This window comes from Perognathus longimembris, chromosome 20, assembly GCF_023159225.1.
Source record: "Perognathus longimembris pacificus isolate PPM17 chromosome 20, ASM2315922v1, whole genome shotgun sequence".
In the NCBI taxonomy this organism is placed as follows: Eukaryota; Metazoa; Chordata; class Mammalia; order Rodentia; family Heteromyidae; genus Perognathus; species Perognathus longimembris.
Window position 1 is genome coordinate 18,582,886 of NC_063180.1, and position 141,612 is coordinate 18,724,497.

The window sequence follows — 141,612 nt, forward strand, 5'->3', positions numbered from 1 at the left end:
CCATCATGATAGGGTTGTCCAGCCCACAAAGGAAGTTTCATGACATCACCTGATGGGCAGCCCGGCTTAGCCATGGCCCAAGTCCTTCCCTTTCCCGCCATTACCACTATATAACACCCCCTCCCAATTAAATCCTTTGAGACTAATTCAACCATCCAGCTGTCTCCCCGTTTGTTATCTTTGTCCTGCAGTTCCTGACACATTATGGGGGGCCAAGGAAGGGATTTCGGCATCCCACTTCATCCTAGAGAAGTCCAGAGAGGACACGCCTTACTCCTTCTGCTTGTATGAGGGGTAGGGCGGAGTTTCTTCCATAGAATTGAGGTTCAGGCATCCCCCCCGGGAGATGGGGGGAAGGGTTCCTCGAGACCCCAACATTTGAGCATCTCCTCCGGAGAAGTGAGGAGACGAGGTCCTCAGAGATCTTGACAGATGGCGCCCACGCAGGACTTGAATGCACTGCCGGGAATATTGGGGTTCAGCGACCCCCATAGGCTGCTCTAAGTACATGGTTTTCAGGAGTGGGACGTGTCCTCCAAATGATGGGGCAAACGCATAAAGAGCAGGTGGGCTCGTGGGGCTCCGTGGCACCTGAGGGACTTCCCCGCCGTGGAGATTTGGTGCCAGGTGGGTGAGGGAGCGGGGTGTGCGTCCCACGGAGACACGGCAGGGGAACGCTGGGATGGCTGCACGGGCTCTCGCCCGCCTGGCATTTCTGAGTCCCTATCTGTGAATGGGTCGCGGGCCGGGCGCAGAGTGCAGTCTGAGCTCCGCGCGACCCCGGGTTTGCGAGCAATGGCTTGCACTGGGGCCCGTGTGGCCTCGGGTGGCGCTGGGTATCTAGTCTTTGGCCAGCCAAGCGTGTCGGGCCAAGCACGGTACGTCGGAAGTGCAGTTCCGCTGCAGTAGCTGGGCGGGGCCCCAGAGCGGTCTGTGAAAGGACCCCTACTGCGTCTGCCTTTCATTTGCAGGCTTGAGGCTGCCAATGGCATTAAAGAAAAAAAAAGAAAAAAAAGGGTTAATGTTTCTTAAGCTCAGAGATTCAGTTAAGTTCTGCCTAAATCCTGTTTTCTCTAGCTGGTCAATGCACGTGGTGGGCAATGGAGTGCTCCATCTTGAAGGTGGAGTCCCACCCATTCTCCCAGGTGATGGCATGCCAGACTCCCCTGGGCTGGGTGGGGAATCAGACTAACAGGCCTCCAGCAATTGCGCTGCAGCTGGGAGGGGCTAGCACCCCGCCGTGCTTGTCTGCACGTTTTCTCTCTGTGTCAGACTTACAGCTACAGACGGGGTTCGAACCAGGAAAGTCTCAAATTATAAACTAAAATGGAATATTAAAAGGAAAACAAAGAGTTTTGATACAGCAATAAGTAATTTGACTGGATCTCCTATAATTACCAGTTCAAAGATACAAAAAAACAAAAAAAAAAACAAAAAAAAAACTCGAAGAGTTTTTCTGAATGGGTGGAAAAGTTTGCTTGTTTGGTGTGATTTAAAAAAAATTTTCATGTTGGGAGTCACAGATTCGTCTTAGGATTGGGTGACTAGGAGAGGTTTCGTTTTTGTTTTTTATTCAACCACGTGGTTCTATTATGGGCAAATTAATACCATTTGCCACTGGAATTCCAGAAAACTTAAATGGCCAATCAAAAAAGCAATTTTAAGAGCGTTCAGGTTTATTATTTTTTTTATGTGTGTGTGTGTGTGTGTGTGTGTGTGTGTGTGTGTGTGTGTGGCTGTTGGTAAGATTTAAAAGCAGAACAAAATAGGTTTTCAGCCCAAAGTTCAGATGCAAACAAATGGGCCTAAGAGAAATTCCATAAGGTTCAAACAGGCAACATGTGGCATAAGTACGGTGATGTAAAACCAGTGTGTCATTTTTATATTCAGTATGTTAAAAGTTAAGTGTGCATCTAGTCCTGACAATTCTTTGGCATAAATTAAGATTTTACCTTTCCATTTTTTGTTTTGTTTTGTTTTTGCCAGTCCTGGGGCTTGGACTCATGGTCTGAGCACTGTCCCTGGCTTCTTTTTGCTCAAAGCTAGCACTCTGCCACTTGAGCCACAGCGCCACTTCTGGCCATTTTCTGTATATGTGGTGCTGGGGAATTGAACCCAGGGCCTCATGTATACGAGGCAAGCACTCTTGCCACTAGGCCATATCCCCAGCACCTACCTTTCCATTTTTTCTCTCCTGTGTTCTCATAAACTCTCAAGATCAAGAAATTGAAATCATTTCATACAAATGTGACTATTAACCTAAATTTTCCTGATCCAAAATTGACATTTTGCTTTATAAGATACAGGTCCAACGTGTGTGTATTAGTTGCATGGACGGTGGCAGAGAGCCACCACAGTCTGTTCCCAAAGTGCCTGGTCTCACTACTAACGATCTTCTCCCAAAATTAGAGTTGGGTTCATAAATAGTCCTCTCCTAACAGTTACTCCAGGTTAGATTACCATAGTTATGTTTGTGGCCACAGAGCTAGCCAGGTGGATTTTGTGATTAAGAAAATCTTTTCACCCTGCTTAAACCAGAAGGGCATCAGCCTACCAGAGCCAGAGCCAGGAATGCTGGGGGGGGGGGGTTAAATATCAACCAGTCTGTATAGAAATTTTGCAGGCAACCCAAAGCAAGATGTGACAGTCTATCCAGAGATGCCATTGCAGCCTTGCCCAGATTTCTCCATCCCATGGCATGGAACTTGCCAAATTGGGATGAGGGATGCAGCCACTGCTAGGACTGAGGATTCCACACTGCTTTTATCTGTGTTCTCTTTCACTTGCCAGTGGGATTAAATGGCGTTATTCAGGTTGATGGCATATAAATCTCATGTTCTCTAAGTGTTATAGCAAAACCTTAACAAGCAGTTTTTGGTCAGTTCTCAATGAGTTACAAATGGATTATCTCTGTTGTTTTTCCTTGTTGCTCAATTGGAGATAAAACAGGGTGTGTATGACTAACACTCCCTGGATACAGTTCAAAGCCAGCCCGGGCAAAAGAAAAATCTCTATAAAATTCCACCTCCCAGTTAACCAGCGAAAAGCCAGATTGAGAGCTCAACTACAGAGAACCAGCAAAATGCTGAAAGCAGCACCGTGACTCAAGTGGTAGAGCACAGAAGTGCTCAGGGACAGTGCTCAGGCCCCAAGTTCAAATACAGATGGGAGAATGCAATTCCAGCAACAAACACTGAAAGTCCTGGGATTTAGCCAGTCCAGGAGACAGGAAGGTGGAGTAGAGTGAGAGGAGAATGGTGTCATATTATCCTAAAGGGAGCTGCCTTGTTTCACACTTTCAAAATGGATCAGAGCCGGGAAATTGAGAGAGGTAATACCTGTCCATTTTCCTTTTCCTTTTCCTTTTTCTGCCAGTTTGTGTGTGTGTGTGTGTGTGTGTGTGTGTGTGTGTGTGTGTGTGTGTGTGTGTATTCATTTTGCCTCTGACTGGCTACGCCAAATCGGTTTTCTATCACCAAACACTTCTTTCAGTCATTTCTCCTTACAATTGGGTTTATGCTCCAAAAGTAACTTTTCCTGGCTTATGCCCAGGGTGTGTTCTACGTCATTCATGCCAACCAGCTCTAAGAACTTGTCAATACTTTGCCTGACCTTTTCAAAAGTCTCTTTTGACAGAATAAAATCTCTTGCTGAGATCACCTCCTGGGAATTTGCCGTTCATAGCTGTCACCCTAACACAGACCTGAACCCTGGATGCACCAGCCTTGGAAACTTCTGGGTATGCCCAAGATGCCAGAGGAAACCATAGCACTCTCCGGCCCCAGTGACCATTCTCGTGGTAATGATGGGAACTTTTGCCAGCCACACTGGACGGTCCCAGGCTGAGGGGCCCTTGATTATGACACATCACCCCCTTGACAGCAGGAAGTAGCTACAGAAGAAGAGACCTCCACCCATACTCCCTGCCTGGTGCCTGCCGGTGTCATAATTTTAAAAAAATAAAAGAGGGGTGGTATTCCCCAGGATTAATTAATTAGTTATGCTTATGTTAATTATCAAGAAATTTTAAATCATCCAGAATCAGTGTGGGATGTAGTACTGTATATGTGTTTTTCCAGATTGGAAAATTAAACCCAGAGCACCCTCTCTGGAGATATGTTTTCTTCTTATTCTCTCCAGGAAAAGGAGGACCATGTTGGACTTCTGCTCTTCCATGGAAATATGGAAAGTATGACTGCATATGGCAGGAGACCGGTAGGAGGCAACAAAGCTTCCTTTCCTTGCTTGCGTTCTAGATTCTTTCTTGATTGCCTCATGGCACAATGTTTTTGCCGTGGTGATATTCTCCACAGCGTTGCACAAAAACTAAAAAAATTTTGCACAGTGTTTTTTCCTTTCCTCTGCTCCTGCTGCTAGACTTGGGGAGTCCTGTTGGAAAGAAGATAGGAGTTGAGGGTATTGACACTCAACCCCAATGTTTTATGATAGAAATGTTTGAGAAAAGTAAGCGCCAAGGTTTAGCGCCTTCGCTTCAACGTTTATATATAAAAGAATGTTTTACTAATCACTTATGTCTAAGTTATCAGCTACTGTGAACTACCAGGAATGCCAGAGTTTCAGCCTACTTCTACCTTACCGCCAAAAGAAGAATGTCTGCACCTGGCGAAAGACCAGCTAAGGACTCCAGCGTCTCTGGACGAAATCACATGGATGGCCCACTACCTACCCCTTACCCCTTTTGTGGAAGGGGCCCCACAGATCTTATGTCAGCATTTGCCTTATGCCCACATATGCCATGTATTTACAGCATCCCCTGCTCATTGAAAAAACTAAAAAGGGGGAGATGTTGGGGACTCAGTTTTGGCCTTGGTGGGGGAAGGGTGCCAAGAGCGTGACGGTGCCCTTCTCCCAGAAAAGAAGCTCACCGCCCTTGGGGGGTGAACACGTGCGTGCCACCAAGGAAGTTTCATGACATCACCTGATGGGCAGCTCGGCTTAGCCAATGGCCTAAGTCCTTCCCTTTCCCGCCATTACTGCTATATAAAGCCCCCTCCCAATTAAAGCCTTTGAGACTCATTCAACCATTATAGCGTCTCCCTGATGCCTTCTTCCGCCTCCTGGTAACGTGTGAGGGGATCGGGGGGGAGGGGAGTTTTCAGCAACTTTTCCTCAACTTAGTGTATTTCCATAAGAGTACGCCTTGGCCTTTTGCCGGCAGAAGGCAAGGCCGAGTGCTCTTTCATAGATTTTGGGGTTCAAGCATTTTCCCCGGGGGATCGGGGACAAAGAGATACGTCAAATCCCGACAACAAGCCAAACCCCAAGTCAATAGATGGAAGCAAATAATTAAAATCAAATCAGAATTAAATGAATTAGAGACAAAAAAAAACCATTGAAAGAATCAACAAAACAAAGAGTAAGTCCTTTGAAAAAATTAACAAGATAGACAGACCCCTAGCAAACCTGATCAAAAATTGAAAGCAGCACACCCAAATAAACCAGATCAGTGATGAAACAGGTAACATCACTACAGAAACAACCAAAATTCAGAACACAATAAGGGATTATTTTGCAAACCTTTATGCCAACAAATTCGAGAACCTGAAAGAAATGGATGATTTCCTAGAAAAATTGATATCCCTAAACTCAACCATGAAGTTTTAAACCTTCTAAACAGACCCATATCCAGCATTGAAACAGAAACGGCAATAAGTGATCTCCCATTCAAGAAAAGCCCAGGTCCAGACGGATTCACAGCAGAATTCTACAAGGCCTTCAAAACAGAACTCACACCAATATTTCTCAAACTCTACAATGAATTTGAAAGAGAAAGTTCACTACCAGACACATTCTATGCCAGTATAACCCACATCCCAAAACCAGGCAGGGACTCATCACAGAAAGAGAACTATAGACCGATTTCCCTGATGAATGTAGATGCAAAAATTCTCAACAAAATTCTGGCCAATCGACTTCAACAGGTCACCAAAAAAATCATACACCATGATCAAACTGGATTCATCCCAGGGATGCAAAGTTGGTTCAATATACACAAGTCAATTAATGTAATCCAGCAAATCAGCCTGAGCAAGGTAAAGAACCACATGGTTATATCTCTGGATATGGAAAAGGCATTTGATAAAATCCACCACCCATTTATGCTAAAAGCCCTGGAAAAACTGGGATTCAAGTGAACACTCCTGAATATAAGAAAGCAGTTTATGACAAACCAAGAGCAAGCATAATTCAAAATGGTGAAAAACTAAAGCCATTCCCGCTATAATCAGGAGCAAGACATGGATGTCCACTCTCTTCCCTTCTCTTCAACATAGTACTAGAATTCCTAGCCAGAGCAATCAGCCAAGAAGAAAATATAAAGGGGATCTAAATAGGAAAAGATGAAGTTAAACTTTCTTCTCAGATGACATGATCCTGTACCTAAAGAACCCCATAGACTCTATTCCCAAGCTACTAGAGCTGATCCAAAACTTTGGCAAAGTTGCAGGATATAAAATAAACCCTCAAATTCAATGGCATTTCTATACGCTAATGACCCGAATGCCGAGGCTGAAATCAGGAAAGCATCTCCTTTTTTTTTTTTTTTTTGCCAGTCCTGGGCCTTGGACTCAGGGCCTGAGCACTGTCCCTGGCTTCTTCCCGCTCAAGGCTAGCACTCTGCCACTTGAGCCACAGCGCCGCTTCTGGCCGTTTTCTGTATATGTGGTGCTAGGGAACCGAACCTAGGGCCTCATGTATCCGAGGCAGGCACTCTTGCCACTAGGCTATATCCCCAGCCCAGGAAAGCATCTCCTTTTGCAATAGCCTCAAAAAACATAAAATACGTAGGACTAACCTTAACCAAAGAAGTGAAAGACCTCTATGATGAGAACTTTAAAAACAAGAACAATGAAATTAAGGCAGAACTAAGGAAATGGAAAAACCTCCCAGGTTCCTGGACTGGGAGGATTAATATGATCAAAATGGCAATATTGACAAAGGCTATCTACAAATTCAATGCAATACCCATTAATATCCCAACACCATTTTTTTTTTTAATGAAATAGAGGAAGCAATCCAGAAAATCATATGGAACAACAAATGACCCAGAATAGCAAAAACAATCCTAAGCAGAAAGAACAGTGCTGGAGGAATTACAATACCAAACTTCAAGCTGTATTATAAAACTATAGTAATAAAAACAGCTTGGTATTGGCACCAGAACCGGCCTGAAGACCAAGGGAACAGAATTGAAGATCCATAAATGAACCCACAGAACTATGCCTACTTAATCTTTGATAAAGGAGCTAAAAAAGTAGTCTGGAAGAAAGATAGCCTCTTTAACAAATGGTGCTGGCAAAACTGGTTCAACACATGCAACAAACTAAAACTAGATCCTTATATATCACCCTGCACAAAAATCAATTCCAAATAGATCCAAGTCTTTGAAATTAAAACAGATACCCTGAAAACACTAAAGGAAGGAGTAGGAGAAACACTTGGGCTACTTGGCACAGGACGGAACTTCCTTAACAAAGACCCAGAAATGCTACAAATCAAAGATAGGATGGACAAATGGGACTGCATCAAACTGCAGATCTTCTGCAGGACAAAGGACATAGCTCGCAAGTTAAATCGAAAGCACACAGATTGGGAAAAGATCTTTACCGGCCATACAATGAACAAAGGCCTCATATCTGAAATATATGCAGAACTAAAAAAAATTACATTTCTACAAAACAAAACTGCAAAGAACCAATATACCCCTCATCAAGTGGGCTAAAGACTTAAAAAGAGACTTCTCTGATGAGGAAATGAGATTGGCCAAGAGACATGAAAAGGTGCTCTATATCACTGGCCATAAAAGAAATGCAAATCAAAACAACATTGAGATTCCATCTCATCCCAGTAAGAATGTCCTGTATCAAGAAAACTAACAATAACAGATGTTGGAGGGGATGTGGCCAAAAGGGAATCCTACTTCATTGTTGGTGGGAATGTAAACTGGTTCAGCCACTCTGGAAAGCGGTATGGAGATTCCTCAGAAGGCTAAACATAGAGCTCCCCTATGACCCAGCAGCCCCACTTTTGGGCATCTACCCAAAAGACCACAAACAAGAACACACTAAAGCCACCAGCACAACAATGTTCATCGCAGTACAATTTGTCATAGCTAGAATATGGAACCAACCCAGATGCCCCTCAGTAGACGAATGGATCAGGAAAATGTGATACATATACGGATTGGAATTTTATGCCTCTATCAGAAAGAATGACATTGCCCCATTCGAAAGGAAATGGAGGTAGTTGGAAAAAAAGTGAACTGAGCCAGACCCAAAGAAACATGGACGCTATGGTCTCCCTCATAGGGAATAATTAGCACAGGTTTAGGCTAGTCACAGCAGAGGATCACAAGAGCCCAATATCTCTACCCTTATGAACACATAAGATGATGCTAAGTGAAATGAACTCCATGTTATGGAAACTATTGTTATATTACTGTTGTAATTACTTTCAACATGCGATGTGAAACCATAGCTTCTATTATTGATGATCCTCTTGTATCCCCTTTCTGTGGTTGTACCTGCACTATCTCTGTATCTTTTCTGAGTGCTTTGGAAACCGTGTATACTGGTATTAGTACTAGGAAAGTAAAAGGGAATACCAAAATCGAGAGACACAGGGTAAAAAGACAAATGACTACAAAAGCAATACTTGCAAAACTGTTTGGTGTAAATCAACTGAACAACTCATGGGGGGAAATAGAAAGGGGGAGGGGAAAGGGGGAATGAAGGAGGAGGTAACAAACAGTACAAGAAATGTATCCAATGCCTAACCTATGAAACTGTAACCTCTCTGTACATGAGTTTGACAATAAAAATTTTAAAAAAAGAAAAAAAGAAAAAAAGAAAAATGAGGGTGCAAGATATCACAAGATATGTACTCTCTGCCCTATTATGGAACTGTGCCCCTTTTGTACAACACGTTGTCAACAAAATTTAATTGATAAATATTATTTAAAAAAAAAGAAGTAATTAAATCACTAGAAGCTTTAACACCAGGAGAGGAAGCTCAAGGAGAGAGTGGCATCCCCGATGTTCCGCATTGTCACCTTTCATGGCAAGGAGTGGGAGAAGCTAACTGCCAGCCTCTCCATCTCACAGGCGCTGGCCCAGAGTGGAAAGAAAGGAAATTCCTGAAGAAAATGCCCTGTGGCTTTCTGGCTGGAACTGTGCTGAGAGCCAGTCATGACTCCCCTGCTCCCCCTGCAGTCCCATCGTGGAACTGCTCAGCATGTGAAACCACTCGGTTTCTTAGCATTTCTCAACACCATTATCTCAGGATGGAGGCATGGCTCAGGTGACAGAGCGACAGCCAATGAGCGCCAGACACCAAGTTTGAGTCCTGCTCTGTGTGTGTGTGTGTGTGTGTGTGTGTGTGTGTGTGTGTGTGTGTGTGTAATCTAGTCCTGGAGTATGAATTCAGGGCCTGACCACTCTCTCTGAGCTTTTTGAGGCTAGCTCTCTACCACTTGACTCACAGTCCTTAGTCTGCCTATTTTTTCTTTTGGTACTTAATCTTTCCCAGGCTGACTTTGAAACACGATCTTCAGATTCCAGCCTCCTCAATAATTGTCACTGTAGGTAAGAGATACTGACCCCCAGGTTCTATTTTAATTTTAACTTTAAGGTGTAATAGGGCTTGTCAAACTTCACCACCCTACATTGTACCCTTAGCTTCCATAGCTGCATATTGTTTTCTTATGATTCCATCTTAAAGGGCTTCCCCCTCCTCCATCCCATGAGACTATTTCCATATAGTTTGACACTTAAAGATTTATGTAGTCATTGTTACTTCTGGTTTCTAGGTAACAAACATAGTACCATGTTGTGGTAATGATCATAGTAATGAGTTATAGGAATGATCATACTAGTGGTTACAACGATACTCTAGAAGCTGTCATGCTGCCGTGTGTACGATTTCTTACAGCTCACTCATGCCTGCTTCCAATATTGTTTTAGCTTCTGTAACTTCTCCCGCAGAAAAGGATCCTTAGGGACTGTCCACACCTGTGTGAACAAGGGAAGTGGGCTTTCTGCTTTAAAAGGGGCCATGAGGTATGGGAATATGGCTTAGTGGTAGAGTGCCTGCCTAGCTGGTTGGAAGGCCTGGCTTGATTCCCCAGTACCACATAAACAGAGAAACCTGGAGGTGGCACTCTGGCTCAAGTGGTAGAGCTCTACTAGCCTTGAGCAAAGAGCAGCTCAGGGATAGAGCTCAGCCTCAGAGTTCAAGGCCCACAACTGGCATAAGGAAGTGGAGAGGCATGATATCAGACTGGGTGCTGCACTTTTTGGGCACCTGACCATCCTGTATAGTTCTGGATGTCAATAATGACTTTCTTTTGTTTGTACTCTGAGTCTGCGTCAGTTCTTCTGGGGGAGTCATCCCTTCCACATTTTGGAGGCCCCAGTGAGATCTCTAGGAGACAAGAACCCAGGCTCCAGGGTATTTCAGCCAGTGGATGGGCACCGGGGAGATAAACTAGATCAATTCCTACGTGAGACATCCCCTGAAACATTCCAGGGCACCAGGAAATATGCTTCTCTCCTCCCTGCTGTTCTAGAGGCCCCCAAGGCTTCCACTCCAAATATTTGCATGAGACTCATGTAATTTCCTTCCTCCTCTTCCTCCCTTCTCCTCCTCCACAACCTCCTCCTCTTCCTCCCTTCTCCTCCTCCTCCTCCTCCTTTTCCTCCTCCATTTCTCACTATCACACTAAGAGTGGACAGTCTCCCTTCTTTCCTGGGTCCTCAGGTCAGGCATGGTCATCTGCAAGCACACAGCTGGATGGTCTACTCAGGAGAAAAAAATTAAAAAGTTCATGCTCTGACCAAGATTTTGGAAAAAGCTTGTAGTTAGCACATACTCCATGTCCTTCTCACCTTGAAGTCTGCCTGCACCACACTCTGGTACTTTTTTCCCCTCTCCATCTTTATATTATCTCTTTATTTTCCTTTTGTTTTCTGGCACTGATATCACCAAAATTTAATCCCTCATCATATTCTCCTGTATTTCCATCTTCCTTCTCCTCCCTCTCCCAATAAAGTCAACACCAAACTCAAGAAGGTTAAATGTAAGCGAGTGTGTGGTGGACTGTGAGAACACTCAGGAAAACTATGCTAACAACTTCAAATTAAGACAGGAAAAAGAAGAGGACAAGGAAGGAGAGGAACAAAAAGATGTAGAGACAAGCCTTTCTGTGTCATGCTTATTCATGCAGAGAGCACTGGGCTCACAAGAAAACCCTATGAGGTCCAGGAACTTCAAGAAAACCTAGGTTGAATTGTCACCAACAGCCAGGTGCTGGTGGCTCATTCTTGTGATCCCAGCTACTCAGGAAGCTGAGATCTGAAAATCATGGTTCAAAGCCAGCCTAGGCAGGGAAGTCTATGACACCCTTATCTCCAGTGAACCACTGAAAAGCTTCAGGTGGAGCTATGGCTCAAGTGGTAGAGTGACAGCCTTCAGCACAAAAGCTCAGGGCCAATACCTAGGTCCTGAGTTCAAGACCTAGGTCCTCTGGGACAGTGTGCAGGTACAGAATACAAGGCCCAGGACTGGCACAAGAGAACGGCACTGGCAAGATCAAGCTTGATCCTCTACTGTAGTAGTGCATACTATATCCTTTATTTTTAATTTTCTGCGTGTGTGTGTGTGTGTGTGTGTGTGTGTGTGTATGTGTATGTGCATGTGTGCCTGTCTGTCTGTCCTGGGTCTTAAACACAGGGCCTGGGCACTCTCCTTTTAGCTTTTGTGCCCATAGCAAACCCCCTACTCCTTGAGCCACAGCTCGGCTTCCAGCTTTTTTGGTAGTTCACTAGAGGTAAGAATCTCAGTTTCTTTCTTGCCCAGGCTAGCTTCAAATTGCACCCCTCAGATCTCAGTCTACTAAGTAGCTAGGATTAAGGGTGTGAGCCACCAGTGCTCAGCTAATCATTTATTTTTATTCCTTTTTTAAAAAACTTACTTAGGATGTATTAAAAGTAGAAGGTGTGGGGAAGTTTATATGAGATGTCCATGGATACCTACAAGGTCTTTGGATAAAGAAATCTTCTGGGGGTAAAAGTTTCTCTGTGTTGGGAAAACTGCGATGTTGGACAAATTGGACTGCATCAAACTGCAGATCTTCTGCAGGGCAAAGGACATAGCTGGCAAGATAAACAGAAAGCCCACAGACTGGGAGAAGGTCTTTACTGGCCGTTCAACCGACAAAGGCCTCATATCTAAAATATATGCAGAACTAAAAAAATTACCTTCCTCCAAAACAAAACCACAAAGAACCAATAGCCACCTCATCAAGTGGGCTAGAGACTTACAAAGACACTTCTCTGATGAGGAAATGAGAATGGCCAAGAGACATATGAAAAAGTGCTCTACATCACTGGCCATAAAAGAAATGCAAATCAAAACAACATTGAGATTCCATCTCACCCTAGTAAGAATATCATATATCAAGAAAACTAACAATAACAGCTGTTGGAGGGGATGTGGCCAAAAGGGAACCCTACTTCATTGTTAGTGGGAATGTATACTGGTTCATCCACTCTGGCAAGCGGTATGGAGATTCCTCAGAAGGCTAAATATAGAACTCCCCTATGATCAGCAGCCCCACTTTTGGGTATCTATCCAAAAGACCACAAACAAATTCACAGTAAAGCCACCAGCACAACAATGTTAATCGCAGTACAATTTGTCATATCTAGAATATGGAACCAACCCAGATGCCCCTCAGTAGATGAATGGATAAGGAAAATATGGTACATATACGGATTGGAATTTTATGCCTCTATCAGAAAGAATGACATTGCCCCATTTGTAAGGAAATGGAAGTAAAAAATTATACTAAGTGAAGTGAGCCAGACCCAAAGAAACATGGACTCTATGGTCTCTCTTATTGGGAATAGTTAGTACAGGTTTAGGCTAGTCACAGCAGAGGGTCGCAAGAGCCCAATAGCTATACCCTTATGAACTCATAAGATGATGCTAAGTGAAATGAACTCCATGTTATGGAAACGATTGTTATATCACAGTTGTAACTACTTTCAACCCCCCATGTGTATCTGTAGCTTCTATTATTGATGATTTTCTTGTATCACCTTCCTGTGGTTGTACCTACACTATCTCTGTAATCTTATCTGAGTATATTGGAAACCATGTATGCTGGTATTAGAACTAGGAAATTGAATGGGAATACAAAAATTGAGAGACACGGTAAAAAAAGATAAACAACTACAATAGCAATACTTGCAAAACTGTTTGGTGTAAGTGAACTGAACAACTCATGGGGGGAAAGGGAAAGGGGTAGGAGGGTGGGGGGTATGAGGCATGAGGTAACAAACAGTACAAGAAATGTATCCAATGCCTAATGTATGAAACGGTAACCTCTCTGTATATCAGTTTGATAATAAAAATTTGAAAAAAAAAAAAAAGAAATCTTCTGGGATGGGTAGTAACTGTGGTTTCAAGTCAGTTGTGTCAAGGCAAGGCTCTGGGCTCTGAGGCTGGGTGAGGGTCTGTGATTCATTCTGGCCCCACAGGGTTGGTGGGGCAGAGCCTTGCTCCTCCCATATGCATAAAATGTGCCCATCTGCTTGCTTTGTGCCTAGGAGACAGGCTTTAGAAGAACACAGGCCTGGTGGAGCTGTTGATTGGCGGCTGGGGCTGGGACTGGCGTGAACACTGGCTCATGACTTCCAGGAACACTTGCCTGTCTGCCTATAGCAGACTCCAAAAGAAGCATGGCGGCTTATTTGGCTCATCTAGTGGGTGCTGAAGTGGGGTGATGTTGGGGATTATTATGGCCTTGGTGGAAGGCTGCCCTTCCACCAGTTTGGGACAATGGAAGTTCCTCCCACCTTCTGGCCTCAACCAGATAAGAAAGCCTCCGCCCCTGGGAGGTGAACACGTGCGTGCCACCATGATGGGGTTGTCCCGCCCACAAATGAAGTTTCGTGATTTCACTTGATGGACATGGTCCTTAGCCTATGACTGGCCCTTTGGCCAGCCCTCTTTCTTTCCCGCCATTGCCTCTATATAAATGCCTTTTCCTATTAAAGTTTTTGAGACGCATCCCACCACCACAGCGTGTCCCTGAGGCCTTCTTTCCGCCCCCCGGTAACATGTGAGGGGACTGGGGGGAGGGGAGGCTTCAGCAACCTTTCCTCAACTTAGCGCAAGTCAATGAGAGCACGCCTTTGGCCTTCTGTAGGCAGAAGGCAAGGCCGAGTGCTCTTTCATAGATTTTGGGTTTTCACCATTCTCCCCGGAAGATCGGGGAGAAGGGGATTGTTCAGATCCCGACATCTGGCACCCAATGTTGGGTGAATCACATGGCCGGGAATTTCGGGGTACAATATCCCCACAGATTGTGCTAAGTAGGGTTTTAGAGGAGGGTCCTGCCCATCCAGATGGGGCAGAACCATGGAGAAGGCAGGCCAGGCGTGGGCTCGCGGGATGCGGCGCCGGAGAGAGTTGCCCCGCCGTAGTGATTTGGCACCAGGCGGGGGAGGGAGCGGGGGGCGCCTCCCGCGGAAACATGTCAGTGGAGCAGTGGGGAAGGAGCAAGAGGATGGCGACCTCGGGCTGGGGTCGGTCCTGCGCTGCGTGCCCCGGGCCAGAGGGCTTGGCCCCGCAGCGGACGGCCAAGCGCCGGAGCTGTTTGGCTGCGGGCAGCGCTAGCGGGAGTCATGTGGTGGGTTGAATGCGGAGTACAGTCTGGGCTCCGCGCGGCCCGGGGTTTGCGAGCTGCGTGCGCTGGGGCCCGCGTGGCCACGGGAGCCACCGGGAGTCTAGTGCGGTAGGGTTACAGTGGCTGGGCGGAGCCAGCAGCCTGCCTGCGGCCCCAGTCTGCAGATGGAGTTAAAATCAAACAAACAAAGAAAAAGAGGAGTTAATGTTAAAGGAGTTAATGTTAAATTTTCTCTAGCTGGTCAATGGACACAGTGAGCAGCGTTGAGTGGGGCTTCGCCCCTGGGAAACAGTGCTGGGAAGTCATGTTGCGGGCTAGGCGCGGTGTGCAGTTTAAGCTCTGCGGGGCCATGGGCTGGCGTCCCCGTTGGGGTGCGCGGGCGGCAGCAGCGGTGGCAGCAGCCCGGAGTGGCTGGACCTGCTGCAGCCCGGTGACCTTGGTTTTGGGTGGAAACTGCTTTGTGCCCACCGATGGTCATTAAGCTCAGAAATTCGGGTGAGTTGGTTGAATCCTGATTTCTCTGACAACACACACGTGGAGCGCAATGGGGTCCCCCATATTGAAGGCGGGGTCCCACCCATCCCCCCCAGGTGAGGGGCGTGCCAGACTCCCCTGGGCCTGGCGGGGACTCGGACTTAACAAGCCTCCAGCGATTGTGATAACTGATGGGGGTGGCTAGCTCCCTGCCTGCTTGCCTGCATGTTTTCTCTCTGTGTCTTATGGCTGCAGGCGGGGTTAAAGCCAGGGAAAGCTTCAAATTGGGAACCAAAACAAATATTAAAGGGAAAAACAAAGTTTTTGATACGACAATAGGTAATTTGATTGAACTTCCATGTTTACCAGTTCAAAGATACAAAATCAACTGGAGTTTTTCTGAATGGATAAAAGGGTTTGCTTCTCCACTGTGATTTAAAAATTGTCATGTTGGGAGTGTGTAATTCATAGAGGTTTCCTTTTTGGTTTTTATTCAACCACATGGTTCTATTATGGGCAAATTAATACCATTTGCCGCTGGAATTCCAGAAAATTTAAATGGCCAATCAAAGCAATTTTAAGAGCGCTCAGGTATTTGTGTGTGTGTGTGTGTGTGTGTGTGTGTGTGCGTGTGTGGTTGTTGGTAAGATTTAAAAGCATAACAATAGGTTTTCAGCCCAATGTTCGATGCAAACAAAGGTGTCTATAAGAAATTCCATAAGGGGGCTGGGGATATGGCCTAGTGGCAAGAGTGCCTGCCTCATATATGTGAGGCCCTGGGTTCGATTCCCCAGCACCACATATACAGAAAACGGCCAGAAGTGGCACTGTGGCTCAAGTGGCAGAGTGCTAGCCTTGAGCAAAAAGAAGCCAGAGACAGTGCTCAGGCCCTGAGTCCAAGCCCCAGGACTGGCCAAAAAAAAAAAAAAAAAAAAAAAAAAAAAGAAAAAAAAATTCCATAAGGTTCAAATATGCAACATGTGGTAAAAGCACAATGGTATAAAACCAGTGTGTTATTTTATATTCAGTGTGTTAAAAGTTAAGTGTGCATCTAGTGTTAACAACTCTTTGGCATAAATTAAGATTTTACCTTCCCATTTTTCTCTCCTGTGTTCTCATAAACTCTCAAGATCAAGGAATTGGGATTGCTTCATACAAATGTGACTATTAACCTCAACTTTCCTGACCCAGGATTAATATATTGCTTTATAGGATACAGGTGGACAGATGTGCTAGCCTCATGGATGGTGGCAGCCCGTGGGTACAGGAAGCTGCCACCACAGTCTGTTCCCAAACTGTCTGGTTTCACTACTAATGATCCTTTGCTCTCTCTCACATTGGAAGCTGCTCGAATGATTTATGAGCCTTGTGAGGATGTGAATAGTCCCATCCTAACAGTTACTCCAGGTTAAAACACCATAGTTTGGTTAGTGGTCACAGAGCTAGCCAGGTGAATTTTGTGATTAAGAAAGTCTTTTCACCCTGCTTAAACCAGAAGGGCATAAATATACCAGAGCCAGAAATGCTGGAAAAAAAAATTTAAACACCCTAACCAATCTACATAGAAATTTTGCAGGCAACCCAGAGCGAGATGTGACAGTCTATCCAGAGATGCCACTGCAGCCTTGCCTAGATTTCTCCATCGCCATGGCATGGAACTTGCCAAATTGGGATGAGGGATGCAGCCACCGCCGAGACTGAGGATTCCACACTGCTTTAACCCTTTGCCCTTGGTTGTCATTTATCTGTGTTCTCTTTCACTTGCCAGTGGGATTCAATGGCGTGATTCAAGCTGATGGCATATAAATCTCATGTTCTCTAAGTGTTATAGCAAAACCTTAACAAGCAGTTTTTGGTCAGCCTCAACGAGTTACAAATGGATTATCTCTGTTGTTTTTTCCTTGTTGCTCAATTGGAGATAAAAAAAAGGGCATGTATGACTACGACTCCCTGGAGAGTTCAAAGCCAGCCCGGGCAAAAGGAAAAAATCTCTCCAAAATCCCACCTCTCAGTTAAACAGCAAAGAGCCAGATTGAGAGCTCAACCACAGAGAACGAGCTAAAGGCGGAAGCAGCCCCATGACTCAAGTGGTAGAGCACTAGCTTTGAACAAAAGTGCTCAGGGACAGTGCTCAGGCCCCGAGTTCAAACGCGGATGGGAAAATGCAATTCCAGCCACAAACGTTGAAATTCCTGGGACTTAGCCAGTCCAGGAGACGGAAAGGTGGAGTGGCGAGAGGAGAATGGTGTCATATTATCCTAAAGGGAGCTGCCTTGTTTCACCCTTTCAAAATGGACCAGAGCCGGGAAATCAAGAGAGATAATTCCTGTCCATTTTCTTCTTTTCTGCCAGTTGTATATAGGTGTATATATATATTTATTTTTTTTTTGCCTCTGACTGGCTATGCCCAACCAGTTTTCTATCATTAAACACTTCTTTCAGTCATTTCTCCTTACCTGTTCACTTTACAATTGGGTTTATGCTCCAAAAGGAACCGTTCCTGGCTTATGCCCAGGGTGTGTTCTATGCCATTCATGCCAACCAGCTCTGAGAACTTGTCAATACTTTGCCTGACCTTTTCAAAAGTGTCTTTTGACAGAATAACATCTCTTGCTGAGATCACCAATTGGGAATTTGACGTTCACAGCCGTCACCCTAACACAAGCCTGGACCCTGGAGGCACTAGCCTTGGAAACTTCTGGGTATGCCCAAGATGCAGGAGGGGCTAGAGGAAACCATAGCAATCTCTGGCCCCAGTGACCATCATCATGGTAATGATGGGATCTTTTGCCAGCCACACTGGACAGTGCCAGGCTGACCAGGGGCCCTTGATTTATGTCGCCCCCCTTGACAGCAGGAAGTAGCTACAGAAGAAGAGACCTCCACCCATACTCCCTGCCTGGTGGCCGCCGGTGTCATAATTTTAAAAAACAAAAGGGGGGGTATTCCCCAGGATTAATTAAGGATGGTTATGCTTATGTTAATTATCAAGAAATTTTGGGGCTGGGGATATAGCCTAGTGGCAAGAGTGCCCGCCTAGGATACACGAGGCCCTAGGTTCGATTCCCCAGCACCACATATACAGAAAACGGCCAGAAGCTGTGCTGTGGCTCAATTGGCAGAGTGCTAGCCTTGAGCGGGAAGAAGCCAGGGAAGGTGCTCAGGCCCTGAGTCCAAGGCCCAGGACTGGCCAAAAAAAAAAAAGAAATTTTAAATCATCCCGAATCAGTGTGGGATGGAGTACTGTATATGTGTTTTTCCAGATTGGAAAATTAAACCCAGAGCACCCGCTCTGGAGAAATGTTTTCTTGTTCTCTCCAGGAAAAGGAGGACCATGTTGGACTTCTACTCTTCCATGGAAATATGGAAAGTAGGACTGCATACGTACGGTAGGAGGCAACCAAGCTTCCTTTCCTTGTTTGCTTTCTAGATTCTTTCTTGAGTGTCTCATGGCTCAATGTTTTGCCTTGGAAATACTGCCTACAGTGTCACACAAAGAAACTGAAGGAATTTTGCACCATGCTTCTTCCTTTCCTCTCCCCCTGCTGCTAGACCTGGGGAGTTCTGTTGGAAAGAAAATAGGAGCTGAGGGTATTGACACTCAACCCCAATGTTTCATGATAGAAATGTTTAAAAAAGTAAACCCAAAGGTTTAGCACCTTGGCTTCAATGTTTATATAAAAGAATGTTTCACTAATCACTTATGTTTGAGTTATCAGCTACTGTCAACTGCCGGGAATGCCAGAGTTTCAGCTTCTACCTCACCAGCAAAAGAGGGCTGATGTCTGCACCTTCCTGCACTTGGCAGAAACCAGCTGACAATTTTGTGGAAGGGGCCCCACAGATCTTATGTCAGCATTTGCCCTATGCCCACACATGCCATGTGTTTACAGCATCCCCTGCTCATTAAAAAAAAAAGAAAAAGAGGGAGATGTTGGGGATTATTATGGCCTTGGTGGAATGCTGCCCTTCCACCAGCCTTGGGACAATGGAAGTTCCTCCCACCTTCTGGCCTCAACTGGAAAAGAAAGCCTCCGCCCCTGGGAGGTGAACACGTGCATGCCACCATGGTGGGGTTGTCCCGCCCACAAAGGAAGTTTCGTGATATCATTTGATGGACATGGTCCTTAGCCTATGACTGGCCCTTTGGCCAGCCCCCTTTCTTTCCCGCCATTGCCTCTATATAAATGCCTTTCCCTATTAAAGTTTTTGAGACGCATCCCACCACTGCAGCATGTCCCTGAGGCCTTCTTTCAGCCCCCGGTAACATGTGAGGGGACTGGGGGGAGGGGAGGCTTCAGCAACCTTTCCTCAACTTAGCGCAAGTCAATGAGAGCACGCCTTTGGCCTTCTGTCGTCAGAAGGCAAGGCCGAGTGCTCTTTCATATATTTTGGGTTTTCACCATTCTCCCCGGGAGATCGGGGAGAAGGGGATTGTTCAGATCCCAACATCTGGCACCCAATGTGGGGTGAATCACACGGCCGGGAATTTCGGGGTACAATATCCCCACAGATTGTGCTAAGTAGGGTTTTAGAGGAGGGTCCTGCCCATCCAGATGGGGCAGAACCATGGAGAAGGCAGGCCAGGCGTGGGCTCGCGGGATGCGGCGCCGGAGAGAGTTGGGACAGGGTGGGGCCACATTCTCCCTCTGCAAGCCAATCATTTGAGGCTAATTTCCACCCAGCCTGGGGGAACAGGGACAGTAGCCGCCAGGGCTGTGGTTCAAGTGGTAGAGGGCCAGCCGTGAGGACAAAGAGACTCAGAGACAGAGCCCAGCCCCTGAGTTCAAGCCCCAAGACCAGCAAAGAATAAAGAAAGAAGAAAAATCCCTTCTCTGTTTCCTTTGTTCCTGTCCTTCATTAAACTTCTTTCTCACTAGGTACTGGTGGCTGACCCCAGTAATCCTAAATACTCAGGATGCTGAGATCTGAGGATTGAGTTTCAAAGTCAGTCAGGGCAGGAAAGTCCATGAGACTCTGATCATCAATGAACCCCCAAGAAAAGCCAGATGTGGATCTGTGACTGAAGAGGTAGAGCACTGGTCTTCAGCAGAGAATGTCAGGGACAACACCCAGGCCCCAACTTCAAATCCCACAACCAGCACCCACATGCGCACACACACAAACACACAAATACACACACACAGACACACACAAGAGCATTCTAAAATCCATGCTTTATCCTTGCTCTTAACCCCAGGAAAACTGAGGGTTCTGCCAGGGTGATGGGGGAGAGATTTTTCTTGTGTTCACCCTCCCTTGCTCATTTTGTCCTGAGTCACCATGAGTGACATGTGTTTCTCCCATATGACTCCAGACACCAATCCTAGTTCCATGTTCCAGAAACATCAGGAGGAGCAAACACACGTTACCTCTTTGTCCTTAAGTCCTTCTCCTATCTGTCGATACCCAGTCCCTTCCAGGAGGGATCATGGGATCCCATCTCCACTCTCTGGCCACTCCTCATGCATCCTTCAAGAAGCAAGAAATCCTACAAATGACTCCAAGAAAAAAATAAACACAAACAAGTAAACAGAAAACCCAGAGGGGAGGAATGAGGCCCAGGCCGGGGGCCAGCCCAGGTGTAGGCTGGTAACCCCATTCAAGGTATAAATGTCTGCCAAGCCTTTGCTAACCCTTTTCCCCACCTCTTCCCCCTCCTAAATCAACAAGAAAATTTTCGATCCCCCAGCTTTGTTGTTTGCCCTTTATTCTCTCCACACAGGACTCAGACTCCAGCACCCTAGAAGGAGATGAAGCAAAATGCAAGTGCCAGGCCAGGCCTGGGGTGCCAGCCTCACCCAACTTCCACCCATCTGATGTCGCAAAGCAAGTGGCAGACCTCTGCTGTGCCAACAATGTGTGCACAGAGGCTACCTGAGACCTCTGCCAGGGTCTATGACACAACCCACTTGGACTCAAACTCACAAGTTACATTGGGTCATCTTTAGACCTTCCCCAGGAAACTTTGGTGACCCTTTCCTGAATTTACTCTTTTACCACACAGGGAGCCAAGCTCAAGGCCATGTGACGTCCTCCATCTCTGGGGCTAGCTGACCCTGAGAGGACAACTGTGCAAATCTCAGGACCCATCTAAGGGAGGGAGGGCTGGGCCAGGCAATGGGGGGTGGGAGGGAGGGAGTTCCAGTCCTCCATTCCTCACACTCTCTGGGTCACTTCAGTGGAGATGATGAATCAGCACCTTCATTTCCAGTAACAATCAAAACATCAGGCAGCCAGGCACCCCGGGCATGTCCATTATCCTAGCAAATCAAGAGCAGAGATCTGAGATTTGTGGTTCAATGCTAGCCTGGACAGGTATGTCCATGAGACTCTGATCTCCAATGAACCGCCAGAAAACTGGAAGTGGTGCCGTGTCTCAAAGTGGTGAAGTGCTAGCCTTGAGCAAAAGAGTCTCAGGGACAGTGTTCAGGACTGGAGCTCAAGCCCCTCAACTGATAAAAGAGTCTGTCATGTTTGCATTCCAGGCAAAATCTCTGGGTTCTCTGCACAAGAAACCTATGTGTAAAATAGGGGGCAGTCATAAATAACCACAGTGATAGACGTGATCTAATAAATGGAGTGCACTTGCCTAGGGGGTGGGAAATCCAATGGGGGCTCTTTGCAAATCGGACCCCTTGGTAGCTGGGGTTTTCTGCCACATTGGTGGTTATTATGTACTAGACCTAGCCTGTCCCTCAGCCCATTGTGACCCTGGAGTTTTGTCTTCAGGGCTGTGTGGTGTTCCACTGAAATGTGACTCAGGTGGTGGATCACGGGCAGTGGGGGGTCCTGGCTCCATGATCCCCTATCATGACCTTCCACTCGGGGTATCAAGAGACAGCACAGAGCTGCAATCACAGCAGGTCTGAACCTGGGCTCAGGTGCTCACTCTCTATACCGCGTGGGCTTTCTTCCTCCACATTCACAGTTCGGGATCGTTTTTAGCCCCTGACCCTCCAAGCCATCACCCCCGACTACCTAAATCTCACTTCACTGAAATATTCTCAAACCCATAACCACCTATGGCCAATCCAGCATTTTAATGAAACCCCCACCTCTCCTGAGACCCTAAAAAAATTCACCCATGCTTGTGTGAGGTCTTGGAGACCCACTATCAAAAGCTGAAGTAACTCTACCCAAGATTTGAAAATAAAGATCCACAGTTTTGGGGTACTTCCTCCTCAAGTGCCACATACCCAGCCTGTTTCTCCTTAGAGTCTGATGGCTTCCCAGGCCTGTTACACTGGCTGTGTCTCAAACTTGGTGGGGTGCATGGTAGAGGATGGGTGGGAGGTGGCAAGGGGCATGCGTGAAAGGAAAACAAGTCAGGTTTTCAACCCAGGCCTAAGGCCAGCCTTCAGTCCCACAGAGTATAAAGGCAGCCGAGACGCCAGCTCAGCCACCGCCATCTGACTGGCACCCTGGTCTCCACCATGCTGGCCTCAGGCATGCTACTGGTGGCCGTGCTGGCCTTTCTGACTGTCCTAGGGTTGATGTCTGTCTGGCGGTAGAGGAAGTTATCAGGAAAGCTGCCTCCAGGCCCCAAGCCATTGCCTTTCCTTGGAAACTATCTGTAGTTCAACACGGAGCAGATGTACGACTCTCTCATGAAGGTGCGGTGGGCTGGGAGGTGGTGGGATGGAGTGACGGGACAGACATGCCCATATCCACAGGGCAAGGGCGCTGACCACAGACTGCACGAGCCGGAGTCCTTATTTTATTTTATTTGCCAGTCCTCTAGCTTAAACTCAGTGACTGAGCCCTGTTCCTGAGCTTCTTTTTGCTCAAGCCTAATGCTCTACCACTTATGATACAGTGCCAATTCCATTTTTTTCTGTTCATGTGGCGCTGAGGAATTGAACCCATGGGGGCAAAGGGGCTGTGTGTGTGTGTGTGTGTGTGTGTGTGTGTTTGTTTGTGTGTGTGTGTGTGTGTGTGTGTACATGTGTGTGCTTGAACTCAGGCCCTGGGTACTGTACCTGAGCTTTTTCACTTAGGGTTGGCTGGTGCTCTACCTCTTGAACTACAGCTACACATCCATCATTTTGCTGGTTAGTTGCACATGAGAATCTCATGGGCTTTTCTGCCTGGACTGGCTTCTAATTACAGTCTTCACATCTCAGTCTCCTGAGTAGCTAGGATGACAGGCATGAGCCCAGTACCTGGCTGGGCATTGTTTTTTTCTTTTGAGACAAGATCGGGAACATTATTTCTGTTCACATCCCATTGTCCAGAACCCAGTCACAGCCAGGTGCCAGTGGCTCCCGCCTATAATCCTAGCTACTCAGGAGGCTGATTTCTGAGGATCGTAGTTCGAAGCCAGTCAAGAAAGGAAAGCCCATGAAACTTTTATTTTTCCCCAGTCCTGGGACTTGAACCTTGGACATGGGCTCTGTCCCTGAGCTTCTTTTGCTCAAGGTTAGCACCACACCACTTGAGCCACAGTGCCACTTCTGGCTCTTTCTGAGAAGTTTATTGGAGATGAAAGTCTCACAGACTCTCCTGCCTGGGCTGGCTTTGAATCGCAATCCCCAGAGCTCAGTCTCCTGAGTAGCTAGGATGACAGGAATGAGCCACTGGCACCCGGCCTCATGAGACTCTTATCTCCAATAAACTACTCAGAAAAAGCTGAAAGTAATGCTGTGGCTTAAGTAGTAGAGCACTATCACTGAGCAAAAGAAGCTCAGGGACAGTGCCCAGGCCCAGAGTTCAAGCCCCTGGACCTACACACACACACACACACACACACACACACACACACACACACACAGAGAGAACCCAGTCATGTAAGTAACCTCACTGCAGAGGAAATGTGGCTGTAGCTGTCTACTTGAGCAGGAAGGAGAAGTCAGTAGAAGTATTTATTCACAGCTTCTGTCTCAACCCCATGGAAGGGAAATTTGGTACAATGAAGGAGCATGTTGATTAAGACTCAATGGGACAGGAACCTAAGCTCTTCCCTTCTTCTTTAGCTCATTTGCTGTTGCCATCAGAAAATACCCAAGCCTGGGAACTCTATCAAGAAATTAGTTTTTTTCTTTTTTGCCAGTGCTGGGGCTTGAACTCAGGTCCTGGGCACTGTCCCTGGCTTATTTTTGCTCAAGGCTAGCACTCTGCCAACTTGAGCCACAGCGCCACTTCTGGCCTTTTCTATATATGTGGTACTGAGGAATCGAACCCAGGGCTTCATGTATACGAGGCGAGCACTCTACCGCTAGGCTACATTCCCAGCCCTGAAATTCCAGTTCTAGTGCTGACATTTGCTATACTCCTGAGAAAGCTTTGTGGTGGATGCTGCATGTGGTTGGGAGCCTGTGGGGAGGGTAGGAAGTGGGTGTGTCCAGAGGAGGCCAAAATAACAGGAGTTAAACTTGATTTATAACCATCTGTTCTCATGACAACTAACCCAAGACACTCAATTTAGCCCCTCCATTTCTGTCTCTCTCTTTTGGTGCCAGTGTTGGCCCTGAGTTTTATTTTGCTCAAGGCTAGCGCTCTACCACTGATGCAGGGGTCCCTGCACCCCGGGTGTTCTCCCAACAAGTGGGAGAGGCGCACCCTGCTGAGTGTGAACCCAGAATAGGTAAAGAGCCGCGAGTCGCCTGCACCCAGCCCAACCCAACCTTTCGCTGGCAGTTGGACAATCAGATGACTCGGGAGAGGTTCAAGACTGTTCTCAGTTTTAGTGGGGCAGACCCTATCTTAAGTATGGGAAATGGCAGCAGGAAGAGTAGGGTGTAACATACCTAGCCAGGGGCGATGATTGGCGGTCTGAGTTGTCAGTCAAGGGCAGAAGGTCATGGGACCTCCCTAAGGGGCGGCCTAAGTACTAGCAGGACTGCCCCCAGGTTACTGCCGGCAGCCATCTTGCTGCACATGGTCTTAAGGCTGGGAGGCGTGGCCTGCTAGAGCTGCCTTTCTAGTTCCGGACCCAGAAGGCAGGCGCCGCTAACTGGGATCCCTCTTCTGGGAGGCGGTGCAAGCAAGCCTGCCCCACAGGGGTGAGGCAGGCTGGGCTCTTCAGGGCCTCACTCCCGAGGTGCAACAACCACACACCTCAGGGGTGCGGACAGGCGGGGCCAGTCAGTGTGCCCCACACACTGAGCCTCTTCTCTCATTAGAGAGAAGAATCTCACAGTCTTTCCTGACTAGGTTCGCTTTGAATCACGGTCCTCACAACTCAGCCTTCTGAATAGCTTGGATGACAGGTGTGAGCCACCGGCACCCACTCCCTTGAGACAGACATTTGTCCGTTTGTGTCAGTGGTACCTTGAGGATCTAATTATCTCCCAAGGAGTCCACCAACCCTCAAGGTCATTACACTGGGGACCCTTTGGGGCAATGAGATTACTCCAAACCACAGCAATCCTCCTGGGATGAAGGAGGGCTAGCAGATGATATCTTTTTTTTTTTTTTGAGAACAATATGGTAGAGCATGAACGCCTCAGCCCTGAAGAGCAGGGTAAGGCCCTGTCTTGACTTCAGGGCCTCTGTCCAAGAGAAATTCTTGTAGAGATAAAGAACAGTTGTCCAAGGTGTTTATTTGCTCTCAGCGGAGTGTCCCAGAGTGACATGAGATTAGGAATGTGACCCAGGGAAGAAGAGGCCCCAGGCTGACCACCTTTTTCTCTGCCCAGAACTGCTCTCCTCCTCCTGGTGCTGTCCCAGCATAGCACCAGGCCTGATGACACCTGTGCAATCAGAAGAGACAATCTTCAGATCTCAGCTTCCTGAGTAGTTATGACTCTATTAAAAGGAAAAAAATAGGCATGTTGTACAGTCAATGTGCATTAAAACTGGGGGATCCAGTAATGTATGTCACCACCTCTGGATTGTTTTGAGGGGGAGAAAAGATGTTATTAATAGTGAAGCTAGACTGTGGCATTGGCGACTCTAATCCCAGTGACTCAGGAGGCTGAGATCTGAAGATGGTGGCTTGAAGCTATCTCCATTCAAGTACCCCTCCCCCTGCAAAAAAATCTGGAAATGGAGCTGTGGGTCCAATAGTGGTTGCAAAATGAAGCTCAGAGGCAGCTATCAGGGCCCTGAGTTCAAGCCCCAGGACAGGAACAAAAACCAATCCTAATACTAAGGAAGCCAGGACACAAGGTGGGATGAATCTTTTCCTTGCAGTAAAGTCACAGCTCCACAGGGGCACAGTGGAAAGTGAAGCCCAGCCCTGCTGTTTCATAACCTGGTGGGCTGGATTGGTCACTCACTGTGCAGAATTCCTTTGCATAACCTGCCTTGCCCTAGGGAACTGAATTATGCAAAAGATGGAGAAAACACTTGGTCTGTCTCTTCTCTTTACATTCCACTGCTTACCATCCCTGGGAGAGGGGCCAAGCTAGGGGGTGGGCATGGCCATCCTAGCCAGGCTCTCTACTCCTGTGGAAATTTGAGCAATGACCCTGGGGCCCCTCATCTACCATTTCCCACCTCAGAGTCTTCAGTTGCCTGGGCACAGACAGGCTTAACTGCTAGCCACATGGATCCTTCTGGAATGTAAGTGCAAGGTTGGAGTGGAGCTCAAGGGCTCCCCTTAGAATAGGAGGTCTTAAGTTACAGCCTCCAGCATGGCAAACCAAAAAGTCAGAAAAGCAAAACAAAGGTGTGTGCCGCTGGCTCATACCTGTCATCCTAACTACTCTGAAGGCAAAGGCATGAGGATCATGGTTCAAAGCCAGCCCAGGCAGGGAAATTGGTCAGACTTTTATCTCCAATGAGCCAGCCCAAATCCGGAAACAGAGCCATGCTCAAAGGATAGAGCACCAGCCTTGAAGTGGAAGAAGGGGGAGCTTGGACGATGACCTGTGGCCCTGGGTGTGGGGGAGGGACCCAGGTACCCACACCCCAACATGTGCCCACCTGCCTGAGGCTCAGAGGTGCTTCTGGCCCTGCAAGAGCGGCGCTCAAAGTCCTCACACCCAGCGTGTGCTGCCCCGGCTGGTCAAAGTTCATGCTGGCCAAAGGCCTTCAGAAAGGTCAAACTAGGAAAGTTTGGCCGAAAACACTCACTTTTCCAGCCAGCTAGAGGCTGGGAGAAAGCCACCACCCAGGACAAACCATGGTGATGTTTGCACAGTCACTAGCAAGATGCATGTGTTTCTCTCACTAGAATTGTTACTTGTAAGGCATGGGGTGTCCACCTGCTTTGTTTGAAGTGGAACCTAAAGAGCATATGGAGGAATTGGCTCATGGAAGACATTCAGTAAATGTTGAATGAATGAATGAATGAATGATGGATGAGTGAATGAATGAATCAGAGTGAATTAGAGAACAAATGAGTGAATTTGAGAGTGACTGAGTGCCTGAGTAATGGGTGTACAAAGCAATGAGTGAGTAAATAAATGAATAAATGAACAAGTGAAAAAGTGAATGAATGCGTGAGTAAATGAGTTAGTGGGTGAGTGGATCAATGAGTAATGAATGAATAAATGAACTTGTGAATGGGTGAATGAATAAAGGAATGGGAGAGATGAGTGTATGAATGAATAGAACAGAGTGAATGGTGATCTAGTAAATTAGTGAGTGAATGAGTGGGTGAGGGAATGAATGAGTGAAGGGGTTAGTGAATGAGTGAGTAAAGTGATGACTTAGTGAATGAGGGAGTGGTTGATTGAAGGAGCCAGTGTTTCTCAGTGTTGAACCTCGTGTCTTGGTGTTGAACCTCGTGTCTTGGCGTGTTGTCAATGTCTGTCTGGGCAACATGTAGCCCCCTTTGGTAGGTCGTGTTTTACCTGCATCCACCTCCTCCCATCTCATCTTATGTTCTTCCACTTGGTTCCACCTCGTTCATACTCCTTTCACCTCTTCCCATCTCCTTCTATCTCCTTTCACCTCCTCCCATCTCCTCCCTCCTCCTCCCCCCTCCTTCGGACATCCTTCTATTTCCTTCTATGTTCTTCCACCTCCTTCTACCTCCTCCCACCTCCTCTATGCCCTTCTATCTCTGTCCATCACCTTCCACCTCTTTCTATGTTCTTTCACCTCATTCTATCTCCTTCCACCCCTTTCACCTCTTTCTACCTCCTTCCACCTCCTCCCACCCACTTCCATTTCTCCCTGCCTCCTTTCATCACCTTCCATCTTCTTTCCTCTCAGCCCTGGCTTTCCTTTTTTTTCCTGTGTGAACTTGGAGCTGAATGCTTGCACCAACCTGCCCACCATCTATCTTCAGGGAGACAAACTATCTGCTGGCTGCTAGCTAGACCCATGCACAGCTTCCAGGAAGAGAATGCGGCTCTCTGAGTCTTGGACTTGGGGTGCCAGTCTGAGCTCTCCTGTGGGAAAAGCCCGCACAGCTGCACCGGCCAGGAGCTTCCCTGCCACCCCTCCTGGGGCCCAAGTCTTTTTCCAGCACTTCAGTAATGTTCTCAATGCCTGACAAGCCTTGCACGGAAGAGGTCTGTTGACCTTTATAGTCCATTTTCTCCCTTGTTGTTCATTTGCTGTGCACTTTTCCTAAAGCAACTCCTCCTCATCCTTGTCCTCCTCAAAGTCCTCTTTGTGGTTCTCCTCCTGCTCCTCCTCCTTCCTCCTCCCTGCCCAGCCAGCCGGCAGCAAAGAGGGAATCCTGATTGAGGGGGCGAGGACTAAAGAAAAAGAAAGATAGATAAGAGAAAAAAGAAGACAAGAGACAAAAGATGGGGTTTGGGAGGTCTGCATCTCGAGATTGTAACTCAAGACTGCAGCCAAGTTTATTCTTAACTTCCAGCTTATATGCAGTTTTGGAACTAGGGAATAGCATAGGGTTGCTAAAATTCAAAAACACAAAGAGGCTTTGAAGTCCGCAACATTTGATTACAATAAACACAGGATGAGGTTGATTAACATAGGAATGTACTCCAGCGGACATAGGAAGGTGGACATAGCAAAGGACATAGCAAAGCAATTTCAGATAGTGGCTGTGAACAAATGTCCTTGCATCTAGCATATCCTGGTGATAACAGCACAGCCAGAGGTCAGAATGAATTTAGCTGCAAGTTTGGCTCCGGACACTCCTCCTTCTTCTTCTGTGCTGGTCCTGGAGCTTGAACTCAGGGCCTGGGCTTTTTTTGTCCCTGAGATTTATTTTTGCTGGTCCTGGGCCTTGAACTTAGGGCCTGGGCACTCTCCCTGAGCCTCTCTGTGCTCAAGGCTGGCACTCTACCACTTGAACCACAGCGCCACTTCTGCCCTTTTCTGTGTATGAGACACTAAGGAATTGAACCCAGGACTTCATGCATGCTAGGCAAGCACTCTACCACTAGGCCACATTCCCAACCTGCACCTGAAATTTTTGCTCAAGGTTAGCACTCTTCCACTAGAATCACAGCTCCACTTCCTTTTGTTTTTTGGAGATAAGAGTGTCACAGATTTTCCTGCTCATACTGGCTTCAAACCACAATCCTAAGATCTCAGCCTCTTGAGTAGGTAGGATTCCAGGCATGAACCCCCTGTCCCCAGTCCTTGATCTCTCTTCTGTCCTTCTCCTGGCCTCTACCATAGCGAAAATAGCAGGTTGCTTGGCATGGCTGGGCCTGACACAGGATTTCACCTCTCGCCCTCTGTGTGACTTGGTGAGAACAATTCTACCCTCTTAGAGAGTGAAGACAAAGTGAACCATGATGAAAAGCATCTTATACCTTCCACGCAGCAAGCCTCAGCTGGCAGCTGGGCCAACACAGGCAGGAGCAAGGTCCTGGGTCAGGAAAGTTGGTGATGGCTTCCTGCCAAGGTCAGGGATGGACAGGTTGCACCTTGTTGAACCCTCTCCCATTAGGTCAGAAGTGTATGAGAAGAGGCTGGATCTATCTTCCACTTTTAGACTCAGATAAAGAATGGCTTGGCCTCATCCTGTCACAGGCAAGTGACTCAGCAACCCCCTTCCCTGGGGGGCCAAGTGGTTTGTTTAGCTTTGCTTGGAAGATGCTAGGGTTCCAATGGCAACAAGGAACAGAAAGAGGCAGGTGGATGTGGCCTGATCCTTGGTAGTGGCAGAGTCCAGAGGCTGGAGGAAGAAGAAGAAACAGAAAGAGAAGAGAAGGAGGCAGGGGAAGAGGAAAGACAGAGGTAGAGTGAGAAAATGGGGAGGAGGAGGAGGAGGAGGAAGAGGAGGAGGAGGAGGAGGAGGAGGAGGAGGAGGAGGAGGAGGAGGAGGAGGAGGAGGAGGAGAACAAGAAAGAGAAGTGGAAAGAGGAGGAAGAGTAGGAAAGTGTGGGGGAGGAGAGGATGGGAAGCAGGCAGAGGAGGAGGAAGAAAGAAGAAGAGAAATAGGAGGAGCAAGAGGAGGAATGAGGAATAGGAGGAAGAGAAGGAAGAAGAGGAAGGGAAGGAGGAAGAGTAGGAAAGTGAGCGGAGGAGAAGAGGAGAAGCAGGCATAGGAGGAGGAAGAAAGAAGAAGAGAAACAGGAGGAGCATGAGGAGGAATGAGGAATAGGAGAAAGAGAAGGAGGAAGTGGAAGGGAAGGAGGAACAGAAGGAAGAGGATGAGGAAGAAGAGGAGAAGGAAGACAAGAAGGAAGAAGAGGGGGAGAGAGAAAGAACAGGAAGAGAAAGAATAGGTCTTAGGGTCAGAAAAAGAAAAGAAAAGAAAGGCACTGAGGCAGTAAGAGAGACAAACTGAGGCAGTAAGAGAGACAAAAGGGAGCCATGGCTGGGCGGTGGGAGGCTGATGGGCCCCTGTGCATTGGATGCCCTGATGTATCCAGAGCACAGCCTGGCCTCCGCTCTCAGCCAATTCCATGCTACCTCTGCATCTCCCTGTGTCTCACCTGGTGTCTTCCTCATCTTCACTCTGGTCATCTCTCCATCTTTCTGTCTGTGGTTCTTCCAAAAAGGAGGTGAAGGAGAAGGCCCTGATCAGCAACAGGACAGGACATGCTCTCTCTCTCTCTCTCTCTCTCTCTCTCTCTCTCTCTCTCTCTCTCTGTGTCTGTCTCTGTCTCTCTCTCACACACACACACAGACACGCGTGCGCATGCGCGCACACACATATTGGAAAGAAAGCCATCGTCCTTCACAATAGGTTGAGAAGACAGACGCTACAACCTACATTGTGTAAAAATCAACACAAAATAGACCAAAACCTGAAACTTTAGAACAACTAGGAGAAGAAAAGGTAGAGGAAGCACATGAGACAACGATTCCAATGAGGACTTCAACAGCTCAGAAAATAATAGCCAATACTGGTAAGTGGGACTGCATCAAAGTACAAAAAAAAGTTTCTACATAGCAAAAAACCAAAACCGAATCCCAAAGACAAAAACAACATCACCCCACACTGCCAGGTGCCAGTGGCTCCCGCCTGCCGTCCTAGCTACTTAGGAAGCCGAGGTCTGAGGACGGAGGTTCCAGGCCAGTCTGGTAGGAAAGTGGACCTGGTTCTGAGTTTACTTGTGACCATGGCTTTTTGTGTGCAGTGTGTCCCGCATGAGCGATGGTGCCATTGGAGGCCCTGTGCTGTTGCACCTGCCACACACGGCCCACTAAAGCGATGAAAGACTAGACATCAGTAGGATGAGCCTGCATTGTGTGGGGTCCCCCAAATGCACACGTCAATTCTAACTAAAACGATAGGTTGGTTCAAACAGATACTATGTGGCAGGTTGTAACTCCATTGGCCACCTGCATGTGACTTGAGATGACTATGCAGTTTCTCTGTAAGTGTTGTAACCTCATTGGCCACCTGCGTGTAGCCAGGCTTGACCATGTGGTATTTGCCTTTATAAACCCCAATTTGAGGGCCGCTCAGGGTCATGGTGGCAGCTCTGGAGTCTGCACTGTGTCCCTGGCCGGTCAATTTGCTTTTTGCTTCCCCAATAAATCCATCTTTTTGCTTGAGACTGTCTCTGAGTGGTGGACTCTTGGAGGGACGTGGACTCCCCTCCCTTGAACCTCGTAACAGTTACCTTTGCCATGTTTTGTGGCTGTGTCTGGCCAGGGGTAGCCATGTCAAACCTGTGGCTCTAACCCACTCTGGGATGACGCCTGGGCTCTTAACCTCTCTGCGTTTGCCATCCTCCACCTGCAAAGCACAGGAGATGGCAAAATCTCTCACAGAATGGGAGCCCTGGGAGAGGCACTGTATGAAGCACTTTGTCCTCTATTTCCACAAAGCTTGGGGCCCACGTTCACTGCCACTCGCCAGCACAGCAGGGAGCAAGGTTCTGGGGTCAGGAGTCCACCAAGGTTAGACAAGGTCATCTCTCACCCTCTCACAGATGGCTGCTTCTTGTTTACTTTCCTGTGGATCATCAAGCTACAACTCAGCTGCCCCAGCTTTGCTGAACACTGCTAGAAGATTCTGTGTGTCGACTCCCCACACCCGTTCCTCACCGCATTCCCACCGCTTTTAGTGAGCTGGTATTAGGGATTGAACTCAGGGCCTGGGTGCTGTCCCTGAGCTCTTTCACTCAAGGCTGGTGTGCTGCTACTTGAGCCACAGCACCACTTCTGTGTTTTTGGTGGTTCACTGTAGATCAGAGTCTCATGGACTTTTTCCTTGTCCAGGCTGGCTTCCTACTCCATCCTCAGATCTCAGCTTCCTGAGTAGCTGGGATTATAAGGGTGAGTGCCAGTGCCCAACTAGCACTGGGGATTTGAATTCAGGACCTCATATGTGTACTGGGCTGCTCTGCCCTGTGTGCCACTCTGCAGTGGTGGTTTTGAGATAAGAATCTCGCTGTGCCTCAGCCCGTCTGGACTGTGCTCCTCCTGTTTATGATTCTGTCCCCAGCAGGGCACCTGAGGCTCTGCTGCCAGGAATGGAGTGGGCTGGTCACCGGCCCAGTTCCCCCCTGCGCACCCCCCCCCCCACTCTCTTGAGTGCTCTTCTGCTGTGTTAGGACAAAAGTCCTTGGAAGGTTCCAGTGCCAGGTGCACCTCTGTCCATTGGGAACTCAGCCTCATATGCACTGGTCTCCCAGAATATCGACAGAGGCACGGCATGGTCCTTGTGCTTCAGGGGCGTAGGGTCAGAGAGAGGGTGTGGGAGAGGGAGAGACAGTCAGACAGACAGACACAGAGACATAGAGACAGACAGAGGTAAAGAAACACAGCAACAGAGACAGAGAGACAGACAGATACAGACACACAGAGATACAGACATAGAGTAAGAGACACAGATACAGAAAAACAGAAACAGAAAGACGGGGGAGACACAGAGACAGAAAGAGACAAAGAAACACAGAGAGACAGACAGACAGAATCAAAGAGACAGAGATGCAGAGCCAGAGAGACAAACATACATAGAGTGATAGACACAGAGAAACAGAATGAGACAGACATAGACAGAGAAACAGAAAACAAAGAGACAGAGATAGACAGAGAGACAAAGAAACAGACAGACACAGAGAGACAGACAGACAGACAGATGGAGAAACAGAGAGACAGAGAAGCAAAGAAAGGAGAGAGAGGAAGTGAGAACTTCACCCCTGCAGACACCAGGCAGGCAGGGGGACCCCCTCCTCTCCAGCAGAAGTCAGAGCCCTCAGAGGCCAGAGGCCCCCACACCTGCCGGGCTGCCTCAGTGTCCCCTCTGGCCACCCTCCACCGGTGGGCCTCAGAACTCCTGAACTTCCATTCCTCCACCCAGAGGCAGCAGGCAGGCCCTGAGGAGAGGCCCTTGGGCCTTCAGGAGGCCTGGGGGTGGGGTGGGGGTAGGTGGGGAGGATGGGAGCCAAGGCCCAAGATGCTTGTACACACACCCACCCACCCACACACCCACACACCCCTGGATCCCACACAAACAGCCACCTCTGCAAGCTTAACCAATGTCAACACACATTTAGCATAGTAAAGCTGGTGCCTGTATTACAGGAGTTCCCACCCAGGTTTGGACATACACCCACACATGCAGACTCTCCCACCCATGCAGACACCACGTGGGCACACACATTCACACACACACTCACAATCCCTTGCCAAAGTGATTTCTAAGGCTGAGTGGGGAGCAGTCCTGCTGGGTTGGCTGGGCAGGATGGGGAGCAGCCCTCCCACTTCCCCTGAGCTGGCACTTGGGGACAAGGGAGGGGAGGGGAGGGGAAGGAAAGGGAAGGCGTGGCCTCACTGGGTGGGGAGACAGGATCAGAATAAAAGGGCAAATGCAAAGCTGGGCCCAGGTGGATGGCTCTAGGCTCAGGACCATGGAGCTCAGCTTCCTCCTTGTCCTTGTGCTCCTCACCGGCCTCCTCTTCTTCCTGCTCAGGGCCCGCCCGGAGGCCCGGGGCCGCCTCCCTCCAGGGCCCCTGCCTCTGCCCTTGCTGGGGAACGTTCTGCAAATGGACAGATATGGGCTCCTCAAATCTTTCCTGCAGGTGAGACAAGGGTGGAGGGAGCCTGGGGAGATGGGGTGCAGGTGGGGCTGGGGTCCCCCACTCGATAGTAAGGGAAGTAAGCTTGATGGATGGTAGGTCGATTGTCAGGAGCAATCACGCTCCTTTAGAAAGTTCTGGGGGCAGGGGTTGGTGTCCCCAGAAGGGTCGACAGGGTATAGATTTGCATTCTCCTCAGTCACCCTCTGCCTTGGGTATGTGTCCTGCAAGAGAGAAACAAAACAAAACAGGAAGTAACAGCCAAATCAGATTTTGTTTTGGTCAACAAGGGCGAGCAAAGCCTGGCAAAGTCCGGTGCCAGGGCTGAGGGGAGGGGAAGGGAGGAGAAGGGAGGGGAAGGGAAGGGAGGGCAGCGGAAGAGGTGGGTGAGCCGCCTGTCAATTAAAACCCAATGAGCTGAGTGGGTGCAGAGTAAAGTTCAGAAGATCCATTCCACTTTGATTGTGTCCTTCGTGCAATGCCAAGTATAAAACTCAGGGCCTTGCTCATGCCAGGCAAGTGCTCTCTTCCTGAGCTTTGGATTTTGTTGTTGTTGGTTGTGGGACTTGAACTCAGGGCCTGGGTGCTCTCGCTGCGCTCTTCAGCTCAAGGCTAGTGCTCTACCACAGGAGCCACGGCGCCACTTCCTGAGCTTTGGATTTTACTTTATTTTTTTTTTCTTTATTGAAACAGAGTCAACCCTGAGCTGATGTGCCTCCTGTTTTTGCCTCCTGAGGGCTGGGATTACGGGAGTGTGTCACCATGCTTGGCTTCCCCCATGTTTTCAACATGTGCTGTTTAGCTTATTGGAGAAGCCAAGAGGATATCCTGCTATTAGAACACAAGGGTCTGGAAAGGTTTCTGTGAGAGATAGGACTGAAAGCCAGGCGCCAGTGGCTCACATCTGTCATTCTAGCTACTCAGGAGGTTGAGATCAAGAGGGTCACGGTTCAAAGCCAGCCTGGGCAGGAACGTCCCTGAGACACATCTCTAACCAACCACCAGAAAACCAGAAGTAGTAGTGTGGCTCTAAGTGGTAAAGCCAGTGCTAGCTTTGAGCAAAAGAACTCAGGGATAGCTAGCGCCCAGGTCCTGAGTTCAAGCCCCAGGCCTTGGCCTAACCAACACTGAAGCACATGGGAAGAAGCAGGGTGGCCTCACTGGGCAGGCTAGATGATGTCTCATGGTGTCTTCATCTATTTCCTGTGGATGTCACAAAATACTCGAGGCTGAGAACTTAACAAAGTCAAGAGGTTTACAACTAACAACTGTTTTTGGCAGCTGATTGTCCCAAGGTTAGGCTGGCTTTGATCCGTGATCCTCCAGATCTCAGCTTCCTGGGCAGCTAGGATTACAGTAGTGAGCCTCTGGCACCCACGACCACCCTGAACTTTTAGTTGTTTGTATTGATGCTGGGATGAATCGAGCTCATGGGAAGGCAGGCATGTACCCTCTCTGTGGCAAGGACATGAATGCTGGGGTCTCTGACTGGAAAAAGATGCATATTTTCCTATGCAGGCATAAAAGAAATACAGTAATGAAACTCTGATGGTATCAGCAACCCAACGCGTGAATCATAGAGTCCAGCTTGATAAACATAATGAGTTTTGCAGCCTATGATCAGGTGGAGAAGATGGGCATTGGCCTGAAGTTGCCTCGCACTGGCTGAAATGTCACCAAATAAACAGGGAAAACCGGTGAGATCATGGTGATCACGCCTGGCATCCTAGCTACTCAGGAGGCTGAGATCTAGAGGATGGCGGTTCACAGCCAACCCGGCTGGTTGGGCAAGACTGTGAGACTCTCTTCTCCAATGAAACATGTGAAAAAATACTACAAGTGGAGCTGTGGCTCAAGTGCTAGAGAGCTAGCCTGGAGCATAAAAGCTTAGGGACAGTGTCCCGGTCCTGAGTTCAAGCCCCAGGCCTGGCGTGCCCATGTGTGCACGCCCATACACACGTTGGTGAAAACCCAGATGCAGAGTGCCAATTAGTGCAGAGTGCAGAAGTAACTATGCGGGGCTGGGGATATAGCCTAGTGGCAAGAGTGCTTGCCTCGGATACACGAGGCCCTAGGTTTGATTACCCAGCACCACATATACAGAAAACGGCCAGAAGTGGCGCTGTGGCTCAAGTGGCAGAGTGCTAAGCCTTGAGCGGGAAGAAGCCAGGGACAGTGCTCAGGCCCTGAGTCCAAGGCCCAGGACTGGCAAAAAAAAAAAAAAAAAAGAAGAAACTATGCACTCCAGTGACCAACAGCCTTGCACAAAATCTGATGGGAAAAATAAAGGCATTAGCTCCTCGAGTGAGTGTTGGGATTGTAGATCTGCGCTACCAGGTCTGGCTTATTGCTCTGGTTATTTGAGTCAAAAGCATACTGAAGTTGAACATCACCCCGAGCACTACACAGCAGGATGAGATCATAACAAAAGGAACATTCAGACCAAAGACTAGAGCCCGTTCCAGGCAACTTGCCACCTCCCATATTCTAGCCATTATCCTGATGCTGGGTGTTGGTTGCATCTGGGTCTGAACTTCTTGTAAAGAGCACCAAAGGCAAACCAAACCTGGCTTTTGTGTCTAGCTGCTTCCACGCCCATGTTCTGGCTGGGAGTTTCATCATGTTGTTTGTGATAGCCATAGAATAATCTTTTTCATTGCTGTGTAACATTCTGTCAGAGGGATCAATCACTGTTGATCTTATATTTACTTTCCTTCTATATTTATTTTTTATGGTTTTTCTTGGTGGTACTGGGGTTTGAAACTCAGAGACTCATGCTTTGCTGTGCAGGAAACTCTACAATCCAACTCTTTTTTGTTTTACTTTGCCATTACTTTTTCTTTTTCTTTTTTTCCATTTGTCAATCATGGGGCTTGAACTCAGGGCCTGGGCACTGTCCCTGAGCTTTCCTGCTCAAGGCTAGCATTTTCCTACTTTGAGCCACAGCGCCACTTCTGGTTTTCTGGTGGTTCATTGGAGAGCAGAGTCTCACAGACTTTCCTGCCAGGGCTGGCTTTGAACCGTGATCCTCAGATCTCAGCCTCCTGAGTTGTTGGGATTATGGGCGTGGGCCGTGTGCCGGTGCCCCGCTGCATCTTATGGTTTGAACAGTGTCACAGGGAGTTGACGGCAACTCTTGTCCTTTCTTTTTTTGGTACTGGGGATTGAACCCAGGACGTTGTACTTGCTAGGGAAGCACTTTTCCACTGAGCTACATCCCAGCCCTGATGGCAACTCTTGTCTCTCTGTCTTGGCAGCTTCGAGAGCAGTATGGGGACGTGTTCACCGTGTACCTGGGACGGAGGCCGGTGGTCATGCTTTGCGGGGTGGACGCCATCCGGGAGGCCCTGGTGGACCAGGCCGAGGTGTTCTCTGGCCGAGGGACGATCGCCAGCGTCCAGGCACTCTTCCAGGACTATGGTGAGGGCCTTCGTGATGGAGAGGGCCAGGTGGGAAGGGGAGGGGAGGCCGGATCTCCTTGGATCTTCTTCCTGTAACTCCTGCCTCATGGCCCCCACCCCCCCAGGTTTGTTATTTGCCAATGGTGACCGCTGGAAGATCCTTCGGCGGTTCTCGCTGGCCACCATGAGGGATTTTGGGATGGGGAAGCGGAGCGTGGAGGAGCGGATCCAGGAGGAGGCGCAGTGTTTGGTGAAGGAGCTGCGGAAAGCCAATGGTGAGGCCGGGGGCCCCCAGGGGCGGGGGGAAGGGATGGGCTGGGGAGGGGGGGAAGCAATCGAGAGACAGAGACCTCCACGTGGGCACGGAGCTGAGGATGGAGACAAGAACGAGAGATAGACAGATATCCAGGGAAAGAAGCATGATGACTGATTATTGATGATTATGTTCAAGAATAACTCAAAAGCTGTGTGCCAGTGGCTCAAGCTCTGTCATCCTAGTTACTCAGGAGTTTGAGAGCTGAGGATTGCGGTTGGAAGCCAGCTGAGGCAATCAAGGCTGTGAGGCTCTTATCTCCAATGAACCACTAGAAAACTGGTAGTGGTGCTGTGGCTTAAAGGGTAGAGCACTAACCTCGAGCAAAAGAGTCTCAGGCACAGTGTCCAGGACCTGAGTTCAAGCCCCACAACCAACAACAACCAAAATGATGGAGGCATAGTTCAGATGACAGAGTTCCAGCGGTGAGCAATAAAGTCAAGGGGTGGTGAGAGGCCTTGAGTCCAAGTCTTAACAGGAATGTGCGCGTGCACTTGCACATGCACGTGAGCACACACAAAGAATCAGAGGGGCACAGGCAGAGACACTGGAGAGGAGAGACAGAGATGTTTCTGATCATTCAGTTCTGAGTAATGCAGGAGAGCTGCACAGAGAGGAGGAAGCCTGACCCCTGGGCTCCTGTGCCCCCCCATTCTCCCCCAGGGGAGCTTTTGGACCCCACCTTCCTCTTCCAGTCCATCACGGCCAACATCATCTGCTCCATTGTCTTTGGAGAACGATTTGACTACAAAGACAGCAACTTCCTGCACCTCCTGAACATGTTTTATAAGACCTTCGCGCTCATCAGCTCCTTTTACAGCCAGGTGATGGGAGGGAGGAGGAAGGGGGGAGGGAGGGACTGTGCAGGGTGGGGAGGGAAAAGGAGGATGGGCTTTGGAGGCTCCAAAGGAAAGGAAGATGTACAGAGACCACAGAGGGAGACAGACAGCCTGAGATCTGGATGGAGAGAGAGATGGTGAAGGGGGAGGTAAAGGAAGGGAGGAGGGATGGAAGAAAGGGTGGGAGGGCAGAAGGAAGAAAAAAGGGAGGAAGGAAGGAAGGTGGAAAGGAAGGAAGGAAGAAAAGAAGGAAGAAGAAAGGAAGGAAGGAGGAAACTCAAGAAGAAAGAGAGGGAGGAAAGAAAGACTGAAGCAAAAGTGCAGAAGGTGGAAAAGAAAAAAAGAAGGAAGGAAGAAAGGAAGGAAGGAATGTGGAAAGAAGGAAGGCAGATGGGAAGAAGGAAGAGGAAAGACAAAGCAGAGAGTCAGAGAGATGACAAGAGAATGAGAGCTTGGGAGAGAAAGGAAAGGAGAAGATAGGAAAAAGTTAAGCATAGGAAGACAAGACAGAATAGAGGTAAATTCTGCAAGACAATTCAGAAGTGTGTGTGTGTGCGCACACGCATGTATAAAAAAAAGGAGAGAGAGAGAGAGAGAGAGAGGGCTTCCCCATGAGGGCCCCTCCCTGCCCCGACCCCCAGTGGAGCTCCTGGCTGTGGCTCTGGCAGGTCTTTGAGCTTTTCTCGGATGTCATGAAGCACTTCCCTGGGAAACACAGAGACATCTACAGGAACCTTCAGGAAGTCAACGCTTTCATTGCCCAGCGTGTGGAGATGCACCGGGCAACCCTGGACCCCAGCAACCCGAGAGACTTCATCGACACCTACCTCCTGCGAATGGAAAAAGTGGGTGCCACAGGGGGAGGGGGCAGCAGCCAGAGAGGAGAGGAAGCAGGCGAAGAGCAGAGAGTGGGCAGGATAGGGATAGGGAGATAAGGAAGGGACAGAAGGACAAATCTGGACATCCATTATCCACTCATCCACTCACTGACCCATCAACGTCCCCACCCATCCATCACCCCCTACCCAATGCCCATCTACTCATTCATCATCCATGCTATCCATCCTTCCACTTTATCTATCCATCCACTTATCCACCTATTCATCCATCCATCCATCCATTTATTCACCCATCCATTCACTTATCCACCTGCCCATCTATCCATTCATCCACACATCCATACACCCACTTATCCATCCATTAACTTATCCATCCATCCATCTATCTATTCATCCACCCACCCACCTACCTATATATCCATTTACCCATCCATTCATTCACTTGTCCACCTATCAATACATTCCTCTACACATCTATCCATTATCCATTCATCTATCCATCCATCCATCTAGAGAAGGGAACTGTCAGAGGAAGATGTACAGGGTAAGGCAAAAAAAAAAAACCATCAGGAAAAAAATAACTCACAGATGCAGAAAGAGACTGGGAAACAAAAAGTGAGAAACAAGGGAGTATGGAGAGGTAAGAGGGAGAAAATAGGTAACAATGTTTAAAAAGAAATGTACTCATGACCTTACTTATGTAAATAACCCCCTGTTCATTACCTTTACTATATATAATATATGTATATATATATAAGCATACACACACACACACACACACACACACACACACACACATCCCATACCAAAGAACAGGAGAGAGGGAAGAGAGAGCCACAGACAGAATTGAATGGTTGGATATGTTCAGGACAAAGAAATGCAAACTGGGTGAAATAGCATGAGACCCTAAAACAGGGAGGGACCCAGAGACGCTCTGAACCTTCCTGCAGTGAGGTCTCAATCTTTCCTGACGTCCCCTTCTCCTCTCTCCCACTAAAAAGGAGAAGTCAGACCCCCACTCTGAGTTCCACCACAAGAACCTCATCCTCACCTTGCTCTCACTCTTCTTTGCGGGCACCGAGACTACTAGCACCACCCTGCGCTATGGCCTCCTCATCCTGATGAAGTACCCCCACATCGCAGGTAGGGCAGCTGCCCAGAAAGGCTTGAGGAACCCCTGTGGGCTGCAGAGGGGGTGAGAGAGAAGATACTTGCATCTTATTTCAGCATCTCTGCAGGCTATGCCAACTAAGCCTGTCCTTTGGTGGACAAAGGAAGAATTGTGATTCCTTCTTCCACTCTTGTCCCATTGCTTAAAGATTGAACTATCCACCCATCAATCTATCCACCCACCCACCCATCCATCTATCCATCCATCCATCGATTGATATGTACACATATCCATCCACCTATCTGTCCATCTGTCCATGTAGCATACATCCACCTACCCATTCATTCACCCATCTATTAACCCATCCATCCATACACCCACCCAGCTATCTATCATCCATTCGTCCATCATCCATATATACACATTCATACATACATCCATACAACCATCCACCTACCCATGCATCCATCCCCTGCCCCCATCAAGCCACCCATTTATCCATCCATCAAGCAATCCATCTATCCATATACTCATCTATGCATCTCTTATGTACCAATCCAGGTATCCATCTGCCTAGAAACAACATTAACCACCCATCTACCCATCCATCTACCTACATCCATCTACCCATTTATCTCATCCATCCATCCATTCACCCAACCACCAGCCACTCATCCATTCACTTAACCATCCATCCATCCATCCATCCATCCATCCATCCATCCATCCATCCATCCATCTATCCACCCACCCATCTATGCATCTCCTATTTACCAATCCAGGTATCAATCTGCCTAGCCACAACATTAACCACCCATCTACCCATCCATCTACCTACATCCATCTGTCTACCCATTTATCTCATCCATCCATCCATTCACCCAACCACCAGCCACTCATCCATTCACTTAACCATCCATCCATCCATTTATCCATCCACCCACCCATCTACCCACCCATCAATTTGCTTATCCATCCATCCATCCATCCATCCATCCATCCATCCATCCCACTATCCATCTTTCCACCTATGCACTCATCCGCTCACCCATTTAGCCATCAACCCATGCATCCATTCATCCACCCATCCACCCACACACCCATCATCCATCCATCTACCCACCCATCCGTCAGCTCATGGATTGATAGATTAATCATCATCCACTAATCAACTAATTGATTCATTAATCCATCAGCTCATGGATTTGATCGATTAATTGATCACCCATTAATCGATTCATCCATTGATTAAGTTACCTGTGTACTCACTAATTCATCTGTGAGCCACCCAAGGGCACACATTTTCATGACAGAACATTTGAAAGGCTGTGAATTTTTGCTGTGTATCCCCCCTACCCTGTCTCCTGGAGACTGCACCAAGGGCATCGATCAAGGAGCTACTCGCTGCAGGCTGTCATGACATCATGGACACTAAGGAAACAGTGTCCTTGCTGCAGCGCCCCTGTGGGGTGGAGCTCATTGTCCCCCCCTTGTCCATGCAGAGAGAGTCCAAAAGGAAATCAAGGAGGTCATAGGCCTTCATCGCCCACCAGCCCTTGATGACCGCACGAAGATGCCCTACACTGATGCTGTCATCCACGAGATCCAGAGGTTCTCTGACCTCATCCCTATCGGGCTGCCTCATGTGGTCACCAAGGACACAGCATTTCGAGGATACATCATCCCCAAGGTGAGGCGGCTGGGGTCCCCTCCCCTCCACCCTCCATAGCCCCGCCCTCCTCTTTCTCTTCGTCTTCTTTTAGTTTTTTTTTTTTTTTTTTTTTGTCAGTCATGGGGCTTGAACAGGGCCTGCTTGCTGTCCCTGGGCTTTTTCACTCAAGGCTAGCACTCTGCCACTTTGAGCCACAGTGCCACTTCTGGTTTTCTGGTGGTTCATTGGAGATAAAAGTCTCATGGACTTTTCTGCCTGGGCTGGCTTTGAATTGTGATCCTCTGACCTCAGCCTCCTGAATATCTAGGATTACAAGTGTGAGCCACTGACACTGTCTTCCTCCTCCTCTTTCCTTCTTTCTTTCTTTTTTTTTTTGGCCAGTCCTGGGCCTTGGACTCAGGGCCTGAGTACTGTCCCTGGCTTCTTTTTGCTCAAGGCTAGCACTCTGCCACTTGAGCCACAGCGCCACTTCCGGCCGTTTTCTGTATATGTGGTGCTGGGGAATTGAACCGAGGGCCTCATGTATACGAGGCAAGCACTCTTGCCACTAGGCCATATCCTCAGCCCTCCTCTTGCACTCTGCCACTTGAGCCACAGCACCACTTCTGGCCGTTTTCTGTATATGTGGTGCTGGGGAATTGAACCGAGGGCCTCATGTATACGAGGCAAGCACTCTTGCCACTAGGCCATATCCTCAGCCCTCCTCTTTCCCTCTTTCTTCTGCTCCTCCTTTTTCTCCTCCTCCCTCCTCTTCTTCCTCCTCCTCCTCCTCCTCCTCCTCCTCCTCCTCCTCCTCCTCCTCCTCCTCCTCCTCCTCCTCCTCCTCCTTCTCCTCCTCCTCCTCCTCCTCCTCCTTCTCCTCCTCCTCCTCCTCCTTCTCCTCCTCCTCCTCCTTCTCCTCCTTTTTCTTCATCTTGAACTCAAGGCCTGGGAGCTGTTCCTGAGCTTTGGTGCTCAAGGCTCATGCTCTAGCACTTGAATCACAGGAGAAATAAGTTTCATAGACTTTCCTGACTGGGCTGGCTTCATACTGAGATCCTCTAGCTCTCAGCCTCCTGAGAAGCTTGGATTACAGGTGTGAGCTTCAGGTGCCCAGCTTACTTCTTCTGTCCTTAACCCTCTATCTCAATCCTGTTTTTTCAACAGGATCCTATTATTTTTGTTAATTAATTAATTAATTAATTAATTAATTTATTTATTTTTTTTTGGCCAGTCCTGGGCCTTGGACTCAGGGCCCGAGCACTGTCCCTGGCTTCTTCCCGCTCAAGGCTAGCACTCTGCCACTTGAGCCACAGCGCCACTTCTGGCCGTTTTCTGTATATGTGGTGCTGGGGAATCGAACCTAGGGCCTCGTGTATCCGAGGCAGGCACTCTTGCCACTAGGCTATATCCCCAGCCCCTATTTATTTTCTTATATGTGGGAAGATATGTATACGTATATGTATATGTATATGTATAGGTATATATGATGCTTCTGGGGTTTGAACTCAGGATTTTAGACTGGCTAGGCAGGTGCTCTATAGCCTGAACCACACCTCTAGTCCCAGAAAGGGCAAAGTCTTTTTCTTTTTTTCTTTCTTTTTTGTTTTGCCAATATTAGTGCTTGAAATCAGGGCCTGAGCACTGTCCCTGGCTTCTTTTCCTCAAGGCTAGCACTCTGCCACTTGAGCCACAGCGCCACTTCCAACTTTTTCTGTTTATGTGGTACTGAGGAATCAAACCCAGGGCTTCATGCATGCTAGGCAAGCACTGTACCGCTAAACCACGCTCCCAGCCTGAGGGCAATGTCTTTTGATCTTTGATCTGGTGGCTTTTTCCAGAACACTGAAGTCTACCCCATCCTGAGTTCTGCTCTGCACGACCCACACTACTTTGAGAAACCAGAGGAGTTCAACCCTCAGCACTTCCTGGATGCCAACGGGGCTCTGAAGAAGAATGACGCTTTCATTCCTTTTTCCATTGGTAAGCAGGATCCTCCATTCCTCTCCTGGACACAGGAGGGTGGGTGGGACGGACACAGGAGGGCGGGTGTCCCACCCTCTTCCTGAGACAGACAGCAACAGGTGCTTGTTTATTGAGCGAATAGTCTATTCTAGTTGCTTAGCTTGAACTGACCCCCATTCCGTCTGCACTATCATCTCATGGGGGGACTTGAGAGGCTAGATTTTGTCCTAAAAACACATCTTGGGGCTGGGTGCTGGTGGCTCACGCCTGTCATCCTAGCTACTCAGGAGGCTGAGATCTGAGGATCATAGTTCAAAGCCAGCCCAGACAGGAAAGTTTCTGAGACTCTTATCTCCAATGAACCAGCAAAGAGCCAGAAGTAGAGGTGTGGCTTAAATGGTAGAGCACCAGCCTTGAGGGAAAAAAGCTCAGGGCCAGGGCCAGGCCCTGAGTTTAAGCCCCAGGTTTCACATACTACCACTACCACCACCACCATCACCAACAACAACCAAAAGGAAAACACAGAGGCTCCTCCTGGTGCAGAAAGATAGGCTGAACTAACAGACTGTTAGAGCCAAGGAGATACCAAGAGTGTGGGTGTCCAAATAGCCCGGAGGAAAAGAAGAGAGAAAATCCAGTCACAGAACCAGTTCCTGGAGAAAGGCCCACCTGAGACCTTCTCACCACCTGTCTCCTCCACTGTGGAGATGCCAAAGGATGTTGGCCCCTTGCCCACGCAGATTTGATTCCCCACCCATGCCACCCATCTCATGTTAGGATTCCTCCTAGGAGCCATGGTTAAGCTGTAAAGCCTAACTTTCAGCCATGTGCTGGTGCTCACACCTGTAATCCCAGCTACTCAGGAAACTGAGATCTGAGGATTGGGATTTAAAGCCAGCTTGGGTAGGAAAGTCCTTGAGACTTTTATCTTCACTAAACCACCAAAAAAACCCCCAACAAAGCAAAACAAAAAAGGAGCCAGAAGTGGTGCTGTGGTTCAAACAGTAGACAGAGCACCAGCCTTGAGCACAAAAGCTCAGGGACAACACCCAGGTCTTGAGTTCAAGCCCTGGGACAGGCATACACAGACACATGCATAGAATGTTAAGTCAGAAACATGTGCATGTTTATATGTAGACCTTCATATCTGCCCACTTTACCCACAAATGTGTCGTCATCTCCTGTGGGCCACTGACCTCTTTAGAAATATAACAAAATCAAAAGACTCTTACCTTAGGAAAGTGAACATGGGCTGGGCACCAAAGGCTCACGCCTGTCATCCCTAGCCATTCAGTAGCCTGAGATCTGAGGAACCATGGCTCCAATCCAGCCTGGGCAGGAAAGTCTGTGAGATTCTTATCTCCAATGAACCACCAACAAAAGCCAGAAGTGGAGGTGTGGCGCAAGTGGTAGAGGCCACCTTGAGTGAAAAACGCTGAGAGACAGAGCCCAGGCTCTGAACTCAAGTCCCGGGATAGGCACAAAATGAACCGAAAAATGTGCACAAGACACCCACTTAAGTCTGGCTCTCAGTGTCAGAGGATTCAGGAGCCCCCTTTCCCCATTCACAAAAATGTGTACCTGGAATTTCCAGTCTACAGTTCATTTCATCCGATGGACACCGGTGTCTGGGTGTAAGGCTGGGCCAGGTCCAGACTCCGGGGGCCCCAGCACCCACAGGCTGGTCTTCTGTGCCCGCAGGAAAGCGCATTTGTCTCGGTGAAGGAATCGCCCGGAATGAATTATTCCTCTTCTTTACCACCATCTTCCAGCACTTCTCCATGGCCAGCCCCGTGGCTCCGAAGGATATTGACCTGACCCCCCAGGAGTCTGGCTTGGGCAGAGTGGCCCCCACCTACCAGCTCCGCTTCCTGCCCCTCTGAACAGCTGACAGAGGAGGACTCAGAGGATTTCGAGGTCATGAAATGTAGGGTAGCCTCCTCCACCATCTTGGATGCAGACAGTCTCTCCATATCCTGACCAGGCCTTTCTTCTCCTCTAAATACAAATTGCAAGTGGGGCACTGGTGGTTGTTAGGTCCTATCCCTGAGGGCTACATGCAGATGCCCCCACCTCATTAAGTCTCCACCCAGTTACCTGGGTAACCAGCAGACCTGGAGGCAGTTACCTCCCCTTTCCCTGAGGTCACCTCCTAATCCACCTGGCCACACCCCTTGCCCCTGCCCTAAATAAAGCAGGGCTGGGTGGGGGTCGCTCTCTCTCTCTCTCTCTCCCTTCCCTCCGGCCATGGATCATCTCGGCCACAGGCCAGCAGTTCGGTAATAAACTTTCTCTCCTGCCTGAATACCACGTGGTGTTCTCCTTTACCGGCTACCTACTTTAAAAACCTAACAGTGGTCACGCCTGTCATCCTAGCTACTCAGAAGGCCGAGATCTGAGGATCATGGTTCAAAGCCTGCCCAAGCAGGGGAGTCTTATCTCCTATTAACCATCAGAAAACCGTAAGTGGCACTGTGGCTCAAGTGGTAGAGCACTAGCCTTGAGCACAGAGAAGTTCAGGAACAGTGCCCAGGCCCAGAATTCAAGCCCCACAACTGACAAAATAAAAAGGAAAGAAATTTCAGGCATTAGAAGCAATCTTGCAAAGCAACAACCACAATAATAACAACCACCACAAAGCCTGTTTCTTGGGTATACGTATGCACAAATAAGAGGGCTGATAAGGAAAATTTGGCTCAAGAGTCTTCTGTGATTATGTTTCTAAGTCACTGTCTAAAGGAAAATGGCTGCTCCCTTGCTCACTGCCCCCCCCCCCCCCCCAAATCCTTTCCGGAGTTCTGCAGGATATGTTGAAGGAATCTATATGTGACTTCTCAATACTTAACCTGTCTGCCCCATGGGTACAATGGCCATGTCTGTCTGTGTCTACGTCTTGCTTCCTTGCTCCCTCTCTCTCTCTCTGTCTGTCTCTTTGCCAATCCTACGGCTTGAACTCAGAGTCTCAGGCTCTCATTTTTTCACTCAAAGCCAGTGCTTTACCTCTTGAGCCACACCTCCACTTCTAGCTTTTTTTTGCTCGTTGATTGGAGATAAGAGGCTCATGGATTTTTCCTGCCTGGGAGGGTGGGGGGAGCATTGGCTTGACCCATGTTCTGCATATGAAGTGAGCACTTTGCCACTAGGCCATATTCCCAGCCCATGTTCTTCATGCTCCTCAAACCTCAGCCTCCTGAGTTCCCAGGCAGATGGGGTGAGAGCCCCAGTGGCCTCTGCTACAGATGCACACGGGACCCCCACACACCACAGCACGGGAAGTGTGTGGTCACGTCGGCGGGAGTGGAGGGGCCCCTGTGTGGCTCCAGAATTTGTCCGACTTGTTCCCATGGCTGCCCTGGCCCTCTATGTAGACCGCGAGTAAGATGCACAGCCTGCAGAATGCACCATTTTCCAGTGGGACGTTTAGCCGTGCTCAGTGTCTTCACCGGCTCTGACTGAGTTCCACACACTTTGGCCATTCCTCCCACAAACTCTGCACCCAGCCAAGCCATCACCCCCTTGTTCCTGCTTCCCCTCCCCCCTCCCCCAGCCCTTGCCCACCAACTGGACTGGTGTCCACTGACTTGTCTATTGAGCAGGTTTTAACTAAATAGAATCAAACAGGGTGTGATCCCTGGTGTCTGCTGCCTTTTACTCCACACGACGATCTCCAGGCTCCTCCGCCACGAAGAACACCACAGTCACCCCAGGCCACAACTCTCGGGCACCCCCATGCTCATGTTTCTCCTTTACTTCTCTTTGAACAAGCATTACCTTAGCCCACACCCCTGAGTGGTCAGATTCTTATATTGGCACTTTGGAATACCATCCACCTGTCTGTCCTATCTATCTATCTATCTATCTATCTATCTATCTATCTACCCTCTCATCTATCTATATCCATCTCTGGGTATGTATCTATCTCTATTCATCATCTCTGTCTTTCTTCTATCTACATTAATCATCCATCATTTATCTACACATCTATCTATCTATCTATCTATCTATCTATCTATCTATCTATCTATCATCTATCTATCTCTATTCATCCATCCATCTACCTATCCATCCATCCATCCATCCATCATCTATCTCTATCTTTCCATCTACCTATCTCTATATATTCATCTATCTATCTATCTATCTATCTATCTATCTATCTATCTATCTAATCTATTTATCCATTCATCCATCTACCATCTATCTGTCTGTCTGTCTATGTCCAACATCTATCTATCTATTCATCTATTCATTTATTTATCTATTTTTGTGCCATGACTGAGGCTTGAACTCAGGGCCTTACAATCTTACTTAGTTTTTTTTTGCTCAAGGTTAGCACTCTACCACTTGAGCCACTGGTTCGCATCTGGCTTTTTGTTGGTTCATTGGAGATAAGAGTCTCATGGACTTTTCTGCCTTGGCTGGATGTGAGTCATAATCCTCAGATCTCAGCCTCCTGAGTCACTAGGATGACAGGTGTGAACCACCAATGCCTGGCCTTTTCACAAATTTTTTGTGTGTATACTCATTAAGGAAATTGAGCTATTTTTTTCTCTTTTTGTGATGTCTTTTCCAGGTTTTAGTTTCAGGGCCTCATATTGGCTTCATAGAATTATTTCATTAGTATTCCTTCCCTTTCTATGTTTTGGGAGAGGGATGAATGATTTGAGGAACATTGCTTTTTTCCATAGTATAGAAATATCTGATAGATTTCATCTGTGAGTCCATTTGGTCCTGAAAGGGTGACATATGCTTTGCCTTTTCATATTACTTGGGTTTCTAGATTGTGATTTGAACATTGTTTAGGGGTTCTCTCCTGCTTTTTGCCAGTCCTGTGGCTTGAACTCAGGGCCTGAGCACTGTCCCTGGCTTCTTTTTTTTTTTGGCCAGTCCTGGGCCTTGGACTCAGGGCCTGAGCACTGTCCCTGGCTTCTTTTTGCTCAAGGGTAGCACTCTGCCACTTGAGCCACAGCACCACTTCTGGCCATTTTCTGTATGTGTGGTGCTCGGGAATCGAACCCAGGGCCTCATGTATACGAGGCAAGCTCTCTCGCCCCTAGGCCATATCCCCAGCCCCCCTGGCTTCTTTTTGCTCAAGGCTAGCACTCTACCACTTGAGTCACAGAGCCACTTCTGGCTGTTTCTATACATGTGGTGCTGAGGAATGGAACCCAGGGCATCATGTATGCGAGGCAAGCACTCTCCCACTAGGCCATATTCCCAGCCCATGACTTGCAATTCTATACATTTTCTTTGCTAATACCTTGGCCAAGTTGATTGTTATAAGGTGATTCCCCCCCCCCCCCGTGCTGCAGAGTACATATTTTGTGAATTATTTCCTAACATTCACAAAGAGTTTTCCATCCCTCCCCACTCCCTCCCCTCCCCCCCAATCAAACAATGTCTGAGGAGCTTGAGGGGAGTTCATGCACTGCTCTCCAGTGGCCACGGGGGGACGGCAGGGTGCTGAGTTGGGATTTGGCCATCAAACCAACTGACATTAAGGCAGAAGAGGATTAATAAACAGAGTAAAGATAGACAGTGATAGGTGCTCTGAAGAGACAGCTCAAGCTGGTGCTAGTGGCTCATGCCTGTCCTTCTAGCCACTCAGGAGGGAGGACATCTGAGGATCGTGGTTCAAAGCCAGACCAGGGAGGGATGTCCTGTGACTCTTATCTCCAATGCACTAGGAAAAAACCCAGAAGTTTCACTGTGGGTCTCTTATCTCCAGTGCACTAGGAAAAAGCCAGAAGTTGCACTGTGGCTTAAGTGGCAGAGTGCCAGTCTTGAGCAAAGAAGTTCAAAGAAGTTCAAGTGCCTGGGTCCTGAGTTCAAGCCCTACTACTGGCACGAGAGAGAGAGAGAGAGAGAGAGAGAGAGAGAGAGAGAGAGACAGACAGACAGACAGACAGACAGACAGAAACAGAGAATTTTGGAGGTGGGAAGAGGCAGTATGTGGAGCAGGAAGTGTGTGGTAGATCAAAACTGTTCCTCCATGGATGGAAGGTGAGGAAGAGGAAGAGGAAGGGCCTGGAACTCTAGATAGGCCTTTATAAAGGCATGCCCCAAATGACCTAACGTCTCCCACTAAGTCCTGACTTAAAGTTTCTACCACAGTGCACTAACACCTAGGTGTGGCTCAAGCCTTTATTTAACACTAGGGTCTTTTTTTTTTTGCCAGTCCTGGGCTTTGGACTCAGGGCCTGAGCACTGTCCCTGGCTTCTTTTTGCTCAAGGCTAGCACTCTACCACTTGAGCCACAGCGCCCCTTCTGGCCTTTTTCTGTATATGTGGTGCTGGGGAACTGAACCCAGGGCCTCATGTACACGAGGCAAGCACTCTTGCCACTAGGCCATATCCCCAGCCCCAACTCTAGGGTCTTTGGAAGACGTTCAGCATTCAAACTACCACAGCAGCCCCAGGTCAGACCCCACAGCATCGCACCTGCTCAGCTACAGCCGCCTTCACTCTTCAAGTTAGCCTGGTGACAAGTATTCATGGAGCAGATTTCCTTTTTTTTCAGTTGTGGGGTTTGACCTCAGGGCCTGGGTGATGTCTCTGAGCTTTTATGCTCAAGGCTAGCGCTCTACCACTTTGAGCCACAGCGTCACTTCAGTTTTTCTGGTGGTTCCTCTGAGGTTAGCGCCTCACGGATTTTTCTTTTCCTTTTTTTTTTCTTTTTTTTTTTTTTTTTTTTGTAGTTTTTTTTTTTTTTTTTTTTATTATTATCAATTGAACATAAATTTTTTTTTTTTTTTTACAAGGTGCTGTGCAAAGAGGGTGCAGTTACATAGTAGGGCATTGTGTACATTTCTTGTGATATCTTACAACCTGTTTTCCCATCCCTTGTCTAGGTCAGGTAGACCCATATGCAGTATACAATGTATCAAGCACATATACAGTGTTCACAGACTTGGTCTCTACTGTCTCTCCATCTCCCTTTGTTAACAGTCATATATCAGGGAGATCATGCCCCTTTGTTTTCTGTGTTCTAGGCTTGTCTCACTCAACATTATTTGTTCGAGTTCTGACCATTTCCCTGCAAATAACAATATTTCACCATTCCTAATCGCTATGTAGTATTCCATTGTGTATAAGTACCATATTTTTTGGATCCATTCATCTGTGGAGGGGCATCTGGGTTGTTTCCAAATTTTGGCTATTGTGAATTGTGCTGCGATAAACATGGAAGTACAAATGTCCTTTTGATATCTTGGGTTTTGCTGTTTAGGATAGATGCCTAGGAGTGGTATGGCTGGGTCATAGGGTAGGTCTATATTGAGCTTTTTGAGAAACCTCCATACTGTTCTCCAAAGTGGCTGTACTAATTTGCACTCCCACCAACAATGGAGAAGGGTTCCTCTTTCCCCACAGCCCCTCCAGCATTTGTTGTTTCCTGAGTTCAGAGTATAGGCCATTCTAACTGGGGTGAGGTGGTATCTCAGGGTTGTTTTTATTTGCATTTCCTTTACTAGCAGGGATGTTGAGCATTTCCTCATGTGTTTCTTTGCCATTTTTATATCTTCTCTTGTGAAGTCTCTCTTTAGCTCTTTTGCCCATTTCCTAATAGGTTTATTGGGCTTGGAGGGGCTTAGTTTTTTGAGTTCTCTGTAGATGACAGATATCAGGCCTTTGTCTGTTGCTGTGCTGGTAAATATCCTTTCCCATATCGTTGGCTGTCTTTCTATTTTGGTGGCTATGACCTTAGCTGTGCAGAAACTTTTTAATTTGTAGTAGTCCCATTTGTTGAGTCTTTCCCCTATTTGTTGTGCGCCTGGGACTCTATTCAGGAAGTTCCTTCCTGTGCCTATAAGTTCTAGTGTCTTTCCTACTCTGTCCTTCAGTAGTTTCAAGGATTCAGGTCTGATGTTGAGGTCCTTGATCCATTTTGAGTTGATCTTGGTGCATGGTGATAGGCTTGGGTCTACTTTGAGTTTTCTGCATATGGCTGCCCAGTTCTCCCAGCACCAGTAGTTGAAGAGGCTATGTTTATTCCATTGTATGTCTTTAGCTCCTTTGTCGAATATCAGTTGGCTGTAAGAGTGCGGTTTTATTTCTGGGTCTTCAATTCTAATCCACTGGTCTTCCGATCTGTTTTTATACCAATACCATGCTGTTTTTGTTATGATGGCCTTGTAGTAGAGCTTGAAGTCTGGTATGGTGATACCTCCTGCACTATGTTTTTTGCCTAGAATTGCTTTGGCTATTCTAGGTTTTTTGCTGTTCCATATGAACTTATGGATTGGTTTCTCTATTTCAGTGAAGAATGTGGCTGGGATTTTGATAGGTATTGCATTGAATTTGTATAACAATTTGGGCAGTATGGCCATTTTCACTATATTGATTCTGCCTACCCATGAGCATGGGAGGTCTTTCCATCTCCTTGTGTCTTCTTTGATTTCCCTTATTAGATTTTTGTAGTTTTCATTGAATAGGTCCGTCACGTCCTTGGTTAAGTTGATCCCTAGGTACTTTATTCTTTTTTTGGCTACTGTAAATGGAATCGTTTCCATAATTTCCTTTTCTGTTTGTCTATTGCTGGTGTACAGAAAAGCTGCTGACTTTTGTGGATTGATTTTGTATCCTGCTACTTTGCCAAATTGGTTTATTAGATGTAGGAGTTTGGGTACTGAGTTTTTTGGGTCCTTGAGATATAAGATCATGTCGTCTGCGAATAGGGATAACTTGGTTTCTTCCTTGCCGATGTGGATCCCTTTGATGTCCTCCTCTTGCCTTATTGCTATGGCTAGGGATTCCAGTACTATGTTGAACAGAAGTGGGGAGAGTGGGCATCCTTGTCTTGTTCCTGTGTTTAGGGGGAATGATTTAAGTTTCTCTCCATTTAATATGATATTAGCAGTTGGTCTGTTGTATATGGCTTTTATTGTTTTGAGGAATGTTCCATCTATTCCTGTTCTCTCCAAAGCTTTTAATAGGTATGGATGTTGTATTTTGTCAAAGGCTTTTTGGGCATCGACTGAGATAACAATGTGATTCTTGATTTTAGTTCTGTTTATGTGGTGAATTACATTGATTGATTTACGGATGTTGAACCATCCTTGTGACTGAGGGATGAAGCCTACTTGGTCATGATGTATGATATTCTTGATCACTTTCTGGATCCTGTTAGCTAATATTTTATTGAGGAGCTTTGCATCTGTGTTCATTAGTGATATTGGTCTGTAGTTCTCTTTTTTTGTTGGATCTTTGCCTGGTTTGGGGATGAGTATGATATTAGCTTCGTAGAATGAGTTCGGGATTTTTCCCTCCGTTTCTATTTCGCGGAAGAGTTTGAGGAGTATTGGAATTAGCTCCTCACTAAAGGTTTTGTAGAATTCATTGGTGAATCCATCTGGGCCTGGGCTTTTCTTAGTAGGGAGGTTCTTGATTACCTCCTGTATCTCACCGTAAGTTATTGGTTTATTTAGTTGATTTATTTCTTCTTGGTTCAGTTTGGGCAGTTTGTACTTCTCTAAGAATTGATCCATTTCTGTAAAATTATTGTTTTTTGTTGAGTAGAGGTTTTGGAAATAGCTCCTTATGATTGTTTGAATATCGTGTGTATTTGTTGTAATTTTTCCTGTGGAGTCCCTGATTTTACGTATATGAGTCTCTTCTCTTCTTTTTTTTGTGAGTCTTGCAAGGGGTCTGTCAATTTTGTTTATTTTCTCAAAGAACCAGCTTTTAGTCTTATTTATTTGTTGAATGGTCTTTCTATTTTCAATCAGATTTATCTCTTCTTTAATCTTTGTAATCTCTCCCCTCCTAGTCGTTTTAGATTCTGTCATTTCTTGTTTCTCCAGTTGTTTTAGTTTCATCGTGAGGGTATTCACCTGCTCTGCTTCCATTCTTTTAATGTGGGTACTGAGTGCAATGATCTTGCCCCTCAGTACTGCCTTAGCTGTGTCCCATAGGTTTCTTTGTGATGTGTTTTCTTTGTCATTGTGGCTTATGAATTCGTTGATTTCATCTTTAATTTGATCTGTGGCCCAAGTGTTGGATAGCAGCGTGGGGTTTAGCCTCCAAGAGTGTGTATAGGCTCTGTGGTATCCTTTGTTGTTGAGGGTTACCTTTAATCCACTGTGATCAGATATAATACATGGGATGATGTCAATTCTTTTGTATTTGCTGAGGTTCTTTGTGTGGGCTATGACGTGGTCTATTTTGGAATATGATCCATGGGCTGCTGAAAAGAAGGTGTATTGGGTCTCTGTAGGGTGGAAGGTTCTATATAGGTCTGTTAGATCCATTTGGGCAATGGTGTTATTTAGGTCCTCAGCTCCCTTACTAATCCTCTGGGTGTTGGATCTGTCTCTTGGAGAGAGAGGAGTATTAAAGTCACCCACTATGATTGTGTTTGCATCTATCTTGCTCTGTAATTCTGTGAGAATTTGCTTGACATATGTCGGGCCTCTTTTGTTCGGTGAGTATACATTTATCACCGTGATGTCTTGATTCTGGATTTTTCCTTGTATCAATATGTAGTGTCCTTCTTTGTCTTTTTGAGTGGACTTTAAAGAGAAATCCAGCTTGTCTGAGATCAGGATGGCTACACCTGCCGTTTTGGTGGGTGCATTTGCTTGGTAGATCTTGCTCCATCCTTTCATTCGAAGCCTGTTTTTGTCCCTTGCTGTAAGGTGGGTCTCTTGTAGACAACAGATGTCAACTTTTTGCTTGCGGATCCATTCTGCCAGTCTGCTCCTCTTGATCGGGGAGTTTAAGCCATTTATATTTAAAGAGATCAAGGATAAGGGTGTTTTTTCTCCTTCCATTTTCTTGTTGGGCTGTTTTTTCCTGTTGTTTTTTTTTTTTCTTCTTGTCTTTAGTGAGCTTGTGTTTCTGCTGGACTTTGGCTATTGAAGTTTCTTTCTGAATCTGTCTGTGTGTCTTTTACGATCTCTGTTGGGTGGGCTTCCCCTCTTAATATTCGCTGTAGGGCTGGTTTTTTATTCACATACTCCTTTAGCTCCTCTTTGGTGTGGAAAGATCTGGTTCTCCCTTCGAATGTGAACTCCAGTTTCGCTGGATATTTGATCCGAGGTTGTAAATTGTTATTCTGAAGTACTTGGATGGTGTTCTTCCACTCACTTCGAGCTTGGTAAGTTTGTGTGGATAAGTCGGATGTTATTCGAATCCTCTTCCCATTGAAAAAAGTTTCCTTCTTCGCTTTGGCTGAATTCAGAATTTGCTCTTTAATCTTGAGGTCTGTAGTCTTGAATATTATGTGCCTTGGGGTGGTTTTCCTGGGGTCTGGCCTGCCAGGTGTCCTATAGGCTTCGGTTACCTGGATGGGGTCCCCTGTGAGATTGGGGAAGTTTTCTGCAATAACTTTATTGAGAACATGATTAAGCCCTCTGCTCTGATATTCGGCTCCTTCTTCTATTCCAATTATACGCAGATTATATCTCTTGTCTTTGTCCATTAGTTCCTGGAGTAATCTTCCCTGAAGCTTCACCTTTTCTTGGAGTGTGGTCATTTTCTGGTTGTTGTCAGCTGCTTCATCGTCCAGGCGAGAGATTCTGGATTCCATATGGTCCACTCTTTGTGTTATGGTTTCAATTGCGGAGTTTATGGATGTCAGAGAGCTATTCATGGTTGTCATATCAGCTCTGATCGTGGAAATTTCTTCCTTTAAAGAGTTGTATTTTAAATCTATTTTTTCATGCATTTCAATTCTCAGGGTGTGGAGATTTTCTTTAAAGGCGGCTTGCATTGTATCCATTTTTGCTTCCATTTCTTTAAACGAGGCTTGCATTGTATCCAGTTTTGCTTCCATTTCTTTCTTGGCTTCCTGGGTGTCCTTCCAGATTTCCGCTCTAAACTCCTGGAATTGTTTTCTGATTTCATTTCTGACGGTTTCGATCATTCCTGTTAACATGTCCTCATTTGCTTTTTTATTCTCCATCTCCTCTCCAGTCGTGCTGCTTTTTGGAGCTGGCGAGTTGGCTTGTCCTTTGATGAACTGAGTTATGTTTCTTTGTGATTTGCGCATCTGGAAGTCTGTGTAGTTCTTCCCTCCCTTCTGTGTAGGCGTGTCTGCGTCAGCAGGTGCTGTCGCTGTGGCCCCGCCCACCAGTGCAGGGCACGCCTATCAGAGCGGGCGCTTTCGCCGGGGCCCCGCCCTCCTGTGCACTGTGAGTCCCCTACAACAGGCACTTAAGTGGGGTCTGCCTCCCAGAGCGAGCCCTGGGTTGTTGGGTTGTGCTTGCGCCCTCCCGCGAGTCCGTTGGGGGGGGGAAGCAGTATGTGTGGGGCCCAGTGGGATCGACTGTCCGGGTGTGGCTTGGCACCCTCAGACCTCGCCTCCGCTTCGAGGAGGGGGAACGAGATCAGGCTCAGGTGACCCTGCTGGGCTGGTATTGCCCACCAGCGCCTGTGATTTTAGTTGTAAGAGTCCGCAAGGTCTAGGCGCCTCGGGTGGGGCTTGCCCTGCCGGCCGTCCCTGGCCCCTGTTGGGAAGGGGACGGGGCCGGTTCTGCCAGTTCAGGAACCTTTGGGGGCTTGGGGCTGTTCCGCCCTTCCCCTGCTAGACTGGCTTCCCAGTGCCTGCTGGGAGCTTCCCGCCTGATTTGGGGAATCTTTGTTCCCACGGGAGTGGGGAGGGGGAGGGAGGGAGATATATCGTCTTTGTCGGGCTTGGGTCTCCCGTTGGGGGAAGGGATTATGGGGGACTCACTTTTGCTGCTTTGTGTGCGTGTCCCGCACCGCCGTTGGCCCTTCAGGGGTTGGCGAAGTGTCGTGGTGGCTCCCCCGTTCCCTCTTTCTGCCGCGCTGGGTTCCCTTGTCCGAATCCGGTGTGGACCCGAACTTCTCGTCGCTGCTGGGTGTGTCTTGGTCCGCACCCTGCTTTGTGTCCGTGGGGTCTCCCGCTATATGGATTCTGCGCTCCTGGCAACCTGTCTGCCGATCGCCGGGTTTCCCTTTCCCAGCCTGACCCTGTTTGGGCCAGGGCCGGCTGGTGGGGGGAGGGTGCCCCGATTAATCTCCGGCTCCGTGTAGGTTTTCGGTTCTTCTTTTTTGCTCCTTTTTGTTTTCCTGCGTTTCTCCACTGCTTCTGGATGCTGGTTTTGCTGGGTTCTTGGTGGAGTGTTGGGTGTTGGAGTTCCCAGCTCGCTATTCAGTTGGTGCGAGTCGGGGTGCCTCCCTATTGTCTCGGCGCCATCTTTCTCCTCTCTTTTCCTTTTTTTAAAAAATTCTTTTATTTTATTTTATTTGTTTGTTTGTTTGTTTATTAATTGAACACAAATTTTTTGACAAGGTGTTGTGCAAAAAAGGTACAGTTACATAGTAGGGCAGTGTGTACATTTCTTGTGATATCTTACGCCCTGTTTTTCTATCTCTTCCCTAGGTCACATAGACATATATACAATATACAATGATGTATCAAGAACATAGACAGTAGCCATGTGGCCACACCCAAGAAAGTTCGCCTAGGGCTTTAAATGTAATGTCGATATTAGACCATATGTCGAAAGTAGTCGTATATGAACGTACATACCTAGCTTTTGAGCTATTGTATTCCCCTGAGAGGTCAATTTTTGACCTTTATATGTTGAGTAATTGTTTGGTTTTAGTTACATACTGTTGGGTCGCTGCCCCAATCCTGTGGGGAATACTATTTGACAAGCAGTTTTTGGTTTCACAGACATGGTCTCTACTGTCTCTCCGTCTCCCTTTGTTAACAGTCATATATCAGGGAGATCATGCCCCTTTGTTTTCTGTGTTCTAGGCTTGTCTTGCTCAACATTATTTGTTCAAGTTCTGACCATTTCCCTGTGAATAACAATATTTCACCATTCCTAATCGCTATGTAGTAGTATTCCATTGTGTATAAGTACCATATTTTTTGGATCCATTCATCTGTGGAGGGGCATCTGGGTTGTTTCCATATTTTGGCTATCGTGAATTGTGCCGCAATAAACATGGAAGTACAAATGTCTTTTTGATATCTTGGGACTTGCTGTTTAGGATAGATGCCTAGGAGTGGTATGGCTGGTCTATATTGAGCTTTTTGAGAAACCTCCATACTGTTCTCCAAAGTGGTTTTACTAATTTGCACTCCCACCAACAATGGAGAAGGGTTCCTCTTTCCCTGCACCCCCTCCAGCATTTGTTGTTGCCTGAGTTCAGAGTATAGGCCATTCTAACTGGGGTGAGGTGGTATCTCAGGGTTGTTTTTATTTGCATTTCTTTTACTAGCAGAGATGTTGAGCATTTCCTCATGTGTTTCTTTTCCATTTTTATATCTTCTCTTGTGAAGTCTCTCTTTAGCTCTTTTGCCCATTTCCTAATAGGTTTATTGGGCTTGGAGGGGCTTAGTTTTTTTGAGTTCTCTGTAGATGACAGATATCAGGCCTTTGTCTGTTGCTGTGCTGGTAAATATCCTTTCCCATATCGTTGGCTGTCTTTCTAGTTTGGTGGCTATGTCCTTAGCTGTGCAGAAACTTTTTAATTTGTAGTAATCCCATTTGTCGAGTCTTTCCCCTATTTGCACGGACGTTTTCTACCTAAGCTGGTTTTGGACCTTGATCCTCAGATCTCAGCCTCCCGAATAGCTAGGATTACAGGCGTGAGCAAACTGTGCCCAGTGTGGGTCAGATTTTCTTTCTTTTCTTTCTTCCTTTCTCTCCTTCCCTCCCTCCCTCCCTCCCTCCCTCCCTCCCTCCCTCCCTCCCTCCCACCCTCCCTCCCTCCCTCCCTCCCTCCCTCCCTCCCTCCCTCCCTCCCTCCTTCCCTTTCTTTTCTTTTTGTGCTGGAACTGGGGCTTGAATTCAGGGCCTGAGATCACATGTGGCTTTTTCACTCAAGGCTGGTGGGTCTCCATACACCACTCTATAAGCCTCAAAGTTCACAAGTTTATTTGGGGAATCTTTGGCTTCCACACCAAGAACCCACACATCTCCAACATTTAGGGGTCCAGTATCTCCAGCGTTCTCAGCTTGCTCTCTCTCCCTCTCTCCCATCCTCTTTCTCTCCTCCTCCCTCCTCTCGGAGTTGGTATGAAAGATTGTCTGGGCATTAGATTCTAGCTACAAACTGGTGGTCTTGAAATGACTTTAATTCTTTGTATGTTTGCTTTTGTGAAAGAGGAAGGTGGCAGTCAAACACATCCTGAAAGGGTGATTATGAGTGCGCTACAGAGCTGTGCATGAAGTATTCAGAAGGGTCTGGGAGTGATCAGAGCTCATTCAGGTGTGAGCTGTAGGAGGCCCCATGGAGGCTTGTTTTGGGGGTTCACAGTGATGAAAAGGAGATTTTTTTTTAAAGACTATGCTGGCTACTCACAAGGTTTTGCAGACCAAGCTGGCAGGACCAGGCTGGGTCTCTGACACCTCTGGTTGGACAAAGGATGGCCTTTCCCATTCCTGCTGCCAAGCCTTGGTTTCTTCCCTAGGGTGGGGTTGGGTTGCTTTCCTTAATTGGATTGTTTCTGCTTACTGTGTGGTTTGTGTCCTGCTCTCTGACCTTTAGCTCAATCGCTCTAGTTCTCTGGGTTTCACCTCTGTCTTTCTGTCTGTCTCTCTTACTTTGTCAGTTGCAGAGCTTGAACGAAAGGCCTGGGTGCTGTCCTTGAGCTCTTTTGCTCAAGACTACAGTGCCACTTTTGGTTTTCTGGTGGTTCATCAGAGGGAAGAGTCTCGTAGACTTTCCTGGGTTGTCTTCAAAGCATGATCTCTGGATCTCAGACTTCTGAGTACTTAGGATTATTGGTGTGAGCCACCAGAGCCCAACAAGGATCAGATCCTTCCTTCCTTCCTTCCTCCTCCCCCTCCCTCCCTCCCTTCCTCTCCCCTCTCCCTCCCTCCCTCCCTCCTACCCTTTCCTTCCTTCCTTCCTTCCTTCCTTCCTTCCTTCCTTCCTTCCTTCCTTCCTCTTTCTTTTTTCTTCCTTCTTTTTTCTTTCTTTTCTGTTCTCTCTCCCTCTCTCTCTTCCTCCCTCTCTCCCTTTTTTTTTGTGCTGGACCTGGGGCTTGAACTCAAGGCCCTGAGATCTCACTTGACTTTTTCACTCAAGGCTGGTAGCTCTCCACGAACCACTCTACAAGCTTCAAAGTCCTCTGGGCTTCTCCTTTGTCTGTCTGTCTGTCTGTCTGTCTGTCTGTCTGTCTCATCAGATGTGGAGCTTGAACTCAGGACCTGAGTACTATCCCTTAGCTCTTTTGATCAAGGCTAGTGCTATACCACTTTGAGCCACCATAGGGAACTTGGGAGCCTAGCTGTGAGAGCTGGAAAGGGTTAAGAGGTTGTGAGGTGCCAGACTTTGAAGTCAGGTCCCACCACGTGAACCCCATTTTAGAATGGAACCCTGAGCCAATCAGATTTGTACCTGTGTTCTAATCTTGCTTGCACAGCTGATTGTTGTAACCTTGTTCTTTGCCTTTATAAGCCCTGTGTAATCACAGCTCGGGGCTTCCTCCTAACCTCCGCTGTGTCAGTGGGTAGGACGAGGCCCGAGTTGGCAGCTCGTTAAATAAAGCCTTGCCTTGCTTTTGCATTTCGGAGTGTCTAAATCTCGGTGGTCTTCTTGGGGGTGGTCTTGCAACTTGGCACAACATTTGGGGTTTCGTCCGGGATAGCCCCAGAGACCCCGAGATCCCAGACTCCGAAGGTAAGAAAACAGCCATGTTCATTTGTCTTGTCTTGTAATGTGCCTGTTTGTTTGTCTTGCTTTTGCTTATTTCTTGAAGGGGTTGTCGAAGCAGATGTACTTACTTGACAATCCTGGTGAGACCGGGGGATGTCCCAGACTCCTCACCCTTAAAGGGGGATCTCTGGAGCCCGCTTTCAACTTGAATTCACTCTTTCTGCATCCTTGCAGGGGGATGTGTGGGCCAACTTGGGTCCACTCCTCCTGTACCCTGGCAGGAGGTTGTGGGCCAACTTGGGAGATCTCCAACTCGTAACTCGGGTCCACTCCTTCTGCACCCTTGCAGGAGGTTGTGGGCCAACTCGGGTCCACTCCTTCTTACAGGAGGTTGTGGGCCAACTCGGGTCCATTCCTTCTGCACCCTTGTAGGAGGTTGTGGGCCAGCTTGGGAGATCTCCAACTCGTAACTTTTCTTAGGCCTGTGTGTTTTCCTCCTTTTGTATTAATTGTTTTGTTTTTGTAGCCTTTTGGAAGAAATTTGGAAGTAAAATTGTCCTAAATAATTATTGCAAAGTGAGAAAAGGAGAATTATGGCTACCAAAATGTTTAATTGCCATTCCAGCTTCTTTGTAGGTTTTTTTGTAACAGTTTCCAGCAGGCCCACAGAGAAGCACAGGTGATTCCTACAAGTTTGTCAAGATCTAATACTGACCCTTAATAAGTTCCAGGTAAGAGCATGCTTAAAAACTACTTCTGTGTGGACCACCTTGTTGCTTATAATTGGAGTAAAGTGGCCCCTTATAAGACTCATTGATCTGAATCTGCGGTTCGAAGCCAGCCCGGGCAAAGAAAGGTCCCTGTGAGAGACTTGTCTCTAATCAGCCAGCAGAGTGCTGGGAACGGAGTGGTGTGGAGCTCAAAAGTGGTACGGTGCTAGTCTTGAGCTGGAGAGCTGAGGGACAGCACTCAGGCCCTGAGTCCAAGTCCAGTGGAAAGTCACTCCTCCTGGGACAAAAGTGATGGAGCATCCAGAGGCAGTAAGCCACTACTTGGATTGCAGAGATGGTGTCAGATCCTAGAGTCACTACTGTTGGCCTTTCAAAAGTTAAAGCCGGGAAGTCCTAGAAGAATAGTTCATAAGCATGCCTTTCCAATGCCCATGTCTGTCTACTGGGCAGGAATTTGGCAGTCATCTGTGATAGTGGTTAGTAAGGGTAAGTTTGTCAAATGAGAGGATAGATTAAAATCTCACCCCCCGCATTTACTCAAAGCCCTAACTGGCAGTGAGAATTTAAGCTCATACATCTGTTTAGTAAAGAAAGCTTGTAGACCTGAGATTGTGTCCTTATTGAGATCTGTTAAAGGCCTGCAAAGGTATATTGTTAAAAATTGCAAGACCTGTCAGCTTGCCAATGCCCCCAATCAACAGACTACTAAAAGAGCTCGCCTCTGTGGGAATAGGCCAGGCGTGTATTGGGAAGTAGATTTCACAGAAATTACAAATATTTGCTAGTTTTTGTAGACACCTTTTCAGGATGGGTTGAAGCCTATCCAACAAAGCATAAGACTGCGAATGTAGTGGCTAAAAAGATCCTGGAAGAAATCCTACCCAGGTATGGCTTCCCATCCACCATTGGGTCAGACAATGGACAGGCTTTCATCTCAAAAGTAAGTCAGGGAATAGCTGCAGCACTGGGGACGGATTGGAAATTGCATTGTGCTTATAGACCCCAGAGTTCAGGACAGGTAGAGAGAATGAATCGGACTCTAAAAGAGACCTTAACTAAATTGGCCTTAGAGACTGGCGCAGACTGGGTGTCACTCCTTCCTTTTGCTCTGCTTAGAGTAAGAAATTCTCCCTATCAGCTTGGCTTTACTCCTTTTGAAATAATGTACGGGTACCCCCCACCCATTATCCCTAGCCTTCAGACTGAATTGCTTGCTGATTTGGATAATGCTGAATTTTTGTGTAAACTCGATTATTTGCAGCTCGTGTACAAGAATGTGACCCCAACTTAAGGCATTATATGATTCTGCTTCTGTCCCTACCCCCCATTTATTCAGACCAGGGGACTGAAATCCTAAGAACCACGGTGGAAGGAATCCTAGACGGCATCGCCACTTGGGTTCATTGCTTCCACGCCAGGCCAGCTGACCCCTTTGCCCTGGATGACAACTACCGTGATGGAACATGGGAGGTCTCCAAGCACCCAACTCAGCTGCTTTGCCTTCGCCTCAAGAAAAAGTTAGACTGAGACTAAGGTTATAGGTTCCTGGCTAGGTAAGGTCTACGCCCCTGAGTCAGCCTGAAGAAGTTACAGAAGATGGATGATCTTCACCCATCAGCCCCCCTTTAAAATCAAGGGACCAGAGTTGTTTTTGTGAAGATGAGGCAGGATAAACTAGAGGCATGCAAAACAGAGGTACAGAGACTATTCTTGTAAGAAATGGTGACAGGCCCTTTGGTTACTACATTGGGCCCTACTGGCCCATGCCTTACCTCTATATCATCCCCTAGACATGCAAGCCATTGAAATGGACAGAATGGAGCCATGATTGGCTCCCAAGGTACCAAAAAGAAAAAGGGGGAAATGAGGTGCCAGACTTTGAAGTCAGGTCCCACCACGTGAACCCCATTTTAGAATGGAACCCTGAGCCAATCAGATTTGTACCTGTGTTCTAATCTTGCTTGCACAGCTGATTGTTGTAACCTTGTTCTTTGCCTTTATAAGCCCTGTGTAATCACAGCTCGGGGCTTCCTCCTAACCTCCGCTGTGTCAGTGGGTAGGACGAGGCCCGAGTTGGCAGCTCGTTAAATAAAGCCTTGCCTTGCTTTTGCATTTCGGAGTGTCTAAATCTCGGTGGTCTTCTTGGGGGTGGTCTTGCAACTTGGCACAACAGTTGGAATGCTGCCTCCTCAGTACTCAGAAGGCTGAGAACTGGACCCTGGGAAAGTCAAAGCAGGAAAGGCAAGACAAATGTGTAAGTGACTATTAACTGGACCGATGGTGTGTAATTCACAGTTGATTGGCCCCTGTGGCCCTTGAGCTAATGGGAATAAGATGAATGCTTGCATCCCAGTCTGTTGGGGTCAGCTGTGCCTTTAAGAGGCCACAGATGGCTTTAGCCTGTCCCCTCTTCTTCCACCTTTAACAGGAAGAGAAGCCCCCACCACTTGGGTCGAGCACGTGTGCAATGGCAGGGGGATACCAGAAACCCAATCCTTGGGGGGCTGGGTCTCCGCCTATAGAGGAAGTCTCCTGACATCACTTGATGGACAGTCCTCATGGCCAACCTGTAATCCCTATTTTGTGCCAGCCCTTGGGGGTATATCTGTGGGCTCCTCATTTGAATAAACAGATGTCCTAGAGGCGGTCTCCGAGACCACCGCGGGCTCGTGTCTTTCCTTGGGCTGGCGAGCATGGGGTTTCACAACCACATGCTAACCTAGGATAACTTGGGACCCCACTTCCAAGTCTAATCCCTACCGGCCGGCGGAGAGGGGGACGTGAGAGAGGGATTACAGTCGCCACTTCTCACGGCTCCCTAGCTATAGGGAGTTACATCGTGTGTGTGTGTGTGTGTGTGTGTGTGTGTGGTCTGTTGTGGGGCTTGACCTTGGGAGCTGAGTGCTGTCCCTGATCCTCTTTGTGTTGAGCCACAGAGCCATTCTCGGTTTTTGAGTGGATTATTGGAGATAAGAATCTCATGGGGACTTTCCTGCCTGGGCTGGCTTTGAACCACAATCCTCAAATCTCAGCCTCCTGAGTAGCTAGGATGACAGACATGAGCCACCAGGGCCCAGCTGTGTCTTACATTAATGATTGTAATAACAAGATCTATTGACACCTTGATTTCTGTACCTACAGTAACCGTCCCTGTACTGAACTAACTAAATAAACTTGCTCATGGGTGCTCAGGGGTCAGAATCCAGTGAGCTCTGCACCCCCTGGCACCTCACTTTCTGATTCTCCATCTTCTCATTTTTTTTGGCTCCAGTATCCTGCCATGCTGCTCCTGGCTGTGGCTAGCAGCAAGCGATGGTTCCATTTCATGGTTTTAGGTGGATCATGGGAGGTAAGAGTCTCACAGACTTTCCGGCCCAGGCTGGCTTTGAAATGCGATCTTCAGATTTCAGCTTCTGGAGTTGCTGGGATGGCAGGCATGAGCCACAGTGTCAGGCATAGCCTAGAGTTTCTAAGCTTGAGAAGCAAAGTCTCTGAGGCGGGAAGGAGAAGCTCCTGCTCTCCTCTCCTGCCCCTGGTACTGACTCCCCCCAAATGGGAGTGCTTCACTGCTTTCCGGAAACAGATGCAGTTTGATATACTAGGACGCTATGGTGGCTCTCAGGGGTCAAAGGGCTCCAGACCAATCACAGCTCCTTCATATGTAGGAGATGACACTGGAGTGTATGAGGATCTGGTCAATGGGAAACCATAAACTCCATTCCCATGGTTCTTCTGGAAGAAGATGCTGGAGCCAGGAAGTCCTAGCAAGTCAGGAGACTGAGATCTGAGGATCACAGTTTGAAGCCAGCTTGGACAAGAAGCTCCTTGAGACTCTTATCTCTAGTGAACCCCCAAAAGCTGGAAGTAGAATGGTGGCTCAAGTAGTAGAGTGTTAGCTTTGAGCACGAAAAATGCAAGGGACAGTACCCAGGGCCTCAGTTCAAGCCTTAGCATGTGCACATGCACACACATGCAAATACACACACTTGTGTAATGGCTAAGGGGATGATGACAAGCAAATAGCTCCAAGATCTCGGGAGCTCCAGGGAAGTTCAGAGGAGGGACAGGAAGTTATGTAAGCCTACGGTAATGGTGGGCCCTGTTTTGTATTCAGTTCTTAGGACATACTTAATCCAAAAGTATTGTAGTGACTAAGAGGCGTAACCCCGGGGCTATGGTAATAATCATGGCCAAGTACAATCCCTACTTCCTGGTGCCTCACACCTCTCGGTGATCCTTCCCATGAGAGAACATGAGAATATAAGCCACTGCTACGTACGGGAGCCACTTAGGTCTCTGATTTCCTCTCTACCTTGAAAGTCCCATGAAGATGAAATATCAACCCTGCTCTTTGTAGCTCAATTCCTGTCTGATTCCCCATCCATCCATCTTCTCTCACCTGTAGGATTTCCCTTGCCACTTATATCCATCTGCCTCTTCTCCCTTTAAGAATTGTAGCTTCCCCTCCTCACCCCAAGCTGGGTGCTGGTGTTCATGTCTGCAATCCTAGCTTCTCAGGGCACTGAGATCTGAGGATCATAGCTCAAGGCCAGCCCGGGCAGGAAAGCCCCATGAGATTCTTACTTCCAATGAACCACCAGAAAACAAACAAACCCAGAACTGGAGCTGTGGCTCAAGTGGTAGAGCACTAGCTTTGAGTATAAAAGCTCAGAGGCAGGGCTGGGAATATAGTCTCATGGTAAATTGCTCACCTCGAATACATGAAGCCCTGGGTTTGATTCCTCAGCACCACATATATAGAAATGGCCAGAAGTGGTGCTGTGGCTCAAGTGGTAGAGTGCTAGCCTTGAGCAAAAAAAGAAGCCAGGGACAGTGCTCAAGCCCTGAGTTCAAGCCCCAGGACTGGCACAAAACCAAACCAAACCAAACAAAGCTCAGGGACAGTGCCTGGACCCTGAGGTCAACCCCCAGGACTAGCACTGAAAGAACAACAACAACAAAAACAAAAACAAAAACAAAAAAACAAACCCCACAAGAATTTAACCCTTAAATCTGAATGAAGCCCAAGACAATTCAATGGAAAGACTACACTTCCCAGCATCCTTTGCAGCGAGGCATGCTTTTGAGCTTGTTCACTAGTAGGACCTCATTGTGCGACCTCCAGGCTATGTTTCCCAAATCTACTCCCTGTGGCCATCTCTGGTGGAATGGTCATCCTCTACTGGGCAGATCTGGACATCCAGGAAATGGTGGCACTGGTGAAATCATTTGTGGTAGGTTTGAATCCTGCTACTCAAATCACCCGTTGGAATAACTTCATCTTTGTATCTGAGTCAAGATTTCCCAGTCTGAAAAGTGGTTCAGACCCCATCACACTGATTTGTTGAAGAATTGGTAGAATAATGATACATGGAAAAATGACTGATGTGTGTGACAAGCAACTCAAGAAATACTGGTGGTGGCTGGGAATGTGGTTTTGTGGTAGAGTGCTTGGCTAGCATGCATGAAGCCCTGGGTTCAATTCCTCAGCACCACATAAACAGAAGATGCTGGAAGTGTTGCTGTGGCTCAGGTGGTAGAGTGCTAGCCTTGACCACAGAGAGGCTCAGGGACAGTGCCCAGGCCCTGAGTTCAAGCCCCAGGACTGGTGCGCACCCTCCGCCCCACAAACACACACACACACCCAATACTGGTGGCAAGCGGGACACCTGTGGCTCATTTCTGTAACCCTAACTACTCAGGAGGCTGAGATCTGAGGATCCGGGTTTGAAGCTAGCCCTGGTAGAAAAGTCTATGAGACTCTTATCTCCAATGAACCACCAGAAAACCAGAAGTAGAGCTGTGGATCAAAGTTGTAGAGCACTAGCCTTGAGCATAGAGCTCAGGGATAGCTTCCAGGCCCTAAGTTCAAGCCTCATGACCAACACACACACACACACACACACACACACACACACACACACAGAGAAATACTGGACTGGGAATGTGGCTTAGTGGTAGTGCTTGCTTAGCATGCATGTTTATGTGGTCCTGAGGAATTGAACCCTCAGTACCAAATAAATAGAAAAAGCCAGAAGAGGCACTGTGGCTCAAGTGGTAGAGTGCTAGCCGTGAGCAAAAAGAAGATTAGGGACAGTGCCCAGGCCCCGAGTTCAAGCCCCAGGACTGACAAGATAGAAAAAGAAAGAAAGAAAGAGGGGGAGAGAGAGAGAGAGAGAGAGAGAGAGAGAGAGAGAGAGAGAGAGAGAGAGAGAGAGAGAAAGAGAGAGAGAGAGAGAAAGAGAGGGAAGGAGAAAGGGAGGGAGGGAGGGAGGGAAGGAAAGACAGACAGACTGGTGTCTGGGCATGGTGGTATACACCTATAATCCCAGCACATGGGAAGCTGAGGAAGGAAGATTATGAATTCAAGACTGAGCCTGGGATACATAGTAACAATTCAAAGAAACTTTATATCTCCAAAGAACCACCAAAAAATCTGGAAGTGGAGCTGTGACTCAAGTGGTTGAGTGCTAACCTTGAGCAAAATAGCTCAGGGACAGGGCCCAGGTCCTGAGTTCCAGCTTTAGGACTGGAACAAGAACAAAAAAGAGGAATGTGGTTTGCAGATGTTGGAAGGAGAGAGGGGCAATAGGGAGTTATTGCTTAATGGGTATCAAGTTTTAGTTTCACAAGATGAAAAGACTTACCAAACTGGACAGAGCTGGCAATTGCATAATCTAAATATTGTTAATGCCATTGATTTGTACACTTAAAAACCAGTCCCATGGTACATATTGTGTTAGGTGTATTTCATCTTAGTCTAACAACAAAAATAAATAAAAATAGAAGAATCATTACACAATTGTATGTACTTGGTAAGAGTCCAAACTCAGGAAATTCAAAAGCAAGTGAAAATAATCTGTAATGGAAAAGGATTTTAGAATTTCTAATATCTTAAATATTACTATTAATCAAAATATGTTGTTCTTGCCTGGAGCCAATGGCTCTCATCTATAATTCTCCCTACTGAGCAGACTGAGATCTGAGAATTGAGATTCAAAGCCAGACCCAGGGAAAGAAAGACCATGAATCTCTTATTTCAAATTCATCACCAAAAAACTGGAAATGGTGTTGTGGCCCAATAATAGAGGACCAGCAGTGAACAAATAAAGCCAAACAAGAACACCAGGCCCTGAATTCCAGCCTCAGTATCAGCACAAGAAAAAGAAAAAACATGTAATGAAACCTTTTATAAGCGAGGGGCTGGTGGCTCACACCTGTCATCCTAGCTATTCAAGAGGCTGAGATCTGAGGATTGTGGTTCTAAACCAGCCTGGGTAGGAAAGTCTGTGAGACTCTTATTTCCAATTAATCACCAGAAAACTAGAAGTGGTGCTGTGGCTCCAAGTGCCAGTCTTGAACAAAAGAGCTCAGGGACAGCACCGAGGCACTGAGCATACACAACACAATACATACACACACACACACGTATAATATAGGTATAGATAATAAATATATAGCTTATATAATAAATATATTGTAAATATACCTACACTGTTTCTGTAACTATGTATAGATACATTTATTTTTACATGTTCTTACACAGTTATCAGTGTTTGTTTTTTCCCCTAATGTTCTGGGGGTCAAATCCAGGACTTTGCATGGCAGAACTAACGCTCTACCACTGAGCTAAATCCTCAGGCCTTCAATGTGTGTGTGTGTGTGTGTGTGTGTGTGTGTGTGTGTGTGTGTGTATCTGTATGCTTGTCCTAGGGCTTGAACTCAGGGCCTGGGGACTGTCTCTGAGCTTTTTCCATTCAAGGCTGGTGCTCTATCGAGCTGCCTAAACTCCACTTTTACCTTTTGAATGGTTCATTGGAGATGAGTCTCATGGACCTTCCTGCCAAAGCTGGCTTTGAACCTTGATCCTCAGATCTCAGCCTCCCGAGTCGCTAGAATGACAGGCATAAGCACTGGTGCTTGGAAGATGTTTGTTTGCAAGAAAAATTCCCTTGGTGATTCCTTATGGGATTCTGTTGGAGAAGAAAGCAAAACTACAGATCAATTCTTACACAATACATAACATAGAACCTAAAAACAAAAAACAATTAGGTTTCTTTCAGATCTTGTGTGTGAAAGATTTCTCAAACTGGAAGACACATGTGATGTCAGTGTTGACACCGGGTACACGTGTTTTGAAATTGTGTACTTTTGTGCCAGGTCTTTGGAGGTTGGCCCGCTTTCATTCTGTCCCTGGCAGGTTTTATCCCCCGAAGTCAGGCTGTTGCTGTTCTTTCAAATAGCTCTGATGAGTTTCCTATAGTTCTCAAATCTTTGGCAATGCTCTACCTGGTGTCAAGCGACAACTTTGTAGGGCTGAGGCAGAGAAAAGGGATCCAACTCTCTGCTGGGTGTGAATGAGGAGGGGCGGGGTAGAAGCTAAACTAGTGACTTTGAAATCCCTGTTATAAACACCTGTTTTCATGCTTATTTCTTCTTTTAAGATGGTAAGACATTGAGGGTCAGAGAAATTTGAGTCTGTGTGTGTGTGTGTGTGTGTGTGTGTACTGGGGCTTGAACTTGGGGCCTGGGAACTAGACTCTGAGCTTTGTCACTCAAGGTTGGCACTCTACCCCTTGAGCTACATACAGTTCCACTTCTGCCTGGCTCCGACTGTTTATGAAGAGATTATTCTTTTCCCTTTGGCTTCCTGTCACGATCAAGAATTGGGATCTGGGTGCTTGTGGCTCACGCCTGTCATCCTAGTTACTCAGGAGATAGAGATCTGAGGATCATGACTGGAAACCAGTCTAGTCAGAAAAGTCCCCGTAAGAATCTTATTAACCAGCAAAAACAAAAACAAAGCAAAGCAAAACCCCAGTGGGCCAGAGGAATGACTCAAGTGGTAGAACACCAGCCATGAGTAAAAATGTTGTGCAGGAGCAGTACCCCAGTCTGAGCACCTATAAACACACACACACACTCTCTCTCTCTCTCTCTCTCTCTTTTCTAAAATGGCATGGCTGCCTGACTTGACAAACAGGCAACTGAGGCCCCCACGGGCAGATGCTTCCCAATGAAGAAAAGCTAGAGATTGGGACCCAGTTTGTCTTGAGTCCTATACTCAACAACTTACAAAGATATTTCACTATCTTACAGACGACATGGAATTTTGAACAAGAGGTTGAACTGAGAGAGAACTGGGAGATTTGAAATAGGAAACAAAGTCAGGCTCTGGTGGCTCACGCCCATCACCCCAGCCACTCAGGAGGCTGAGATCTGAGGCTGGTGGTTCAAAGCCAGCCTGCGCAGGAAAGTCACTGTGACACTCTGATCTCCAATGAACCACCAGGAAACCGGAAGTGGAACTGTGGTTCAAAGTGGTAAAGTGCTAGTCTTGGAGCAAAACAGCTCAGAGACAGCACCCAGCCCTTGAATTCAAGTCCCACCATGGACAAAAGAACATCAAGAAGAAACAAAACAAGAAATAGGAAGAAAGGAGAAGGCCCCTCCCCAGACATTTTTCCCAGGAAGAATTCAATACATTTGTATTCGGGGGGGAGATTATGAGTTACATAAATCTCATCAAGGAGTCTGTTACTCTGATGGCATTACACCCGGCAAACTTGAGTTTCTGCATGCTCGGATTTTGGTTTCAGCTCCCAGAACTATTTAGGAAGGATCTGGAGCTGAGGAGTAAAGTGCTTGCTCTCTCTCTCTCTCTGTCTCTCTCTGTCTCTCTCTGTCTCTCTCTGTCTCTCTCTCTGTCTCTCTCTCTCTCGGTGTGGCACAATGGAGCTAGGAGGGGCCTTGACCATCTTCCTGGCTTTCAGTTTGTCTTGTCTCTTCATCCTCATGGCCTGGAAACGAATCCACAAAGGAGGAAGGCTGCCCCCGGGCCCCACCCCGATTCCTTTTCTGGGGAACATACTGCAGGTCCGGATCGATGCCTTTTATCAGTCCTTCATGAAGGTGAGTCTGTGGGCCTCCCCGCACAGGTGAGGAAGCCCCAAGCCAGGTCCCCGGGTGAGAGCACACACCTGGAGACACACTGGGCTGGCCATCTTAGAATGTGGAAAACAACCCCAGAATCAGGAACGTCTTGGAAAGCCATGTTCCTGGTGCCCTGGCGTGTATCTCTACCTAATGTCAGCGTTTGGGAAGGTGAGGGTTCTTGTGCTCAGACTAGTTTACAAGTTGGAGGGCCAGTATCTCAAGAGGCTAGAAAGTTATCCTGGGTGTCAGTGGTTGACAACTTTAATTCCAGCTACTCAGGAAGCTGAGATCTGAGGATCCTAGTTCAAAGCCAGCCTGAGCAGAAAAGTCTGTGAGACACCAATTCACAAGAAAAAAAAGCCAGTAGTGGTTCAGAGTGGTAGAATGCTAGCTAAGAGGCAGTGCCCTGGCCTTGAGCTCCGTATACAAACACACACACACACACACACACACACACACACACACACATGCATGTACACATTCATACGGTTAGAGAGTGAGCATTTCAGAGAGAGAAGCATGAATCTGAGTTCATCTAATCCACATCCATCAATCCACAGCTGAAGAAACTAGAACATTCAGTCTGTGTGTGTGTGCGCGCGGCGCGAACACGCTCTTAAACTCAGGGCCTAGTAGGGTGCTGTACCTGAGCTTTTTTGCGCAAGGCTGGTGTTCTCTCACTTGAACCACAGATCTATTTCTGGCTTTTTGGTGGTTCAGTGCACATAAGAGTCTCACAGAATTTCCTGCCCAGGCTGGCTTTTTTTTTTTTTAAAGCTTCAATACACTTTATTTAGGATTATTGAAAAGGCAACTAAAATTGCATTTTATCCTTTTTCTATCCTTTAAACATTTCTTGAAGCTTTCAAGATTATCTGAACATTTTTCCCAGCTCTATTATATTACCAAAAATAAATATATTTGTGATAGTGGCTCATGCATATAATCCTAACACTCAGGAACTTAAGAGCTGAGAATCACAGTTCAAAAGCCAGCCCAGGAAGACAAACTTGTAAGATTCTTGACGCCAGTTAATCAGCAAGAAAGCCAGAAGCTGATGTCTGGCTCAAGTGGTAGAGTACCAGCCCTGAAAGGAAAAAGCCACATGAGAACCTCAAGGGCCTGAGTTGAAACTCTGAGTTGAAACTGGCTCTAAATAAATAAAACTTAAACATACTAACTAGATAGCTCTCCTTTTTAAACTACATGACAAAATGGCAATCAGTTTAGCTCTTTATCTTCTGAAATAAGCCTAAAAGAGTTTTATTTTATTTTTTTATTTTTATTTTTTTTGCCAGTCCTGGGCCTTGGACTCAGGGCTTGAGCACTGTCCCTGGCTTCTTCCCGCTCAAGGCTAGCACTCTGCCACTTGAGCCACAGCGCCACTTCTGGCCGTTTTCTGTATATGTGGTGCTGGGGAATCGAACCTAGGGCCTCGTGTATCCGAGGCAGGCACTCTTGCCACTAGGCTATATCCCCAGCCCCTAAAAGAGTTTTATTTTTGAGGAAGGAATACATTACTCTAAAGCAAAATGCCTTAAGAAATATTAATTTTAACATTAATGAATTTCTAACATCATTATAAAAAGCAAAACAAAATGATCAAGATAAGATCGGTTCAATTCTTTGTTATCTTGTAGATGAGGACACAATACATTTTATGCAGACATTTTGGTGACATCACATATATAGAACAGAATATGGGACCCACAAGCAGGCTAGTGACAGTTTCCAAATGAGATCAAACCACAATGCTTATTTATTTATTTATTTATTTATTTTTGGCCAGTTCTGGGCCTTGAACTCAGGGCCTGAGCACTGTCCCTGGCTTCTTTTTGCTCAAGGCTAGCACTCTGCCACTTGAATCACAGCACTACTTCTGGCCATTTTCTGTATATGTGGTGCTGGGGAATTGAACCCAGGGCCTCATGTATACGGGGCAAGCACTCTTGCCACTAGGCCATATCCCCAGCCCATGCCTATTTTTTTAATAAAAGGTTTTGAAAAGTGTGACAAAGGCAAAAACAAAGCTATCTTCTTGTTAGAATGCCATGTATTTGTAAACAACAAGCAAATATAAACCAGAAAATTATGGCTCTGTCCTAAGCATGTTGATCAAGGGATTATAAGGGCTTATTAAATGCAGAAGAGAATTCTCTCAAGACAGTTGGCAATTTAGTGGCATCAGGGAACCCAAAATCAGAAAACTGCGGTCCATTTTACCCTGTCTTACTAATATAAAGCATTAGTTAACTAATAAGGAATGCAATAATTCATCAATTGAGAAAATTCATGCGAGGCCTGACAAGAACTCAGAGTTGCTACATCAGAAACTAAAAATAAATCACATTAAAATGAAAACTTTCAAACATCTTTCATTTGTCTTACTATTTGTTTCAATTTATTAATTCTGGCATTTCTCCCTCAATCTTTTCTATTTTTATTTTTTTTTTTGTGTCAGTCCTGGGGCTTGAACTCAGAGCCTGGAAGCTGTCCCTAAGCTTTCTGACTTTCCTTTTGGAGCTGGCTTCAAACTGCAATCCTCAGATCTCAACCTCCTAAATAGCTAGGAATACAAGTGGGAGCCTCCAGCAACTAGTTTCTCCCTCACTCTTAATTATTACATAATATTCCCAAAAGATGAAAAGTTGTTGAATACAGGCTGGCTTTGAACTGTGATCCTCAGATCCCAGCCTCCTGAGTCACTAGGATGACAGGCGTGAGCCACCAGCACCCAAGGACTTTCATCTTTGGTTGTCTGGGTGTGAGTCCTCCCCCCCCCCCATGCCCCAGGGCCACAGAAGCAAAGATTGTCCGTTAGTCCTTTCAAACCTAGGATGTGTCTTTATCTGCTATGGCATCACTTGATATCCCTCCACCCTTGATCAGTTCCCTGCCTTGTTCCTGTGTCCCACTCCAATCCATTGCCTCCTCCATGCCTCCCTTCCCTCCCAGCTCCAGGAGAAATACGGTAATGTGTTCACTGTGTACTTGGGCCCCCGGCCAGTGGTTATTTTATGCGGACACGAGGCGGTGAAGGAGGCGCTGGTAGATCAAGCAGATAACTTCAGCGGCCGTGGAGAGATAGCGACCATAGAGCGGAACTTCCAAGGCTATGGTAAGTCACAACCATGACCAACCACCACCAAAGAAAATGGATCACAGTGCGGAAGCTGGGTCTCTGCCTCGCTGGGGTGTGATAAAGGATGCGGGCCTCCAGGCCTTCGCTCACAGTGAGGCCGAAGGAGGAACAAAAACACGCAATGTCTGCCTGCTTCTGATCATATAAAATAAAACTGATCCAGTCAGGAGCCGGTGGTTAGCATCTGTCATCGTAGCTGCTCAGCAGGCTGAGATCTGAGGATCATGGTTCAAAGCCAGCTCAGGCAGAAGAGTTCGAGAGACTCTTAGCTCCAAGAAACTAAAGGGGCTCAGGGACAGCACCCAGGCTCTGAGATCAAGCCCAGGACTGGCAAAATAATAATAATCAAAATGAACTCCAGGAAATGGGAACAAGAGGGTCTTTTACTTTGTTGCTTTTCTTCCTTCCCTTCCTTCCTTCCTTCCTTCCTTCCTTTCTTTCTTGCCAGTCCTGGAGCTTGAACTGGGCCTGGGCACTGTCCCTGGCTTCTTTTTGCTCAAGGCTAGCACTCTACCACTTGAGCCACAGTGCCACTTCTGGCTTTTTCTGTTTATGTGGTGCTGAAAATGTTACCCAGGGCTTCACGTATGCAAGGCAAGGATTCTACCACTAGGCCACATTCCCAGCCCCTCTTTTTGTCTTGTTTGTTCATTTATCTGTCTTTTGAGGGGGGCACAGAAATGGAGGAGCAAAAGGTGAACCTATGCAGCAGTGGTCCTCACTAGACACTATGTGGAAAATGAATTCTACAACTTGTGTGTGGGGACAGGAGGGAAAAACTGGGGAGAGAGCCAGGGAAGGGGCGGCAGTGTCCAGTAAGAAATATACTTATTACCTGACTTAAATATGCTTATTACCTCTGTTTTTCACTTTTATAATAACAATTTTTGAAAAAAGAAACAAACAAATAAGAAGAAACAATCACAGTGAACTGGGTTGCTGGTGGCTCACGCCTGTAATCCTACCTATTCTGGAGGCTGAGATCTGAGGATTATGGTTTGAAGCCAGTCCAGGCAGAAAAGTCCCCAAGAGGCTCTTATCTCCAATGAACCACTCAAAAATCAAATCGGATCGCTGTGGCTCAAAGTGATAGAGTGCTGGTCTTGAGCAGCAGAGCTCAGGACAATGGCTGCGTTCAAGCCCCATGGCCACCAGAAAGAAAAAAGAAAGAAAGAAAAAGAAATGGCCACAGTGCGTTTGTTATGTTCCATATTCCTCGGGAAGAACAGGAATGCAGGAATCCTTGTTTTGAGTCCTTTCAGAAGAGTATCAAAATTAGGCTAATTTTGCTAATATGAAAGCTAGTGGATGGGTGGGGAATGTGCTTAGCGGTAGAGTGCTTGCCTAGAGGGCATGAAACTCTGAGTTTGATTCCTCAGCACCACGTAAACTGCAAAGGCCGGAAGTGGCGCTGTGGCTCAACTAGCCTTGAGCACAGAGAGGCTCAGGTACAGTGCCCAGGCCCTGAAGGCAAGCCCCAGGACTGGTGCACACACACACACACACACACACACACACACACACACACACACACACACACACGAAAGCTGGTGGTGAAAGAGAGCAGGCAATGACATATGGTGAGTGGCATTCCACTGTGACTTTTTATTATTAATCTGTGTGTGTGTGTGTGTGTGTGTGTGCGCGCGCGCGCCAGCCCTAGGGCTTAAACTCAGCGCCAGGGCAATATCCTTGAGCTTTTTTGCCTCCTCAGTAGCAAGGCTTACAGGCATAAGCCTCTGGCACATGGCCCTGTCAACATTATTTTTTAAAATCTTCCTCTGCTTATATATGTACAACACAGAGGTTCCAGAAGGTTCTTTTCTAGCGTTTGTCTGGCATCCACTTATTTGTGTCCTTCTATCCCAATCAGACTCATTTTGTCTCTTCCATCTCTCATCTACCTATTGGGCCCTGTACTTTCCCCCCTCCTATCTGTTTCTCCATAAATATGTCAAAAATACATTAGAGATTCTACTAATAAAGAAGAATCTTTCCATCTAACTATGTATACACCTCTCAGTTATTTATCATTCACCCACCATTCCATCCATCCATTTTTAAGCCTCCTCCTCATTCGTAAATCTATAATTATTCTTGTATCCATCCATCTACTCATCCATCAATCCATCCATTTCTCCATTACCCATCCACCCATCCATCCATCCATCCACCCACCATTACAGTCATAAATGCTTCCATTCATCGAATTACATTTTCAAACAACTCATTAATGTATTTATTTCCACGTGAGAGGTCATCTCAGTGGCCTCCCTCCCCCAACCCCGAAACTCCCATTGAGTGGAAAACTGGGGAGGTTCCTCCAGAGCAGAGTTTAGACCTTTGCCAGTCCATGGAGGGAATGTGACCCTGACATCTCGGCAGGCTTGGCTCTGTCCAATGGAGAGCGATGGAAGGTCCTTCGGCGCTTCTCCCTGACTACCCTTCGCAACTTTGGAATGGGAAAGAGGAGCATCGAGGAGCGGATTCAGGAAGAGGCTGGGTATCTACTGGAGGAATTCCGGAAGACAAAAGGTAGTGGCGGGGGGTGGGGGGGACACTTCCACAACAGGAGGTCTGCTAGGTGGTGGGGTGTCATTAGAGGGAGAGTTCAATAGTAAGATGGGCCTTGGTGGCAGAATCTCTGAAATGAGAGAAGTTGGAAACTCTCCAGGATTTCCTGAGATCTCCAGCCAGGTTCCATGTTAAAAATTTCCCATGTGCCAGGCACCTGTAACTCATGCCTCTAACCCTAGCTACTCGGGAGGCTGAGATCTTGAGGATCTTGGTTCAAAGCTAGCCCAGGCAGGAAAGTCCATGAGAACTTTTATCTCTCATTAACCACTAAAACCACAAGTGGATCTGTGGTCAAGTGATAGAACACCAGATTTCACCGAGTTCATGAAAGACCCTTAAGAGACTACTTTTCCAGAATCTTTCAACAATGGATTCCCAAAATCTGTGTACAGAGTTTTCATGATGAGGGTGTGTTATTGTGTAGCCTGAGCCAGCCTTATGCTAGCAGTTATCCTCAGCCTCTGCAGTGCTGGGACTATAGGCATGCACCACTATACCTGACCCTCAATGTACTTACTACACATCAGGCACTGAGTGAAATCTTTTCTCATGAGTCATTATCTAGATTCCTCACACACTAACGCGATGGGGTCTCAATCATTCTGAAGACCGAGGAATGCACACTCAGACACAAATGTGAAGTCACTCCCTGGTGTCATGGAGTAGCAGATCCAGGAGTCAAATTCCACCATTGCATGACTGACCCTATTATCGTTCGTCATCACCTCCAACATGGATCAAGTCCACTCTCTCCCATCTCCCCCCCTCCCTCAGGCACCCCGATTGACCCCACCTTCTTCCTGAGCCGCACGGTCTCCAACGTCATCAGCTCTGTGGTCTTCGGCAGCCGCTTCGACTACGAAGACAAGCAGTTCCTGAGCCTTCTGGAGATGATTAATGAGAGTTTCATTGAGATGAGTGTGCCCTGGGCCCAGGTGACCACGGGGGGAGGGGTCACATTCCCTGCCCCCCAGGTCCTCAAACCCGACAGGAGCTGGTGGCTCAAGCCAGACATCCTAGCTACTCAGGAGGCTGAGATCTGAGGATCGGGTCAAAGACAGTCAGGGAAAAGTCGATGAGACTCTTATGGCCAACGAACCACCAGAAAATCGGACGTGGCGCTGTGACTCAAAGTGGCAGGGTGCTAGCCTCGAGCACAAAGAGGCTCAAGGACAGCGCCCAGGTCCTGAGTTCAAGCCCTATGACCGACAAAAATAAATAAATAAATTAAGATCACTCCAAATCCTCAACCCCAACTCTCTCCTGATTCCAGACTCAGACCCCTGGCTGGTTCCCTGGTCCTCATGGCTGACACATCTCTGTCACTTGTGCCCACAGCTGTACGACATGTTTTCAGGGGTCATGCAGTATTTGCCTGGAAGACACAATCACATCTACTACTTGATAGAGGACCTGAAGGCCTTTGTAGCATCCAGAGTCAAGGTCAATGAAGCCACCCTTGACCCCCAAAACCCTCGAGATTTCATTGACTGCTTCCTGATCAAGATGCACCAGGTACTCGCTTCTCTCTCTCTCCCCCCCAAACCTTGTTCTCTCTCCTTAAAGTCCTGCCTGGGTCACATAATCCTCATGTACCCACGGCGAAAGCAAACGGGAAGTATTTCATACAGTTCGTGTGCGTGTGTGTGTGTGTGTCCGTGCACACACGCTCACAAGAGGGTGTGTGCCCCAAATTTCACACATATTAGTACTAAGTAGTCTGTATTATAATGGGAATCAGTATTTTATATAAAATAATATGCTAAAATGTTCCCCTTACTGGATTTACTTTGTTTGATTAAAGCATATTATTTAGTTTATCAGTGTGAACATATGTATTTGGTCAGACTATTACCAAATGTAAAGGAATAACATATAAATGCATGAAAATTTTTATTAAATTTTCTATGCAATAAAAAAAAAGAGGGTGTGCGCCACCAGTACTGGAGCTTGAACTCGGGGCCTGGGCGCTGTCTCTGAGCTTTTTCCCTTGAAGCTACTGCTCTACCACTTGAGCCACAGCTCCATTTCTGTTTTTTTCTCAGTAGCTCATTGGAGATAAGAATCTTATGGATTTCTCTGTCCAGACTGGCCTTGAACCTCGATCCTTAGCTCTTAGCATCCTGAGTAGCTATGATGACAGGCATGAGCCACCAGCACCCAGATAAAAATTTGCATCTTTACAGTAGAAAATTTTTGTGGTAGAGCACTAGTATTGAGCACAGAGAGGCTCTGGGACAGAACCCAGGCCCTGACTTCCAGCCCCAAGATTGGCAAACAAACAAACAAACAAAAAACCGGCAAACTTTAATGACACTCTGCTTTCTTCTTCCCTGTTCTCATATCTCAGTTCTCTCTGATTCTTACCTCCCCCCACCCCACATCTGCCTTGCTGTTCTTCTCACTCCTGCTTCTGGACTTGGTTTACCTACTTTTTATATATCCAAAAATATCTACCTGGCTGGGCACCTGTGGCTCACACCTGTAATCCTAGACATTCAGGAGGCTGAGATCTCAGGATCATGGTTCAAAGCCAGCCAGGGCACGAAGGTCCACAGGAGGCTCATCTCCAGTGAAGAACCAAAACCAAAACCAAAAGACCCCCCTGCCAAAACCCTCAGAAGTGGTGCTATGGCTCAAGTGGTAGAACATTGGTTTTGATCAAAAAAAGGAAGGGACAGCATCCAGGCCCTGAGTTCAAGCCCTAGGACACACACACACACACACACACACACACACACACACACACACAATCTACCTTGTACACAGTGGGCGGATATCCCAACAACACAGAGACAGAAGGTGATCCTATTCACAATCTCCTTCTTTCCCAGGATAAAAAGGATCCACATACAGAATTCAACCTCAAGAATTTAGTGCTCACTACCCTCAATCTCTTCTTTGCTGGTACAGAAACCGTGAGCTCGACTTTACGCTATGGATTTTTGCTCTTAATGAAATATCCTCAGGTAGAAGGTGAGCTGAGCTGGGACCTCCCAGTCCTCTAACAGAAGGGAGGGAGGGAGGGAGGGAGGGAGGGAGGCAGGAAGCATCTGAAAAGGGCAAGATCAGCTGGGAGCTGGTGGCTCATGCCTGTAATCCTAACTGCTCAGGAGGCTGAGATCTGAGGATCATGGTTCAAAGCCAGCCCAGGCAGGAAAGTCCACGAGACTCTTATCTCCAGTGAACCACTGCTAGGAGTGGAGCTTGTGGCTCAAGTGGTAGAACTCCAGCCTTGAGTGGAAAAGCTCAGGGACAGTGCCCAGGTCCTGAGTTCAAGTCCCAGTATCAACATAAACAAAACAAAGCATGCAAGGCTTTTACCTTCAGAGGTGAACAATAATTTGTACTGGAGATAAAAAAAATGATCTCTCTGTTGTATCCTGGTCACCCAGGACTCGAACTCATGACAATCAAATCACCAGTACTCAGTCAATTGGGCCAGGAGACTTTATTTAGCTGTGCACAGTGTCTGCTCTTCACCATTGGGATGGTAAAGAACAGCAATGAGCCACTGCAGGGCTGGGTTTTTAAAGGTAGAAGCTGTGCACTCTACAGCAGGTGGTCACGTAGCACTGACACAGGGGGCCAACTCAGGGGGTAGAGCAGGTCACAAATGGGTTAAGCAAGCCATTTACAGAAGCAGAATTTCACGGTCAGGCTGACCTAATATCAACTTTATTTTAACAGTTGTTACCATGTTCCTCTAATACCAACTAAGCAAGCATGAGTGGGCTGAAACAATCCAGTACTCAGTCATAAGTGGAGCAACCTGACAGTCGCCATGGCATTTCTGTATCTACTACGATGGTTATTTCTATAATGTATTATTATGATCATTTTGTACCATCCATTACTATGGTTGCTACCTAGATACAGAGAAGAACAAGGGCTACACGTATTTTTAAACGTCAAACTACAAGGAACTAGTCTCAGGGGTGGGGGTGCAGCCCTCTGGCATGGAGTCACCAAAATGGAGTTATAGAAGCTAAGAGTAAAGTCTAAGACAGTGAAATTTTGCAAGCCCTATTGTTTTTAGGAGCTGGGGGGTGGGGGCTACACTTTTCCTTGCTTTTCACACTCTCCATCTCAAGATCTATGACTCGATGGTATTTACAAACTCCAGACCAGGATCTGCTCTAGCTTCTCTGACAGAAACACCTCCTGCCCTTTCTTGCCTTCTTGTTATTTTTATTTTTGTCAGTTGTGGGTGCTGTCCCCTAGCTTCTATTGCTCAAGGCTAGCACTCTACCACTGGAGCCACTGCGCCGCTTCTGGCTTTCTCTGTGATTTCATGGAAGAGTCTCATGGACTTTTCTGCCCAATCTGGCTTTGAACAGAGAGCCTCAGATCTCAGATCTCAGCCTCCTGAGTAAGTGGGATGGCAGGTGTGAGCCACTGGCAGCACCTATTTTTCTGCCTCCTCCTCCTCCTCCTCCTTCTCCTCCTCCTCCTCTTCTTCCTCCTCCTTCTCCTTTCCTCCTTGTCCTCTTCCTTCACCAGTCCGCGGGCTTGAACTCAGGGTTAGGGCACTATCCCTGCTCTTCTTTTGCTCAAGGGAATGAGTTGAGCCCAGGGCTTCATGCATGCTAGGCAAGCACTCTACCGCTAAGCCACATTCCCAGCCCCATCCTGCCTTCTTTTGTGAAATGTCTTCCTGGATTCTTCCAGCCAAGGTCCACGCAGAGATTAACCAGGTGATCGGACCCCACCGGATTCCCACTGTGGACGACCGGACCAAGATGCCCTACACAGATGCTGTCATCCACGAGATCCAGAGACTGACAGACATTGTGCCCCTGGGTGTCCCCCATAATGTCACCCGCGACACTCACTTCCGAGGCTACTTCCTGCCCAAGGTGGGACTGCATTTCCTGTCCCTCTTTATCTTCTCAGCACCCCCCCTCACTTATGTATTCTCCTTGTTCAATGCTGATTTTTTCTCAATTCCTTCCATCTTCTCACTAGGGCACAGATGTCTATCCGTTACTTGGTTCCGTCCTCAGAGACCCCAAATACTTCCAATACCCAAATGACTTTTATCCTCAGCACTTCCTGGATGAGCACGGCCGCTTCAGGAGGAATGATGCCTTTGTGGTCTTTTCTTCGGGTAAGTTCTCTTGGTCTAGGAAACTGCCCCCAGTAAAGGCTAGAGTCACTGCTTCAAGTCCAAATCAGAACGGGATGGAAAGGGCTATGTCACAGAATTGTTAAACCCTAGAATCCCAGAACCAAGGATTTGAATGACTGACTCCATGATTGGGGGGGGGGGGGAGGGGGAGGTACTGGTAGGTTTGGGCATGGTGGTGCATGCCTGCAATCCTAGCATTTGAGAGGTTGAGGCAGGAAGATCAAGAGTTCCATGTTAGGGGCTGGGGAGATAGCCTAGTGGCAAGAGTGCCTGCCTCGGATACACGAGGCCCTAGGTTCGATTCCCCAGCACCACATACACAGAAAACAGCTAGAAGCGGCGCTGTGGCTCAAGTGGCAGAATGCTAGCCTTGAGCAGGAAGAAGCCAGGGACAGTGCTCAGGCCCTGAGTACAAGGGCCAGGACTGGCCAAAAAAAAAAAAAAAAAGAGTTCCATGTTAGAACAGCAGTGCCACTGGACAAGGACTCAACAGATTTCCTTCCATTAAGAAACAACTGTAAGCCGGGCATTGGTGGCTCACACCTGTCACCCTAGCTACTGCGGAGGCTGAGAGCTGAGCATCACAGTTCAAGGCCAGCCTGCCCAGGAAAGTCCATGAGACTCTTATTTCCAATGATCCACCAAAAAGCCAGAAATGGCAGAGTGGTAGTACTCTATTCAAGCGGCAGAATATGGGCCTTGTGGGGGAGGAGGGAGGGAGACTACAGGACAGTGCCCAGGCCCTGAGTTCAAGCCCGGGGACTGGCACCAAAAGAAAAGAAAAGAAAATCCCTAGACCTACTCAGCCCTCCCACCTCTTTTGTGCTTGAAGGAAAGCGAGTCTGCGTTGGGGAGGCCTTGGCCCGCATGGAACTCTTCCTCTACCTCACCTCCATCCTTCAGAACTTCTCCTTGCGCTCACTCGTGCCACCTGAGGACATTGATATCACCCCCAGAATTTCAGGATTTGGCAACATCCCTCCAGTTTATAAGCTCTGCCTCCTGGCCCGCTGAGTGGCCCCTGCTGGGCCAATAAAGAACCCCCCAAGTGCATGGAACCTATCTAATCTCCTTCCTCCTTCTCCTCCTCCTCTTCCTCCTCCTCTTCTTCCTCTTCCTCCTCTTCTTCCTCTTCCTCCTCCTCTTCCTCTTCCTCCTCCTCTTCCTCCTCCTCCTCCTCCTCCTCCTCCTCCTCCTCCTCCTCCTCCTCTTCCTCTTCCTCCTCCTCCTTCTCCTCTTTCTCCTCCTCCTCTATTTCTCACCATCACACTAAGAGTGGACAGTCTCCCTTCTTTACTGGGGCCTCAGGTCAGGCATGATCATCTGCAAGCACACAGCTGGATGGTCTACTCAGGAGGAGAAAAAAAGTTAAAAATTTATGCCCTGTCCAAGATTTTGGAAAAAGCTTGTAGTGAGCACATACTATATGCCCTTCTCACCTTGAAGTCTGCCTGCACCACACTCTGGTACTTTTTTCCCTCTCCATCTTTATGTTATCTCTTTATTTTCCTTTTGCTTTCTGGCACTGATATTACCAAAATTTAGTCCCTCATCATATTCTCCTGTATTTCCATCTTTCTTTTCTCCCCCTTCCCCCAATAAAGTCAAAACCAAACTCAAGACTGTTAAATGTAAGTGAGTGTGTGGTGGACTGTGAGAACACTCAGGAAAACTATGCTAACAACTTCAAATTGAGACAGGAAAAAGAAGAAAACAAGGAAGGGGAGGAATAAAAAAGACGTAGAGACAAGCCTTTCTGTATCATGCTTATTCCTGCAAAGAGCACTGGGCTCACAAGAAAACCCTGTGAGGTCCAGGACCTTCAAGAAAACCTAGGTTGAATTGTCACCAACAGCCAGGTGCTGGTGGCTCATTCTTGTGATTCCCAGCTACTCAGGAAGCTGAGATCTGAGAATCATGGTTCAAAGCCAGCCTAGGCAGGGAAGTCTATGACACCCTTATCTCCAGTGAACCACTGAAAAGCTTCAAGTGGAGCTGTGGCTCAAGTGGTAGAGTGACAGCTTTCAGCACAAAAGCTCAGGGCCAATGCCCAGGTCCTGAGTTCAAGACCTAGGTCCTCGGGACAGTGTGTAGGTGCAGAATACAAGCCCCAGGACTGGCACAAGAGAATGGCACTGACAAGATCAAGCTTGATCCTCTACTGTAGTAGTGCATAATATATCCTTTATTTTGAATTTTCTGCATGCTCGCGTGCATGTGCATGTGCGTGCGTGTGTGTGTGTGTGTGTGTGTGTGTGTGTGCGCTCGCGTGCGTGCCTGTCTGTCCTGGGTCTTAAACTCAGGGCCTGGGAACTATCCTTTTAGCTTTGGTGCCCAAAACAAGCTATCTACTCCTTGAGCCACAGCTCTGCTCCAGCTTTTTGGTAGTTCACTAGAGGTAAGAATCTCAGGGGCTTTCTTGCCCAGGCTGGCTTCAAACTGTACCCCTCAGATCTCAGTCTACTAAGTAGCTAGGATTAAAGGTGTGAGCCACCAGTGCTCAGCTAATCAGTTATTTTTATTCTTTTTTTTTAAAACTTACTTTAGGATGTATTAAAAGTAGAAGGTATGGGGATGTTCATATGAGAATTCCATGGCTGCCTACAAGGTCTTTGGATCAGGAAATCTTCTGGGATGGGTAGTAACTGTGGTTTCAAGTCTGTGTTGGGTCAAGGCCAGGCTCTGGGCTCTGAGGCTGGGTGAGGGTCTGTGATTCATTCTGGGCCCCACAGGGTGGGAGGGACAGAGCCTTGCTCCACCCATATGCATAAAATGTGCCCATCTGCTTGCTCTGGGCCTAGGAGACAGGCTTCGGAAGAACACAGGCCTGGTGGACCTGTGGATTGGCGGCTGGGGCTGGGGCAGGCGTGGACACTGGCTCATGATTTCCAGGAACACTTGCCTGTCTGCCTATAGCAGACTCCTAAAGAAGCATGGCAGCTTATTTGGCTCATCTAGTGGGTGCTGAAGTGGGCGTGGGGCCACACTCTCCCTCTGCAAGCCAATCGTTTGAGGCTAATTTCCACCCAGCCTGGGGGAACAGGGACAGGAGCCACCAGGGCTGTGGTTCAAGTGGTAGAGGGCCAGCACTGAACAAAAAGAGACTCATAGACAGAGACCAGCCCCTGAGTTCAAGCCCCAACACCAGCAAAGAATAAAGAAAGAAGAAAAATCCCTTCTCTGTTTCCTTTGTTCCTGTCCTTCATTAAGCTTCTTTCTCACTAGGTACTGGTGGTTGACCCCAATAATCCTAGCTACTCAGAGGGCTGAAATCTGAGGATTGTGTTTCCAAGTCAGTCAGGGCAGGAAAGTCCATGTGACTCTGATCATCAATGAACCCCCAAGAAAAGCCAGATGTGGAGCTGTGACTGACGGGGTAGAGCACTAGTCTTCAGCACAGAATGCCAGGGACAGCACCCAGGCCCCAACTTCAAATCCCACAACCAGTACACACATGCACACACACACATACACACACAAGAGTATTCTAAAATCCATGCTTCATCCTTGCTCTTAACCCCAGGAAAACTGAGGGTTCAGCCAGGGGGACGGGGGAGAGATTTTTCTTGTGTTCACCCTCCCTTGCTCATTTTGTCCTGAGTCACCATGAGTGACATGTGTTTCTCTCATATGACTCCAGACAGCAATCCTTGTTCCATGTTCCAGAAACATCAGGAAGAGCAAACACACGTGACCTCTTTGTCCTTAAGTCCTTCTCCTATCTGTCGATACCCAGTCCCTTCCAGGAGGGATCATGGGAGCCCATCTCCACTCTCTAGCCAATCGTCATGCATCCCTCAAGAAGCACGAAATCCTACAAATGACTCCAAGAAAAAAAATAAACACAAACAAGTAAACAGAAAACCCAGAGGGGAGGAGAGAGGTCCAGGCCGGGGGCCAGCCCAGGTGTAGGCTGGTAACCCCATTCAAGGTATAAATGTCTGCCAAGCCTTTGCTAATCCTTTCCCCCACCTCTTCCCCCTCCTAAATCAACAAGCAAAATTTCCATCCCTTAGCTTTTGTTCTTTGCCCTTTATTCTCCACACAGGACTCAGACTCCAGCACCCTAGAAGGAGTTGACGCAAAATGCAAGTGCCAGGCCAAGCCTGGGGTGCCAGCCTCACCCAACTTCCACCCATCTGATGTCGCAAAGCAGGTGGCAGACCTCTGCTGTGCCAAAAAAGTGTGCACAGAGCCTACCCCAGACCTCTGCCAAGGTCTATGACACAACCCACTTGGACTCAAACTCACAAGTTACATGGGGTCATCTTTAGACCTTCCCCAGGAAACTTTGGTGATCCTCTCCTGAATTTACTCTTTTACCACACAGGGAGCCAAGCTCAAGGCCATGTGACGTCCTCCATCTCTGGGGCTAGCTGACCCTGATAGGACAACTGTGCCAATCTCAGGACCCATCTAAGGGTGGGGGTGGGGTGGGAGGGAGGGAGTTCCAGTCCTCCCTTCCTCACACTGCCTGGGTCACTTCAGTGGAGATGATGAGTCAGCATCTTCATTTCCAGTAACAATCAAAACATCTGGCAGCCAGGCACCCCTGGGCATGTCCGTCATCCTAGCAGATCAAGAGCTGAGATCTGAGATTTGTGGTTCAATGCTAGCCTGGACAGGTATGTCCATGAGACTCTGATCTCCAATGAACCGCCAGAAAACTGGAAGTGGTGCTGTGGCTCAAAGTGGTGAAGTGCTAGCCTTGAGAAAAAGAGTCTCAGGGAGAGTGTCCAGGCCCGGAGTTCAAGCTCCACAACTGACAAAAGTGTCTCTCACATTTGCATTCCAGGCAAAATCTCTGGGTTCTCTGCACAAGAAACCTATGTGTAAAATAGGGGGTAGTCATAAATAACCACAGTAATAGAAGTGATCTAATAAATGGAGTGCACTTGCCTAGGGGGTGGGAAATCCAGTCTGGGCTCTTTGCAAATTGGACCCCTTGGTAGCTAAGGTTTTCTGCCACATTGGTGGTTATTATGTCCTAGACCTAGCCTGTCCCTCAGCCCATTGTGACCCTGGAATTTTGTCTTCAGGGCTGTGTGGTGTTCCACTGAAATGTGACTCAGGTGGTGGATCACAGGCAGTGGGGGTCCTGGCTCCATGGCCCCATCATTATCTTCCACTTGGGGTCTCAAGAGACAGCACAGGGCTACAATCACAGCAGGTCCACACCTGGGCTCAGGTGCTCACTCTTGATACCGGCTGGGCTTTCTTCCTCCACATTCACAGTTCGGGATCGTTCTTAGCCCCTGACCCTCCAAGTCATCACCCTTGAATCCCCCAAATCTTACTTCACTAGAACATTCTCAAACCCATAACCACCTATCACCAATCCATCATTTGGATGAAACCCACACCTCTCCCAAGACCCTAAAAAAATTAACTTATGTTTGTGTGAGGTCTTGGAGACCCACTATCTAAAGCTCAAAGAACTCTACCCAAGATTTGAAGGTAATGAATCCATAGTTTGGGGTGCTTCCTCCTCAAGTGCCACACACCCAGCCTGTTTCTCCTTAGTGTGATGGCTTCCCAGGTCTGTTACACTGGCTGTGTCTCAAACTTGGTAGGGTGCATGGTAGAGGATGGGTGGGTGGTGGAAAGGGGGACGTGTAAAAGGAAAACAAGACAGTTATACAACCCAGGCCAAAGGCCAGCCTTTAGTCCTGCAGAGTATAAAGGCAGCCGAGACGCCGGCTCAGCCACCACCATTTGACTGGCACCATGGTCGCCAGCATGCTGCCCTCAGGCATGCTGCTGGTGGCCGTGCTGGCCTGTCTGGCTGTCCTGGTGTTGATGTCTGTCTGGCGGCAGAGGAAGTTGTCAGGAAAGCTGTCTCCAGGCCCCAAGCCATTGCCTTTCCTTGGAAACTATCTGTAGCTCAACACGGAGCAGATGTACGACTCTCTCATGAAGGTGCGGTGGCCTGGGAGGTGGTGGGATGGAGTGACGGGACAGATGCGCCCATATCCACAGGGCAAGGGCGCTGACCACAGACTGCATGAGCCGGAGTCTTTATTTTATTTTATTCCTGAGCTTCTTTTTGCAGATGTACGACTCTCTCTTGAAGGTGCGGCGGGCCAGGACGTGGTGGGATGGAGTGGCGGAACAGATGCACCCAGATCCATAGGGCAGGGGCGCTGACCACAGACTGCATGAGACAGAGTCTTTATTTTCTTTGCCAGTCCTCCAGCTAAAACTCGGGGCCTGAGCCCTGTCCCTGAGCTTCATTTTGCTTAAGGCTAATGCTCTACCACTTGAGACACAGTGCCACCTCCAGTTTATTCTGTCTATGTGGTGCTGAGGAATCAAACCCATGGGGAAAGGGGGTGGTGGGGACCTTTAGAAGCCAATTTCTATCTTGGTACCATGGCTCCCTCTTGGAATCCTAGCTACTCAGCAGATTCACATCTGAGAATTGTGGTTCAAAGCCAGCCAGGTCAGGAAATCCCGTGAGACTATTATCTCCCATGATGAGCCACTGGAAAACTAGAAGTTGTGCTGTGGCCCCAAGTGGTAGAGTGCTAGCCTTGAGCAGAGGTGCTCAGGGACAGAGCCCAGGTGCCAAGTCGAGCCCCAAGACAGGAACCAAAGAATAAAAATGTGTGTGTGGTTGCATGCGTGTGCATGCGTGAGCGCACGTTGTTGGGTATGTGTGTTGCTGAGCAGGATTAGACCACATGTGGGAACATTCAATCTATTGACTTTGCCAGGGTTTGGGGGAAGAAAAACCAATGTACCCCAGTAAGTGCAAGCTTGCTCCTCAAATTATTCCCATTCGCCCTTTCCCAGCTAAGCCATCGCTTCGGCCCCGTGTTCACGGTTCACCTGGGCCCTCGCCGGGTCATGGTGCTTTGTGGCTTCTAGTTCTCTGTGGATAGAAAGTATTCACTTCCCCCCTTTCCATCCATTTCAAACGTCACCTCTTGCCTTTCTGCCCTCCTCCACTCTTTCCCTCTCTCCTTACTCCCTCTCTCTCTGAGGGAGGGGGGCTGTCTCCCCTTCCCTGTCTCTTTCCCATGATCTGCAGAACTTGGGCCCTGAGTCTGGGGTTTCTTCCTGGCTCCCTTGTTCCCTCTTGGCCCATAGAGCTCCTCTCCCTTCTCTTGCTCTCTGCACAGCCCGGCCTACAGGCCTCCAGCTTCCCCAGCATCCCCAGGGTGCTCTGAGGGTCCTGGCCCCCACACATTTTGGGCGTCTCAGGTTCTGATCCTCCTGCTTTCTCCTCTCCAGGCGTGGCCTTCAGCAATGGGGAGCGTGCCAAGCAGCTGAGGCGCTTCTCCATCACCATGCTGCGGGACTTTGGCGTGGGCAAGTGTGGCATTGAGGAGCGCATCCAGGAGGAGGCGGGCTTCCTCATCCAGGCTCTGTGGGACCCTCGAGTGGTGGGTGTCAGGCAGGGTAGGGTGGGGCCGAGTGGCTGAGCCCGGGTTCAGCCACCAACCAAAACCACTCCCAAAGGGTTAGACTGTCATCAGGTCACTGGATTGGTTCTTTTTCTGCACAGATCTTTCCTGGGTTCCCCTCTACTCCTGCAAACCCCTCACCCTCCACCCTTGCAAATCCTCCCTTCCTCCTCCACTCATCACCTGCCACTCCTGAGCCCTCAGTCTCCACGTTTCACCCTCACCTTCACCCTGTAAACCCCTACCCTTCACCCCTGCAGGCACCTCCATAAACCCCTCACTCTCCACCCTGCAGGCACCTTCATAGATCCCACCTTCTACCTGAGCAGAACCGTCTCCAATGTCATCAGCTCCATTGTCTTTGGGGACCGCTTCGACTATGAGGACAAGGAGTTCCTGTCTCTCCTGAGAATGATGCTGAGCAGCTTCCAGTTCACAGCCACCTCCACCGGCCAGGTACCCATGCCGCGCCCCTGCCACGAGTGTATGAGCAACAGCCAGGTCATAGACAAAACTTCAAAATGGCTGGGCTCTGATGGCTCAGCCTGTCATCCTAGCTACTAGGAAGGCTGACATCTGAGGATTATGGTTCGAATTCAGCCTGGCAGGAAAGTCTGTGAGACTCTTACCTCCAATGAATCCGCAAAACCTGGAAGTGGCGCTGTGGCTCAAAGTGGTAAAGCACCAGCCTTGAGCAAAAGAGCTCAGGAACAGCGCCTGTCCCCACCACAGACAGAACAAATGTGAAGGCCGTTTACTCATTGTAATCCCAGCTGTTCAGGAGGCTGAGATCTGATGGATGTTTGAAAACCATCCTGGGCAGGAAAGTCTATGAGACTCCAATTACCCAGTGAAAAGCCATGAAGTGCAGCTGTGGCGCATGTGATGGAGCAGTGCAGTCACCAGCTCAGTCCTGGGCAAGGTGCACCTGTGAGGCCATGAGGTTGGTTTGCTGCCACCTGCAGCCAAGGAACAGAGCGGCTGGTGGGGCCACACTCCCCCCCCCCCCGCCCCCAGGTTCTGTGTTCAGGCCCATGGGGGAAATGTCCACCTGTCTTCGGACACCTGCGTATTGGTCACTGACTCTGGGTCCTGGCACAGCTCTTCAGGTGTACACATGGTGGGCTGGTTTTGAGGGGACCTTGGGGGCAGGAGGATGACAGATGGGGGCCCCATGGCCTGTGGGCGTGCACTGACAATTGGAGGAGGGGTGTGATTGTGCTCTGTGTTCTACTGGAGTTTGAAGCCAAGACCTTGGGCATATTAGCCAAGCACTCTGTCCTTGTGCTATCTATTTTATCATTTTAAATTATTCACTCACTTATTCGATGCATGGTTTCCCCAAATATGAGATCTACCTCCATGCTCCATCTCCAGAGTAGCTGAGATTACAGGTATGTGCTAAGATGTCAGGTGAATGTCTGTTTTTTTTTTTTTCCATTTTCTCTCTCCACAACCCCCCACCCCACCCCAGCTCTATGATATGTTCTATCATGAAGCACCTGCCTGGACCAGAGCAACAGGCCTTTAAAGAGCTGCAGGGGCTGGAGGATTTCATCACCAAGAAGGTGGAGCAGAACCAGCGCACCCTGGATCCCAACTCCCCGCGGGACTTCATCAACTCCTTCCTCGTCCGCATGCTGGAGGTGAGTTCAGCAGCCCAGGGGAAGGGGGCGGGGAAGGCAGTTGAGTGCCATGGAGATTGGGCTAGGACGGAAAACCTAGAACTATGTCAATTATATAAATAATTCTCAGTGTGGATCATGGTTGATTATATAAAAATCCTCAATGTTCACTGAGCATGTGGCTTAGCGGAAGAGTGCTTGCCTAGCATGAATGAAGCCCTGGGTTTGATTCCTGAGCACTACATACACAGAAAAAGCCGGAAATGGCACTGTGGCTCATGTGCTAGAGTGTTAGGCTTGATCAAAAGAAGCTCAGGGACACTGCCTAGGCCCTGAGTTCCAACCACAGGACTCACACAAAAAAGTAGTAAATAGTATTCAATGTCAATCCTCAGATCTCAGCGTTTTGAGTAGCTGGAATTGCAGTCATGAGCCACTGGTGCCTGGCCCATCATAGCTATTAGGACCACAATGAGGAATCACAGTGCTCAAACAGCATGGAATCTGTGTCTCTAGCTTACTCCAGGTCTGTTTCTGACACTGGTGCTTTAAGCTACCAAACCAAATGAGAGTGAGTGGTCTAGAGTTCAAGCCCTAATATGGGTACACACACAGACAAACACACACATTCACATACACTCATGACTAGTATCCTAGCTACACAGGAGGCTGAGATCTGAGGAAAATCATTCAAAGCCAGCTAAGGCAGGAAAGTCCATGAGACTCTTTTCTCCAGTTAACGAGGAGAAAATTTGAAGTAGTGCTGTAGCTCAAAGGGGTACAGAGCTAGGCTTGAGTTCAAACCCCATACCTGACAAAAATCAATCAACCAACCAACCAGCCAGACAAAGGCAAGAGGTACCTTTTGGGCCACAGGCAACATCCTGGCAAAGTTCTGGAAACAGGATGGAGAGCCTGGCAGATTGATGTTTTACCTGGACCTCACAGCAGTAGATGCCAAGAGCACATTCCAGAAGATCCTTCCAAGGAGTGGGAAGTGGGGTTTCTTGAAGGCCTTTCTCCCTGTAGGAGAAGGAGAACCCCAATATGGAATTCCACATGAAGAACCTGGTGCTCACCACCCTGAACCTCTTCTTTGCGGGCACGGAGACTGGCAGTACCACCTTGCGTTATGGCTTCCTGCTGCTCATGAAACACCCAGATGTGGAGGGTAAGGCTGGGCGGGGGTGGGGACAGAGAACTGAGGGGAGGGGGCAGGCCCTAAAAGTTCCCCTAAGTTATCTGCCATGTTCTCATTTCACATAGGCCCTGTTATGATCCAGACAGGAGAGAGTAGCTTGTGGACTTAGCTATCACAGTTGTAGCTATGAAAATAGTAGGAGCCAGGGTCTTGGCTCCTCCTGTCTTCCTAGCTACTCAGGAGGCTGACAGCTGAGGATTTACCTTTGGAATCCAGCCAAGGCAGGGAGGTCTGTGAGACTCGTATCTCCATGAAACCACTATAAAGCTGGAAGTGAGGCTGTAGGTCAAAGGGGTGGGTGCTAGCCATGAGTAAAAGTGCACAGGCACAGCCTTCAGACCCTGAGATCTAGCCCCACAGTGATGAACACACACACACACACACACACACACACACACACACACACACACACATCTGCTTCCTAAACGGATTGGTAAATGGCTGATCTCTACCACAAGGACCCCACTGCCTCCTTCTCCAAGCCACAGCCTAAGACAGCCCTTGATACTGATAGGGCAGTGAGCTAATGCCCAACAGCTGTTGTGAATGAATGGTGAGCTGTATGCCTGTCATTCATTTTTCTAAGACTGCACACCTTTCCTTTTCCTGCGTCCTTCCTTCCTTTCTTCCTTCCTTCCTTCCTTCCTTCCTTCCTTCCTTCCTTCCTTCCTTCCTTCCTTCCTTCCTTCCTTCCTTCCTCCCTTCCTTCCTTCCATCCTTCCGTCCTTCTTTCCATCTATCAGTTACAGGGCTTGAATTCAGGGCCTTGTGGCTGCCCATGAGCTTTTTTGCTCAAGGCTGGTGAACTACCACATGAGCCACAGTTCCCTTTCTAGTTTTCTGGTGGTTCATTGGAGATGAGAGTCTCTTAACTTTCCTGCCTAGGCTGGCTTTGAACCTGATCCTTGGATCTCAGCCTCCTGAATAGCTAGTATGAGTGGTGTTAGCCACCAGTGCCAAGTTATTTATTTATTCATTCATTTATTTATTTATTTATTTATTTATTTATTTAAAGTTCTCCTCCCTGATTGAAAGACTTTAGATACCTAAACACATTTGCCCTTTCTCTACCACTCTCAGCTAAAGTCCACGAAGAGGTTGATTGGGTCATTGGCAAAAACCGGCAGCCAAAGTTTGAGGACCGAGCAAAGATGCCCTACACAGAGGCTGTGATTCACGAGATCCAGAGATTTGGTGACATGATTCCCATGGGGCTGGCACGCAGGGTCACAAAGGACACTAAGTTCCGGGAGTTCATTCTGCCCAAGGTGCCCCTTCCTGGGACCCCGCACCCCAACTCTGTTACACACTAACTACTCCCTGTCTCCCATTCTTAATCGAAGGCTTCCTCACCCACTGTGTCCCTTCTTCTTTTCTACTCAGACAACTCCCCGCCCCCCTTCCAGCTTCCCTGGATCAGGAAATCCAAGCCTTGACTTGAATCTTCCTAAAATGGAGCGATGGAAATCCCAGCACCAGCGACTCAGGCCTGTCCTCACAGGCATTCAGGAGGCTGAGATCTGAAGATCGAGACTGAAAGTCAGCTCCAGCAGAAACGTCTATGAGACTTAATAATTTTTTGGCCTGTGTTTGATCTCACAGCCTGGTCACTGTTCTTGAGTTCTTTTTGTTCAAGGTTAGCATTCTACCAGCCACAGTACCACCATAAGACTCTTTTGTTTTTTATTTTTGTTTTTGTTGCCAGTCCTGGGGCGTCACCTCAGGGCCTGAGCACTGTCCCTGGCTTCTTTTTGCTCAAGGCTAGTACTCTGCCACTTGGGCGACAGCGCCACTTCTGGACTTTTCTATATATGTGGTGCTGAGGCATTGAACCCAGGGTTTCATCTATACGAGGCGAGCACTTTACCACTAGGCCATATTCCCAGCCCCCCACCATAAGACTCTTATCTACAGTGAACCACCAAAACTCCTGGAAGTGAAACTGTGGGCTCAAAAAGGCAGAGTGCTAGCCTTGACCAAAAAAAAAAAAAAAATCAGAGACAATGCCTTGGCTCTGAGTTCAAGGCCTAGGACTGAAACACACACACCAGAGCAGGGGTTAAGACCCCTTGCTTGCTTAAGACCAGAAATCTCCAGTCCTCAATAGATCATTCCAGAAGGCCCAGAATCTCATAGCTCTGGCACATGTACCTGCCAAGTCCCCTTGCCCCCCAACCATCTGCCTAGAGAGACAGGAGAGGTAGATGTCCCAAACTGGAGTCTGGAAGTCTCAAACCGGTGTCCACCATGCCCCTGGTAACAGAGAGAGGAACTTCTACTTACTCACAGAGACCTTAACCTCATGGTCCCTGAAGCCTCTCCCTCCCTCCTCCACTCCCTTGACTCCACTCCCTGCTCCCCCGCCCACCTTGTCCCAGGGGACTTTCAGCACATTCATCTTCCAATTGCCTTTCTCACTCTCTCTTCCTCCTCTTCTTCTCAGGGTACCGAAGTGTTCCCCATGCTGGGTTCTGTTCATAAAGACCCCAAGTTCTTCTCTAACCCCCGAGGTTTCAACCCTCACAACTTCCTGGATGACAATGGACAGTTTAAGAAGAATGATGCTTTTGTCCCCTTTTCCATTGGTGAGTGATCAGCAGTGGCCACTAGGCCACAGCTCACGGCAAAGGGACAGCTGTGTGTGCCAGCCCCTCTCTGACCCACAAAATCATTAGTGCCTTTCCCTAGGTTGGAAGGTCTGATTGGATCTAGTCTGTGATCCCCTACCTGCAGCCCATCGTAATTCCCAAACATCCTGTTGGGGTACCAGGAATAAGAAAAGGGATTATCAAAGCTCATTCAGAAATGAGGAAAATCAAGAACAGAGTGAAGTAGCCACATTGTCTCTGGCTCACGCTGCCATCCTAGCTACTCAGGAGGTTGAGATCTGAGGATCCCAGTTGGAATCCAGTCTGGGGAAGGAAAGTCCGTGAGACTCTTAGCTTTACTGAAGCACCGTACAATTGGAAGTGCCATGGTGCTCAAAGTAGTAGATGACTAGCTTTGAGTAAAAAAGCTCAGGGTAGCACCCAGACCCTGAGTTCAAGCTCCATGACTAACTAAAAACTGTACTGTAATTGGGGCTGTGGCTCAAGTGCTACAGTACCAGCATGGAGGAAAGAAACTAAGGGATAACACCCAGTCCCCTCATGGATTAGGGAAGCCCAGGCTCACAGAGGAGGCTAGAATTTTACAGCTTTCCCTGCCCCACCATTAGAGAACTCAGCTGGGGACTTCGGGTTTGGGGGTTAGCTCACAGAGAGAGTTGGCTTTCAGCCCTGCCTGCCTCCTCTCCTCTGCAGGAAAGTGGTACTGTTTTGGAGAAGGCCTGGCTAGAATGGAGCTCTTTCTCTTCCTTACTACCATCATGCAGAACTTCCGCTTCAAGTCCACACAGGCTGCCCAAGACATCGACGTGTCCCCCAAACATGTGGGCTTTGCCACAATCCCACCAACCTATACTATATGCTTCCAGCCTTGCTGAGCACAGGGCTGTGCCAGGGGAGGGGGAGAGGAGGGGACTGAACCACTGGTATGGCCGGAAGAAGGGAGGGGGCGATTGTCAGATGGGAACGGCAAACAGGCCAGACTGTTGACCTTGCTGAAGATGGGCGCTTCCAAGCTGGAATGCCAGAAAGTGAGCAGTAATAAAAATAAATCAGTTCCTATTCACTGAAGGAATTTTGTGTGTCATGTTTATATCAGGTTTCTGATGATCTCTGCTCACACAACCTGAGCAAAGTGTTTGTGTCCGGGTCAGGAATCTTCTGCAGATTAGTGGAATGCTAAGGCTTAAGAATTCCTTGCTGAGGGCTGCTTCTCCATAGGCCTGTCATCCCAGCTACTCAAGAAGCCTATAGCTGAGGAACCCAGCTCAAAGCCAGCCTGGGCAGGAAAAGCCCAGCAGACTCTTCCCTCCAATGAACCAACAAAAAGTTGGGAGTTTAGGTGGGGCTCAAGTGGTAGAGTGCTAGCAGGCTTTGATTTCAAGCCCAGTGAGAGGGAGAGAGAGAGGAAAATGCCAAGAGAAACCACAAAAGCTTTGAAAGAAGTAATTAAAGTGAGAGGAGGAAGATGATGCTGTCACAATAGGGAGGCACCCCAACTTGCTCCAACCAAATAGTGAGCTGGGAACTCCAATACCCAATGCCTCATCTAGAGTCCAGCAAACCCAACAACCAGAACAAACAGTGAAACACAGGAAATGAAAAAAGAACAAAGAAGGAAAAGCCTATAATCTGCACGGAGCCGGAAAATCTCCCGGGTACTCTCTCCACCCGGGCCCAAACAGGGCCATGCTGGGAAAGTGGCCCTGGCGCGGGCGAACGGAACTGCAGACTGTCAGCGACCACACAAACAACAGCGGAAAAATCCCTCAGAGAGTGCAGAGACCAGACAGCAGGAGCTCCATGGGCCCCAGACTGCACGCAGACCGGACCGAGGCAGATGGTGGCGTGGGACCGAATGGCCAGGACCAGACAACAACAGCAGGGGAACTGGGTGCTGCAGATGTGGAGAGCCGGGATGCTGCCGCCAAACCATAGATCAACACACCCCAGCCTGGAAAAGCAAAGAGCAGCGTGGGACACACACACAATCCAGCACCAGTAAGTTCCCCATTGCCCCCTCCCCCCTTAAATGGGAGATCTGCTCTGGCAGAGACCCAAAACCTGATGTAGAGCTCATCACAAGGGGACAAAGAAGCTAGAACTCCCTCCCTCTTCCTCCCTACCCTGAGGGAACAAAGAGCCCCATGTCTGGTGGCTCTAGGTCCCTACAGCCCCTGGGAGGACACAGGAACTGCAGCAGTGAAGCAGGGCCCAACAAAGTGGCCCAGAGACACCTTAGGCCAGCATCCCCCAAAGCCCCAGCTGGGGAGCCTGAAGCTGTCTGCACCAGTCCCTCCCCCACCCCGCCTCCAGCAGGGACCCACGGTCTGGTAGGCATTTGACCACCACTTGAGGCACCCTGGTCTGTGGGGACTTTTTGAACAACAGTCACAGGCTTGCTGGTGTGCAATACCAGCCCACAGGGTCACCTGGGCCCAACACTGAGCCCAGACACTTGAACCTGCTTTGGGACCACACATACGTCCCCCACAGTTGATTTGTGAGAGGGCACAAGCACCCTCAAACAATCCAGGGCAGTGTGCCCCCCCAAAAGAAGCAGAAGAGCTCACGCTCACGCACTCTCCCTCCCAGAGGGCCAGAGTGGGTCCTCATGCTAGCCCTCCAGCAGGAGGGTACTGCACCCACTCCCCTGTGGGAGCACACAAGTGGGAAAGCTGCCCCTCAGCAGCAATGCCCACTGTGATAGGTGCACTCTGATCAGGTGGGCAAGCCGCTCATCAGCGGCAGTATTAAATCTGAGAGGCAAGCTCTCTTGACCCACATCATCTAGAGGGGAAATAATCAAAGAAGACAAAAGTCTCCATGCCATGCTGAATCAGCGACCCGAGAACCCCCAACAGGGGCCCTAAAGGGTCAGCACAACACAGCGGCAGAGCACAGTCCTGCAGAGAAAGCCACAGAACCTACCCACCCCTAACTGAAGTGAGGGTAACTGCCTCGGCAACAACTAAGATGGTCACATTCACCCATAGGGCAGTAAGGTTCAACAGCCAAACTCAAACACAGAGCCAGTACAAACAAGTCCCTGCTGATGGACCAGCGGGAACCAGCACAAAGCCAAGCCAAGGCCGCCACCTACAGGCCCCTGAAAGTGCAAAAACTGCAGATGCGTAAGTCACAAAGAAATATTACAAGTTTCATGAAAGTTCAAGCTAACTCGCCAGCTCCAAAAGGCAGTACAACCAAAGAGGAGATGGAGAATAAAAAAAACAAATGAGGCTAAGATAGCAGAAATGATAGAAAGCCTCAGGAATGAATTCCGAAAACAATTCCAGGAGTTTAGAATAGAAGCCTCGAGGACCTTCAGGAAGTCAAGAAAGAAATGGAAGCAAAAATAGATACAGTCTACTCCTCTGTTAAAGAAGACCTTAACATCCTGAGAAATAAAATGCATGAAAAAATAGATTCAAAACACAATTCATTAAAAGAAGAAATTACCACAATGAGAGCTGATCTGGCAACCATAAACAGCTCACTCACCTCAATGCAAACCACACTCGAAGCCACATCACAAAGAATTGATCATCTTGAATCTCGAGTCTCTCTTTTAGATTCAGCTGATAAGGACCAGAATATTATCGCACTCCAAGAAACTGTCAAAATCCGGGGCAGACTAATCCAGGAGATAGTGGACAGGGAGAAGAGATATAATCTGTGCATAATTGGAATAGATGAAGGAGAGGAGTACCAGAGCAGAGTTATACAACACATATTCAATAGAATTATTACAGAGAATTTCCCCAATCTCAAAAGGGAAAACCTCACCCAAATAACAGAAGCATATGGGTCACCTGGCAGACCGGACCCTAGAAGATCCTCCCCCAGACATTATAATCAAGGCCTCAGATCGCAACAGTAAGGAGCAAATTTTGAACGCAGCCAAAACGAAGAAAGAACTATATTACAATGGAAAAACAATCAGAATCATGGCAGACCTCTCCACACAAACTTACAATGCAGGAATAGCCTGGAAGAATACAATCCAAGTCCTCCAGGCCAACAACTGCCAACCCAGAATTAGATACCCAGCAAAGTTAGAATTCACCTTTGAGGGAAAAACCAGATCTTTCCATAGCAAAGAGGATCTAAAGGATTATGTGACTAAAACCAGCTTTACAGCGAATTCTAAGAGGGGAACCCCACCCAACAGAAAACGTACAGGACCCACAGACAGAAATAGAAAAAAACTACAATAGCCAGAGCCCAAGAGGAAGAGTGGCTGAATAACAACAAGAAAGAAGGGAGAGGACACACAGCCTAACAGGAAAATGGAAGGGAAAAAAAACCACATCTATCCACGATCTCTTTGAATATAAATGGTATAAATTCTCTGGTAAACAGGAACAGACTGACAGAGTGGATCCGTAAACAAAAAAACTGCTATCTGTTGTCTTCAAGAGACCCATCTTACAGCAAGGGACAAAAACAGGCTATGAATGAAAGGATGGAGCAAGATCTTCCAAGCAAACACACCTACCAAAACGGCAGGGGTAGCCATCCTGATTTCAGACAAGGTAGACTTTTAAAATCAGTTCAAAAAGATAAAGAAGGGCACTACAGTTTAATACAAGGAAAAATCCCGAATCAAAATATCATGGTGATAAATTTATACTCACTGAACAAAAAAGGCCCTAAATATGTCAATCAAATTCTTTCAGAACTACAGAACAAGATAGACCCAAATACAATCATAGTGGGAGATTTTAATACTCCACTCTCTCCAAGAGACAGATCCAACACACAGAGGATTAGCAAGGGAGCCAAAGACCTAAGTAACACCATACCTCACCTGGATCGGACTGTACAGAGTGTTTCACCCTACAGAGGCCCAATACACATTCTTCTCAGCAGCACATGGAACATTCTCCAAAATAGATCATGTCATAGTCCACACAAAGAATTTCAGCAAATACAAGAATATTGACATTATCCCATGTATTTTATCTGATCACAGTGGAATCAAGGTAACCCTCAATAACAAAGGATACCATAGAGACAACACAAATACTTGGAGGCTAAACCCCTCACTGTTATCTAACACTTGGGTCACAGAGCAAATGAAGGATAAAATTAACAAATTCATAAGCCACACAATAATGAAAGTACATCACAAAGAAACCTATGGGATACAGCTAAGGCAGTTCTGAGGGGCAAGATCATTGCCCTCAGCGCACACATTAAAAGAATGGAATCATAACAGGTAAATAACCTCATGATTCAGCTAAAACATCTGGAGAAACATGAAAAAATTGAATCTAAAACAACTAGGAGGAGAGAGATCACAAAGATTAAAGAAGAGATAAATCTGATTGAGAATAGAAAGACCATTCAACAAATAAATAAAACTAAAAGCTGGTTCTTTGAGAAAATAAATAAAATTGACAGACCCCTTTCAAGACTTACAAAAAAAAAAAAAAAAAAAAAGAAGAGAAGAGACTCATATCCGTAAGATCAGGGTCTCCACCGGAACAATTACCACAAATCCACAGGATATTCAAACAATCATAAGGAACTATTTACAGAACCTCTACTCACTAAAGAACGAAAATTTTATAGAAATGGATCAATTGTTAGAGAAGTATAAACTGCCCAAACGGAATCAAGAAGAAATAAATCAACTAAATAAACCAATAACCTACAGCGAGATACAGGAGGTAATCAAGAGCCTCCCAACAAAGAAAAGCCCAGGCCTGGATGGATTCACCAATGACTTCTATAAAACCTTCAGTGAGGAGCTAATACCAATACTCCTCAAATTCTTCCACGAAATAGAAACAGAGGGAGAAATCCCAAACTCATTCTATGAAGCTGATATTATACTCATCCCCAAACCAGGCAAAGACCCAACAAAAAAAAAGAACCACAGACCAATATCACTAGTGAACACAGATGCAAAGCTCCTCAACAAAATATTACTTAACAGGATCCAGAAACTGATGAAGAAAATTATACATCATGATCAAGTAGGCTTCATCCCACAGATGCAAGGATGGTTCAACATCCACAAATCAATAAACGTAATTGAACACATCAAGAGCTAAGACTAAGAACCACATCATCATCCCAACCGATGCCCAAAAAGCCTTTGACAAAATACAACACCCATACATGTTAAAAGCCCTGGAGAAAACAGGAATGGAGGGAACATTCTTTAAAACAATAAAAGCCATATGTTGGGCCTGGGTAACTGCAGCCATAATCAGGAAACAGGGGATGCAAGGCGAGTGAACCAATGCATATTTTATTTTCAAGAGGGCCAGGCTTTAAGTAGGGTTAGAAATCAACTTACAATTTCAAGGGTAAAAGGTTAACATAGCATGTGATCCATTATGATTATAAAAATTGAGGAATTCTGTTACTGGGAGGAAAGAAGCTAATACAGAAGTTTATCCACTACAAAAGTTTGCTGCTTCAAAGAGAGTTTACATATCTAAGGCTGAGCTATTTCCTAGCTATTATTTGCTCAGGACTTTGACCAGGACTCCATTCATCTAGAAGATACTTCCCTGTTTACTATGAAAAGACTGCCCAGAATCCCTGGGAGGAAATTTTGCTAATTACTAAGGAGAGGCTGTCCTTATTCATATTGAGAATCTACCACGTGAAGGCAGCTGGTCAAACTAGTCTCCTTAAGGAGACTTTGTATGGGGAAAGGGGAGATTCTCCTGACAAGGTGTGGCGTCCTTTGTCCCACAGACACAAAGAAACTCCTTACTGGGAATATGTTCCCAAGTGCCTATTAGTATGCTAATAAGGCATCAAAGTAACTGTGCTGAGGCTAAGACTTCCACTTGGTCAAATAAATTAATTCTCCCACAGCCATATACAACAGACCAACTGATAATAACATATTAAATGGGGAGAAACTAAAACCATTTCCCCTAAACCCAGGAACAAGAGAAGGATGCCCACTCTCCCCACTTCTATTCAACATAGGGCTGGAATCCCTAGACATAGCAATAAGGCAAGAGGAGGGCATCAAAGGCATCCACATTGGCAAAGAAGAAATCAAACTATCCTTATTCGCAGATAACATGATCTTATATCTGAAGGACCCCAAAAACTCAGTCCCCAAACTCCTAGACCTAATAAACCATTTTGGCAAAGTAGCAGGATAAAAAATCAACACACAAAAATCAGCAGCTTTTCTGTACACCAGTAATGTACAAGCAGAAAAAGAAATTATGGAAATAATACCATTTACAATAGCTAAAAAAAGAATAAATTACATAGGGATTAACCTAACTAAAGACATGAATGGTCTATTTAATGAGAACTATAAAAATCTAAAAAGGAAAATCAAAGAGGACACAAGGAAATGGAAAGACCTCCCATGCTCATGGGTAGGCAGAATCAATATAGTGAAAATGGCCATATTGCCCAAAATGTTATCCAAATTCAATGCAATCCCCATCAAGATCCCAGCTACATTCTTCCCTGAAATATAGAAAACACCCCATAAATTCATATGGAACAGCAAAAGACCTAGGATAGCCAAAGCAATTAATCACAATACCAGACTTCAAGCTCTATTTTAGAGCCATCTTAACAAAAATAGCCTTGTATTGGTATAATAACTGATATGAATACCAATGGAATAGAATAAAAGACCCAGAAATAAAGCCACATTCTTACAGTCAGCTGATATTCGACAAGCTAAAGACCTACAATGGAAAAAACACAGCCTCTCCAACTACTGGTGCTGGGAAAACTGGGCAGCCATATGTAGAAAACTCAAAGTAGACCCTAGCCTATCACCATGAACCACGATCAATTCACTATGGATTAAGGACCTCAACATCAGACCTGAATCCTTGAAACTACTGAAGGACAGAATAGGAAAGACGCTAGAACTTATAGGCATAGGATTGAACTTTCTCAATATAGTCCCAGGGGCACAACAGATAGGGGAGAGACTTGACAAATGGGACAACTACAAAATAAAAAGTTTCTGCAAAGCTAAAGACATAGCCACCAAACTAGAAAGACAGCCAACCATATGGGAAGGATCTTCACCAGCACAGCAACAAAGGCCTAATATCCGTCATCTACAGAGAACTCAAAAAACTAACCTCCTCCAAACCCAGTAAAGCAGTTATTAAATGGGCAAAGGAGCTAAAGAGAGACTTCACAGGAGAAGAGATAAAAATGGCAAAGAAACATGAGGAAATGTTCAACATCCCTGGAAGTAAAGGAAATGCAAATAAAAACAACCCTGAGATCCCACCTCACTCCAGTTACAATGGCCTACACTCTGAACTCAGGCAACAACAAATGCTGGAGGGGATGCGGGGAAAGAGGATCCCTTCTCCCCTGTTGCTGGGAGTGCAAATTAGTACAACCACTTTGGAGAACAGTATGGGGGGTTCCTCAAAAAGCTCAGCATAGATATACCCTATGATCCAGCCATGCCACTCCTAGGCATCTATCCTGAAAATCAGGTCTGAGGATACATAAAGACATCTGCACATCTATGTTTATCGCTGCACAATTCACAAGAGCCAAAATATGGAAACAACCCAGATGCCCCTCTACAGATGAATGGATCCAAAAAATGTGGTACCTATATACAATGGAATAATACATAGCGATTAGAAATGATAAAATATTGGTATTCACAGGGACCTGGTCAGAACTTGAACAAATAATGTTTAGTGAGAGAAACCTAGAACACATAGAAAAAGGGGCATGGTCTCCTTGATATATGACTGTTAACGTTGGGGGGGGGGACAGTAGTGACCAGGTCTGCCAAACAAAAAACTTCTTGTCAAATGGTATTTCTACAGGTTTGGGTCAGCGACCTTAAATTATGTATGAAAAACCAAACAACTACTAAACATAAAAAGGTATAAAATAGACCTCTCAGTGGCTCACAATAGCTCAACAGCTATGTATGTATGATCATATAAGTCAAGGATAAGCAAACTCTATTGTTGACGTTATATTTAAAGTTCTAGGTGAATTTACTTTGGTGTATGCCATGTGGCTACTGTATATGATTTTGGTACACTGGGTATTGTATATATGCCTACCTGATCTAGGGAAGGGAAAGAAAAACGAGGGTGTGAGATATCACGAGAAATGTACTCACTGCCCTATTATGTAACTGTACCCCTTTTGCACAAAACCTTGTCAACAAAATTTAATGAATAAAAAAATAAAAAAAGAAGGGAAGACAGGGAGTCAATAGTGTGTAATAGAGTTGGGGTGCAGGGGTCCCAGGCAAGGGGCACCTTGGGCAGAAGAAACTCCCGGAACTTGGTGTCCTTTGTGACCCTGTGGGCCAACCCCATGGGAATAATGTCTACAAATCTCTGAATTTCGTGAATCACAGCCTCTGTGTAGGGCATCTTTGCTCGGTCCCCAAACTTGATCTGCTGGTTTTTGCCAATGAGCTGATCAATGTCTTCGTGGACTTTGACTGGGAGTTGGGAGAGAAAGAAGAAATGTGTTTAGGTATTTGAAGTCATTGAATTAGGGATGAGAATCAAAGAAGAAGAAGAAGAAGAAGAAGAAGAAGAAGAAGAAGAAGAAGAAGAAGAAGAAGAAGAAGAAGAAGAAGAAGAAGGAAGAAAAGAGTGGCACTGGTGGCTAACACCTGTCATACTAGCTATTCAGGAGGCTGGGATCTAAGGATCAGGGTTCAAAGCCAGCCTAGGCAGAAAAGTTAAGAGACTGTAAATTCCAATATACAACCAGAAAACCAGAAGTGGATGTGTGGCTCAAGCGTTAGAGCACCAGCCTAAATCAAAAAAGCTCATGTATTGCATCAAAGCCCTGTGTTCAAGCCCCACCTGCCTCCGAGGTGCCCTCAAATCCAGCTCCCCATGTGTAAACCTGAATAGCTGGGCCAGGACCCAGAGTCAGTGATCATTGTGCAGGTCTCCGAGATCACCTAAACATTTCCCCCATGGGCCTGAAAACAGAGCCTGGGATGGGGGCGGGGGTGGGAGGGGGGCGTTGTTCCACCTCCTGCTTGGCTCCTTGGCTGCAGGTGGCACCTAACCAACTTCATGGGCTGACAGCTGTGCCCTGCCCAGGGCTGGGCTGGTGAGTGTGCTGCCTCTCCCTGGCGCTCCACCACGTGAACCACAGCTCCAAGTCATAGCTTTTCACTGGGGAATTGGAGTTTCATAGCCTTTCTTGTCCAGGATGGTTTCAACATCCATCAGATCTCAGCCACCTGTATATATGGGATTATAGGCTTCGGCAAATGGCCTTCAAGTTTCTTTTGTCAGCTGTGGGGCTTGAGCTTGGGGTCTGGGCGCTGTTCCTGAGCTCTTTTGATCAAGGCTGGCGCTTTACCACTTTGAGCCACAGCGCCACTTCCAGGTTTTGCTGATTCAATAGGGGTAAGAGTCTCACTGACTTTCCTGCCAGGCTGAATTCGAACCATAATCCTCAGATGTCAGCCTTCCTAGTAGCTAGGATGACAGGCATGAGCCATCAGAGCCCGGCCATTTTGAAGTTATGTCTATTACGTAGCTGTTGCTCATACACTCGTGTCAGGGGTGCGGCGTGGGTACCTGGCCCATGGAGGTGGCTGTGAACTGGAAGCTGCTCAGCATCATTCTCAGGAGAGACAGGAACTCCTTGTCCTCATAGTCGAGCGGTCCCCAAAGACAATGGAGCTGATGACATTGGAGACGGTTCTGCTCAGGTAGAAGGTGGGATCTATGAAGGTGCCTGCAGGGTGGAGAGTGAGGGGTTTATGGAGATGTCTGCAGGGGTGAAGGGTAGGGGTTTTTAGGAGTGAAGGGTGAGGGTCTATGAAACTTGGAGAGTGAGGGCTCAGCAGGAGTGGAAGATGAGGAGTGGAGGAGAAATACAGGGCCTGCAGGGGTGCAGGGTGAGGGGTTTGCAGAAGTGGAGGGGAACCCAGGAAGATCTGTCCTGGAAAAGAACCAATCCCAGTGACCTGATGCCAGTCTGACCCTTTGGGAGAGGTTTTATGGGGAGGTTGAGCCCCGGGTCACCCACCCCGGCCCCACCCTCTCCCTGCCTGGCACCCACCTCGCGTGTCCCGCAGCGCCTGGATGAGGAAGCCCACCTCCTCCTGGATGCGCTCCTTGATGCCACGCTTGCGCATGTCAAAGTCCCACCGCATGGTGATGGAGAAGCGCCTCAGCTGCTTGGCCCACACCCCATTGCTGAAGGCCACGCCTGGGGAGGTGTAAGGGGGAGGGTCAGAACCTGAGACTCCCAACATGTGTGGGGGCCGGGACCTTCAGAGCACCCTGGGGATGCTGGGGAAGCTGGAGACCTGGAGGCCGGGCTGTGCAGAGAGCAAGAGAAGGGAGAGGCAGCCAGGAAGAAACCCCAGACTCAGGGCCAGAGATCTGCAGATTATGTGGAAAGAGACAGGGAAGGGGAGACAGGCCCCTTCCCTCAGTGAGAGAGGGAGTAAGGAGAGAGGAGGAGAGAGGGGGACAGGCAGAAAGGCAAGAGGTGACTTTTGAAATGGATGGAAATGGGGGGAAGTGAATGCTTTCTGTCCACAGAGAACTGGAAGCAAGTGGGAAAGACGCTGGGAAGGTCTGAGGCAAGCCAGAAGCTTGAAAGATCCAGAGGAAACAGGCTGGGGAAACTGAGGCCACTAAGCCCTCCACTCCATGGCCCCTGGGCTCACCGTAGCCTTGGAAGAGCCAGTCGAAGGTGGCCAGCTCCCCACGCCCACTGAACTCCTCGGCTTGATCCACCAGTGCTTCCTTCACCGCATCCTGGCCATACAGCACCACGACCCGGCAAGGGCCCAAGTGAACCTTGAACACGGGGCGGAAGTGATGGCTCAGCTGGGAAAGACGGATGGGAAAAATTTGAGGAACAAGCTTGCAGGTACTGGGGTACATTGGGTTTTCCCCCCCAAATCCTGGGAAAGTCAATAGATTGAATATTCCCACATGTGGTCTAATCCTGCTCAGGAACACACATATTCATGCACTTACCAACATGCATGTGCGCATGTGCACGCAAACACAACACACACACACATTTTTATTCTTTGGTACCTGTCCTGGGTCTGGAACTTGGCACCTGGGCTCTGTCCCTGAGCACCTCTGCTCAAGGCTAGCACTCTACTGAAGAGCCAGACTTAGAAGTCAGGCCCCACTTTACTACGCAAACCCCACTTTACCACCTGAACCTGAGATAAGCAGGCCCTGTGAGCAAACCCAGGACAAGCTTATTAGGGCCCAGCCGGTCAAGAACTCTAACCGCCAAAAATGCTTAACTCTAACTGTCCCCCTAATGCCTCGAGCCCTGTGCCTTGAGCCCTGAGCCAATCAGATTTGTACCCGTGTCTTAATCTTGCTTGCTTGAACACCTGATTGCTGTAACTTTGTTTTTTGTCTTGCTTGAACACTGGATGGTTGTAATTTTGTTTTTTGTCTTGCTTGAACACCTGATGGCTGTAACTTTGTTTTTTTGCCGTTATAAGCCCTGTGCAATCGCAGCTCAGGGCTTCCTCCTAACCTCCGCTGTGTCGGTGGGTAGGATGAGGCTCGCCTGAATAAAGTCTTGCCTTGCTTTTGCATTTCGGAAAGTCTGAGTCTCGCTGGCCTTCTTGGTGGTCATTTCGCGACTTGCATAATATCTACAACTTTGGGCCACACACTACTTCTAGTTTTCCAGTGGCACATCATGGGAGATAAGAGGTCTCAGGGGCTTTTCTGACCAGGCTGGCTTTGAACCACAATACTCAGATGTGAATCTGCTGAGTAGCTAGGATTAGAGGATGGAGCCGTGGGGCTTCTAAAGATTCCCACCGCATCCTCTCCCCACAAAAAGAATTCGCTATTTTAGGCTCTGTCTCGGGCTTGGAATGTGATAGAGTGCTTGCTTAGCTTGCATGAAGCCCTGGGTTCGATTCCTCAGCACCACATAAATGGAAAAAGCCGGAAGTGGCGCCTTGAGACAAAAGAAGCTCAGGGACAGGGCTCAGGCACTGAGTTTAAGCTGGAGGACTGGCAAATAAAGACTCTGGCTCACGCAGTCTGTGGTCAGCGCCCCTGCCCTGTGGATATGGGTGCATCTATCCCGCCACCCCATCCCACTGCCTCCCGGCCCGTCGCACCTTCATGAGAGAGTGGTACATCTGCTCTGTGTTGAGCTGCAGATAGTTTCCAAGGAAAGGCAATGGCATGGGGCATGGAGGCAGCTTTCCAGAGAGCTTCCTCTGCCACCAGACAGACATCAACACCAGGACAGTCAGGCCAGCGCGGCCACCAGCAGCATGCCTGAGGCATGGTGGCAACCAGGATGTCACTCAGATGGTGGTGGCTGAGCCTGCATCTCGGCTGCCTTTATACTGTGCAGGACTGAAGGCTGGCCTTTGGCCTGGTTTGCAAAACTGTCTCGTTTTCCTTGAATACGACCTCTTCCCCTCAATCCCCTTCTGTGCATTCCACCGAGTTTGAGTCACAGCCAGTGACCAGGGAGGGGAGGATATCAGAGGTTAATGGGAACAGGCTGGGTGTGTGGTACTTGAGGATGAAGTACCCCAAGACTGTGGATCCACTACCTCCAAATCTTGGGTAGAGTTCCTTGAGCTTTAGATCGAAGGTCTCCAAGGCCAACAACACCGAAAGCATGGGTGAATTTTGTTTTTAGGGTCTCAGGAGAAGTGTGGGTTTCATTTAAATGACAGATAGGTGATAGGTAACAATGGGTTTGAGCATGTTCCGGGGGCTAAAAACGATCCCTATCTGTGAGTATGGAGGAAGAAAGTCCAGCCAGAATGGAGAGTGAGCACCTGAGGCCAGTTGCAGACCTGCTGTGATTGTAGCCCTGTGCTGTCTCTTGAGACCCCAAGTGGAAGGTCATGATGGGGGTCATGGAGCCAGGAGCCCCCACTGCCCGTGATCTACCACCTGAGTCACATTTCAGCAGAACACCACACAGCTCTGAAGACAACATTCTGGGGTCACAATGGGCAGAGAGACAGGCAATATTTCTAGGACATAATCACCACCAATATGGCAGAAAACCCTAGCTACCAAGGGGTCTGATTTGCAAAGAGCCCCGGCTGGATTTCCCTCCCCCTAGGCAAGTGCACTACATTTATTAGATCTCTTCTATTACTTTGGTTATTATGACTGCGCCCTATTTTACACATAGGTTTCTTGTGCACAGAGCCCAGAGATTAGGCCTGGAATGCAAACATGACCCTCTTTTGTCACTTGTGGGGCATGAGATAACAGTCTCACTGACTTCCTATCCTGGTTGGCTTTGAACCATGATTCTCAGATCTCAGCCTCTAGAATCACTAGGATTATAGGCATAAGATACCAGCTCCAGGCCTGTTTTCCTTTCCCTTTTTATTTATTTTTCTTGTGTCAGTCCTGAGGCTTGAACTCAGGGCCTGGGATATGTCATAGACCCTGGTAGAGGCCCCGGGTAGGCTCTGTGCACACTTGGTTGTCCCAGCAGAGGTTGTCCACCTCTTTCTGGAAATCAGATGGGTGGGTGAGGCTGGCACCCCCAGGCCTGGCCTGTCCCTTGCAGTTTGCTTCCACTCCTCCGAGGGTGCTAGACTCTGAGTCCTGTGTGGAGAGAATAAAGGACAAGAACAACGCCTAGAGTTGGAAAGGTTGTTTGTTGATTTGGGAGGGGGAAGAGGTGGGGAAAAGGAATAGCAAAGGCTTGGATGACATTGATGTCTCAGATTAGGGTTACCAGACTACACCGGGGCTGGCCCCTAGTCTGGGCTTCTCTTCTCCCCCTGGGTGTTTTATTTACTTGTATTTATGTCTTTCTTGGAGTCATTTGTAGAATTTTGTGCTTCATGAGGGATGCATCAGGAAATGGCCTGAGAGTGGAGATGGGCTCCACCTGGAAGCGGCTGGGTGAGGAAGGATAGGAGAGGGACCTAAGGATAAATAGGTCACGTGTGTTTGTGCTTATTTGTGTTTGCTCTTTGTTTGCTGTACTGATCTTTCCAGGAAAGGGGAAGGAGGATTGCTGGAAGGAGGTCTGCAGTCTCATGGGAGAGACACATCTCAGTCATGACTCAGGCAAAATGAGCAAGGGAGGTAAACACAAGAAAATCTCTTTCCCGACCCCTTGTTTGACTCTCAGTTTCCCTGAGGTTGAGAGCAAGGATGAAGCACGGATTTTAGAATGCTCTTGTGGGGGGTGGGGTGAGGGCTGGTTGTTTGATTTGAACTTGGGTCCTGGGTATTGTCCCTGATGTTCTTTGTTCAACACTAGTGCTCTACCATGAAAGCCACAGCCCTACTTTTAATTGGTTCATTGGTGATTAAGAGTCTCATAGAGTTTCCTGCCCTGACTGACTTTGAACCCTGATCCTTAGATCTCAGCCTCTAGCTAGGATTACAGGCCAGAGCACCAGTGCCTGGCTAGAGTCTTCTTTGTTCTTCATTGTCACGTGCCCTTGAAGAGATGATTTCAGTCTCTGAGCTTTATGGAGCCAAGGAGACCAGCTATCATGTCTTCAGCTGTTTTGATGAGATGTATATGAGTTGATACATACTTAATAAAAAGCATTTGAGAAAAGCCAGGTGCTGGTGGCTCATGCCTGTCATCCTAGCTACTCAGGAAGCTGAGGTTGAGGATCGAGGTTCTAAGCCACCCTGGGCAGGAAAGACCATGAAACTCTTCTCTCCAGTGAACCACCAAAAAGCTGTGGAAGTGTAGCTGTGGCTTGAGTGATGCAGCGCAGGCCTCAGGTGAAAACACTCAGGGAACTCTTGCAGGGCCCTGATTTCAAGCCCCAGTACCGGCACACAGACAAAAAAGCATATATTGAAGCTCCTTTGAACAATTGACATTTGTTAGGTCTGTCCTGGAGAAATGGCCCTTCCCTTGAGTCTCTCCTGGGGCACCCTAGTCCCTGCCAGCACCTGTCACCTAGGGAACTGACCTGCCTGGGGGGGGTGTCCCCGGGCTCTGGGCCACTGCCCCATCCTCTGAAGTCACCTGCTCATGGGGGCAGCCACACCCTCCTGCTTTCCCTGGTATGAGCCCTCTCTTCCCGCCTACCCTAGTGGTAGAGTGCCTGCCTAGCATGTTGGGAGGCCTGGCTTGATTCCCCAGTACCACATAAACAGAAAAACCTGGAGGTGGCACTCTGGCTCAAGTGGTAGAGCTCTAGCCTTGAGCAAAGAGCAGATCAGGGGTAGAGCTCAGGCCCAGAGTTCAAGGCCCACAACTAGCATAAAGAAGGTGGGGAGCATGATATCACACTGGGTGCTACACTATTTTGGGACCTGACCATCCAGTACAGTCCTGGCTGTCAAGAAAGACTTTCTTGTCATTGAACTCTGAGTCTGTGTCATCTCTCATGGGGGAGTCATCCCCTCCACATTTTGGAGGCCCTAGCTGTTGGAGAATAACTTTTCTGACCAGCAGGAAACTTAGCCTTGGCACAGAAGTTCTGATGCCTCATTTGCAAACTAATAGGCCTATGGGGAAAAATCTCCATTAAAGAAGTCTCCTGGGTTTGATGGTGAAAGGAAGCAACTTTATCATGAGACTTTTCCCTGCTCTATGGAGCCTCCCTGGGGAGATTTGTTTGCCCAGCTGCTCCAGGGAAGTCTTTTCACAGTAAATGGAGATGTCATGGTCAACGATAATTAGTCTCCAGGAAATAGTAGCTAGGTAATAGTTAAGAGTTCTGCCTTGACTGGTTTAATTCTTTGTTTTAGTATTAACAATCTTTGTAATAGCGAAGCCCTTTGTAATAGTCACCCTTTGTAGTAGCCTCGCAGTACCGACATCTCCAGCTTTTGTATTGATATGGATATCATTCTGTATTAATTTTACTCTTGAAGTTGTGAAATGATTTCTAACCCTATATAAACCCTGGCCCTCCTGAAATAAAGTATGCGTTGGTCCACTCGCTTCTGCATCCCCCGTGTCCTGACTACGGTTGCAGTTACCCGGGTCCAACACCCAGTGAGATCTCTAGGAGACAAGAACCCAGGCCCCAGGGTATTTCAGCAGGTGGCCAGGCACCAGGGAGATAAACTAGATCAATTCCTAGGTGAGACACCCCCTGAAACATTCCAGGGCCCCAGGAAATGCACTTCTCTCCTCCCTGCTGTTCTAGAGGCCCCCAAGGGTTCCATTCCAAATATTTTCATGAGACTTATGTAATCTCCATCCTCCTCTTCCTCCCTTACTCTTCTCCTCCTCCTCCTCCATTTCTCACTATCACACTAACAGTGGACAGTCTCCCTTCTTTTCTGGGTCCTCAGGTCAGGCATGGTCATCTCAAAGCGTACAGCTGGATGGTCTAGTCAGGAGGAGAAAAAAAAGTAAAAATTTATGCCCTGTCCAAGATTTTGGAAAAAGCTTGTAGTTAGCATATACTCTATGCCCTTCTCACCTTGAAGTCTGCCTGTACCACACTCTGGTATGTTTTTCTTCTCCATCTTTGTCTCTTTATTTTCCTTTTGTTTTCTGTCACTGATATTACCAAAATGTAGTCCCTCATCATATTGTCCTGTATTTCCATCTTCCTTCTCCCCTGTCCCCCAATAAAGTCAACACCAAAGTCAAGACTTAAATGTAAGCGACTGTGTGGTGCATCGTGAGAACACTCAGGTAAGCTATGCTAACACCTTGAATTTGAGACAGGAAAAGGAAGAAAACAAGGAAGGGGAGGAATAAAAAAAGAAGAAGTAGAGACAAGCCTTTCTGTATTATGTTTATTAGTGCAGAAAGGTCTGGGTTCACAAGAAAACCCCCAAGAGACCCCTTGAGGTCCAGGACCTTCAAGAAAACCGAGGTTGAAATGTCACTAACAGCCAAGTGCTGGTGGCCTATGCTTGTAATCCCATCTACTCAGGAAGCTGAGATCTGAGAATCAAGGTTCAAAGCCAGCCCAATCAGGAAAGTCTATGAGACCCTTATTTCCAGTGAACCAATGAAAAGTTTGAAGTAGAGCTATGGCTCAAATAGTAGAGTGGCAGCATTAAGCACAAAACCTTAGGGCCAATACCTAGGTCCTGAGTTGAAGTCCTACGTCCTCAGGGACAGTGTGCAGGTACTGATTCAAGCCCCAGGAGTGGCACACACACAAGATAATGACACTGACTAATTCATGCTTGATCCTATAGTGTATTAATGCATGATATGTCCTTTATTTTGACCTTTTTTTTGCACTTGCTTGTGTGTGTTTGTGTGTGTGTTTGCCTGTCTGACTGTCTGTCTGTCCTGGGTTAAACTCAGGGCCTGGGCACTATCCTTTTAGCTTTTTTGCCCATAGCAAGCCCTCTACTCCTTGAGACACAGCTCTGCTTCAGCTTTTGTGGGGGTTCACTGGAGGTAAGAATGTCAGGGGCTTTCTTGCCCAGGCTAGCTTCAAACTGCACCACTCAGACCTTAGTCTGCTGAGTAGCTAGGATGAAAGGTGTGAGCCACCAGTGCTCAGCTAATCAGTTCTATTTATTCTTGTTTTTGTTTTTAAACTGACTTTAGGATTTATGAAAAGGAGAAGGTGTGGGGCAGTTCATATGAGAAGTCCATGGCTGCCTACAATGTCTCTGGATCAGGAAATCTTCTGGGATGGGTAGTAACTGTGGTTTCAAGTCCGTGATGCACCAAGTTGACGCTCTGAGCTCTGAGACTGGGGTGGGGTCTCTGGGGTTCATCCTGGGCCCTACAGAGTGGGCAGGGCAGAGCCTTGCTCCCCCCAAATACATAAAATGTGCCCATCTGCTTTCTCTGGGCCTAGGAGACAGGCTTTAGAAGAACACAGGCCTGTCGGAGCTGTTGATAGGCGGCTGGGGTTGGGGCTGGTGTGGAGACTGACTCATGTCTTCCATGAACACTTGCCTGTCTGCCTATAGCAGACTCCAAAAGAAGTATGGTGGCTTATTTGGCTCATCTATTGGGTGCTGAGGTGGGGTGGGGCCACATTCTCCCATTGGAAGCCAATCATTTGAGGCTAATTTCCACCCAGCCTGGGGGAACAGGGACAGGAGCCACCAGGGCTGTGTTTCCAGTGGTAGAGGGCCAGCCCTGAGTGAAAGAAAGCCATGCAAAAGTGCTGGTCCCTGAGTTCAAGTCTGTCATTCTGGTACTCAGGAGGCTAAGATCTGAGGATCCCAGTTGAAAGCCAACCTGAGCAGGAAAGTAACCATTGGACACTTATCTCCAATGAGCCACCAAAAACGTCAGAAGTTGGAGGTGTGGCTCAAGTGGCCAAGTAGTATATATGAGCAAAACATAAAAAATAAAATAAAAAAGCTAGGAGACAGAGTCCAACCTGAGTTTAATACCTATGACTGCCACAAAGAAAGAAGAAAGAAAAGGAAGAAATACCCAAGAATGAAAGCTAGTCCCAGATCAAGGCATGCGTGCGTGTGCACACACACACACACACACACACACACACACACACACACATACACAGATATGAATATCAGTCAACCAGGAGAGAATAAGTTTGAGAAGATCTATTATACATCATGGTGCTAATAATAATAACAACAAATTGGATATTCTTGAAAACTAAATGATTTTTCATCCTCTCACCTCAAAAAATCTGTGAGGTCATACACATATATATGCTAATTTGCTTGATTTAGCTACAGTGAATAATAAAAAAGTATTATTGTTGCCTATCATATTTTTTATTACTCAATTAAAACTCCAAATTAAAAGAAAAAATTATTTCTCTCTGGATTCTGTTTCCTTTGTCCCTGTCCATTAAACTTCTTTCTCATCTGGGCACTGGTGGCTCATGACTATACTCTTGGCCACTCAGGAGTGTGAGATCTGAGAATCACAGTTCAAAGCCAGTCCAGGCAGGGAAGTCCCTGAGACTAGCCAATAAACCACCAGTAAACCAGAAGTCGTGCTGTGGTTCAAAATGGTCGCGTGCTAGCCTTGAGCAAAAGAGTTCAGGGATAGATTGTAGGTCCTGAGTTCAAGCCCCATGACCAACAAAAAACAAAGTTCTTTCTCTTTTTTTTCCCTACTCTAGTACCAACCATTTCTGGGCAGGGAACATTCTGGTAGCTACATGTTTTATTTATCCAAACAATCAGTCAGAAGGAAAAAAAAACCTGACTTTCTTCTCTTCTTTGGCTTTCTCCATCGTGACATTTCACCAACTCCTCTAGCTCCAAATGCTCAAAAAGGAGCACCCCACCCAAACTCTCAGAAACACAAATATTTTCAATATTCTGGCCTCAATCTCTTAATCCCCAGGCTCACCTTTCTCTTCTTTGGCCTGGCCTGGGACTACCTGATCCACTGGATTTTGGTTAGGAGTACATTGGCTCTGAGGCTTGAACTCAAGGTCGGGGAGCTATCCTTGAGTTTTGGTGCTCAATGCTGATGCTCTACCACTTGAGCTACAGCTCCACTTCTGGCTTTATGGAGATAAGGATCTCAACACACTTTCTTGCCTAGGCCGGCTTTGAACTGTGATCCTCAGATCTCAGCCTCCTGAGTAGCTTGGATTTCAGGCATGAACCACTGATACTCAACCTTAAGAGACATCTTCATTTTTTTTGCAGCGCTGAGGACCATCCTCAGGGCTCTGCACTTGTCAGGCAAGGGCTCTTCCACGGAGTGAAACCTCCAACCCCTAAGATCTTTTCTAACATTCTGGAATCTTCACTTTCATGTTTACAAGGATTCCCCCCATCACCCCCAGAACGACATGGAAAAAAGTAACAGATATAAAAAAAAATAAAGCCAGGCATCAGTTTTATGTTATTCAGTAGACACTATGTGGAGAGTGAATGATGCGATTTGTGGGCAGGGATAGAAAGAGGAAACTGAGGGAAAGCAAAAAGGGGTGACATTATCCAAAACAACAAGTGTACTCATTGCCTGACTTATTTTTTTTTCAAATTTTTATTATCAAACTGGTGTACAGAGAGGTTACAGTTTCATACGTTAGGCACTGGATACATTTCTTGTACTGTTTGTTACCTTGTCCCTCATACCCCCCTCCCTCCTCCCACTTTCCCTTTCCCCCCCTGAGGTGTTCAGTTCACTTACACCAAACAGTTTTGCAAGTATTGCTTTTGTTGTTGTTTGTCTTTTTTTACCCTGTGTCTCTCAATTTTTGTATTCCCTTTCAATTTCCTACTTCTAATACCAGTATACACGGTTTCCAATATACTCAGATAAGATACAGAGATAGTGTAGGTACAACCACAGGAAGGTGATACAAGAACATCATCAATAATAGAAGCTACAGATACAGATGGGACGTTGAAAGTAGTTACAACTGTGATATAACAATCGTTTCCATAACATGGAGTTCATTTCACTTAGCATCATCTTATGTGTTCATAGGGTATAGCTATTGGGCTCTTGTGATGCTCTGCTATGACTTGCCTAAACCTGTACTAATTATTCCCAATAAGGGAGACCATAGAGTCCATGTGTCTTTGGGTCTGGCTCACTTCACTTAGTATAATTTTTTCCAAGTCCTTCCATTTCCTTCCAAATGGGGCAATGTCATTCTTTCTGATAGAGGCATAAAATTCCATTGTGTATATGTACCACATTTTCCTGATCCATTCGTCTACTGAGCGGCATCTGGGTTGGTTCCAGATTCTAGCTATGACAAATTGTGCTGCGATGAACATTGTTGTGCTGGTGGCATTACTGTGATTTTGTTTGTGGTCTTTTGGATAGATACCCAAAAGTGGGGCTGCTGGGTCATAGGGGAGTTCTATATTTAGCCTTCTGAGGAATCTCCATGCTGCTTTCCAGAGTGGCTGAACCAGTTTACATTCCCACCAACAATGAAGTAGGGTTCCCTTTTGGCCACATCCCCTCCAACAGCTGTTATTGTTAGTTTTTTTGATATATGACATTCTTACTGGGGTGAGATGGAATCTCAATGTTGTTTTGATTTGCATTTCTTTTATGGCCAATGATGTAGAGCACTTTTTCATATGTCTCTTGTCCATTCTTATTTCCTCATCAGAGAAGTCTCTTTGTAAGTCTTTAGCCCACTTGATGAGGGGGCTATTGGTTCTTTGCGGTTTTCTTTTGGAAGAAGGTAATTTTTTTAGTTCTGTATATATTTTAGAGATGAGGCCTTTGTCCATTAAATGGCCGGTAAAGATCTTCTCCCCGTATGTGTCATTGCCTGACTTATGACACCTGTACAACACCTTATACTTATTATCAACAAAATTAAATTAAAAAAATGAAGTCCCCTTCTCCCAACCCAGTGTCTGCCTACTTTTTCTTCCCTATGGTCATATGAATTTAGCAAAGTAATAAAGGTATTTTAGGTTCCCCCCTCCCTCTTAAATTTTTTTTTGCCAGTCCTGGGACTTGAACTCAGGGCCTGAGCACTGTCCCTGGCTTCTTTTTGCTCAAGGCTAGCACTCACCACTTGAGCCACAGCACCACTCCTTGGGCAGTGTCCAGATGGTGGAGACGGTGTAGGGCAAACTCTTGCCCAGTGGCCTTTCTTGTGATGCTTAATGCATGGTCCCAGTGGCATGCAGTGGGTGTTTCTTCTTTGAGGAGCCCTGAGGGCAACAGCCGGGATGGGTAATTTTTCCTATCATGGGCAGCCTGTTGGCTTTTTCCTTTTTCTCTTGGTTGTGGAAAACCTTAAAGCCCAAGCTCACCAAATCTTGTTGGGTGGTGGAGGGGCGGGGGGGTGTTGAGGCCATTATCAGCTTTTTAAATTGTGTTTATACATCAGGAGCTGACTGGGAGACAAAGTGGGTATTATGGGCCACTTTACCTTCCCCTGAGTCTGCATCTAGCTTAGTATACCGCTGGTGGTCAGTCAAGGGATTCGGCTGTGTTTTCAGTGGGTCTCTAGGTAACCTCCCTTAATTTACCCTAGTTGACCACACGGTGGGCTGCCTTCTGGAGGCCATGCACTAGGCAGGTTACCACCCCGTTTCTGTTAACCCTCTGGGAGCATGATTTTGGTACAAATGGGCTCTTCCGTGGGCACAGTCATTGCCCCTCTGGAGAATGTTTAGGCTGTGGGTTCCATCGGCCTAGGCCTGGGCTTGAAGCTGAACGCTCTTCTTTTCCTCAAAGGTAAGGACGGAGGGCGGGATCGCACAGAGGTCAGGCCAAGTGAGGTCATAGGCCCGAGAGAGGTATTTTAACTCTGTGGTATAATTATTAGGGTCTTGGGAAGATGATCCCTGTCCAGTTGGTTCTCAATCCAGGAAAGACTGGTCATTGAAAAGGGAGCGACCCACAAACAGTTCCCTCTATCCGTGCCCGCAGAGCACATAAGGCGACTTTGAGCTGCCGGTACAGGATGGGGTGGGAACTGGGGGAGGTGAGGAAAAGGGAGAAGCAATGGGAGGAGAAAATGCAGAAGGCTTTGAAGGTTTAGGGAGGAGGAGCAGAGTCCTCGATGTCCCTGAAGGGACCGGCCACTTCACGTTCAGGAACGTTTGGGCAGAGACAGGCTGCTCCTGTGCCAGGGGGAGAGGGAAAGTTGGGCAGGGCCGGAAGAGAGAAGGGCAAGCAGGAGAGCAAAATCTTCCAGCCATCTACCATTGCATTGGCAAAAACCAGCATAGATTCCTGGGAAGAGGGTCATCGTGAAAGGCTTAGACAAAATATCATTACAATCTAAATAATTTAGGTATCCAGAAGTCAGTGGAGCTAGGATACTTTGAGTCATTATTTATTTATTTATTTATTTTACATTCTCAAAGATTTATTTTCAACATTTCCCCTGTATATAGTCAATTTTTTGAAAATTATAATAGATCACTGAATAAAACCACAATATGCATTTAGCTATAAGTTTTTTTTGCATTTTTTCAAATTTTTATTATCAAACTGATGTACAGCGAGGTTACAGTTTCATACGTTAGGCATTGGATACATTTCTTGTACTGTTTGTTACCTCATCACTCATTCCCTCCTCCCCGCTTCCCCTTTCTCTCCCCCCCATGAGTTCTTCAGTTCATTTACACCAAACAGTTTTGCAAGTATTGCTTTTGTAGTTGTTTGTATTTTTTAGCCTATATACCACTGTTTACCAGTATACATGGTTTCCAATATACTCAGATAAGATACAGAGATAGTTTAAGTACAACCACAGGAAGGGGATACAAGAGGATCATCAATAATAGAAGGTACAGTTACACATAGCACACTCACAGTAGTTACAACAGTGATACAACAATGGTTTCCATAACATGGAGTTCATTTCACTCAGCATCATCTTATGTGTTCATAAGGCTATAGCTATTGGGCTCTTGTGATCCTCTGCTGTGAGTTGCCTAAACCTGTGCTAATTATTCCCTATAAGGGAGACCATAGAGTCCATGTTTCTTTGGGTCTGGCTCACTTCACTTAGTATAAGTTTTTCCAAGTCTTTCCATTTCCTTCCAAATGGGGCAATGTCATTCTTGCTGATAGAGGCATAAAATTCCATTGTGTATATGTACCACATTTTCCTGATCCATTTGTCTACTGAGCGGCATCTGGGTTGGTTCCAGATTCTAGCTATGACAAATTGTGCTGCGATGAACATTGATGTGCTGGTGGCTTTAGTGTAATTTTGTTTGTGGTCTTTTGGATAGATACCCAAAAGTGGGGCTGCTGGGTCATAGGGGAGCTCTATGTTTAGCCTTCTGAGGAATCTCCATACTGCTTTCCAGAGTGGCTGAACCAGTTTACATTCCCACCAACAATGAAGTAGGGTTCCCTTTTGGCCACATCCCCTCCAACAATTGTTATTATTGGTTTTCTTGATATAAGACATGCTTACTGGGGTGAGATGGAACTCAATGTTGTTTTGATTTGCATTTCTTTTATGGCTAGTGATGTAGAGCACTTTTTCATATGTCTCTTGGCCATTCTAATTTCCTCCTCAGAGAAGTCTCTTTTTAAGTCTTTAGCCCACTTGATGAGGGGGCTATTGGTTCTTTGAGGCTTTGTTTTGGAAGAATGTAATTTTTTTTTATTTCTGCGTATATTTTAGATATGAGGCCTTTGTCCGTTGTATGGCTGGTAAAGGTCTTTTCCCAATCTGTGGGCTCTCTGTTTATCTTGCAAGCTATGTCCTTTGCCCTGCAGAAGCTCTGCATTCTGATGCAGTCCCATTTGTCCAACCTTTCTTTAATTTGTAGCCTTTCTGGGTCATTGTTAAGGAAGTTCTGTCCTGTGCCAAGCAGCCCAAGTGTTTCTCCTACTCCTTCCTTTAGTGTTTTCAGGGTATCTGTTTTGATTTCGAGGTCTTTGATCCATTTGGAATGGATTTTGGTGCAGGGTGATATATAAGGATCTAGTTTTAGTTTGTTGCAAGGTGTTGAACCAGTTTTGCCAGTGTTAGGTTTGTAAAGTAGGTAGCCGGTAAAGGATAACACCACGCGGTATTCAGGCAGGAAAGAAAGTTTATTACCGAACTGCTGGCCTGTGGCCAAGATTATCCATGGCCAGAGAGAAGGGAGAGAGAGAGCGACCCCCACCCAGCCCTGCCTTATATCTAGGGCAGGGGCAAAGGGTGTGGCCAGGTGAATTAGGATGTGACCTCAGGGAAAGGGGAGGTAACTGCCTCCAGGTCTGCAGGTTACCCAGGTATCTGGCTGGAGACTTAATGAGGTGGGGGCATCTACATGGAGCCCTCAGGAAGAGGATCTAACATTCCAGCCTTTTAATAGTTATGAAAAAGGACGAAGACTCTCTCTGGCTGCTTCCTGCTGGCAAGGGGCATCGGCATTAGGGGTAAAAGGCAGAAATGTGGCCCCTCCTGGAGAAGGCGAGCAGCAGGGTCCTTTGGTGGTAGATGCTAGTCCTTGAATGAAGCCTGGAAGAAGTCTCATGAGGCAGGGGCTGGGCAAAAAAAATATTAAGGCAAAAGGAAGGGTTTAGGGCACAAAATTAAAAATTGGATGACTTGGACAGTTCTTATACTCAGGCATGGACATTAGATGGACAAGCTACTATCTCTTGATCCCCCGGCTCTGATTAATTTTGAAAGGGCAAGACAAAGTGACTCCATTTAGGATGTGACATAGTTCTTCTCTTACTCCTCTCCATGATCCTTGTTCCCTTAACTGGCTGAGTCCCAGTGGTCTAGGTGCTTGTTGCTGGGATGGCTTGCCCCTGTTGGCATTCACAGTATTTGAACTCAGGGCCTGGGCACTGTCCCTGAGCACTTCTGCTCGAGGATAACACTCTACCACTTGAGCCACAGCTCCACTTCCAGCATTTGGCTGGTAAGAGATCAGTCTCTTCAGCCATGCTTCCAGCCTGGCTCTTCGCTGGTTAGTTGGAAGATGGAGTTTGAGAGATTTTCTGCCCGGGCTGGCTTCGAACTGCAATCCAAGGCGTCTTTGCCACAAAAGCCCTTTTTTATTTCCAATGAAAACAACAATGCGACCAAGGGGACTAGAGCTTACCTGTACCTTGTCAAGAACTGACCAAATACTTGCCAGAATTCTGCAATGACAAAACTCAGTAGATGTGATGAGTTTTAGCACAGATATATAGCTAGATGAACATATTAACAAATGACATTTACACAGACATACACACTGTGCACATAGGTTTTACAGCATGCAAAAATGAATTTCAGCAGTAGACTCTTTTGGAATTCCAATAGTAAATGACTTTTTTTTTGCCCAATATTTTAAAACCACGTGGTCAGTTAGAAAAACAATTTTGCTAGCGAACAACAATTTTCAGATTATCAAATGGAGAAACCATATTTTGATAAACTCCAGTGGGATGCCATGTTGAGGGGGGTGGCAGGACACAAACACACTAACAGAGAACACATGGCATGGCATAATGGCGCCTGAGCTGATGCCTGTTAAACCCAATATTCACCACGTGGTCAATGCTAGAGAAAAGAACTTTTAGATATCTTTGCTGACAAAGCACATTGGTGGCCAAGCCTCAGTATCGGAGGTCTGTGAAAAGAGGCAGCTTTGTGAGAAAGGCACACAAGGATGGTACGACTTGGGAATTTTATAAAGTAAGCAAGTAAGCAGGAAGATGAGAGAGAGGGGGAGAAAAAGGAAGAGAAAGAGAGGAAAAGAGAAAGAGAGAGAGAGAGCCTGAATATAAGTGACTTCTAACCATTTACCATTGCAGTGGCAAAAACTGTATCTGAGTGAGTATTTCGAGCAGGCCTCATTGCACTGTCAAGAGGCGTGCTAGCAGTTTCCCGGCTTGGGTGTGACTATGATGCAAAACCCAAAAAGCACAGGAGAGAGGCGCCTGGTGAGTGGATGAGCTTACCAGGCAGAAGCGGCAGGCAGAAACGGCAGAAGTGGTGGACGGAGCGGCAGAGAACCTGAGCAGCAGCAGTTTCACTCACCAGGGTAGACAAGTGGTGTGGAGGTGGAGGTGGATGTGGATGCCCGCAATTGTATTAGTGAAAAGTGCCGCGGGCGACTTGCAGCAGTTCGGTTTGTGGAAAGAGGGCCATCAGGACTGGGGATACTCCCAGAAAAAGAAGAGAAATAGATGGGAATTCCGCCTGTCCTGACTCTTAAGCCCCATCCGAGTCACGGCACCATATATGTTAGGTTTTTAAAGTAGGTAGCAGTATTCAGGCAGGAAAGAAAGTTTATTACCGAACTGCTGGCCTGTGGCCAAGATGATCCATGGCTAGAGAGAAGGGAGAGAGAGAGCGACCCCCACCCAGCCCTGCCTTATATCTAGGGCAGGGGCAAGTGGTGTGGCCAGGTGAATTAGGATGTGACCTCAGGAAAAGGGGAGGCAGGCAGACCTGCCTCCAGGTCTGCAGGTTACCCAGGTAACTGGGTGGAGGCTTAATGAGGTGGGGGCATCTACATGGAGCCCTCAGGGAGAGGACCTAACACCCAGCACCATTTCTTAAGGAGGCTATCTTTCTTCCATCCTATTTTTTTTTTTAGCTCCTTTATCAAAGATCAAGTAGGCATAGTTCTGTGGGTTCATTTATGGATCTTCAATCTGTTCCCTTGGTCTTCAGGCCAGTTCTGGTGCCAATACCAAGCTGTTTTTATTACTATAGCTTTATAATACAGCTTGAAGTTTGCTATTGTAATTCCTCCAGTACTGTTCTTTCCGCTTAGGATTGTTTTTGCTATTCTGGGTCTTTTATTGTTCCATATGAATTTCTGGATTGCTTCCTCTATATCATTAAAAAATGGTGTTGGGATATTAATGGGCATTGCATTGAATTTGTAGATAGCCTTTGGCAATATTGCCATTTGATTATATTAATTCTCCCAATCCAGGAGTTTGGGAGGTTTTTCCATTTCCTTAGTTCTGCCTTAAGTTCATTTTTCATGTTTTGAAAGTTCTCATCATAGAAGTCTTTCACTTCTTTGGTTAAGGTTATCCCTACATATTTTATGTTTTTTGAGGCTATTGCAAATGGAGTTGCTTCCCTGATTTCAGCCTCGGCATTTAGGTCATTAGCATATAGAAAGGCCATTTATTTTTGATGGTTTATTTTATATCCTGCGATTTTGCCAAAGTTTTGGATCAGCTCTAGTAGCTTGGGAATAGAGTCTATGGGGTTCTTTATGTATAGGATCATGTCATCTGTGAAGAGAGAAAGTTTGACTTCATCTTTTACTATTTGGATCCCCTTTATATTTTCTTCTTGCCTAATTGCTCTAGCTAGGAATTCTAGTACTATGTTGAAGAGAAGGGGAGAGAGTGGACATCCATGTCTTGCTTCTGATTTTAAAGGGAATGGCTTTAGTTTTTCACCATTTAGAGTTATGCTTGCTGTTGGTTTGTCATAAACTGCCTTGATTATATTCAGGAGTGTTCCCTGGAATCCCGGTTTTTCCAGGGCTTTTAGCATAAATGGGTGCTGGATTTTATTGAACGCTTTTTCTGCATTCAGTGATATAACCACGTGGTTTTTTAACTTGCTCTGGTTCATGTGGTGGATTACATTAATTGACTTGTGTATATTGAACCAACTTTGCATCCCTGGGATGAATCCTGTTTGATCGTGGTGTATGATTCTTTTGATGACCTGTTGAAGTCGATTGGCCAGAATTTTGTTGAGAATTTTTGCATCTATCTTCTTCAGGGAAATAGGTCTATAGTTCTCTTTCTGTGATGAGTCCCTGCCTGGTTTTGGGATGAGGGTTATACTGGCTTCATAGAATGTATCTGGTAGTGAACGTCCTCTTTCAATTTCATTGAAGAGTTTGAGAAATATTGGTGTGAGTTCTGTTTTGAAGGCCTTGTAGAATTCTGCTGTGAATCCATCTGGACCTGGGCTTTTCTTGAATGGGAGATCACTTATTGCCGTTTCTATTTCAATGCTGGATATAGGTCTGTTCAGAAGGTTTAAATCTTCATGGTTGAGCTTGTGGATATCAATTTTTTCTAGGAAATCATCCATTTCTTCCAAGTTCTCAAATTTGTTGGCATAAAGGTTTGCAAAAGAATCCCTTATTGTGTTTTGAATTTTCGTTGTTTCTGTGGTGATGTTACCTGTTTCATCTCTGATCTTGTTTATTTGAGTGTGCTGCCTTCGTTTTTTGGTCAGGTTTGCTAGGGGGTCTGTCTATCTTGTTTATTTTTTTTTAAAGAACCAACTCTTTGTTTTGTTGATTCTTTCGATGGTTTTTTTTCTCTAATTATTTAATTCTGATTTGATTTTAATTATTTGCTTCCATCTATTGACTTGGGGTTTGGCTTGTTGTCCTCTTTCGAGGAGATTAAGGTGCTTCCTTAAATTACTGAGTTGCTGTTTCTCTAGTTTGTTGGTGTGTGCACTCAGAGATATAAATTTTCCTCTGAGTACTGCCTTTGCTGTGTCCCAAAGGAGCTGGTACTTTGTGTCCTCATCTTGGTTGAATTCCATAAACATTTGAATTTTTGTTTTATTTTCTTCAATGACCCACTGATGGTTCAGCAGTGTGTTGTTTAGTCTCCATGAATTGTAGGATTTTCTGCGGTGGCTGTTTGAGTTGAGTTCTAATTTTATTCCATTGTGGTCAGAGAGAATGCAGGGAATGGCTTTTGATACTTCTGAATTTGTATAGATTTTCTTTGTGCCCCAAGATGTGATCAATTTTGGAGAATGTTCCATGTGCTGCTGAAAAGAATGTGTGTTCTGTTGTTGCTGTGTGGAATATTCTGTAGATGTCGGTTAAGTCTAGTTGGTCTATGGAATTGTTTAGTTCTGTGGTTTCTTTGTTCAGTTTTTTCCGTGTTGATCTGTCCAGAGGTGACAGTGGGGTGTTAAAGTCCCCAACTATCAATGAGTTTGGGTCTATGAGTGTTTTTAGAGTCAGTAGTGTTTGTTTGATGAAGTTGGGTGCTCCTGTATTTGGTGTGTAGATATTTAGTATGGTTATATCTTCCTGTAGGAGTGATCCCTTTGTTAGTATGTAGTAACCTTCTTTGTCTCTTCTTGCCATTTTTAATTTGAAGTCAATTTTGTCTGATACTAGGATTGCAACTTTGGCCTGCTTATGGGGACCATTTGCTTGGTAGATTTTATTCCAGCCTTTCACTTTTAGAAGATGTTTACTTTTGCTGGATAGATCTGTCTGTTGGAGGCAGCAGAAAGATGGATCTTGATTTTTGTTCCTACTTATAAGCCTATGTCATTTGATTGGAGAATTAAGTCCATTAATGTTGAGAGTTAGGATTGAGAGATGATCGTTTGTTCCTTTCATTATATCTATCTTGTTAAAAGCTGTGTCTTCCCATTTCTTGATCTGATATTCTGGTTTACTATTTAGGGTTCATTTCTCTGTCTGTATTGTGATCTTGATTATTTTCCCTGTACATTTTTGGGGATTTTCTGTAAAGCTGGTTTGGTGGAGATATATTATTTCAGTTTTTCCTTACTGTGGAAGACTTATTTGACCTTCGGCTATGAATGAGAGTTTAGCTGGGTACAGTATTCTTGGTTGGTAGTTATTTTTTATTTATTTATTTATTTATTTATTTATTTATTTATCTATTTATTTATTTATTTATTTTTTTGGCCAGTCGTGGGCCTTGGACTCAGGGCCTGAGCACTGTCCCTGGCTTCTTCCCGCTCAAGGCTAGCACTCTGCCACTTGAGCCACAGCGCCGCTTCTGGCCGTTTTCTGTATATGTGGTGCTGGGGAATCGAACCTAGGGCCTCGTGTATCCGAGGCAGGCACTCTTGCCACTAGGCTATATCCCCAGCCCGGTTGGTAGTTATTTTTATTTAGGGTTTGGCATACCTCATTCCAGGATCTCCTTGCTTTCATGGTCTCTGCTGAGAAGTCTTGGGTAATTCTGATTGCTTTTCCTTTATATGTGATTGTTTTCCTCTCCCTTACAGCTTTAAGGATTGTCTCTTTGGACTCTATTGATCCTGTTTTGATCACAATATGTTGGTGGGATGTCCTATTCTGGTCTGGTCGGTTTGGTGTTCTAAATGCTTCTTGTATCTGTATAGGCCTCTCCTTCTGGGTTTTTGGGAAGTTCTCGGCCAATATTCTGGTAAGTAGGTTTTCTATTCCATTAACTTCTTTCTCCAGGTTTTCCTTAATACCTATTATCCTTAAATTGGGCTTCCTGATTGTGTCTTGAAGCTCCTGGAGTGATCTGTGTTGTCGATTGGATTGGTTTTGTATTGATTTTTTATCTTTCTCCACAGATTCTAGGGAATCTTCAGCTCCTGAGATTCGATCCTCTGCTTCAGTTAGTCAGGACTATAGGCTAGCTACTTGATTTTGAGTCTCTTTTCCTTCTGACTGGTCTTTCCTGATGATTTCCATATTATCTCTTAGGTCATGTATGGACTTTTTTTTTACTTCATTAACTTCATTAATTTGGTTTTGAGTGCTGTCTCTCAAATCTTTTAGCTGGGTAGCTATCCATTTGACTCTAGAATTTCATTTATCTTTCTATTTGTCGAGGCCATGAAGTCGTCTATTACTTTACGGAGGGATTGCTGTATTGATTCAAGCTTTTCATTTGTCATTTTTATCAGTAGACTTTGTAGAGCATTTTGAGGGTTCTCTTCCATGTCTTTGATTGACTGCTCTGCTTCCTGCTTATTTTGACTGGGAGATAAGACTCCATTGTTTGCCATCTTTCTTGTGTTTTTTTGCCCATTTGGATTGGGGTTGCCAATCTACAAGCACCCATGAGCACCGTTTAAGACCCAAAGCAGACCTTACCAAGCACTGTTGTGTAAATCTTAGAAGTTCACAATTATATATAGATCCCTTGTATACCTGTATATAAAATTAGATTTGGTGTTCCTAAAGAATACAACTTAAATATAACAACTGATCCTGAGCCCTTTATTCAGTAGTTACTTATTTACTGTTACAACCCTATGAGCAATTCTTGTTCTTATATTAAGTTCTTTTAGGACTGGCTTTCTCTATGAACCCCTTTGATTCACTCGGATTAAGCAGGGATACCCTCTATCCAATAACCAGGAGTCAATGGAATCTGGAGGTCCTGGAAGTAAGTCAAGAGGGTAAGTTAGAGGTAGTAAAGAGAATAGAGTAAAATGTATGGAAGGGTGATGGTTTTGGTTTAGTTTTAGTGATGTGGAAATGTGGAGAAGAGTAGAATCAGTAGAAAGAACAATGTTAAAATGATAGACAATGGAGAGTTAGCAGAAAAGAGTGGAGGTGTTATTCATAGGAAAGTAATTTTTAAAGAAAGGGAATGCAAAGAGAGAAATAAAGAAAAAATACTGGAAGACAGATGCACAAATCCGAGAAAAATTATTTTAAAAAAATAAGGAAAAAACCCAGAAAAACGAACAACAACAACAACAAAAAAAAACAAAAACAAAAACTTGATAAAACAAACAGGTAAAAATGGAAAACAAAAAAACCAATGACATTTCAGAAGTGAAAAAATAAAAAAAATTTAAAAAAAGATTAAAAAATGTTTGAGAAGAAAAAAAATGGAGTCTTCCTTGTTAGGGTGGGCTTTCTACCGTCTCTGGTTTTCTTGCAATGGTCTGCAGTCTATTTTGCTGCTTGGCTGGTTTGACTTGCTTTCAGTTTGCAGGGGGTGGATCTGCTCTGACCCTCCTCCCCTGTTAATGAAATCCTGGGTCTCTGTGGTTCGCAGAGCTTGCAGGTACGCCTCGGGCGTCCACTGTAGATGGGGACATGAACAGTCTTGGGAACCGTGCCTCCTCCATCTGTTGTGGGGCCGCTGCCTTTAACGCCTGGCTTTGAATAGACTGTGCACTCAGCAGGGTGGGGCGCCTCTGGCCTGGTTTACCCGGCTGAGAGTTGCTTGCCTGGGGGAGGTTCCTCCCTCCTGGGTGGGGCGGCCTCCTGAGTGGAGGTGGTTATGGAATTCAGCTCCCTTTTGGGCTGGGAGTTGGGCTTCCTCTGTGATAGGACCATTTATCTGTCTCAGGAACTGTTTGTTCTCCCGTGTGGCTGTGCCCTGCTCCTGGTAGCTGCTCGCTGCTTTCGCTTTTAATTTAGGATTTCCGGCGGGCAGGGCGGGGCATTCTCCTGGGCGGAGCTGGCTCTCACTGATTGGTCCCTCTTGCCCTTTTCAAGGATGGCCACTTTGTCCTCGCTTTCCCCAGGCCTGCTTTAGTTCCAGTCTGGTCAGACCCTATGCCAGTGTCAAAGATGGCCCTTTGCTCTGGCGGTGGGGGAAGGGCTATGTCCCAGAAGCTGCTCTGTGGGCATGAGTGAGAATGTCTTTCATGGGGTACTCATGCTTTCTCAGCGATTTCGGCCCGTCCATGCTCAGCCTGCGATCCACGTATGTCTGCCACCGTCTGTAGGATTTCTTCCTGGTCTACACTGTGTGCTTTAGCCTTGCGGAGTGCGGGTCCCTGTGCCGGGCACTGTGCTGGCGCCCGCACTGGTGTGGCAGCAGGACCCTGCACGAAGCTCAAATCTGTGATTTCAGGCCAGTAAAGTCAATTTTTCCTTCCTGGCCAGAATCCCTGTACTGTTATAACTTACTTGGGCTGTCTTTCTAGAAGTAAAATTTTCTCTGGAATAGGAAAACTGCGAAGTCGGAGGGAGTTCAGCTAGGTCTCTGCTGCTCCTCCACTGTCTTCCCGGAAGTCTCCTATTTATTTATTTTTCAATTTTTTTATTTATGTATTTTTTACTGTCAAACTGACGTAAAGAGAGGTTATAGTTTCATAAGTTAGGCCATGGGTACATTTCTTGTACTGTTTGTCACCTCCTCCCTCATTCCCCCTCCCCACCCCATGAGTTGTTCACTTCATTTACACCAAACAGTTTTGCAAATATTGCTTTTGTAGTCATTTTTCTTTTTTACCCTTTGTCTCTCGATTTTGGTTCCCTTTGATTCCCTTTCTATTTCCTAGTTCTAATACCAGTATACAGGGTTTCCAATGTACTCAGATAAGACACAGAGATAGTGCAGGTACAACACAGGAAGGGGATACAAGAGGATCATCAATAATAGAAGCTATGGTTTCACATCACATGTTGAAAGTAATTACAACAGTGATATAACAGTCGTTTCCATACCATGGAGTTCATTTCACTTAGCATCATCTTATGTGTTTATAAGGGCTATTGGGCTGTTGTGATCCTCTGCTGTGACTAGCCTAACCCTGTGCTAATTATTCCCTATGAGGGAGACCACAGAGTCCATGTTTCTTTGGGTCTGGCTCACTTCACTTAGTATAAGTTTTTCCAAGTCCTTCCATTTCCTTATGAATGGGGCAACGCCATTCTTTCTGATAGAGGCATAAAATTCCATTGTGTATATGTACCACATTTTCCTGATCCATTCGTCTACTGAGGGTCATCTGGGTTGGTTCCAGATTCTAGCTATGACAAATTGTGCTGTGATGAGCATTGTTGTGCTGGTGGCTTTAGTGTTTCTTGTTTGTGATCTTTTGGGTAGATACCCAAAAGTGGGACTGCTGGGTCATAGGCAAGCTCTATGTTTAGCCTTCAGAGGAATCTCCATACTGCTTTCCAGGGTGGCTGAACCAGTTTACATTCCCACCAACAATGAAGTAGGGTTCCCTTTTGGCCACATCCCCTCCAACATTTGTTAATGTTTGTCTTTTTTTTCTTTTTCTTTTGTAATTTATTTATTAATTAAAGAAAAGTTTTTTTTGACAAGGTGTTGTGCAAAAAGGGTACAGTTACATAGTAGGGCTGTGTGTACATTACTTGTGATATCTTACATCCTGTTTTTCTTTCCCTTCCCTAGGTCGGTAGACATATATACAATATACAATGTACCAAGAACATATACAATAGCCACGTGGCTTACTCCGAAGAAAATTCATCTAGGGCTTTAAATATAATGTCGACAATAGACAATATGTCGACAATAGTCTTATATGAATGCACATACATCGCTTTTGAGCTATTGTGATCCTCTGAGAGGTCAATTTTTGACCTTTATGTGTTGCGGAGTTGTTTGGTTTTAGTTACATAGTGTAGGGTCACTGACCCAAAGCTGTGGGAAATACCATTTGGCAAGAAGTTTTTGGTTTCACACACCTGGTCTCTATTGTCTCCCCCTCCCCCCACCTTAACAGTCATATATCAGGGAGATCATGCCCCTTTGTTTTCTGTATTCTAGGCTTGTGTTGCTCAACATTATTTCTTCTAGTTCTGACCATTTCCCTGCGAATGCCAATATTTCACCATTTCTAATCACTATGTAGTATTCCATTGTGTATAGGTACCATATTTTTTGGATCCATTCATCTGTGGAGGGGCATCTGGGTTGTTTCCATATTTTGGCTATTGTGAGTTGTGCAGTGATAAACATGGAAGTGCAGATGTCTTTTTGATATCTTGGGGCCCGTTGTTCAGGATAGATGCCTAGGAGTGGTGTGGCTGGATCATAGGGTATATCTATGCTGAGCTTTTTGAGGAACCCCCCATACTGTTCTCCAAAGTGGTTGTATTAATTTGCACTCCCACCAACAATGGAGGAGGGTTCTGCTTTCCCCGCACCCCCTCCAGTATTTGTTTTTGCCTGAGTTCAGAGTATAGGCCATTCTAACTGGAGTGAGGTAGTATCTCAGGGTTGTCTTTATTTGCATTTCCTTTACTGCCAGGGATGTTGAACATTTCCTCATATGTTTCTTTGCCATTTTCATCTCTTCTCTTGTGAAGTCTCTCTTTAGTTCCTTTGCCCATTTCCTAATTGGTTTACTGGGCTTGGAGGGACTTAGTTTTTTGAGTTCTCTGTAGATGACGGATATTAGGCCTTTGTCTGTTTCTGTGCTGGTAAAGATCTTTTCCCATATGGTTGGCTGTCTTTCTAGTTTGGTGGCTGTGTCCTTAGCTGTGTAGAAACTTTTTAATTTGTAGTCGTTCCATTCGTTGAGTCTCTCCCCTATTTGTTGTGCCCCTGAGACTCTATTCAGGAAGTTCCTTCCTGTGCCTATAAGTTCTAGCGTCTTTCCTACTCTATCCTTCAGTAGTTTCAAGGATTAAGGCCTTATATTGAGGTCCTTGATCCATTTTGAGTTGATCTTCGTGCATGGTGATAGGCTTGGGTCTACTTTGAGTTTTCTGCATATGGCTGCCCAGTTCTCCCAGCACCAGTAGTTGAAGAGGCTCTGTTTATTCCATTATATGTCTTTAGCTCCTTTGTCGAATATCAGCTGACTGTAAGAGTGCAGTTTTATTTCTGGGTCTTTAATTCTATTCCACTGGTCTTCAGGTCTGTTTTTGTACCAATACCAGGCTGTTTTTGTTATGATGGCTCTATAGTAGAGCTTGAAGTCTGGTATCGTGATACCTCCTGCACTGCTTTTTTTTTTTTTCACCTAGAATTGCTTTGGCTATTCTAGGTCTTTTGCTGTTCCATATGAATTTATGGGTTGCTTTCTCTATTTCACTGAAGAATGTAGCTGGGATTTTGATGGGGATTGCATTGAATTTGTATAACAATTTGGGCAATATGGCCATTTTCACTATATTGATTCTGCCTACCCATGAGCATGGGAGGTCTTTCCATCTCCTTGTGTCTTCTTTGATTTCCCTTATTAGATTTTTATAGTTCTCATTAAATAGTTCCATTACGTCTGTGGTTAGGTTGATCCCTAGGTACTTTATTCTTTTTTTGGCTACTGTAAAAGGACTTATTTCCATAATTTCCTTTTCTGCTTGTATATTGCTGGTGTACAGAAAAGCTGCTGACTTTTGTGGATTGATTTTGTATCCTGCTGCTTTGCCAAAATGGTTTATTAGGTGTAGGAGTTTGGGGACTGAGTTTTTTGGGTCTTTCAGATATAAGATCATGTCATCTGCGAATAGGTATAGCTTGATTTCTTCCTTGCCGATGTGGATCCCTTTGATGTCCTCCTCTTGCCTTATTTCGATGGCTAGGGATTCCAGCCCTATGTTGAATAGAAGTGGGGAGAGTGGGCATCCTTGTCTTGTTACTGAGTTTAGGGGGAATGATTTTAGTTTCTCCCCATTTAATACGATGTTAGCAGTTGGTCTATTGGATATGGTGTTTATTGTTTTGAGGAATGTTCCATCTATTCCTGTTTTCTCCAGAGCTTTTAATAATTATGGATGTTGTATTTTGCCAAAGGCTTTTTGGGCATAGACTGAGATAACAATGTGATTCTTGATTTTAGTTCTGTTTATGTGGTGAATTACATTGGTTGATTTACAGATGTTGAACCATCCTTCTGACTGTGGGATGAAGCCTACTTGGTCATGATGTATAATTTTCTTGATCAGTTTCTGGATCCTGTTAGGTAATATTTTATTGAGGAGCTTTGTGTCTGTGTTCATTAGTGATATTGGTCTGTAGTTCTCTTTTTTTGTTGGGTCTTTGCCTGGTTTGGGGATGAGTATAATATTAGCTTCATAGAATGAGTTTGGGATTTCTCCCTCTGTTTCTATTTCACGGAAGAGTTTGAGGAGTATTGGTATTAGCTCCTCACTAAAGGTTTTATAGAATTCGTTGGTGAATCCATCTGGGCCTGGGCTTTTCTTGGTTGGGAGGCTCTTGATTACCTCCTGTATTTTGCTGTAATTATTGGTTTATTTAGTTGATTTATTTCTTTTTGGTTCAGTTTGGGGAGTTTATACTTCTGTAAGAATTGGCCCATTTCTGTAACATTATTGTTTTTTAGTTAGTAGAGGTTCTGGAAATAGTTCCTTATGATTGTTTGAATATCGTGTGTATTGTTGTAATTTTTTCCAGTGGAGTCCCTGATTTTACGTATATGAGTCTCTTCTCTTCTTTTTTTTTTTTTGTAAATCTTGCGAGGAGTCAGTCGATTTTGTTTATTTTCTCAAAGAATCAGCTTTTAGTTTTATTTATTTGTTGAATGGTCTTTCTGTTTTCAATCAGATTTATCTCTTCTTTAATCTTTGTGATCTCTCTCCTCCTAATCATTTTGGATTTGATCATTTCTTGTTTCTCCAGTTGTTTTAGTTTCATTGTGAGGTTACTTACCTGCTCTGCTTCCATTCTTTTAATGTGAGTGCTGAGGTCAATGATCTTGCCCCTCAGTACTGCTTTAGTTGTATCCCATAGGTTCCTTTGTGATGTATTTTCATTGTCATTGTGGCTTATGAATTTGTGAATTTCATCATTAATTTGGTCTGTGGCCCTAGTGTTAGATAACGGTGAGTGGTTTAGCCTCCAAGAATGTGTATAGCCTCTGTGGTAACCATTGTTATTGAGGGTTACCTTTATTCCACTCTGGTCAGATATAATACATGGGATGATGTCAATACTTTTGTATTTGCTGAGGTTCTTTGTGTGGGCTATGACACGGTCTATTCTGGAGTATGATCCATGGGCTGCTGAGAAGAAGGTGTATTGGGTCTCTGTAGGGTGGAAGATTCTATATAGGTCTGTCAGATCCATTTGGGATATGGTGTTACTTAGGTCCTCAGCTCCCTTGCTAATCCTCTGTGTGTTGGCTCTGTCTCTTGGGGAGAGTGGGGTATTAAAGTCACCCCCTATGATTGTGTTTGGGTCTATCTTGTTCTGTAGTTCTGTGAGAATTTGCTTGACATATGTAGGGCCTCTTTTCTTTGGTGAGTATACATTTATCACCGTGATGTCTTGGTTCCTGATTTTTCCTTGTATTAAAATGTAGTGTCCTTCTTTGTCCTTTTGAGTTGATTTTAATGAGAAGTCCAGCTTGTCTGAGATCAGGATGGCTACTCCTGCCGTTTTGGTAGGTGTGTTTGCTTGGAAGATCTTGCTCCATCCTTTCACTCGGAGCCTGTTTTTCTCCCTTGCTGTAAGATGGGTCTCTTGTAGACAACAGATGGCCACTTTTTGTTTGTGGATCCACTCTGCCAGTCTGCTCCTCTTTATCGGAGAAATTATACCATTTATATTCAAAGAGAGCAAGGATAGGAGTGTTTTTTCCCCTTCCATTTTCCTGTTAGGCTGTTTTTCCTTTGTTTTTTTTTTTTTTTTTTTCTTGTCTTTAGTGAGCTGTTCTTTCTGTTGGGTTCTGGCTATTGTAGTTTCTTTCTGTTTCTGTCTGTTTTTTCCTGTACGATTTCTGTTGGGTGGGGGTTCCCCTCTTAGAATTCTCTGTAGGGCTGGTTTTTTATTCACATATTCCTTTAGATCCTCTTTGCTATGGAAAGATCTGGTTTTTCCCTTGCATATGAACTCTAGCTTCGCTGGATATTTTATTCTGGTTTGGCAATTGGATGGTGTTCTTCCATTCTCTTTGCGTGTGGTAGGTTTGTGTGGAGAGGTCTGCTGTCATTCGGATCCTTTTCCCATTGTAATAAATTTCTTTCTTCACTTTGGCTGAATTCAAAATTTGCTCTTTATTCTTGAGATCTGTAGTCTTGATTATTATGTGCCTGGGCGAGGATTTTCTAGGGTCTGGTCTGCCAGGCATCCTATAGGCTTTGGTTACCTGGGTGAGGTCCCTTGTGAGATTGGGGAAGTTTTCTGCAATCACTTTATTGAAAATATGTTGAAGTTCTCTGCTCTGGTATTCGGCTCCTTCTTCTATTCCAATTATGCGCAGATTATATCTCTTGTCTTTGTCCACTAGCTCGTGGATTAGTCTGCCATGGAGCTTTACCGTTTCTTGGAGTGTGGTAATTTTCTGGTTCTTGTCGGCTGCATCATTGTCCAAGAGAGAGATTCTGGCTTCAATATGGTCAATTCTTTGTGCTGTGGATTCAAGTGTGGAGTTTATGGATGTCAAGGAGCTATTTATGGTTGCCAGATCAGCTCTGATTGTGGAAATTTATTCCTTTAAAGAGTTGTATTTTAAATCTATTTTTTTTCATGCATTTCACTTTTCAGGATGTTAAGGTCTTCTTTAATGGAGGTTTGCACTATACCCATTTTTGCTTCCATTTCTTTCTTGGTTTCCTGAAGGTCCTTCAAGACTTCCATTCTAAACTCCTGGAATTGTTTTGTGATTTTGTTCCTGAGGCTTTCCATCAGTTTTGCTATCGTAGCCTCGGTTGCTTTTTTATTCTCCATCTCCTCTTTGGTCGTACTGCTTTTTGGAGCTGGCGAGTTGGCTTGCCCTTTCATGTAGTTTGCAATATTTCTTTGTGATTTGTGCATCTGGGGATCTGTAGGTGGTTTCCTTGTGTTGGCTTTGTGCTTGTTCCCGCTGGTCCATCAGTGGGAGACTTGTTTGTTTCCTGGCTCTGGGTTTGAGTATGGCTGTTGAACCTTACTGCCCAATGGGTGAGCATGACCGTCTCGGTTGTTGCTGGGGTGGTCACCCTCACTGCACTTGGGGGTGGGTAGGTTCTGTGTCTTTCTCTGTGGGATAGTGTCCTGCCGCTGTGCTGTGCTGACTGTAGTGTGCCCCTATTGGGGGTTTGCGGGTCCCTGACTCAGCGTGGTGTGGAGGCTTTTCTCTTCTTTGGTTCTTTTTTCCACTCGGTACCTTGGTCAGAGGAGTTCACCTCTCAGATTAAGATTTGCCGCTGAGAGGCGGTTTGCCCACCTGTGTGGGTTGCTCTGGGGCCAGTGTTTTGGGGGGCGGCCCACCCACCTGTGCGAGATGCACCTAGCAGAGGGGTGCTGCCGCAGGGGAGCCCTGCCCACCTATGCAGAGTGCTTCTACCAGAGCGGGTGCTGCCGCTGGGGGGCCCTGCCCACCTGTACGAAGCTCCTGTGGAGGTTTGGGCTGGAGGTCCTCTTGCTGGAGGGCTAGCACACTGGCCCACGCTTGCCTTGGGTGTGTGTGTGTGTGTGTGTGTGTGTGTGCACTCTAGTGCTTCCTCTGGGTGTGTGCTGCCCTGAGGTATTGGAGGGTGCTTGTGCCCTCTCACGAGTTTGCTGTGGGTGGTGGTATGCGTGAGCACCAGCTGGGCCACGTGCCCGGGTGTGGGTTGGTGCCCACAGACTCTGTGCCTCAGCTTTGAGGGGGGCATGTGTTCGGGCCCAGTGGGCCTGTGATTGCTGTTCAAAAAGTCCGTGAGGACCAGGAGCCTCAGGTGGGGCTTCCAATGCCCACCGGTTCCCGGGCCTCTGTTGGGGATGGGGCAGGGCCGGTGCAGCCCGGCTCAGGCTCCTCTGCTGCCTTGGTGCCGCTCCTCCCCTGCTAGCTCCTGTGTCCTCCCAGAGTCTGTAGGGACCTTTTGCCGCCTGGTTTGTGGCTGGCTCCTTTGTTCCCTCAGGGTAGGAAGTGGGAGGGAGGGAGGTCTAGCTTCTTTGCAGGTTTTGGGTCTCTGCTAGAGCTGGTCTCCCATGGGGGTGGGTAATGGGGAACTTACTGGTCCTGGATTGTGTGAGCATCCCGCACCACCGTGAGTTTTTCGGGGCTGTGGTGGTGGGGTGCAGCGATCGGTTGTTTGGTGGTGGTGGCCCTGGCACTCCCTGTCTGCACCTCCCGGTTCCCCTGCTGCTTACGTCTGATCCCAGCCGTTCAGTCCTGCAGCTCTGGTGTCTCTGTCGGTCTGCACTCAGTTCTGGGGTCCATGGAGCTCCTGCTGTCTGGACTCTGCGCTCCTGGCATGACTTTTCGGCTGTTGGTTTGCTGGTGCTGGTTCCCCTTTCCCAGTCTGGCCCTGTTCAGCTAGGGTCGGCGGGTGGGGGAGGGGTATCCTGGAGATTTTCCGGCTCCGTGCAGGTTATAGGCTCTTTGTTTTTTGTTCTTTTTTGTTTCCTGAGTTCCTCTGTTGCTTCTGGTTGTTGGGATTTCTGGATTCTTGATGGGGTGTTGGGTGCTAGAGCTCACTATTCAGTTGGAGCGAGTTGGGGTGCCTCCCTACTGTTTGAGTCATTATTTAAAACATACCCACGGCCTTGCCTAAATAATTGAACTTGAATAAAACTGTTTTACTTTCCCACACATAGGGAGTTGAAATCATTCCCTCTCAGCCACAGCCAACTATTAACAATGTTAATCCCTGGCAGCTATTCTTTGAAAATGCAAAGCCTATTTCTAACCTTCTTTTGCGGTAAACTCCCCAGCTTCAGCCACTCAGGAGGTGGCGGAGAAGGCCTCCAGGTCCAGCTGCTTCTTCAGGCAGCAAGATAATGGCTCGACAGCCCTACAGTATGTCATGAGGGCCTGGACCATGGACCTAAAGTGACCTCCCCCATGAGCCAGCCAACCACCTTTTCCAGACTTGTTTCCCCACACCGGCTGCACCAACCAGCTTTTGAAGTTGTTTTATGATTTTCCCGCAATACAATGTAATTTGCTATATGATACTATGATGCATGGAACTCCCCTGACAACCCTATAAAAACCCTGCTAGGTGGAGGGGCAGGGCTCTCAATCCAGATCCTCTGTGTCGGTGAAGGTTGTGAGTCCTGGCTCGAGCTTGCAATAAAGACTCTCGTGCACTTGCAGCAGAATCTGCTCCTTGGTGGTCTTTGGGGACCCCTGAAGTCTGGGTTTAAAAACCAGTAGTCCCGTTTGTGGGCCTTTGAGACTGTCTGTCTCTGGCCTATGCTTTGAGCAGACTCGACCTCAATAAAAGAGGAGCCAGTTTGGCTTTAAGGATTCCGTGAGTAAAAAGCATCAAGAGAGGGTCCAGGACATCCACAGGGGTCGGTGGCATGGGGGAGAGGGAAGAGATGGAACAGCAGCAAGAAACAGGACAGGAAGGGAGGAGATTGGGGGAGGGTGGGGGCGGAGCCAGTGAGGAGCTATTCTGAGAGGATGTGGGGGGCGGAGTCAGTGAGGATGGGGGCGGAGTCGGTGAGGATGAGGGCGGATTCTGTGAGGATGGGGGCGGAGTCAGTGAAGAGGTTTGGGCGGAGTCTAAGAGGATGAGGGCAGAAGATGTGAGGACATAGGGAGCTAGTGAGGAAATAGGGGCGGGGCCTATGAGGATGAGTGGGCAGAGTCAGTGAGGACATAGGAGGGGTGTCAGTGATGAGGTAGGGGCGGGGCCAATAAGGATGTGGGGGCGGAGCCAGTGCGGGCGTAGGATGCGAGTCAGTGAAGATGTGGGGTCTGCTAAGGTGGAGCTGGGAGGGATCGCGACGGACCACAGCGGATTTGGGCGGTAACATGGACACAGCCCGAGTCCCGGCGGACTGGAGTCTCTCACCAGTTGCAGACGGGAAACACTGGAGCAGCTGCGTGGCCAGCAGTGGTCAAGGCCGGCGTTTCCTTCCTCCATTGGGGGTGGCAGGAGGCGGATGGACCCTCGGAAAGAAGAGCCGGTGGATGCCGTGACTCCTGACCCAGTCCTCCTCCTCCGGGTCACCACACCAAAGGCAGGGTGGCCGAAGGGCACAAGGAGTGCCCCCGAGGCTCCGGGGAAGAGGGTGCATGGAGAGAGGGAGAGGCCAAGCTTGGGGCCCACAACAGGGAGTGGGGCGGAGCAAGGGAACCCATGTCAGGAGGAGAGAGAACAGACCCTCGAAGGTGGGAGGAGAGGGATCATAGGAGATTACACCAGGGTAGGCGGGAGGAGAGGGATCATACCAGGGAAGGAGGGAGGGCATGGCTGCCCCCCATGCCCAGGTGACTTCAGAGGATGGGTCAGTGACCCAGACCAAGGTGACCCCCCTACCACCCTCAGAGAGGCCAGTTCCACAGGTGACAGGTGGGTCGGGGTGCCCCAGGAGAGACTCAAGGAAAGGGGCCATTTCTCCAGGACAGACCTAACAAATGTCAATTGTTCAAAGGAGCTTCAATATATGCTTTTTTGTCTGTGCGCCGGTTCTGGGGCTTGAACTCAGGGCCTGGCAACAGTTCCCTGAGCGTATTCACCTGACATCTGTGCTCCACCACTCAAGCCACAGCTACACTTCCACAGTTTTTGATGGTTTACTGGAGAGAACAGTTTCATGGTCTTTCCTGCCCAGGGTGGCTTAGAAACTCGATCGTCAACCTCAGCTTCCTGAATAGCTAGGATGACAGGCGTGAGCCACTAGCACCTGGCTTTTCTCAAATGCTTTTTATTAAATATGTATCAAGTCATATACATTTCATCAAAACAGCTGAAGAGATGATAGCTGGTCTCCTTGGCTCCATAAAGCTCAAAGACTGAAATCATCTCTTCAAGCGCATGTGACAGTGAAGAACAAAGAAGATTCTAGCCAGGCACTGGTGCTCTGGCCTGTAATCCTAGCTAGAAGCTGAGATCTGAGGATCAGTGTTCAAAGTCAGTCAGGGCAGGAAATTCTATGAGACTCTTAATTGCCAGTGAACCAATTAAAAGTAGGGCTGTGGCTTTCATGGTAGAGCACTAGTGTTAAACACAAAACATCAGGGACAACACCCAGGACCCAAGTTCAATCAAACAACCAGCCCTCACCCCACCCCCCACAAAAGCATTCTAAAATCCGTGCTTCATCCTTGCTGTCAACCTCAGTGAACCTGAGAGTCCAACCGGGGGAAAGATTTTCTTGTGTTCACCTCCCTTCCTCATTTTGCCCTGAGTCATGATTGAGATGTGTCTCTCCCATGTGACTGAGGGCACCAATCCTCCTTCCACATTCCAGGACAAACCAGTACAGCAAACAGAGAGCAAACACAAGAGCAAACACAAACAAGAGCAAACACACGTGACCACTTTGTCCTATGTCCTTCTCCTATCTGTCCTTACCTATCTGTCCTTCCTTCCAGGAAGGGTTCATGGGAGCCCATCTCCACTCTCAGGCCATTTCCTGATGCAACCCTCATGAAGCACAAAATTCTACAAATGACTCCAAGAAAAACATAAATATAAATAAACAAAACACCCAGAGGGGAGAAGAGGGGCCCAGCCCAGGGGCCTGCCCAGGTGTAGCCTGGTAACCCCAATCTGAGACATTAATGTCTGAAAAGCCTTTGCTAATCCTTTTCCCCACCTCTTCCCCCTCCTGAGTCAACGAACAACTTTTCCACCTCCCGGTGTTGTTCTTGTCCTTTATTCTCTCCACACAGGACTCAGAGTCCAGCACCCTAGAAGGATAGGAAGCAAACTGCAAGTGACAGGCCAGGACTGGGGTGCCAGCCTCACACACCCATCTGATTTCCAGAAAGAGGTGGACACCTCTGCTGTGACAACCAAGTGTGCACAGAGCCTACCTGGGGCCTCTACCAGGGACTATGACATATCCCAGGCCATGAGTTCAAGCCCCAGGACTGACACAAGAAAAAAAATAAAAAGGGAATGGAAAACAGGCCTGGAGATAGTATCTTATGCTTATAATCCTACTGATTCAAGAGGCTAATATCTGAGAATTGTGGTTCAAAGCCAACCAGGATAGGAAAGTCAGTGAGACTGTTATCTCATGCCCCACAAGTGACACAAGAGTGTCATGTTTGCATTCCAGGCAAATTCTCTGGGCTCTGTGCACAAGAAACCTATGTGTAAATAGGGGGCAGTCATAATAACCACAGTAATAGAAGTGATCTAATAAATGGAGTGCACTTGCCTGGGGGTGGGAAATCCAGCGGGGGCTCTTTGCAAATCTGACCCCTTGGTAGCTGGGTTTTCCTGCCATATTGGTGGTTATTATGTCCTGGACCAGCCTATCCCTCTGCCCACTGTGACCCCAGAATGTTGTCTTCAGGGCTGTGTGGTGTTCTGCTGAAATGTGCCTCAGGTGGTGGATCATGGGCAGTGGCGGGTCCTTGCTCCGTGGCCCCCATCATGACCTTCCACTTGGGGTCTCAAGAGACAGCACAGATCTTCAATCACAGAAGGTCTGCAACTGGGCTCAGGTGTTCACTCATGATTTCTGCTGGGCTTTCTTCCTTCATACTCATAGTTCAGGATCGTTTTTAGCCACG

The 141,612-nt window shown here is 47.0% G+C and overlaps 2 protein-coding genes and 2 pseudogenes across 2 annotated transcripts; 3 read left to right on the top strand and 1 right to left on the bottom strand.

Annotated features, from left to right (window-relative positions):
* The first annotated feature begins 34,314 nt into the window (after nt 1-34,314).
* Nucleotides 34,315-69,145, top strand: LOC125338999 (cytochrome P450 2B4-like). Its single transcript, XM_048330058.1, has 10 exons — nt 34,315-34,485; nt 37,740-37,902; nt 38,009-38,158; nt 38,860-39,020; nt 39,704-39,880; nt 40,876-41,017; nt 42,488-42,675; nt 44,478-44,619; nt 46,303-46,616; nt 69,110-69,145. The coding sequence occupies exons 1-9, from the start codon at nt 34,315-34,317 to the stop codon at nt 46,482-46,484; spliced, it is 1,476 nt and encodes a 491-aa protein (XP_048186015.1). The 3' UTR covers nt 46,485-46,616; nt 69,110-69,145.
* A 2,500-nt stretch (nt 69,146-71,645) lies between these two features.
* LOC125338941 (cytochrome P450 2G1-like) lies at nt 71,646-83,713 on the top strand. Its single transcript, XM_048329975.1, has 9 exons — nt 71,646-71,825; nt 74,805-74,967; nt 77,377-77,526; nt 78,343-78,503; nt 78,907-79,083; nt 80,403-80,544; nt 82,240-82,427; nt 82,537-82,678; nt 83,532-83,713. Exons 1-9 carry the CDS (start codon nt 71,646-71,648, stop codon nt 83,711-83,713), a joined length of 1,485 nt encoding a protein of 494 aa, XP_048185932.1.
* Nucleotides 83,714-88,438: 4,725 nt separating this feature from the next.
* On the top strand, nt 88,439-96,450 carry LOC125338991 (annotated as a pseudogene).
* A 1,702-nt stretch (nt 96,451-98,152) lies between these two features.
* On the bottom strand, nt 98,153-108,824 carry LOC125338943 (annotated as a pseudogene).
* Nucleotides 108,825-141,612: the final 32,788 nt, after the last annotated feature.

Coding starts and splice junctions, on each gene's coding strand:
- LOC125338999 (XM_048330058.1), top strand. CDS start 34,315: ATGGAGCTCAGCTTCCTCCTTGTCCTTGTGCTCCTCACCGGCCTCCTC. Junction 38,159..38,859: donor GGAGCTGCGGAAAGCCAATG/GTGAGGCCGGGG, acceptor ATTCTCCCCCAG/GGGAGCTTTTGGACCCCACC. Junction 39,881..40,875: donor ACCTCCTGCGAATGGAAAAA/GTGGGTGCCACA, acceptor CCCACTAAAAAG/GAGAAGTCAGACCCCCACTC.
- LOC125338941 (XM_048329975.1), top strand. CDS start 71,646: ATGGAGCTAGGAGGGGCCTTGACCATCTTCCTGGCTTTCAGTTTGTCT. Junction 74,968..77,376: donor GCGGAACTTCCAAGGCTATG/GTAAGTCACAAC, acceptor ACATCTCGGCAG/GCTTGGCTCTGTCCAATGGA. Junction 82,428..82,536: donor GAGGCTACTTCCTGCCCAAG/GTGGGACTGCAT, acceptor TCTTCTCACTAG/GGCACAGATGTCTATCCGTT.